Below are 144,179 nucleotides of genomic sequence, written 5' to 3' on the forward strand. Positions count from 1 at the left end.
CTTAAAAGTTAATTTCCTTCTTAATGAGGGGGGGGGGCTACCTTGTCACAACACAACTGATTGGCTCAAACACGTTAAGAAGGAAATAAATTCCACAAATGAACTTTTAAGAAGGCACACCTGTTAATTTAAATGCATTCCAGGAGACTACCTCATGTAGATGTTTCTACAACTTGATTGGAGTCCACCTGTGGTCAATTCAATTGATTGGACATGATTTGGAAAGGCACACACCTGTCTATATAAGGTCTCACACTTGACAGTGCATGTCAGAGCAAAAACCAAGCAATGGGGTCGAAGGAATTGTCGGTAGAGCTCTGAGACAGGATTGTGTTGAGGCACAGATCTGGGAAAGGGTACCAAAAAATGTCTGCAGCATTGAAGGTCCCCAAGAACACAGTGGCCTCCATCATTCTTCAATGGAAAAAGTTTGGAACCACCAAGACTCTTCCTAGAGCTGGCCGCCCGGCCAAACTGAGTCATCGAGGGAGAAGGGCCTTGGTCAGGGAGGTGACCAAGAACCCGATGGTCACTCTAACAGTGCTCTACAGTTCCTCTGTGGAGATGGGAGAATCTTCCAGAAGGACAACCTTCTCTGCAGCACTCCACTAATCAGGCCTTTATGGTGGAATGGCCAGACGGAAGCCACTCCTCAGTAAAAGGCACATGACAGCCCGCTTTGAGTTTGCCAAAACGCACCTAAAGACTCGCAGACCATGATAAATAAGTTTCTCTGGTCTGATGAAACCAAGATTGAACTCTTTGGCCTGAATGCCAAGCGTCACATCTGGAGGAAACCTGGCACCATACCTACGGTGAAGCATAGTGGTGGCAGCATCATGCTATGGGGATGTTTTTCAGCAGCAGGGACTGGGAGACTAGTCAGGATCGAGGGAACGATGAATGGAGCAAAATACAGAGAGATCCTTGATGGAAACCTGCTCCAGAGCGCTCAGGACCTCAGACTGGAGCGACGGCTCACCTTCCAACAGGACAATGACCCTAAGCACACAGCCAAGATGACGCAGGAGTGGCTTCGGGACAAGTCTCTGAATGTCCTTGAGTGGCCCAGCCAGAGCCCGGACTTGAACCTGATCGAACATCTCTGGAGAGACCTGAAAATAGCAAAGCAGCAACGCTCCCCATCCAACCTGACAGAGCTTGAGAGGATCTGCAGAAAAGAATGGGAGAAACTCCACAAATACAGGTGTGCCAAGCTTGAAGCGTCATACCAAAGAAGACTTGAGGCTGTAATCTCTGTCAAAGGTGCTTCAACAAAGTACTGAGTAATGGGTCTGAATACTTATGTAAATGTGATATTTCCGGGGTTTTTTAAAAACCTTTTGTGCAAAAATTTCAAATAATTAATTTTTGCTTTGTCATTATGGGGAATTGTGTGTAGATTGATGAGGGGAAAAACTATTCAATCCATTTTAGAATAAGGCTATAACGTAACAAAATGTGGAAAAAGTAAAGGGGTCTGAATACTTTCCAAATGCAATGTATATCAGTCATGACATAGGATGAATGTCATCATACGTAATTCACCAGCTCACAGCACTGTAATTATATCTTATATACAGTGGGGGAAAAAAGTATTTAGTCAGCCACCAATTGTGCAAGTTCTCCCACTTAAAAAGATGAGAGAGGCCTGTAATTTTCATCATAGGTACACGTCAACTATGACTGACAAATTGAGGAAAAAAAATCCAGAAAATCACATTGTAGGATTTTTAATGAATTTATTTGCAAATTATGGTGGAAAATAAGTATTTGGTCACCTACAAACAAGCAAGATTTCTGGCTCTCACAGACCTGTAACTTCTTCTTTAAGAGGCTCCTCTGTCCTCCACTCGTTACCTGTATTAATGGCACCTGTTTGAACTTGTTATCAGTATAAACGCCACCTGTCCACAACCTCAAACAGTCACACTCCAAACTCCACTATGGCCAAGACCAAAGAGCTGTCAAAGGACACCAGAAACAAAATTATAGACCTGCACCAGGCTGGGAAGACTGAATCTGCAATAGGTAAGCAGCTTGGTTTGAAGAAATCAACTGTGGGAGCAATTATTAGGAAATGGAAGACATACAAGACCACTGATAATCTCCCTCGATCTGGGGCTCCACACAAGATCTCACCCAGTGGGGGTCAAAATGATTACAAGAACGGTGAGCAAAAATCCCAGAACCACACGGGGGGACCTAGTGAATGACCTGCAGAGAGCTGGGACCAAAGTAACAAAGCCTACCATCAGTAACACACTACGCTGCCAGGGACTCAAATCCTGCAGTGCCAGACGTGTCCCCCTGCTTAAGCCAGTACATGTCCAGGCCCGTCTGAAGTTTGCTAGAGTGCATTTGGATGATCCAGAAGAGGATTGGGAGAATGTCATATGGTCAGATGAAACCAAAATAGAACTTTTTGGTCAAAATTCAACTCGTTGTGTTTGGAGGACAAAGAATGCTGAGTTGCCTCCAAAGAACACCATACCTACTGTGAAGCATGGGGGTGGAAACATCATGCTTTGGGGCTGTTTTTCTGCAAAGGGACCAGGACGACTGATCCGTGTAAAGGAAAGAATGAATGGGGCCATGTATTTTGAGATTTTGAGTGAAAACCTCCTTCCATCAGCAAGGGCATTGAAGATGAAACGTGGCTGGGTCTTTCAGCATGACAATGATCCCAAACACACCGCCCGGGCAACGAAGGAGTGGCTTCGTAAGAAGCATTTCAAGGTCCTGGAGTGGCCTAGCCAGTCTCCAGATCTCAACCCCATAGAAAATATTTGGAGGGAGTTGAAAGTCTGTGTTGCCCAGCGACAGCCCCAAAACATCACTGCTCTAGAGGAGATCTGCATGGAGGAATGGGCCAAAATACCAGCAACAGTGTGTGAAAACCTTGTGAAGACTTACAGAAAACGTTTGACCTGTGTCATTGCCAACAAAGGGTATATAACAAAGTATTGAGAAACTTTTGTTATTGACCAAATACTTATTTTCCACCATAATTTGCAAACAAATTCATTAAAAATCCTACAATGTGATTTTCTGGAGAAAAAAAATCTCATTTTGTCTGTCATAGTTGATGTGTACCTATGATGAAAATTACAGGCCTCTCTCATCTTTTTAAGTGGGAGAACTTGCACAATTGGTGGCTGACTAAATACTTTTTTTCCCCACTGTAATTGTCAGCTGCACTTTTTCATCATCACCGGAGCCATATATTTAGATAGAAATCAATATATGTTTGATCATCACATTAAGCATGGCCAGGCATGACTCCAACACCATCATTAAGTTTGCCGACGACACAACAGTGGTAGGCTTGATCACCGACAACAATGAGACAGCCTATAGGGAGGAGGTCAGAGACCTGGCCGTGTGGTGCCAGGATAACAACCTCTCCCTCAACGTGATCAAGACAAAGGAGATGATTGTGGACTACAGGAAAAAAAGAGGACTGAGCACGCCCCCCTTCTCATCGACGGGGCTGTAGTGGAACAGGTTGAGAGCTTCAAGTTCCTTGGTTTCCACATCACCAACAAACTCTCATGGTCCAAACACACCAAGACAGTCGTGAAGAGGGCACGACAAAACCTATTCCCCCTCAGGAGACTGAAAGATTTGGCATGGATCCTCAGATCCTCAAAAAGTTATACAGCTGCACCATCGAGAGCATCCTGACTGGTTGCATCACCGCCTGGTATGGCAACTGCTCGGCCTCCAACCGCAAGGCACTACAGAGGGTAGTGCGTACGGCCCAGTACATCACTGGGGTCAAGCTTCCTGCCATCCAGGACCTCTATACCAGGCGGTGTCAGAGGAAGGCCCTAAAAATTGTCAAAGACTCAAGCCACCCTAGTCATAGACTGTTCTCTCTGCTACCGCACGGCAAGGGGTACCGGAGCGCCAAGTCTAGGTCCAAAAGGCTTCTCAACAGCTTCTACCCCCAAGCCATAAGACTCCTGAACAGCTAATCATGGCTACCCGGACTATTTGACTCTGTACCGGTACCCCCCTGTATATAGCCTCTCTACTGCTATTTAATTTTACTGCTGCGCTTTAGCTATTTGCTTTTATTTTTAATTTTTCTTAATTAACACTTTTTTATTATAGATTTTTCTTTAAAAAACTGCATTGTTGGTTAAGGGCTTGTAATTAAGCATTTCACTCTAATGTCTACACCTGTTGTATTCGGCGCATGTGGCAAATTCCAGAATCCCAATTCCTGTGGAATCTGGAATGGCAGGAATTATTTAGCATTCTATCTAGTCTAGAGCAGTATTTCTCTGTCGCTGAATGTCACAGCTTTCTCAGAATTAACGGCCTCTACGACACGCCAGAGGATTTGTAGATCTTACAGAGTGAGCCTCAAGCCTGCTTATAGAGACAGATAGCTTGGCTGCTGATCACAAGCAGGACTAACAGTTGGTGCCACAGTCTTTTGTCTGATGTAGAGTCACCATCCCACCACAAGGTGGAGCCATTACTATAGTTTTTTCCTGAGTCATAGTGACAGCAACAGTACATTTGCGTTCTACCACCTCTGATACTGATCTCTGTAAGGCTCTGGGTTCTTCCTTTTTATTGCAATACAAAATGTAGACACTGGATGGCCCTACTATCATACAATACAGTCAAAGCATATTTGTCCTGGTAGCAATTAAGCACTGGTCAGAAAAAGACAGTCTCACAGTAAGAGTGCTGAATTGCCTTTTACATCCTAATGACTAAGATTATGTAGACAGATAGGACCTGATCCTAGATCAGCACTCCTACTCTGAGAAGCTTTATGAACACAGACCCAGATTAAGACATATGTCTTGCTGGTCATTAATGTGACCATTATGTTGCAGAAAAGGCCAGACAGAAAGGAGATTGTCACTAGCCAGTCTGTCTTTATAACCGTGGTATTCAAAGACACTGTAAAACTAAATGACGGGTACTATTACAGCATGTACAGTACAGGCCTAAAAACAATCTCTATTGTAAATCTTTACAATGCATCTAGTTCCATAATGTGTACTGTACTAACAGTAACAACCACACACACACACACACACACACACACACACACACACACACACACACACACACACACACACACACACACACACACACACACACACACACACACACACCCACACACACACACACACACACACACACACACACACACAGACACACACAGACTGACAGCATGCTGATTGTAACTACATGAGGAGTCACATACAGTGCATTTGGAAAGTAGTCAGACCCCTTGACTTTTTCCACATTTTGTTACGTTGCAGCCTTATTCTAAAATTGATTTAATAGTTATTTTTTTCTCATCAATCTACACACAATACGCTATAATGACAAAGCAAAAACATGTTTTTAGAAATGTTTGCTAATTTATCAAATAAAATAACACATTTACATACGTATTCAGACCCTTTAATCAGTACTTTGTTGAAGCACAATTTGGCAGTGATTACAGCCTCCAGTCTTCTTGGGTATGATGCTACAAGCTTGGCACACCTGTATTTGGGGAGTTTCTCCCATTCTTTTCTGCAGGTCCTCTCAAGCTCTGTCAGGTTGGATGGGGAGAGTCGCTGCACAGCTATTTTAAGGTTGTTCGATTGGGTTCAAGTCCGGGCTCTGGCTGGGCCACTCAAGGACATTATCCCGAAGCCACTCCTATGTTGTCTTGGCTGTGTGCTTAGGGTCGTTGTCCTATTGGAAGGTGAACCTTCGCCCCAGTCCGAGGTCCTGAGCGCTCTGGAGCAGGTTTTCATCAAGGATCTCTCTGTACTTTGCTCCGTTCATCTTTCCCTCGATCCTGACTGGTCTCCCAGTCCCTGCCGCTGAAAAACATCCCCACAGCATGATGCTGCCACCACCAAGCTTCACCATAGGGATGGTGCCAGGTTAACTCCAGATGTGCATTCAGGCCAAAGAGTTCAACCTTGGTTTCATCAGACCAGAGAATCTTGTTTCTCATTATCTGAGAGTCCTTTAGTTGCCTTTTGGCAAACTCCAAGTGGGCTGTCAGGTGCCTTTTACTGAGGAGTAGCTTCCATTTGACCACTCTACCCTAAAGGCCTGATTTGTGGAGCGCTGCAGAGATGGTAGTCCTTCTGGAAGTTTTTGTGTGCCTTTCCAAATCATGTCCAATTAATTGAATTTACCAGGTGGGCTCCAATCAAGTTGTATAAACATCTGAAGGATGATCAATGGAAATGGGATGCAACTGAGCTCAATTTCGAGTCTCATAGCAAAGGGTCTGAATACTTATGTAAATAAGGTTTTAGCTTTGTCATTATGGGGTATTGTGTGTAGATTGATGTGATTTTTGTATTTATTTAATCAATTTTAGAATAAGGCTATAACGTAACAAAATGTGGAAAAAGTCAAGGGGTCTGAATACTTTCCAAATGCACTGTATGTGATATTCTTTAGTGCTCATGATGTTTAGGGCAAGACAGGATAAAGTCCATCCATCCCATAGATAGAAAACAGGGGTTAAAGGAGGTAAAGATGAGTAAGTTAACAAGTTATCCATTAAACAAGTACAAGTACTTTAAAAAGAAAAGAACATCAACTCAGGGAACAGTGCATGAACAGGTGATAAGAGCGGACCCAAAAGTAACCAGAATATTAGAGTGTCAACAACATCATGTGTGTATACGGAGTGAAATATAAAAGCATGGACAGATGAAGGATTTCTAAATGGAATCTCAAGGGGTAGAGAGGTAGCCTTGTGGCTCTTGAGTATAGACTCTGTACAGCGGGTACTCTCTCTCTCTCTCTCTCTCTCTCTCTCTCTCTCTCTCTCTCTCTCTCTCTCTCTCTCTCTCTCTCTCTCTCTCTCTCTCTCTCTCTCTCTCTCTCTCTCTCTCTCTCTCTCTCTCTCTCTCTCTCTCTCTCTCTCTCTCTCTCTCTCTCTCTCCCCTCTCTTTCTATTTACATACAGTGCCTTCGGAAAGTATTCAGACCCCTTGACTTTTTCCATATTTTGTTACGTTACAGCCTTATTCTAAAATGGATGAAATAAAAAAATCCTCAGCAATCAAAAGGTTTCTTGAAAATGTTGCAAAAAAAAAAAAAAAACCTAAATAGCTTATTTACATAAGTATTCAGACCCTTTGCTATGAGAAATTGAGCTCAGGTGCATCCTGTTTCCATTGATCATCCTTGAGATGGGCGGCAGGTAGCTTAGTGGTTAAGAGCGTTGTGCCAGTAACCGAAAGGTCGCTGGTTCTAATCCCCGAGCCGACTAGGTGAAAAATCTGTCGATGTGCCCTTGAGCAAGGCACTTAACCCTAATTGCTCCTGTAAGTCGCTCTGGATAAGAGCGTCTGCTAAATTACCAATTATTTTTATTATTATTGATTGGTTCACCTGTGGTAAATTCAATTGATTGGACATGATTTGGAAAGGCACGCACCTGTCTATATAAGGTCTCACAGTTGACAGGGCATGTCAGAGCAAAAACCAAGCCATGAGGTCGAAGGAATTGTCCGTAGAGCGCAGAGACATGATTGTGTCGAGGCACAGATCTGGGGAAGGGTAAAAAATGTCTGCAGCATTGAAGGTCCCCAAGAACACAGTGGCCTCCATCATTCTTAAATGGAAGAAGCTTGGAACCACCAAGACTCTTCCTAGAACTGGCCGCCACGGCCAAACTGAGCAATCGGGGGAGAAGGGCCTTGGTCAGGGAGGTGACCAAGAACCCGATGGTAACTCTAACAGAGCTCTAGAGTTCTTCTGTGGAGATGGGAGAACCTTCCAGAAGGACAAACATCTCTGCAGCACTCCACCAATCAGGCCTTTATGGTAGTGGCCAGACGGAAGCCACTCCTCAGTAAAAGGCACATGACAGCCCACTTGGAGTTTGCCAAAAGGCACCTAAAGACTCTCAGACCATGGGAAATAAGATTCTCTGGTCTGATGAAACCAAGATTGAACTCTTTGGCCTGAATGCCAAGCATCACGACTGGAGGAAACCTGGCACCATCCCTACGGTGAAGCATGGTGGTGGCAGAATCATGCTGTGGGGATGTTTTTCAGCCGCAGGGACTGGGAGACTAGTCAGGATCGAGGCAACGACCCCTAAGCACATAACCAAGACAACGCAGGAGTGGCTTCGGGACAAGTCTCTGAATGTCCTTCAGTGGCCCAGCCAGAGCCCGGACATAAACCCGATTTAACATCTCTGGAGAGACCTGAAAATAGCTGTGCAGCAACACTCCTCATCCAACCTGACAGCGCTTGAGAGGATCTGCAGAGAAGAATGGGAGATATTCCCCAAATACTGGTGTGCCAAGCTTGTAGCGTCATACCCAAGAAGACTGGAGGCTGTAATCGCTGACAAAGGTGCTTGAACAAAGTACTGAGTAAAGGGTCTGAATACTTATGTTAATTTGATATTTCCATTTATTTTTTTATTTTTTATTAGCAAATGTTTCTAAAAACCTGTTTTTGCTTTGTCATTATGGGGTATTTTGTTTAGATTGATGAGGGAATAAAACAATGTAATCAATTTTAGAATAAGGCTGTAATCTAACAAAATGTGGAAAATGTCAAATGGTCTGAATACTTTCCGAAGGCACTGTATCTCTCTCTCTCTCTGTGTGTGTTAGGGCTGAGGGTGAGATGACAGGGAGATGAAGTCTCTCAGGGATGTGAGTGAGTAAGAGGTTGGGAGGTAGTAATGGACGGAACCTGTATGCTGGTGACCTGGAGCGGAGAAGGAGCAACAAAGTGGCGGAACATGAGAATGTAGTTGATTGTGGTGTGGGCTAGTAGAGGGAGTAACTACTACTTACCGTAGAAAAGTCGAAGCGATGATACCCTTTCGGAACAAAAGTCTCTGTGATTTAATGGTCATCACTCAGTGAATGAATGAATTAAGGAATAATTACCGTATTATATTAAAAGCCAGGGATTGTAAAATGAAACATATTTCACAATAGAGAGAACAGATACTGTAACATTTGAATTGTATTTTCTACTAAAGACAAAAGTTTCATAATTGTATGCAATATAGGTTTTGCCCCTCTTATTACGATATAAAGTAGGGATGGCTACTTTGATGGGGGTGGGGCTACAAAAAAACAGAACTCATCATGAGGGGCCGCAATGGCTCGTATGTGACTCCTCAATTAATGACTTCACAATGTTAAAAGGGATATTCAATGTTTATTTTTGTATTTTTACCCATTTACCAATAGATGCCCTGGAAAATCTCCCTGGTCTGTGTGGTTGAATTGGAAAATCTCCTTGGTCTCTGTAGTTGAACTGGAAAATCTCCCTGGTTTTTGTGGTAGAATCTGTGTATGAAATGTGTTGCTTGACTGAAGGACCTTACAGATAATTGTACGTGTGGGGTACAGAGATGAGGTAGTCATTCAAAAATCATGTTGAACACTATTATTGAACACAGATTCAATAAGTGCATGCAACTTATGTGACTTGTTAAGCACATTGTTACTCCTGAACTTAGGCTTGCCATAACAAAGGGGTTAAATATTTATTGACTCAAGACATTTCAGCTTTTCATTTTTAAATAATTTGTAAACATTTCAAAAAACATAATTCCACTTTGACATTATGGGGTAGGCCAGTGACACAACATCTCAATTTAATCCATTTTAAATTCAGGCTGTAACGCAACAAAATGAGGAACAAGTCAAGTGGTGTGACTACTATCTGAAAGCACTGCATTCTATTATTCTAACTCTCAACTGTAAGTTAAGACCGTGACCCTGAAACTGATCTTCTTGGATCCCGAAATTGTGATCCGAAACGAATTGGATCTGTGAAGTTCCCATCCAACACCGACAGGACCCGGTCATAAAAATAAAAAAATCAATACCCAATCCGATTCGGATCCGAGGTGGACCAGATCCGACCCATAATACTGTATGTCCGAGATGAGAGAGATTAAAAAGTCCGCTTTATTGGTGTGTAAGCCAGCAGAATTGTTTTGACTTGTCTGGCAGTTAGGTAGCGAACATTAACGTTTCACATGCATTTTATTTTGTAGGCCTATCTAAAATAATAGAGTTGTGGTCTACACTACAGCTTATTACTTTCATAAATGACATCCCTAATTTAAAATGTCGTCACAAGAAGAAGGGAAGGGGTGTGTGGCGAAGATGCACTATAGGCGCGTCTCTCTCCAGAATGCGCTTTCTGTCTCCCGCTAAATCGTGCGCATTCATTGTTTCATTGTGTGAATGCCCTTTGTTTATTAATGTTTATTTTTTATGTATTTTGCTTGAGCACGCATAGAAGTACCTGGCCTGTGTGCAAATGTAGGCCTATAAAAGTTCCCTTTTGGGGATGTCTGATAGTAGCCTATTTCTGATTGTCTTAACTCGCCACCTCTTATGAGCCGCGGAGCTTCTTTTATCACCACACACAGAAAGTCAGCAGAGGGTTTTACATCCATTGCGAATGATAATAGTTCCTTACTGTATTTGAAAAAATATTTCCAACACTCTGCTTCTCGATAGGCTTAAGTAACCTCCGTGCCTAGGTGTGAAATAGCAACATATTGCTGATCCATCCTATATCTCCCGTGGAAACGTCAAAGATAGGCTACCTGAACACTTCACCCTTGTGCAAATACAACTGTCTGTTCCGAGCTCATTGGCGTGGTAAACAGTGAGGGCCCAGTTGAAACAATGTTGCAAGTTCGCTATATTCAATTCAAATAGCTTTTTTGGCATGGGAAACATATGTTTACATTGCCAAAGCAAGTGAAATAGGTAATAAACAAAAGTGAAATAAATAATAAAAAATGAACAGTAAACATTACACTCACAAAGTTCCAAAGGAATAGAGAAATGTCAAAAATCATATTATGGCTATATACAGTGTTGGGCCCCGTGTAGCTCAGTTGGTAGAGCATGGCGCTTGCAATGCCAGGGTTGTGGGTTGATTCCCACGGGGGGCCAGTATGAAAATATATGCACTCACTAACTGTAAGTTGCTCTGGATAAGAGCGTCTGCTAAATGACTAAAATGATGTGCAAATAGTTAAAGTACAAAAGATTAACTAAATATGGGTTGCATTTACAATGGTGTTTGTTCTTCAATGGTTGCCCTTTTCTTGTGGCAACAGGTCACAAATCTTGCTGCTGTGATTGCACACTGTGGTATTTCTCCCAGTAGATATGGGAGTTGATCAAATTTGGATTTGTTTTCGAATTCTTTGTGGGTCTGTGTAATCTGAGGGAAATATGTGTCTCTAATATGGTCATACATTTGGCAGGAGGTTAGGAAGTGCAGCTCAGTTTCCACCTCATTTTGTGGGCAGTGTGCACATAGCCTGTCTTCTCTTGAGAGCCAGGTCGGCCTACGGCAGCCTCTTTCAATAGCAAGGCTATGCTCACTGAATCTGTACATATTCAAAGCTTTCCTTAAGTGTGGGTCAGTCACAGGGGTCAGGTATTCTGCCACTGTGTACGCTCTGTTTAGGGCCAAATAGCATTCTAGTTTGCGCTGTTTTTTTGTTAATTCTTTCCAATGTGTCAAGTAATTATCTTTTTGTTTTCTTATGATTTGGTTGGGTCTAATTGTGTTGCTGTCCTGGGGCTCTTTGGGGTCTGTTTGTGTTTGTGAACAGAGCCCCAGGACCAGCTTGCTTAGGGGACTCTTCTCCAGGTTAATCTCTCTGTAGGTGATGGCTTTGATGTGGAAGGTTTGGGAATCTTTTCCTTTTAGGTGGTTGTAGAATTTAATGGCTCTTTTCTGGATTTTGATCATTAGTGGGTATCGGCCTAATTCTGCTCTACATGCATTATTTGGTGTTTTACGTTGTACACTGAGGATATTTTTGTAGAATTCTGCATTCAGAGTCTGAATTTGGTGTTTGTCCCATTTTGTCAATTCTTGGTTGGTGAGCAGACCCCAGACCTCACAACCATCAAGGGCAATGTGTTCTATAACTGCTTCAAGTATTTTTAGCCAGATGATAATTGGTATGTCGAATTCCTTTTGATGGCGTAGAAGGCCCTTCTTGCCTTGTCTCTCAGATCGTTCACAGCTTTGTGGAAGTTACCTGTGGCGCTGATGTTTAGGCTGAGGTACGTATAGTTTTTTGTGTGCTCTAGGGCAACAGTGTCTAGATGAATTTGTATTTGTGGTCATGGCAACTGGACCTTCTTTGGAACACCACATTTTTGTCTTACTGAGATTTACTGTCAGTTCCCAGGTCTGACAGAATATGTGCAGAAGATCTAGGTGCTGCTGTAGACCCTCGTTGGTTGGGGACAGAAGCACCAGATCATCAGCAAACAGTAGACATTTGACTTCAGATTCTAGTAGGGTGAGGCCGGGTGCTGCAGACTGTTCTAGTGCCCTCGCCAATTCGTTGATATATATGTTGAAGAGGGTGGGGCTCAAGTTGCATCCCTATCTCACCCGACGGCCCTGTGGAAAGAAATGTGTGTCATCAGGATATTTTCTTGTTCAAATCTAATTTCGGATCTGGTCGGTGGCCACCAAGCGTGATCCAACCTGGGATCCGAGGGTCAACTACAGAATTTTGGCTCCGATCTGTTTGGATACCGGGTCGGATCTCGGGTAATCGGGTTAGGGTATAACTAACTGATCAGATAAATCATGCTATTGAAAATCAAGCTTCCAATGAAAATCCAGCACAATCATAGCTTTTTGAGGACACTTTTTGCTAGTTTCTATGTAGCTAGTGATGTGGAAAATTATCACTATACTTGTTTTTGTAGAATCAAGATAGACTTTATTACATATAGCAACGAAAGCCGAGCTGGTCTGCAGAGCACCTCTCGTCTACCTCTCAGCTCTCTATTTATATAGTCATATTCACATACATCTTAGCTTAAAGCCCCTCCCTCTTGGGTTCCCCCACCACCATTCTCAGTTTCCCCCTCTCGACCGCTCCGCCCACTTCCTTAGTCTATGATAGCGGCTAAATTGGACTTTTATTCAGTTTAGAATCAATAGTAGTACAATCAAGCCCTTGTCATGCAAAAACAATCATGTTTAGTTTAAACTCTGTTCAACCCATGACATGTCCACACTCAATCTTTCAAACGTACCTAAACCCACTCCTCTTCTTCCCTTCCGTCATGCTATAATTACTCATGACTAGTCTGAACTCTGTTCAACTCTTCTCCACTCTCAGGACTTTGTTTTGAGGAGAGAGGCAAAAGGCAACAGTCTGGTTTCAGTCTCTGATAAGGTAGGACAGCCATGGATTAGGTAAGAGCGAGGAATTTGACCCGAGGTCAGACCCCCATTTCACACACACACAAACCCAGTGAAAGGAACCAATTAAGTTCCTGCCTAGCAACAGAGAATTCAGACTATATGTTCGTCATGTCTGTGATTAACTTTGTTTATCCAATAGTTTACTGAAAAATCTTCATCACTAGATAAGTATCTAAATATCTTTTATCAGACCAATAAAAGTGTATGAGTAATGTGACATTTTCCGTTCTTCCTCCTATCTAGTGCCAATCAATCTGGCCCTTCCATTTATCCGCCCCCTCTCTCTCTCTCCCTCTTCTCCTTGTACTCCTCTTCGTACTCCTCCTCCCCCTCCTCTTTGTCCTCTACCTCCGCCTATTTCTCCTCCTCCTCCTCCTCCTCCTCCTCCTCCTCCTCCTCTTTGTCCTCTACCTCCGCCTATTTCTCCTCCTCCTCCTCCTTCTCCTCCTCCTCCTCCTCCTCCTCCTCCTCCTCCTCCTCCTCCTCTTTCTCCTCTACCTCCTCCTCCTCCTTCTCTTTTTCTCATCAGTCAGTTCTCTTAGTATGCCCATTGCTGTCATCAACGGCCATACTGTATGCCAGCTTCCCATTCAGTAGACTTTCTGTCTGCTGTATCCCCCCCATTGCTTGAGTACCCACAATTTATACGAGGCGACTAGCCGAGATACAGTCATTAAAAGACATCGGACCCTTTAGACACCTCTCTTGGCGTGTGTCTGTTAGCTCCTCAGCTCACCTTGTGATGTAGGAAGTGAAAGGCAGGTGGTTTTGCACCGAATGCACAGAGAAAAAACAAGTTACATTGAACAAAAATATAAACGCAACATGTAAAGTGTTGGTCCCATGTTTCATGAGTTGAAATAAAATATCCCAGACATTTTCCATACGCACAAAACGCTTATTTCTCTCAAATTTTGTGCACAAATTTGTTTACATCCCTGATAGTGAGCATTTCTCCTTTCTCAAGATAGTCCATCCACCTGACAGGTGTGGCATATCAAGAAGCTGATTAAACAGCATGATCACTACACAGGTGCACCTTGTGCTGGGGACAATAAAAGGTCACTCTAAAATATGCTGTTTTGTCACACAACAATTGGCATGCTGACTGCAGGAATGTCCACCAGAGCTGTTGCCAGAGAATTGAATGTTCATTTCTCTACCATAAGTCGCCTCCAAAGTCCTTTTAGAGAATTTGGCAGTACTCAGTCCAACCGGCCTCACAACCGCAGACCACGTGTAACCACGCCAACCCAGGACCTCCATATCCGGCTTCTTTACCTGTGGGATCATTTGAGACCAGCCACCCGGGCAGCTGATGAAACTGTGGGTTTGCACAACCGAAGAATTTCTGCACAAACTGTCAGAAACCGTCTCAGGGAAGCTCATCTGCGTGCTCATCGTCCTCACCAGGGTGTTGACCTGACTGCAGTTCGGCGTCGTAACCGACTTCAGTGGGGAAATGCTCACCTTCGATGGCCACTGGCACGCTGGAGAAGTGTGCTCTTCACGGATGAATCACGGTTTGAACTGTACCGGGCAGATGGCAGACAGCATGTATTGCGTCGTGTGGGCGAGCAGTTTGCTGATGTCAACGTTGTGAACAGAGTGCTCCATGGTGGTGGTGGAGTTATGGGTATGGGCAGGCATAAGCTATGGAAAACGAACACAATTGCATTTTATCGATGGCAATTTGAATGCACAGAGATACCGTGATGAGATCCTGAGGCCCATTATCGTGCCATTCATCCACTGCCATCAGCTCATGTTTCAGCATGATAATGCGCGGCCCCATGACGCAAGGATCTGTACACAATTCCTGGAAGCTGAAAATGTCCCAGTTCTTCCATGGTCTGCATACTCACCAGACATGATATCACCCATTGAGATGCTCTGAATCGACATGTACGACAGCATGTTCCAGTTCCCGCCAATATCCAGCAACTTCACACAGCCGTTGAAGAGAAGTGGGACAACATTTCACAGGCCACAATCAACAGCCTGATCAACTCTGTGTGAAGAAGAAATGTCGCGCAGCATGAGGCAAATGGTGGTCACACCAGATACTGACTGGTTTTCTGATCCATGCCCCTACCTTGTTTTTGAAGTTATCTGTGACCAACAGATGCATATCTGTATTTCCAGTCATATGAAATCCTTCGATTAGAGCCTAATTTATTTATTTCAAATTGACTGATTTCCTTATATGAACTGTAACTCAGTAAAATCTTTGAAATTGTTGCATGTTGTGTTTATATTTTTGTTCAGGATAGATTCATGGTTACAAAAAATTGTTCTGGTAGTGTAACGGAGGCGTTTCGGTGAACCACACTCGCATGATGACTAATGTTGCCTGAGATCTGAAGACTTACGTTAGCTCCCCGATCTAACGCCTAGGCTTCTGCTCAGCGGGTATCATGTATCGCTGTCGCAAATGAGAGCCAGGTTTGAACCCGGTTAGTCCCTCACACTAGCAGGGACATAGGCTGTGTGAGTGAGCTCATTGACAGGAGTGAGTGACAGCTCATTTGAAAGATACAGATGGCTACTCAAACTGTCTAGACTTTAGCTCAGCGGGCTAAAATATCCTTGAAGGCGAACAGCTGCATGAGACGTGGGTTTGAACCCTGTTCGGTCAACACTATCCCAGACATACAGTCTTAAAAAAAAGTGCTATTTAGAACCTAAAAGGGTTCTTTGGCTGTCCCAATAGGAGAACCTTTTGAAGAACTAGTTTTGGTTCCAGGTAAAACCCCTTTTGGTTCCAGGTAGAACCCTTTTCGGTTCCATGTAGAACCCTTTCCACAGAGGGTTCTACATGTAATGCAAAAGGGTTCTACCTGAAACCAAAACGGGTTCTCTTATGGGGACAGCTGAAGAACACTTTTGGAACCCTTTTTTTCTAAGAGTGTAGGATAGATGAGAGGCGTGTGAGTGACAGCTCATTTGAATGATGCAGACGGCTTATGCACAGACATCAAAGGAAGACAAACACCATTCAGATCATTGGAGAGGGTGTAATTTCTAAAATAATAGAAATAATTGGACATCACACATTTTATATGAGGATCTATTCAAATGAATAGACGTCACCGACTCAAACTTGTGATTTGATAGCTCAAGTGGCTATTGTGTATCTGATGGAAACATAAAGAAGAAAATTAAGCTGCGATGAGACAAAGGCTTGTGATCACAATGTCACATCCCGAGACCTCAGATGATGATGTGTTGTTTGTGATCACGATGAAATGACACGAGGTGAAAACACTCTTGGTGCTGTCTGGAAGGTTCCATATGACTAATATACATACTCGCGTACAAGGATGCAGACACACAGGCACACACACACACACTGACAAACACACACGTCTCCTCCCAGATAATGGGTCTATGGCAGGTTCAGGTGTGTTCTCACTGAGAGGATGATTCGTCCAATCTCCGTAGCCACTCACAGAACAGACACGAGTAGCCATGAAGACACTCAAGTCATTTTTTTTCGCTTCACAGTCCTCTATAATGAAATGAAACTCCAGGATACTGGTCATCTATTACCAACATAGACCAAACACAGGAGGAACACACAGAAAACACCTTTGTAGGTCGATTCTCAATTTGTGTTCGTCTCTTTACACAATGGATTTCAGTTTGTATCTGTTTGTGTCACCACAGGAACAGTTTCTGTTTGTCTGTGGATGTAATGGGTGGGATTTTACCTGTTTGTGGCCCTGGCGGCACAGATTGTGTGTCTTGTAGGATTTCTTACAAGCTGTTGAACAAAATGGCACCTCATCTTACTCTAACTCATTTTCAAAAACTAATATACAGTGAATTGGTTTGTTACTGCCTGTTCAGTTCTCTCACAGGGCTTAAAGCACAACTAGCTCATTTCTTCCCCCTCCCTATCTCTCACTTTCAATATGTCTCTCTCTCTTACTTTCTCTTTCTCTTCTCTCTCTCTGTTCCTCTCTCTCTCTCTTTCTTTCTTTATTTCTCTCTCTTGTTCTCTCTCTCTCTTTTCCACACAACGTTGATATTATTCCCATATGTACCCAGCTGTGGCTCTAACATTCATTGATGTTTGCAATTTACTGTAGCTTGTGGTTGAACCTATACAGTATACGGACATTTATATCTGTATTATGTATTATGTTCTGTGTTATGTCATGTTTCATGTTTTGTGTGGACCCCAGGAAGAGTAGCTGCTGCTTTCGCAACAGCTAATGGGGATCCTAATAAAATACCAACAGGACATGTCCAGGAGGGTAGAATCAATCATCCTACTGATACCTTATTTGCTACAAGGAAAACGGAACATAAACCCAACTCTGAGGGGTCTGTGCAACAACCATCTGTCTCCTACTCTAATGGTCAGAGTTAGAGTAAGACATTCACAAAATACAAAGCTGTATTTCTTCAAGTTAGTCATTAAATAATTAATCCAGGGCTGTTTCCTGCAATCCAGGGCTGATTCCTACAATCTGGCCTTAATGGCCAGGTACTGTTATAATCTCCACCCGGCACAGCCAGAAGGGGACTGGTTCTTCATATCACTATGTCTGTCGGCAGGTACCACTACTGTCATCCGTTGAGACGCTAAACGACGTGCAGTCAGTCACCAACGTGCATAATACACGCCTGATGTCTTTGTAATCACTTTAGTAACTTCCAGATGGGGACAAACTGCCTACAGCTGTAAAGGCATAGAGATACAATATGTGTTCTATTTAATTCTGTATGTGTGTGTAGATCTGGTGTGCAGCAGTGGAGGCTGGTGGGAGGAGCTATAGGAGGATGGGCTCATTGTAATGGCTGGAATGGAATACATGGAATGGAGTCAAACATGTGGTGTCCATATGTTTGATGTGTTTGATACCGTTCCATGTATTCCATTCCAGCCATTACAATGAGCCCATCCTCCTATAGCTCCTCCCATAGCCTGTATTGCACCAGACTCCACTGGTGTGTGTGTGGTTGTGTAAATTTGTGAATTTTTGTTAGGATCCCCATTAGCTAATGCCGTAACGTTAGCTAATCTTCCTGGGGTCCAACACCAATTAATAAGACATTACAAACAATTGAAAATTAAGACTTTACAAACATTTAACAAGTAGACAAAACAGACAATTAAAATACCTGACAGGTAACTCATTTAACATTCAGTTGATGCTTTCAATTTCCTGTCCAGTCATATGGTCTATCGCATTAGATGTTCTTTAATTTTTTACTTGAAGCTGGATTTACTTTTTGCCTGAGAAATATGGATTGGTAAAGAGTTTCATTCAGCTATGGCTCTATATACAACTGTAGATTTAAGGTGAATTGTCCTTGGCTTGGGTTGTCTTAGATGCCCTGAATTTATCTGTCTGGTTTGATGGTTATGCGTGTTGCTAGTATGTACTAACTGGTTTGAAAAATACTGTGTTTAAAAAAAATAACATTCCTAAAGAAAATCAGAAGACTGGATAGTAATTTGTTTTCAACGTGAAGCCATGAGAGATTCTGAAGCGTTTTGTAATATTCATACTGATAGAACAATGTGGCAGCCCTGTTTTGAGCTACCGGTATTTGGAGCTTTTTAAAATCTTTCTTTGCTGCAGATGACCATATAACTGGACAGGTGTGATAGGACCAGGGATTGAATCACCTGATTCAGAGTGCTAGATGTTACATACTCTGAAAATTTTATTGTAACAGCAATTCCCTTACCCATCTTAATAACAATAGTATCTATGTGTTCTGACCATGATAAAGCTTTGTCTAGTAGTTTCTTTTTTTTTCATTTGCTCTACATGCGTTCTATTAATCGGCAAATTCAATTGGGGATCATCAGTTAGCATATATCTTGAACCAAATACAATACATTTAGTTTTAGGAATGTTCAACACCAATTTCTTCATATCAACCCACTCAGACACCATTCTTAGTTCACTACACAGTACATCTGTTAGCTCATTACATTCTGATGCTGTGCTATACATTGTAGAGTCATCAGCATACATTACCACTCTTGCTTTGATCATTACTGAAGGTAAATCATTAGTAAAGATAGAGAAGTGGGCATAGGCAGCTTCCTTGAGGAACACCACCGCCTAGGTGCCTTACTCTGGGCGCACACTGAGCAGGAGGAGACATACACCCTCACATCCTTAGCCAAGTTAGGCCACCAGTACTTTCCGGTCAGGCAGCGCACTGTACGGCCGATACCTGGGTGACCAGAGGAGGGTGACGTGTGTGCCCAGTAGATCAGACGATCACGGATAAGAGCAGGCACGTACTGTAGCCCATCTGGACACTGAGGTATCCGTGCGTAATGCCTGCTCTATATCCGCGTCCATCGCCCATACTACCGGCGCCACAATGCAGGAGGCCGACAGTATGGGAGTGTTGTCGCTGGGCCTCTCCTCTGTGTCATGCAGCCGGGACAGTGCGTCTGCCTTCATGTTCTTCGTACCCGGGATGTATGATAGAGTGAAATCAAACCGGGTGAAGAATAGGGCCCACCTGGCCTGGCGAGGATTCAGCTTCCTCGCTGCCCGGATGTACTCCAGGTTACGGTGGTCCGTCCAGACGAGGAAAGGGTGTTTTGCCCCCTCGAGCCAATGCCTCCACACGGTCAAGGCTCGGACAACAGCCAACAGCTCGAACAAGGAGGGGAGGCAGCCTCGGCAGAAGTCGTGACAATATGACATGGAGCCATCAGTTGGACTCATGGCATTCCTCAACTTATCCCCTTGCCTGTAAAATATTCATTAAAGTAGTTTGCAATTGTAATAAATATACCCTTTGATTCAACAAAAGAGGCGGACATGTTCCAATTCCTATGCACCCTTTTTTCCCATCACCCTTTACTTCATACATTTTGTCACAAGATTTCTTAATTTACAATAACTTTGCTTATCAAACAGAGTGACATAACGTTGAATCATAAAATTTCTCAGCTCATTATCAATCCATGGGGCACCGTTTGACCTCACAGTGCATTTTCTTAAAGGAGCATGCTTATCAGCAATACTCATAAATAATTTCATAAACAAATTTAGTGACATTTCAGGATCATCCTTACTACACACTTCTAGCAATTGCACATTTTTAATCTCATCCACAAATGAGTCCTGATTGAACCCTCTGTAGGACCTTCAGTGGATTACATTAGGGCCAGCCTTTGGTATTTTAGTTTTCCTAGTGAGTGCAACCAAGTTATGATCACTACAGCCTAGTGCAACTGATACAGCTTTAGAACAATGTTCAGCCATGTTAGTAAAAATGTGATCAATACAAGTCGATGATGTTATACCGGACCTATTAGTGAAGGTTCTGGTTGGTGATGTCATAACTTGGGTCAGGTTACATACATTGGCAACATGTGGTCCTCTGTAGCTCAGCTGGTAGAGCACTGCGCTTGTAACGCCAAGGTAGTGGGTTCGATCCCCGGGACCACCCATACACCAAAAAAAATTTATGCACGTATGACTGTAAGTCGCTTTGGATAAAAGCGTCTGCTAAATGGCATATTATAAATACCTTTATTTCTCATTGGACAGTTGGTGTTAAAAACATCTATGTTCATATTTCCCAAAAAATATATTACCTATCAGATATCTTATCCAACATTTCGCAAATTACATCAAGATATTTCACATCAGCACTAGGTGGCCTATAGCAGCAACCAACTAGTATAGCTTTCAAATGTGGTAAATTCACCTGTACCCATAGCGCCTCCAATCCATTCAACATTAAGTCCTTACGTTGTTTTGCTGGAATATGACTCTGGATGTAACTGCAACTCCACCCCCATATCTATGTCTGTCCCTCCTGAACAAATTGTATCCATGTATAGAGATCTCAGCATCCTCAAAAGAAGAGTCCAAGTGATTCTCTGATATTGCCAATCCATGAATATTGTTTGACTGCACTAGACAGCATATTTGATGAATCTTGTTCCTTAAACTGCACATATTCAAGTGAGCAATTAACAGCCCTTTCTTTGGTAGATTTACAGTATTTATATGTCCAAACATGAATCAGCAGTTAGAATCTGAGAGAGAGAGGGGGATTACTTGTGTCCTCCGAACTTGGGAGGGAGGGTGAACAATCAGTTTGTCATACCTCAGGGAGGCTATGTCACCTCGTTCTCTTGCAGTCTTCATAGCTGGTATTAGTTCCTTTCTTCTTTGACGGACTGCATCAGAGAAATCCTCATTGATGTAGATGTAGGACCCTTTAAGGCATTTGACTTTTTCAAGGACTGCAAGCTTATCCTTGAATGTGAATTGGCCTGGGTCTGGTTCCATTGGCACCACCATTGGCACCACCAGTGCCCCCTGGTTTCCCAGACCGGTTAGCACGTTCCAGCTGTGTGTGTGTGTGTGTGTGTGTGTGTGGCATAGCAGCAGAGACAGAGGAAAAAGGTCCTAGCTTTAGGATATCATGTAGAAGAGTGGTAAGCCCAGACCTCCTGCTGGAGGAAGGAGTGGGAGAAACACAGCATACAGACCAATTAAGACTTGTGTCTCAATACAGGTCAGAGCATCAATAGATCCAACTAAATACCTACCGATCGGCAGCCCACTAACTGAGACAGTTTGAAAGACTTCAATATAAAAGGTCAATGTGGACATGTAGCATTCATTGAATCATCTAGTTATGACAGCACTTTAAGTCATAACCTTGAGATTGAATAGCTGTTATGTGAAGACCAGTACTGTATGATGGCATGCAGCATGTGAAAATGTAAAGACTGTATGGTGATTTTCATCAAGTGGAAATGTAAATATTGTATGGTGATTTTCATCGGGTGAAAATGTGAAGATTATATGGTGTTTTTCACCGGGTTGAAATGTGAAAATTATATGGTGTTTTCATCGGGTGGAAATGTGAAGATTATATGGTGTTTTTCACCGGGTTGAAATGTGAAGATTATATGGTGTTTTTCACCGGGTTGAAATGTGAAGATTATATGGTGTTTTTCACCGGGTTGAAATGTGAAGATTATATGGTGTTTTCATCGGGTGGAAATGTGAAGATTATATGGTGTTTTTCACCGGGTTGAAATGTGAAGATTATATGGTGTTTTTCACCGGGTTGAAATGTGAAGATTATATGGTGTTTTTTCACCGGGTTGAAATGTGAAGATTATATGGTGTTTTCATCGGGTGGAAATGTGAAGATTATATGGTGTTTTTCACCGGGTTGAAATGTGAAGATTATATGGTGTTTTTCGGCGGGTTGAAATGTGAAGATTATATGGTGTTTTTCACCAGGTTGAAATGTAAAGAATGTATGGTCTCTTTAGATCCACAGATGTGTATCATTAACCAGTGTAGATGTAGGGTCACTTCCATATAGCTGGTAAATACAGTGGGGAAAAAAAGTATTTAGTCAGCCACCAATTGTGCAAGTTCTCCCACTTAAAAAGATGAGAGAGGTTTGTAATTTTCATCATAGGTACACGTCAACTATGACTAACAAATTGAGAAAAAAAAATCCAGAAAATCACATTGTAGGATTTTTAATTAATTTATTTGCAAATTATGGTGGAAAATAAATATTTGGTCACCTACAAACAAGCAAGATCTCTGGCTCTCACAGACCTGTAACTTCTTCTTTAAGAGGCTCCTCTGTCCTCCACTCGTTACCTGTATTAATGGCACCTGTTTGAACTTGTTATCAGTATAAAAGACACCTGTCCACAACCTCAAACAGTCACACTCCAAACTCCACTATGGCCAAGACCAAAGAGCTGTCAAAGGACACCAGAAACAAAATTGTAGACCTGCACCAGGCTGGGAAGATAGAATCTGCAATAGGTAAGCAGCTTGGTTTGAAGAAATCAACTGTGGGAGCAATTATTAGGAAATGGAAGACATACAAGACCACAGATAATCTCCCTCGATCTGGGGCTTCACGCAAGATCTCACCCCGTGGGGTCAAAATGATCACAAGAACGGTGAGCAAAAATCCCAGAACCACACGGGGGGACCTAGTGAATGACCTGCAGAGAGCTGGGACCAAAGTAACAAAGCCTACCATCAGTAACACACTACGCCGCCAGGGACTCAAATCCTGCAGTGTCAGACGTGTCCCCCTGCTTAAGCCAGTACATGTCCAGGCCCGTCTGAAGTTTGCTAGAGTGCATTTGGATGATCCAGAAGAGGATTGGGAGAATGTCATATGATCAGATGAAACCAAAATATAACTTTTTTGGTAAAAACTCAACTCCGTCGTGTTTGGAGGACAAAGAATGCTGAGTTGCATCCAAAGAACACCATACCTACTGTGAAGCATGGGGGTGGAAACATCATGCTTTGGGGCTGTTTTTCTGCAAAGGGACCAGGACGACTGATCCGTGTAAAGGAAAGAATGAATGGGGCCATGTACCGTGAGATTTTGAGTGAAAACCTCCTTCCATCAGCAAGGGCATTGAAGATGAAACGTGGCTGGGTCTTTCAGCATGACAATGATCCCAAACACACCGCCCGGGCAACGAAGGAGTGGCTTCGTAAGAAGCATTTCAAGGTCCTGGAGTGGCCTAGCCAGTCTCCAGATCTCAACCCCATAGAAAATCTTTCGAGGGAGTTGAAAGTCCGTGTTGCCCAGCGACAGCCCCAAAACATCACTGCTCTAGAGGAGATCTGCATGGAGGAATGGGCCAAAATACCAGCAACAGTGTGTGAAAACCTTGTGAAGACTTACAGAAAACGTTTGACCTGTGTCATTGCCAACAAAGGGTATATAACAAAGTATTGAGAAACTTTTGTTATTGACCAAATACTTATTTTCCACCATAATTTGCAAATAAATTCATTAAAAATCCTACAATGTGATTTTCTGGATTTTTTTTCCTCATTTTGTCTGTCATAGTTGACGTGTACCTATGATGCAAATTACAGGCCTCTCTTATCTTTTTAAGTGGGAGAACTTGCACAATTGGTGGCTGACTAAATAATTTTTTCCCCCACTGTAAATACCAGCCCATTACACACCATGTTCATGAGACACTCAATTCTCCATATTAACTACTGCTGCTTTAATATAATGTTGAGACCAATGTGTTGAGTGGTGATGGACCCCAGTATATTACATCAGAATCTCATCTCTTCATCTATATGACCTTCATATCCGTCAACCTCTGATCATCTGTTTATCATAGCGACCCTCCCTTTGGGTTTCTAAACTCAGTTAGCCGTACACTGTATCATGCAGAAGTAGAGCTATGGCCATGAGACCAGTGTGTTGAGTAAACTACATCTTAATGAATCTCATATCCCTCATTCTACAACCATCTCTTTATCAATACGACCCACCCTCTGGGTTTCTAAACTCAGTTAGCCCACTACAGACAGCATCATGACATGTCTAGATATGCTGATAAGCAGTGTAACCTACTCACCCTCAGACCAAGAGACCAGTGTGTTGAGTGGAGAAGGACCAGAGAAGATGATATCTTAATGAATCTCATATCCCTCATTCCACAACCATCTCGTTATCAATATGACCCTCCCTCCTTTAACTCAGTCTACATTATCATTAGATGTTCAGATATGCAGATAATCGGTGGACCCTCATCTGCCCTGTGGACAGTGACTCACAGTTGGTGTCTTCCCTTCCTTCCTTGTTGACGTTCGGTGTTGAAGGAAACCCATGCATTGGTTTCTATTTAAATCTATCAATACGTCAAAAGGTGCCACAAAGCCCTGGGGATTACAGGAAGTGTGCGAAGTGACAGAACGTTAGAAAGATAGGACGCAACAGATAGGACGCCACTTTTAATTATGTTGTGATGTTGATGATCTGACATTTTCAGGATAAACACAGTGACAAATGAAGCAGTCATTCAACAGCGCTGGTGTCGTGACAACCTCCATCTCATTATCTCTCTCTCTCTCTCTCTCTCATACAGACTGTCTCCCTGTCAAATAGCATGTATCTCTTCCAACCTCTTGTTTCCCCCTCGACCAACCTCAGACAGCCCGTGTTGACTTTGATGTAAAATTCAATGACCTATAAGGCTTATGTATTTTTAAGATCATCATTTCTCCATACAGGACTGTAGCGCCAAAGGATTCAGGTGCTTAAGGTTTTATTCTGTTAGAGGTAACCGTAGCAACATGGGCACTGACATTAAGAGATAAAAGGTGAACACTCATTTGTGGTGATTAAGAAGCCATCAGGACCTTATCAGCTCGTATCTATCTACCCACTCTGACTCTACCTAGACCTCTGGCACCTGGTGCACCTACTACAGGTCTGTGCAGCTGCTGGCCAGACATAGCAACAGACCTGGATTTCTTTCAAATACATTAGCTAGGCGTTTGACTGAGCCTCGCTGGCGTGCCAGATGGTCCAACAACAACAGCCATTTGAACCCTGATCTGCACAGCAACTGTACTTTCATACTGTATGTGAAACCCTCTTTCCTAAAGAAACCACATGTGTTGGAGAATGAATAGTGTATTAAATTCATCTTTCATATGTTAGACTCTCCTTAAAGGGGCAATCTGCAGTTGCTACATCCATTTTGTATTTATAAATGAATGATTCTTGAAGAATATAACTGATAAATTCTTCATGAGCTTAGTTCAACTGTCATACCCCATCAGAACACAAAATATAAGCTTGATTTACTCCAATGTTTGTAAACAAAGTAAATGTAAACAAACACTCAAAACATGGTTAAAACTATAATTTTGATATCATGGATTGTCAGACTTTGCATCCACAGTTCTGTCTATGAATTTGAGTGGTTACATTTCTCCAGCCCCATCCCTCAGCTTTTTACTGAAACAGGGGCGGGGACAATGTGTTGTTATTGTTTCAACTGCTGATTGCCGCTTAAAAGATGAAACCATATGGAGAATGAGTAGTGTATTACATTCATCCTACATATTTGAAAACCTCCCACACCTAAAACATGAAACCACATTTGTTGCCCAGTGAATGAGTCATTTGTTGTGCTATATCTTATGAAAGGCTGTCTGCCATATGTTCTCACTATGGCAGTATAAAATGACATCTGTGTGTTATGAACAGTAATCCAATCAACAGAAGAAGGGCTGTCTGTTATAGATGTCAGTTGTCACTTACAGAGGAAAGGCTTCGAGGAGAGGTTATCAATCTTATGTGTTGTAGTGTTTGTGTGGGCATCTTTATGTGTGTGTGTTTGTGTGTGTGAGGAGGGGCTCTTAGGAGAACCTTGAGTCATCAGTCAGTGTGCTGTAGTGTGTGTGGGCGTTGTTATCTGTCCTGTCCCCTCTCTCTGTCTTCTCTACACAAATACACTATAGATACAAAAGTATGTGGACACCCCTTCAAATAAGTGGATTCGGCTATTTCAGGCACCCGTTGCTGACAGTTGTATAAAATAGAGCATACAGCCATGCAATCTCCATAGACAAACATTGGCAGTAGAATGGCCTTACTGAAGAGCTCAGTGACTTTCAACATGGCACTGTCATAGGATGCCACCTTTCCAAAAAGTCAGTTTGTCAAATTTCTACCCTGCTAGAGCTGCCCCGGTAAACTGTAAGTGCTGTTATTTTGAAGTGGAAACGTCTAGGAGCAACAACGGCTCAGCCGCAAAGTGGTAGGCCACACAAGCTCATAGAACGGGTACATAGTGGGTAAATATCGTCTGTCCTCGGTTGCAACACTCACTACCGAGTTCCAAACTGCCTCTGGAAGCAACGTCAGCACAATAACTGTTCATCGGGAGCTTCATGAAATGGGTTTCCAAGGCCGAGGAGCCGCACACAAGCCTAAGATCACCATGTGCAATGCCAAGCGTTGGCTGGAGTGGTGTAAAGCTCGCTGCCATTGGACTCCGGAGCAGTGGAAACGCATTCTCTGGAGTGATGAATCACGCTTAGCCATCTGGCAGTCCGAGGGACGAATCTGGGTTTGGCGGATGCCAGGACAACGCTACCTGCCCGAATGTATAGCGCCAACTGTAAAGTAGGTGGAGGAGGAATAATGTTCTGGGGCTGTTTTTCATGGTTCAGGCTAGGCCTCTTAGTTCCATTAAAGGGAAATCTTAACGCTACAGCATACAATGACATTCTAGACGATTCTGTGCTTCCAACTTTGTGGCAAGTTTGGGGAAGGCCCTTTCCTGTTTCAGCATGACAATGCCCCCGTGGACAAAGCAAGGTCCATACAGAAATGGTTTATCGAGATCGGTGTGGAAGAACTTGACTGACCTCAACCCCATCGAACACCTTTGTGATGAATTGGAACGCTGACTGAGAGCCAGGCCTAATTGCCCAACATCAGTGCCCGACCTCACTAATGCTCTTGTGGCTGAATGGAAGCAATTCCCCGCAGCAATGTTCCAACATCAAGTGTAAAGCCTTCCCAGAAGAGTGGAGGCTGTTATGGTAGCAAACGGGGGACCAACTCCATATTAATGACCATGATTTTGGAATGAGATGTTGGACGAGCAGGTGTCCACATACTTTTGGTCATATAGTGTATGACGGCAGACAGGGACAGTAACCAATCACAATCAACAAGATGTCATCCCCTCCTGAACACCAGCAGAGAAAATAACTGTACTGGGAATATGGAATTAATACATAAATATAGTAACACATACGTAGGCAGACCGAACGCACAAACGTATGCATGCAGACACACACACACACACACACACACACAAACACACACACACAGGGTTGAATGTTATTGAGAAAATAGAAAGGTGCCATAATGATTCTTTTCTCGCAAACATCCTTTCTGAATTTAAAAGTAATCCAAGAAGTAATCATCCAGTTTTTCAAAAGTATCTGTAATCTGATTACAGTATTTTTGCTGGTAACGTTACTGATTATGGTTACAGTTTTTTAAAATCAGTTACTCCCCAGCCCTGCACACGCGCACACACACACACACACACAGTTGATATCCTGGGTGTACTGAACTAGGTAGTAATAGTAGCTGGTTAGCTTACCCATGATTTTGCACAACGATTTAAATCAACAAGTAATCGTTTTAGTCAAAGTATGATATATTTGGGCTTGAAGTGACTAATCCGAACTGTCCACTTTGTGCAAATCTGTGTGAATGCGGTGTCCTTTCCTATGATATGACATACAAATTATTTTCAGCCTGCGTTTCGTTTCAGGGCTGGGTTTTATTTGAATGTTACCACCCACCAGCATGGCATTGATCATTAATCAGAAACAGCTGCAAAGTTGTTCCTCTTCGCGACTGAGATGAGCCCAACAACCTTTTGTCTACTCGGCTGCCTGATCCAAGGATCAAATTAAAATAGGGTGTGTGTTGCACCGCCATGTTTTTTACCAGACATTTACATAATCCATTGGATAATTTGTCAATTTTCACATATTGTTTTGCTAGTCTGGCTAAAAAAATATACAGTACTAGTCAAAAGTTTTAGAACACCTACTCATTCAAGGGTTTTTCATTATTTTTTACTATTTTTTAACATTGTAGAATAATAGTGAAGACATCAAAACTATGAAATAACACATGAAATCATGTAGTAACCAAAAAAGTGTTAAACAAATACATTTTAGATGTTAGATTCTTCAAAGTAGCCACCCTTTGCCTTGATGACAGCTTTGCACACTCTTGGCATTCTCTCAACCAGCTTCATGAGGTAGTCACCTGGAATGCATTTCAATTAACAGGTGTGCCTTGTTTTTTAAAAATTACTTTAAAAATGTAACCTTTATTTAACTAGGCAAGGCAGTTAAGAACAAATTCTTATTTACAATGACGGCCTACCAAAAGGCAAAAGGCCTCCTGCGGGGATGGGGGCTAGGATTTAAAAAATATATATATATGTAAATATAGGACCAAAGTTAATTTGTGGAATGTCTTACCTTCTTAATGCATTTGAGCCAATCAGTTGTGCTGTGACAAGATAGGGTTGGTATACAGAAGATAGCCCGCTTTGGTAAAAGACCAAGTCCATATTATTTACATTTACATTTTAGTCATTTAGCAGACACTCTTATCCAGAGCGACTTACAGTTAGTGAGTGCATACATTATTATTATTATTATTTTTGATTTTTTTCATACTGGCCCCCCGTGGGAATCGAACTCACAACCCTTGCGTTGCAAACGCCATGCTCTACCAACTGAGCTACATCCCTGCCGGCCATTCCCTCCCCTACCCTGGACGACGCTGGGCCAATTGTGCGCCGCCCCAGGGCCCCATATTATGGCAAGAACAGCTCAAATAAGCAAAGAGAAACGATAGTCCATCATTACTTTAAGACATGAAGGTCAGTCAATCCGGAAATTTGTGCAGTCACAAAAACCATCAAGAGCTATGATAAAACTGGCTCTCATGAGGACCACCACAGGAAAGGAAGACCCAGAGTTACCTCTGCTGCAGAGGATAAGTTCATTAGAGTTACCAGCCTCAGAAATCGGCAATTAACTGCACCTCAGTTTGCAGCCCAAATAAATGCTTCACAGAGTTCAAGTAACAGACACATCTCAACATCAACTGTTCAGAGGAGACTGCATGAATAAGGTCTTCATGGTCGAATTGCTGCAAATAAACCACTACTAAAGGACACCAATAAGAAGAAGAGACTTGCTTGGGCCAAGAAACACGAGCAATTGGTATTAGACCGGTGAAAATCTGTCTTTTGGTCTGATGAGTCCAAATTTGAGATTTTTGGTTCCAGCCGTGTCTTTGTGAGACTCAGAGTAGGTGAACGGATGATCTCTGCATGTGTGGTTCCTACCGTAAAGCATGGAGGAGGAGGTGTGATGGTGTAGGGGTGCTTTGCTGGTGACACTGTCAGTGATTTATTTAGAATTCAAGGCACACTTAACCAGCATGGCAACCACAATATTCTGCAGCGATACGCCATCCCATCTGGTTTGCGCTTAGTGGGACTATCATTTGTTTTTCAACAGGACAATGACCCAAAACACACCTCCAGGCTGTGTAAGGGCTATTTGGCCAAGAAGGAAAGTGATGGAGTGCTGCATCAGATGACCTGGCCTCCACAATCACCCGACCTCAACCCAATTGAGATGGTTTGGGATGAGTTGGACTGCAGAGTGAAGGAAAAGCAGCCAACAAGTGCTCAGCATATGTGGGAACTCCTTCAAGACTGTTGGAAAAGCATTCCAGGTGACTACCTCATGAAGCTGGTTGAGAGAATATAATAATATAATAATAATAATAATATAATATGCCATTTAGCAGACGCTTTTATCCAAAGCGACTTACAGTCATGTGTGCATACATTTTTACGTATGCCAAGAGTGTGCAAAGCTGTCATCAAGACAAAGTGTGGCTACTTTGAAGAATCTAAAATATAAAATATATTTTGATTTGTTTAACACTTTTGGGGATTCTACATCATTCAATATGTGCTATTTCATAGTTGTCATGTCTTCAGTATTATTCTACAATTCAGAAAATAGTCAAAATAAAGAAAAACCCTTGAATGAGTAGGTGTATCCAAACTTTTGACTGGTACTGTATATATACTGTAAATATCTGTGCAGAATCTCGAACAGCATTGATCACTTGCACTATGCAATTTAAACGTGATTCCAGTTAATTTGGTTGTGGTATTAAATGAAGCACAGTGATAACACATTAAGTTGTTGTATAAATACAAAATATCTGACATTGTATTCCCATGTGAACTCTGTTCTGCTTTTAAATGGTTGAAAGTGCAGTGATAACACATTTAGATGACAACTAAACCAGAAATCAGACATTGTTTTTCCTTTGGAATTTGGTTGTGCGTTTAGATGGTTGAAGCATAGTGATAACATTGGGAATTCAACAAACTTTTGTCTGTCTTTTTGAGAGGGTGAATAAATGTTGAAATCTCATTGAGCAACGTCTCAACCAAAGATTACCCACATTTCCACGTTAAGATGACGTGGTGTGCCCAGTGGGTATGATGTTGTCAAATTTACTTTTAAAAGATGGCAATGTTGCCATTAGCTAGTCAAAGTTAGTCTCCCTCTGGATTTCTACTCATCTACCTTCAAGTCCTCCTCCTCTCCTCCTCTCCTCCTCTCCTCCTCTCCTCCTCTCCTCTCCTCCTCTCCTCCTCTCCTCCTTTTTATCCTTATCTCATCCTTTCGTAAGGACTCATGAAGACACCTGAAGTCGCTGTCCACTTGAGATGCAGGAAATGGTGGCTGCTCTCATTAATTGATGCTCCGCAGTGAATGGGACTGTGACAGGTTTTGAGACACCGGCTGTTGTTTCGGGCTCTGGGTCTGTGACCGTGCTTGCTGTAGTCTGCTCATAACCTCAGTAAGAGTTAAGAGGTATATAATGTTATTCAGCTCAGCTCCCATGCATCAAGCAACCCTCTGTGTGCGTCTTGGGGACTGGTGCCCCACCCCAACCAGACCCTTCTTCCACTGCTTATTACCTTCTCTCCCGCATGCTCATCAGGAAGATGGATTTTCAGTGGAAATTGATGGGCATGACAGGGATCATGGTGGTTCAGGCAATAACAGACACAGAGATTGTAAACCACTAAACCCTTCCAGATTGCATTATGCACCTACTGATTGCATGGGAGCGGTTGTTATCGGGTCAATCTGGTTGTTATGGGTTCTCTGTGTGATGTGTGTGCGTGAGTACGTGCCTACGTGTGTCGTTCATACGTACAATTTGTACATCCTTACTCCATCCTTGACAGGCAAAGCATCTACCTGCAATAAAGAAGTTGGTGAAATTGATGCAGTATCATTATGATCAACGACGATGAGAAACATTGTATTGTGTCATACAGTACATTAAGACAGCAGCAGCCTGGGTAGAGTTCGCATCATTAGCGTTTAGGTCTCGGGTGGTTTCAGGTACAGGTGTTCCTCTGTGAACTCAGTTGGGAGAGCATGGCGCCTGCCACGCCAGGATAGTGTGTTCGCTTTCTGGAACCACCCATCCATTTTTAAAAAATCACTTTGGATAATAGCGTCTACAAAATGGCATATTATGTTATTATATTATCATCAGTGGCTCCAGAGGCTCTAGGCCAGGGGCCTCCAACCTTTTCTAGCATGAGAGCTACTTGAAAAAATCAAAACATGTCGCAAGCTACTCATTTTCTTCTAGTTTTCAAATAGGCACATTCTTCTCTTCACCTCTCCCCAGGTCCTTAGTGTACAAGAGAAAGTAGTGCACTATGTTTTCTGCCAATATGCCTGGTAAAATAATAGTTAATAAACAACTCTAAGGAGGGCCCTATAAAATCTGTATTTTTCCCCCAAAATTATGTTTTATATTTTCAAAATTATGCTTTCTCAGTTGTATTTTTCCTGGTTTTAGATCATTTTCTTTCACTCTCAAAATTACAGTTGTTCATAGAGAAACAACAAAATGTGATTTTCTGAATCCATGTCAATGGTTAAATCATATCAGAATACCTTTTTGTGGGGGGTCTGGAAGAAAACCAACAAATTCATTTTTTGGTGTAATTCCCTTTAATTGCGCATCTGGCCCTTTAATTGAGAGTCTAGCCAGTGAGGAATGTACCTTCTAATGTGCAGGTCTAGGATGGTACTGTACTGATGCTGCTCATTTCATGGCAAAGTTTGCCATGATATACTTCTGCCAGGTAAGACTACTTTGCAGTTAACATTTAATTGAGAAGGTTTAGGGGAAAGTATTTCTGTCAGCCCACAAGACTGTTATCACATCAACTGGCTACACATGGAGTGATAAACAAACGTGCGCACCACACAGACAGACAGGGGTAGTATTGCTGGAAATTAATTGGCAGATATTGTGCTAGGTTTGGCTTTTTAAGCCAATAGTTGCTAACCAGCGGTGGGATCATGTCAAAGTTGTTGTGTTGATTAGATCGTAGCTGGGATCTTGTGGTGTCTGATACTTGTTAGATTTGTTTATGACAGTTTGCGATGGAATACATGAAAAATTGCATGTACTTTCGGAATTGTTTGGCGAGCTACTCATAGGTGGGCTGCGAGCTACTCATAGGTGGGCTGCGAGCTACTTGTAGCTTGAGATCTACCTGTTGGGAGACCCGTGCTCTAGACTGTAGGCAGGGTACCTGGCAGAGCAACACAGAGCTCAGTGGGCTCCTCTACCAGCTGGCGCCTCCTCCAGCTGGCTCCTCCTCCAGCTGGCTCCTCTCACTGCTGGCTCCTCTTCCAGCTGGCTTCTCTACCAGCTGGCTCCTCTACCAACTGGCTCCTTTAACAGCTGGCTCCTCTACCAGCTGGCTCCTTTTCCAGCTGGCTCCTCTACCAGCTGGTTCCTCTAACAGCTGGCTCCTCTACCAGCTGGCTCCTTTTCCAGCTGGCTCCTCTACCAGCTGGTTCCTCTACCAGCTGGCTCCTCTACCAGCTGGCTCCTCTACCAGCTGGTTCCTCTTCTAGCTGGCTCCTCTACCAGCTGGCTCCTCTACCAGCTGGCTCCTCTACCAGCTGGCTCCTCTAACAGCTGGCTACCCTCCCGGTACCAGCCACAGACCCCCAAACCCCTTTACAGCAGCCACAGCATGCAGCATGCACGCTTGGTTAGTAGGACATTATAATACCACTTGTCTTTCTCATGGAGAGTAGGCCTAAAAAACTTCACTGGGGAGAGATGAGCAACACATGGAGATGTTTCTGATCACACTCATGTGTACTCATCATGTACACCATGTCGACCATCCCCTACTCATTCAAAGGTTGTCTGAAATGGGCCTCAACCAAGTGTCTTGCAAGTGGTTTGGGAACTATCTGTCAAACAGGACACGTGTGTTTCTGAAGTCAAGTTACCTCGATATTACTAAATGTGTCCTGCAAGGGTTGATTTTGGGACCTATCCTCTGTATTATGTATATAAATAATATTGGTCTATCTGCAAAAACCTGGAACATTCATCTGTATGCAGAACACTGTTATTTAAGCTATAGCTACTACGGCTGACCAGGCTATGTTGGAGCAGTAATCTGATTTTGTTGCCTTGCAGAAAGTCCTTTAAAATTGGTACTGAATGCGGGAAAAACTAAATATATGCTATTTTCTAGTTCTCTTAGAAATATTTCAGATGGTTACACATTTATGCATTGGATGATTCTTTCATCAAGCAGGTTCCTGCTTATAAATATCTGGCTTTTGGATTGACAATAATTTGACGTTTAAAAAAACATAGAGATGAGCTAGTTAAGAAGCTGAGATTTAAAGAAGGCTTCTTTTATAGAAATAGATTGTGCCTCTCCCTAAACAGCAGGAAGCAGATTGCACAGTCAACTTTCCTGCCCGTTCTTGACTATGGTGACACATTTTGAATTTGTTGTATTGTTGTCCTTAGAGCACCATTGTAAATGAGACCCCGGTCTCAATGAGTTCCCCTGAATAAATACAATTTTAATAAATCAAAATACATTAAAACTGTCTACATCACTCCACTATCCCTCCCTGACTGACATGATATTTTTTTTTTATTGTGCTTATAAGTGCTGCACTTTACCTGTCAACATCCCTTCTTGTCCTTCTTCCAGGGAGAGAACTCATTCTCACCCACCAAACTGATGCCGCGTAGGTGGTGTGTCAGTCAGACAGTGGCACATGGTAGGCAGTCACACAACAAAGCCATCACCTGTGGTACTCAGACCGTAAAACAGCCTCATTCAGTTGGAAGACACCTGAAACAGAAATGCATGACAGGGTAGAGAGTGACCACCAAAGACACCAACCAAGGGTAACAGTATTGGCCAAAGACAGCAATGGGCTTCAGATGGTTCTGTTTCCACATTCTCATGTAATTACATCCTGTATTGGTCTGCAGAAGTTACCTGATTAGAACACACAGGTTGTCACGGGACAGAAAAGTCTGGACAGATGTCCACCAGCATGCACACACACACATATGCACACACACACACGCCTGCATGCACACACACACACACCAGCAGACCAGCGGTTAGCTACATATCAAAGCAATAGCTCCCAACACCACAGCCAGGCCCTAATGGTCCATAGTGCCATAGGGGCACTGCCAAGGCAAATGGAAGGCTGGCAGGCTACATGTCGGGGGGGGCAGTCTACAAACAAAGTTAATGTACAGAGCTGTGTTACCTCTTAAAATACTGTAAATCTAGTAAAGGTTTGTACTGTAGATTAGTGTCAGAAAGTGACACAATAAACATTTTAATCTCGCACCCACATGTTGTATGAGTGACTAGTCCCCATCAGCCCATTACTTCCCTGTTCCCAACAAAAGGAGGACGTAAACATGGATATTCGATGCATGGATTATGTGAGCATTTCATGTCTGAATCAGCACTACTACCTAAATATATTAAGACTATACCTAAATACTGTATATCAAGACCATTACCTAAATATATCAACTACACCTAAATATATCAAGACCATTACCTAAATACATCAAGACTACACCTAAATATATCAAGACCACCACCTAAATATATCAAGACCACTACCTAAATATATCAAGACCATTACCTAAATATTTCAAGACCATTACCTAAATATATCAAGACCACTGCCTAAATATATCAAGACCACTACTTAAATAGCACTTCATAGAAAAGCATGTCAAAAGTATGTTTTCAAGTCCAATTCACATCTGTAATTAATCAAAATAAAGTTTAATCTGATGATGCTTCATTTGTGAAAATGTAGTACTTTGAAAAGTGTGACGCATCACGCTCCTGTTGTTCTCTTCTGGTTAGAATATTATTTATTAATTTTTTGGTACCAATTTCTATGGTTGAAAACCCATCTGAAGACTGTCAAGAGGGCAGATTGCTACAGTTGTAGAGACAAGAATACAAATAAATAGAGCCAGTGGGAAGAAACACTGATTACCCCCAGTGACAAATACTAATGTCTTCATCCTCGCTGTCGCTAAACTACTTTTCTTTCTTCACCAACTGGATGGCGAGCAGTAAATGGGCATCAACGCTACCAGAAGCACCAGAGCTGTCTCCTGATAAGATGTTTGAGGCTAAACAACATTGAAGTGTCTTTGTCACATGCTTGGTAAACAACAGGTGTAGACTAACAGTGAAATTATTACTTACCGGCCCGTCCCAACAATACAGAGAAGGAAAAAAGAGAAATAATAGAAAAATAATAACACAAGGAATAAATACACAATGAGTAACGATAACTTAGCTATATACACGGGGTACCAGTACCGAGTCGATGTGCAGGGGTAAAGTGACTAGGCAACAGGATAGATAATAGACAGTATCAGCAGCATGTGTGTGTGTGTGTATGAACATGTTATGTGTGCGTTGGGGTGTCAGTGGAAGTGTGGGAGTATGTGGGAGTCTAGTGTGTGTGCATAGAGTTAATGGCCAATGCCATTTCATTAGCTATTTAGCAGTCTTGTTTAGCAGTCTTATGGCTTGTGGGTAAAAGCTGTTCAGGGTCCGGTTGGTTCCATGCGGTAACAGAGAGAACAGTCTATTGTTTGGGTGGCTGGAATCTTTGCAATTGTTGGGGCCTTCCTCTGACACCTCCTGGTATAGAGATCCTGGATGGCAGGGAGCTCAGCCCCAGTGTTGTACTTGCGGTCTGGTGCCTAGCAGTTGCCGTACCAAGCAGTGGTGCAGCCAGTCAAGATGCTCTCAATGGTGCAGCTGAATAACTTTTTGAGGATCTGAGGGCCAATGCCAAATCTGTTCAGCCTGATGTCCATCTGGTATGCTTCTATATGCCACATCTTTCTAGCTGTGCTCTTTCACAAAAGCTCACAATATATAACCTATATACTAATTATGGACACAGCATGTCTTACACTAGTTATCTATATATTACATTATTATATATATTATATTATTATATCCTGTGGTTTCTTCTCCATTCCAGGTATTCTGAGAGCAAATAATCTGGATAGAAATACGTTCCTGTATAGACATCCAAATCTAAAGTCATTGTATTATAAAATAATTATAAATTATTAGTAATTGTATTATAAAAGTTTTGATATGGCCTTCTGCTAAGTAGGAGTCCGAGATGTGAACGACTCCAAATCACACACTCGAACATGCACGCACACACACACACAGGCGCGCGCGCACACACACAATCACTCACACTGACTGAGCCCCAAGGGTCATATCAACATGTTGCGGCTCCTCTCCTCTCTTTTCATTGGTGTTCTACAGTACAACATCTATTCAACTTATTTCACTCACCGGGAGATGGGCGTAATAGATTTCATTTCCTGAGTCATACACAGTGCACACTCTTCATGAACTAGCCTACTACTGTAGAACCAGAGTGTAAACTGTCAACTCCACGGTGAAGTAGATTTCTATTGACAAATGGGCAGTGCATCATCGGTCAGTAGAGTATGTGGTCACCCCAATCAAAAAACAAAAATACATCATCTATTTTCAGTTACAACGTATTCAGGTTCTCAGCTCATACAGAACACTCACACACACATCTCATACGTCAAACTAACAGGTTGAATTAGCCTCACATGTTTGTGTCGGATGACTTCAATGGTTGTGAATCACAACAGCCCCATTACTGTCTTTGTCTCTGTTGTTCTTTGTTTGCTGTGTGACGCTGGTGTGGTCTGCCATGATGGCCTCTGCCTGCTGTGATTGAGTTGACCGTGGTCAACCCTTAGCTGTGGTATATTGGCCATATACCACAAACCCCTGAGGTGCCTTATTGCAATTATAAACTGGTTATCAATATAATTAGAACAATAAAAAGTAATGTTTTGTCATACCCATGGTATACGGTCTGATATACCACGGCTTTCAGCCAATCAGCATTCAGGGCTCAAACCACCCAGTTTATACTGTACCTCGAACCACCCAGTTTAAGCCACCCATTTTATACATCCAGGGTTTGTGGTATGTGGCCAATATACCACAGCTAAGGGCTGTATCCAGGCACTCTGTGTTGTGTCGTGCATAAGGACAGTCCTTAGCCATGGTATATTGGCCATATACCACACCCCCTCGGGCCTTATTGCTTAAATATAAACTGGTTGGTTCGAGCCCTGACTGCTGCTTCGCTGAAAGCTGTGGTATATCAGACCGTATACCACGGGTATGACAAAACATGTATTTTTACTGTTCTAATTACGTTGGTAACCAGTTTATAATAGCAGTAAGGCACCTTGGGGGTTTGTGGTATATGGCCAATATACCACTGCTAAGGGCTGTGTCCAGGGACTACACGTTGCACCGTGCATAAGAACAGCCCTTAGCAGTGGTATATTGGCCATATACCACACCCCCTCAGGCCTTATTGCTTAAATATACCACGCCTAAGGGCTGTTCCTATGCACAACACAAAGCAGAGTGCCTGAATACAGCCCTTGGAAGTGGTATATTGGCCATATACCACAAACCCCTGAGGTGCCTTATTGCTATTATAAAATGGTTACCAACATTAATATAACAGCAAACAAGTCGTTTTGCGTCTTACCCCTGGTATATTGTCTGATATACACACGGCTGGAATGCTGTTTCAGCCAATCAGCATCAAGGACCTAAACGACCCGGTTTATAAATAACATTAATTGTGAAGAGAACGGATGTGGTTGAGGCTGAGTCAGAGACTGATCCCCAGTCACACCTCATGACCAGACTCCAGCTCCAATTTACTTTGATCTCAACTTCACAAAAACGCCCAGACAGGTTCAACATTAAAATTAGTCAACACTGAAATTGGGACAAGTTGTTCTGTACAAATTCCTTTATTTATTTTTATTTATTTAACCTTTATTTAACTAGGCAAGTCAGTTAAGAACAAATTCTTATTTACAATGACGGCCTACACCGGCCAAACCCGGACAACGCTGGGCCAATTGTGCGCCGCCCTATGGGACTCCCAACCACAGCCGGTTGTGATACAGTCTGGAAACGAACCAGGGGGTCAGTAGTGACGCCTCAAGCACTGAGATGCAGTGCCTTAGACCGCTGCGCCACTTGGGAGCCCGTTTATTTCCTCAAGGCCCCTGCACCGGACCATTTTTTCCCCCATGAAACCCCAATTGTTAGCCAAACAGTGATCATTTTGCAGAAAACGATTTAGACATTACGTTTACGTCAATGCCATAAACGTCAGTGTCATACATTTGAATGTCATGAATCACTTTGTTTTACAGGTGACTCAATATAATTTAATCACCTGTAAAATGATCATGCATTATTGTAAAGATCCAAGTGTGAACTGTTGGTAACAGGGAAAGACTGGGCCTGTCTAAATCGTTTTCTGCAAAATGATCACTATTTGGCTAACAATTGGTGCTTCAAGGGGGGAAAAATGGTCTGGTGTAGGGGCCTTGAGGAAATAAATGGGCTGGTATGATAGCAATAGGGCCGATTTCTGGTCCCTGTCCTCGAGGGAATAAATGGCCTGGTATGATAGCAATAGGGCCGATTTCTGGTCCCTGTCCGTCCCTGGTTGGTAATGAGTTAAAAATACCTGCAGCGTGACATACTTTGACAACCTTTTTTAGGAACTTCCACAGAGCACTACACCACCACCACTCCCCTACCCTACCTCAACCCACTCCCCCACCCTACCCTAACTCACCCCCCCATCCCTGGTCCTCTGGGGCTGGCAGAGGGGAGAGCAGAGAGGGGAGAGGGAAGTGGGAAGAGAGGAGTGGAGAGAGGGAAGAGGAGAGTGGGGAAAGAGGAGTGGGGAGAGGCGGAGGGAGAGGGAGAGGGGAGTGGGTTCAGGGCCATATACCAGCAGGTAATCATCTCCTCTGGCACCATGCAGCTCCATGCAGCCCCATGCACACTGATAGCTCACTGTTAGTCCTCAGAGTGAGGTCGTATGATTAGGAGGAAGGGGAAAATCATCAATCAAAAATCATCAATTATGTAAAAAATGAAATAACTTCCTAGCCCCTACTTCTGTCAGATCTCTCCACCCCCAACCTGACCCCTCCGCACACCAGCCTGGTAAACACCACACACCCTCCATCCCCAACCTCGACCCCTGCCCTCAAAACCCCCACACTCTGCCTTATTTGTGGATCTACAAAATACAGTAACTATGAAATATGGCCTGGAGTTCATTATTAAAACATTACACTGTTAACCTTTTGTAATATGCAACATTTGGAAAATTTGGATCCCTGCCGGTCCATTGTTGTTCCATGCATGTATTCCATCATCTATCTAATCACATTCCCTAGGGACTGAAGTCCTTGTATGTCTTATATCCCCTACGGCGTGTGTGTTATTTATATCTGTTATTTCCCCCACGGCCATTGTCCACAGGCTGCTATGATTTGAAGTTTATATCAATGAAAGATTGATATATGGGGCGGCGCGCAATTGGCCCAGCGTCGTCCAGGGTAGGGGAGGGAATGGCCGGCAGGGATGTAGCTCAGTTGATAGAGTATGGCGTTTGCAACGCCAGGGTTGTGGGTTCGATTCCCACAGGGGGTATGAAAAAATAAATAATGTATGCACTAACTAACTGTAAGTCACTCTGGATAAGAGCGTCTGCTAAATGACTAAAATGTAAAATGTAAAGATTCATGGTTCGTACAGATGCGGTTTGCTATGATTCACAAAACGTCCATCCTCTGATTGCCAGAGTAGGCTTTAATTGTGAGGCAAAATAATTGTTGATTTATTTGCATACTGCTGATAAACACTACCTTGAGTTGCTTTCAAGTGTTGGTAAGAGATTGTATTCTCACTTTTTTATAATAATGTTTTATGTTAGTATAATAATACATTTGCATATGAAGTAAACTATAAACCACCAAAACTCATTGTATTGTATTAACATTGTCCAGAAAACCAATGCTTCAACGAATGACTGATAATATGCTTCACGTGTTTTAATCAATATCCTTCTTCCTTGCGAGGAAAGGAAGCGTACCCTTTGGGTATAATGTCATGCTTGGGGTAAGTTGTAGAATTTATGTTTGATCGCAACGGCTGTCAAAATAATTTAAGTAGGAATTTAGCAGCAGAGAAAGCAATTTAAAAAATACCTTTGGAAACACACACACACACTGACTGACTGACTGCCAATCACTTCGACATCGTTAGCCATCTTTACAGTATCTCTTTCTGCTAATCAATTCGGCATGCTGGCAGCAGCTCAATTAGCTGTCTACAAGACGTCCATCCATGTAGTCTCATGGTGCTGTGGCAGCTCCTATCTCTATAGTCTATAATGACTTCCTAGATGGATTAGGCTCTTTATTATTTATATTATTGTCAATGACCACTACAATTAAGCAATCAAGAGGACAGGGCACCACGTTGAGAGCAGCTATTTAGCAGTGAACTAGGGCAGAGCAAATGCACTTCTTGTATTCATCAGTCAAAGAGATAGAGAGAGTGTCTGAGCAACACTGTTCTATCAACTAACACAGGGGTGTCAAACATACGGCCCGCGGGCCGGATCAGGCCCGCAAACGGGTTTAATCCGGCCCGCGAGATGATTAAATTTTTTTTTTTGTAAAGTATAAAAATGCGCTGCAATTTTTCAATAAAATAAACTGCTGTTCCAATTGCGTCCACTGGATGGCGCAATAGCAATTGTGTTAAGCAAGCAAACTGTTTATACCGGGGCAGAGCAAGTAGGTCAAGCACGTGCAGCCAATGAGCTACTTTGTTTTGCCCGCGATATTTATTACGGCTTCTACTTTTAACATTATGTGCTTTGGCACCCTCCTTGCCCCAATATGTCTCTGTCAAAAAAGAGAAAAGTGGACGCAGAGTGCAGAGTGTTCCAAGAAAAATTGTCATCCTATTTAATCACGGAATTGAATGGGAAAGCTGTATGTTTGGTGTGTTCACAGCATGTTGCAGTGCTGAAAGAATATAACCTTCGTCGCCACTATGTGAGTCTTCATGCCGACAAATATGACAACTTTCAAGGACAGCGGAGATGAGAGAAGGTGAATGAACTGTTGGCGGGTCTGAAGAAACAGCAGTCTGTGTTTACTCACAGCCGAGACATCAGTGACGCTGCAGTGAAAGCTAGCTACCTCATTGCTAATGAAATCGCAGTGGCTTCAAAACCATTTAGTGAGGGTGAATTTGTAAAAACATGCATGATGAAGGCAGCAGAGATTGTGTGCCTTGAAAAGCACCAGGCTTTTGCAAATATCAGCCTGACAAGAAACACAGTTGCAGACAGGATTTCCGATCTTTCAGTGGATTTGGACAGCCAGTTGAAGCAAAAGTAAAGTCATTTATTGCGTTTTCGGTTGCAATTGATGAAAGCACGGACATTACAGATGTTGCACAACTGGCCATTTTCATCCGCGGAGTTGATGAACATTGACCGTCACCGAGGAGTTCGTGGAGTTGGTGCCGATGACAGATACAACGACAGCAGCTGATATTTTTACCGCACTCGTCGGCGCGCTGGACAGGGTCGGAGTGGACTGGTCCCGCGCTGTCAGCCTGGCTACAGATGGTGCGCCCTCAATGATCGGGAAAAAAGCAGGCGTTGTGACAAAGTTCAGAGAGAAAGTGCAATCTGCAAATGGAGGATGTGATTTTTTGACTTTTCACTGTATTTTGCACCAGGAGGCTTTGTGTTGCAAGTCATTAAAGATGGATAACGTCATGAAGGTGGTCATCCAAACTGTTAATTTCATCCGATCCAGAAGCCTGAATCACTGTCAGTTTGACAGATTCTCAGAGAGAAAGACCACATCTATGGCCTGCCATACCACACTGAGGTAAGATGGTTAAGCCGAGGTGCTGTGCTGAGGCGTTTCTTTGATTTACGAGAAGAAATTGAACAGTTCATGGAAGAAAAGGGCAAACCAGTGTTAGAATTTCATTCCGCAGAATGGATGCAGGACCTTGCATTTATGGTGGATGTTACAGAGCACCTGAATAACTTGAACAAACAGCTGCAAGGGCGCAACAAAGTTGTCACGCAGTATTATGACAGCATACGTTCTTTCAAGTTGAAGCTGTCATTGTGGGAGACGCAACTTGCCGGTGGTGATGCAGCTCACTTCCCCTGTCTGAAAAATGTGTGCGCGACCCAACATGTGGCAGACATGAAGCGGTTCAAAGATAAAATAACGGGACTGTTACGGGAGTTTGAGCAACGCTTTCAGATTTATGTTTATATGTTTTTATGTTGATGTGCTATTGTTTTTAATTGATTTTATTTTATTTGTATGTTTAACCTATTCTTGACTGTGGTTCTTGCACTTGTTTGGGGAACAGGATTTCATTATTTGTATCTACATTTCTGCCTGAGAAATGACACCCTGATATAGTTCTGTGATCTGTGAAACAGTTATGTTAATCACTGAGGCATTGTGTGTTTGTGTGTTCTTTGTCCTCAGAACTTTCAAATAACTTGAGGTGTTTTATGATTAATAGTGATGTTGTGCTTTTGGACACTGTCCTCAGGCTCCAGCTTTATGTTTATATGTGTTTATGTTGATGTGCTATTGTTTTTAATTGTTTTTATTTTATTTGTATATTTAACCTATTCTTGACTCTGTGGTTCTTGCACTTGTTTGGGGAACAGGATTTCATTATTTTTATCTACATTTCTGCCTGAGAAATGACACCCTGATATAGTTATGTGATCTGTGAAACAGTTCTGTTAATCACTGAGGCATTGTGTGTTTGTGTGTTCTTTTTCTTTAGAATTTTCAAATAAACTTGACGTGTTTTATGATTAATAGTGATGTTGTGCTTGTACTATTTTGGACACACTGTCCTCAGGCTCCAGCTTTATGTTGTATGTTGATCGTATTAAAACAAAGAAAACAATCTGAAGTTGTTGTTTTTAAGTTATTTATACCATGATTTTTCCGGTCCGGCCCACTTGGGAATAGATTTTCCTCCATGTGGCCCCTGAGCTAAAATGAGTTTGACACCCCTGAACTAACAGGTTATAGAGCAAACAACGCAATTATCACAACACATAGGTTGTAATATGGCTTTTTATTTTTTCTGGATTGGCGTCTCCGTTTATTTTACCCACGCACCGCTACTGGTTCTATTTGGTGGGACTGTCTTTCAAACTCATATTTTTTTGGTCTCAACCTGTTGGAAAATGAAACAATAAGAACCAACTCCAAGTCCTGAATACAGGCCCTACCACTACAACCATTTGAAAATAAGAAAACCAACTGAAACCATGACACCATAATCCACTTATCTTCAGTACCAATTAGATTTGTGTCATGTATCAAAGAATAGGACTATGGAACGTTTGGGGACGCTGAATGGATCATGGTGTTCGTTTTTCGGATGACAGCTAGGCGCCACGGGCTCAATTTGAACGTCCTTGTCATCATCATGAGTGGTATGAATATGAGGGTACACGAGAATGTGATGTGACGTCGAGAACCCACCTACGTGTCTGCAGCTGATTGGACTCGCTCAGATACCCAGCTATCATTTAATGAACCGAGGTGGACTGGACATTTCACTGTCCTCGCGTATCTCGTCGCTACACTGCAGGAGCTATCCACGCCTTGCATCACTCCAGAACGCACCTGGGCACACGCACGGTCCACTCCCGTATTTAACCGTCTCTAACTGTCTCAAACATAATATTACCACTTCGATCGGAAAACAGGTAAAGAAGTATTTATTTTTTAGATAAATATGCCCTGTAATTGATGTACTATATCTCGATTTTTAAAAATGATTTCTATGCCCGTCAAATGGCGTGCATATTTCAGGTACAATTGGATGCTGATAACCCAACTTTGACAGCAAGCTGAAGAAACAAACATTTTAGACTTTTGTTGTTGAAACGTGATTGATGTCCTTGAAAACATCCGAACAAAGCAAAATAACTGCCATTGTTTATTAATATAGACTTTAAATTCAAAATGAATGGCAACATTTCCGTGCGCATTACGCGTAATTTCAAACAAGGAGCCTTTTCCTTTTGTCTTTTTATTTTTAAATGTTTTTTAAAGATTGTATTGTAGAGTCATATCTGTCAGCTATATTATATTTATTGAGGGGCACTATTCCTTTGCGTAAAGTCAGGCTTAAATGTGATGCGGGTTTGGTTTCCGTGGAGCCCTTATCGAATTACTTAGCAAGTTGTTACTTGTTGTTTGGCTATATTGTTGCTAACCCATCGTCACTCACCTTACAGGTGGTGGTAAAAAGATGAAAAGCGGCATGTTGCTGGTGGCTCTGTTCCTCGCCATGAAACTCCACTCAAGCCAGTCCAGCTGCGAGGAACCTGCGGCTGGGGTTGGGGCACACAGATCAACCGAGTCAGAGGTATGGAAGTTTCTCAGCCAAACGTATCAATTTAAATCTCAGATTAGCGCGTACATTTTTTGTTTTTCCTTCAGACAATAAATAATATTTGTGAATTCAAATTACTGATAAAATACACTATAGCCAATGGGTTGTATCAAAGCCGGACTGTGGAGAGAACATTGTTTCATATGCCATTAAAACATTAAATGAGTTGGACGGAATTAATTCCTTAATATTTCACCAGACGTTGCCCACTGGGAACAAACGTCAGTTCAACGTCTAGTTATGATTTACATTTGGTTGAGTTGTCAACTAACGTGATTTCAACGTGAAATCAACAAAAATGTTCACCATGTCATTGGATTTAAGTTAAAAGTTGGTTGAAAAAATGACGAAATGCTCATTCATTGATGACTTTTTGAAAATACAATTCGTTTTCCAACTGATTCAACCTCATCACATTGATCTTTGGGGGGTTGGAATGACAGTGGGTGCTTACAGGTTTTTTTCAATCACTTTGGTGCAATTTTCACAAGTACAGTATGTGTTACATTTTCACAACTCTAAGCACAAAAATCTAAACAGATCATCAATGGTTGGTGTTTCAAAACTCCAAGTACATTTTCAATTGACTGAGTACAACAAACAAATTCACAAAGTGACTTGTCACTCTTTCAATTTGGATACTTATTCAATCTAAGTATCTGCTTTTCAAAATGCAATATCCACTAACGTAATTTGTTAACTACTAAAACAAATGTAGGTAGTGCCAGGTAGTGCCAGTGTACAGTTGAAGTCGGAAGTTTACATACACTTAGGTTGGAGTCATTAAACCTCGTTTTTCAACCACTCCACAAATTTCTTGTTAACAAACTATAGTTTTGGCAAGTCGGTTAGGACATCTACTTTGTGCATGACACAAGTAATTTTTCCAACAATTGTTTACAGATTATTTCACTTATAATTCACTGTATCACAATTCCAGTGGGTCAGAAGTTTACATACACTTAGTTGACTGTGCCTTTAAACAGCTTGGAAAATTCTAGAAAATAATGTCATGGCTTTAGAAGCTTCTGATAGGCTAATTGACATCATTTGAGTCAATTGGAGGTGTACCTGTGGATGTATTTCAAGGCCTACTTTCAAACTCAGTGCCTCTTTGCTTGACATTTTTACATTTTACATTTTAGTCATTTAGCAGACACTCTTATCCAGAGCGACTTACAGTTAGTGAGTGCATACATTTTTTTTTTTTCATACTGGGAAAATAAAAGAAATCAGCCAAGACCTCAGAAAAATAATTGTAGACCTCCACAAGTCTGGTTCATCCTTGGGAGCAATTTCCAAACGCCTGAAGGTACCATGTTCATCTGTACAAATAATAGTACGCAAGTATAAACACCATGGGACCATGCAGCTGTCATACAGCTCAGGAAGGAGACGCGTTCTGTCTCCTAGAGATGAACGTACTTTGGTGCGAAAAGTGCAAATCAATTCAAGAACAACAGCAAAGGACCTTGTGAAGATGCTGGAGGAAACAGGTACAAAAGTATCTATATCCACAGTAAAACGAGTCCTATATCGACATAACCTGAAAGGCTGCTCAGCAAGGAAGAAGCCACTGATCCAAAACCACCATAAAAAAGAAAGACTACGGTTTGCAACTGCACATGGGGACAAAGATCGTACTTTTTGGAGAAATGTCCTCTGGTCTGATGAAACAAAAATAGAACTGTTTGGCCATAATGACCATCGTTATGTTTGTGGTGCTTTGGGGTGCTTTGCTGCAGGAGGGACTGGTGCACTTCACAAAATAGATGGCATCATGAGGAAGGAAAATTATGTGGATATATTGAAGCAACATCTCAAGACAACAGTCAGGAAGTTAAAGCTTGGTCGCAAATGGGTCCTCCAAATGGACAATGACCCCAAGCATACTTCCAAAGTTGTGGCAAAATGGCTTAAGGACAACAAAGTCAAGATATTGGAGCGGCCATCACAAAGCCCTGACCTCAATCCTATAGAACATTTGTGGAAGGCTACCTGAAACGTTTGACCCAAGTTAAATAATTTAAAGGCAATGCTACCAAATACTAATTGAGTGTATGTAAACTTCTGACCCACTGGGAATGTGATGAAATAAATAAAAGCTGAAATAAATCATTCTCTCTACTATTATTCTGACATTTCACATTCTTAAAATATAGTTGTGATCCTAACTGACCTAAGACAGTGAATTTTTACTAGGATTAAATGTCAGGAATTTAAATGTATTTGGCTAAAGTGTATGTTAACTTCCGACTTCAACTGTATATAGTTTGATTACTGCTGAACACTGTACATTTCTATATATTTACCTCATAAATGTATCAATTTGACATCAATTTATGTTGGAAGGTAAAACCAAATCATATATGGATGTGGCTGTAAATACTACATCATCATTCTTCATCAGCCAGTGTGCTTCAATAGGTCAAAGTAGAAAGAGTCACTATGTGCTACCATTTGGAATTATAGTGTAGTGTACAATGCACTGCTGAAATACCTATATACAGTGAAGGAAAAAAGTATTTGATCCCTTGCTGATTTTGTACGTTTGCCCACTGACAAAGACATGATTAGTCTATCATTTTAATGGTAGGTTTATTTGAACAGTGAGAGACAGAATAACAACAAAAAAATCCAGAAAAACGCATGTCAAAAATGTTATAAATTGATTTGCATTTTAATGAGGGAAATAAGTATTTGACCCCTCTGCAAAACATGACTTAGTACTTGGTGGCAAAACCCTTGTTGGCAATCACAGAGGTCAGACGTTTCTTGTAGTTGGCCACCAGGTTTGCACACATCTCAGGAGGAATTTTGTTCCACTCCTCTTTGCAGATCTTCTCCAAGTCATTAAGGTTTCGAGGCTGACGTTTGGCAACTCAAACCATCAGCTCCCTCCACAGATTTTCTATGGGATTAAGGTCTGGAGACTGGCTAGGCCACTCCAGGACCTTAATGTGCTTCTTCTTGAGCCACTCCTTTGTTGCCTTGGCCGTGTGTTTTGGGTCATTGTCATGCTGGAATACCCATCCACAACCCATTTTCAATGCCCTGGCTGAGGGAAGGAGGTTCTCACCCAAGATTTGACGGTACATGGCCCCGTCCATCGTCCCTTTGAATGCAGTAAAGTTGTCCTGTCCCCTTAGCAGAAAAACACCCCCAAAGCATAATGTTTCCACCTCCATGTTTGACAGTGGGGATGGTGTTCTTGGGGTCATAGGCAGCATTCCTCCTCCTCCAAAACGGCGAATTGAGTTGATGCCAAAGAGCTCCATTTTGGTCTCATCTGACCACAACACTTTCACCCAGTTCTCCTCTGAATCATTCAGATGTTCATTGGCAAACTTCAGACGGCCCTGTATATGTACTTTCTTGAGCAGGGGGACCTTGCAGGCGCTGCAGGATTTCAGTCCTTCACGGCGTAGTGTGTTACCAATTGTTTTCTTGGTGACTATGGTCCCAGCTGCCTTGAGATCATTGACAAGATCCTCCTGTGTAGTTCTGGGCTGATTCCTCACGGTTCTCATGATCATTGCAACTCCACAAGGTGAGATCTTGCATGGAGCCCCAGGCCGAGGAAGATTGACAGTGCTTTTGTGTTTCTTCCATTTGCGAATAATCGCACCAACTGCCAAATAAATAAATAATAATAATGTACAGTGAGGGAAAAAAGTATTTGATCCCCTGCTGATTGTGTACGTTTGCCCACTGACAAAGACATGATCAGTCTATAATTTTAATGGTAGGTTTATTTGAACAGTGAGAGACAGAATAACAACAACAAAAATCCAGAAAAACGCATGTCAAAAATGTTATAAATTGATTTGCATTTTAATGAGGGAAATCAGTATTTGACCCCTCTGCAAAACATGACTTAGTACTTGGTGGCAAAACCCTTGTTGTCAATCACAGAGGTCAGACGCTTCTTGTAGTTGGCCACCAGGTTTGCACACATCTCAGGAGGGATTCTGTTCCACTCCTCTTTCCAGATCTTCTCCAAGTCATTAAGGTTTCGAGGCTGACGTTTGGCAACTCGAACCATCAGCTCCCTCCACAGATTTTCTATGGGATTAAGGTCTGGAGACTGGCTAGGCCACTCCAGGACCTTAATGTGCTTCTTCTTGAGCCACTCCTTTGTTGCCTTGGCCGTGTGTTTTGGGTCATTGTCATGCTGGAATACCCATCCACGACCCATTTTCAATGCCCTGGCAGAGGAAAGGAGGTTCTCACCCAAGATTTGACGGTACATGGCCCCGTCCATCGTCCCTTTGATGCAGTGAAGTTGTCCTGTCCCCTTAGCAGAAAAACACGCCCAAAGCATAATGTTTCCACCTCCATGTTTGACGGTGGGGATGGTGTTCTTGGGGTCATAGGCAGCATTCGTCCTCCTCCAAACACGGCGAGTTGAGCTGATGCCAAAGAGCTCGATTTTGGTCTCATCTGACCACAACACTTTCACCCAGTTCTCCTCTGAATCATTCAGATGTTCATTTGCAAACTTCAGATGGCCCTGTATATGTACTTTCTTGAGCAGGGGGACCTTGCGGGCGCTGCAGGATTTCAGTCCTTCACGGCGTAGTGTGTTACCAATTGTTTTCTTGGTGACTATGGTCCCAGCTGCCTTGAGATCATTGACAAGATCCTCCCGTGTAGTTCTGGGCTGATTCCTCACCATTCTCATGATCATTGCAACTCCACGAGGTGAGATCTTGCATGGAGCCCCAGGCCGAGGGAGATTGACAGTTCTTTTGTGTTTCTTCCATTTGCGAATAATCACACCAACTGTTGTCACCTCCTCACCAAGCTGCTTGGCGATGGTCTTGTAGCCCATTCCAACCTTGTGTAGGTCTACAATCTTATCCCTGACATCCTTGGAGAGCTCTTTGGTCTTGGCCATGGTGGAGAGTTTGTAATCTGATTGATTGATTGCTTCTGTGGACAGGTGTCTTTTATACAGGTAACAAGCTGAGATTAGGAGCACTCCCTTTAAGAGTGTGCTCCTAATCTCAGCTCGTTACCTGTATAAAAGACACCTGGGAGCCAGACATCTTTCGGATTGAGAGGGGGTCAAATAGTTATTTCCCTCATTAAAATGCTAATCAATTTATAACATTTTTGACATAGGTTTTTCTGGATTTTTTTGTTGTTATTCTGTCTCTCACTGTTCAAATAAACCTACCATTAAAATTATAGACTGATCATTTCTTTGTCAGTGGGCAAACGTACAAAATCAGCAGGGGATCAAATACTTTTTTTCCCTCACTGTGTATATACAGTGGGGAAAAAAGTATTTAGTCAGCCACCAATTGTGCAAGTTCTCCCACTTAAAAAGATGAGAGAAGCCTGTAATTTTCATCATAGGTACACGTCAACTATGACAGACAAATTGACGAAAAAAAATTCAGAAAATCACATTGTAGGATTTTTAATGAATTTATTTGCAAATTATGGTGGAAAATAAGTATTTGGTCACCTACAAACAAGCAAGATTTCTGGCTCTCACAGACCTGTAACTTCTTCTTTAAGAGGCTCCTCTGTCATCCACTCGTTACCTGTATTAATGGCACCTGTTTGAACTTGTTATCAGTATAAAAGACACCTGTCCACAACCTCAAACAGTCACACTCCAAACTCCACTAAGACCAAAGAGCTGTCAAAGGACACCAGAAACAAAATTGTAGACCTGCACCAGGCTGGGAAGACTGAATCTGCAATAGGTAAGCAGCTTGGTTTGAAGAAATCAACTGTGGGAGCAATTATTAGGAAATGGAAGACATACAAGACCACTGATAATCTCCCTCGATCTGGGGCTCCACGCAAGATCTCACCCCGTGGGGTCAAAATGATCACAAGAACGGTGAGCAAAAATCCCAGAACCACACGGGGGGACCTAGTGAATGACCTGCAGAGAGCTGGGACCAAAGTAACAAAGCCTACCATCAGTAACACACTACGCCGCCAGGGACTCAAATCCTGCAGTGCCAGACGTGTGCCCCTGCTTAAGCCAGTACATGTCCAGGCCCGTCTGAAGTTTGCTAGAGTGCATTTGGATGATCCAGAAGAGGATTGGGAGAATGTCATATGGTCAGGTGAAACCAAAATAGAACTTTTTGGTAAAAACTCAACTCGTCGTGTTTGGAGGACAAAGAATGCTGAGTTGCATCCAAAGAACACCATACCTACTGTGAAGCATAGGGGTGGAAACATCATGCTTTGGGGCTGTTTTTCTGCAAAGGGACCAGGACGACTGATCCGTGTAAAGGAAAGAATGAATGGGGCCATGTATCGTGAGATTTTGAGTGAAAACGTCCTTCCATCACCAAGGGCATTGAAGATGAAACATGGCTGGGTCTTTCAGCATGACAATGATCCCAAACACACCACCCGGGCAACGAAGGAGTGGCTTCGTAAGAAGCATTTCAAGGTCCTGGAGTGGCCTAGCCAGTCTCCAGATCTCAACCCCATAGAAAATCTTTGGAGGGAGTTGAAAGTCCGTGTTGCCCAGCGACAGCCCCAAAACATCACTGCTCTAGAGGAGATCTGCATGGAGGAATGGGCCAAAATACCAGCAACAGTGTGTGAAAACCTTGTGAAGACTTACAGAAAACGTTTGACCTGTTTCATTGCCAACAAAGGGTATATAACAAAGTATTGAGAAACTTTTGTTATTGACCAAATACTTATTTTCCACCATAATTTGCAAATAAATTCATTAAAAATCCTACAATGTTATTTTCTGGAAAAAAAAATCTCATTTTGTCTGTCATAGTTGACGTGTACCTATGATGAAAATTACAGGCCTCTCTCATATTTTTAAGTGGGAGAACGTGCACAATTGGTGGCTGACTAAATACTTTTTTCCCCCACTGATATATATATATATATATATATATATATATATATATATATAATATTCCACTCATTATCTGAATTTCATCGATACACTGTAAGCAGAGAGACAGGCGATACTGTATCAGTTGACAAGCCACGTAAAAAAAAAGAAGGTGATCTTGTACAATGTTGCATGGGGCAGAAATGACATACAACACCGTGCTACAATTTTACAGTAGCCAACTGCTTTACTGTTGGCAATACCCCTATTTCTGGCGATTTGTCCTACGTATGTACTTTATAACGATAATGAAACTGTAAGATTTACATATTTCTCAACATGCTCACAACCTGCCATTGGATACAAATTATACTGTATGGGAAATTATATTTACCATCTGCTATTCTTTCTATTGAGCACTTCAAAATAAACATTTGTTTTGCTATTGGATTAAATGGTAGTTAAAATTACTAAATGGTGAGCCTATTATTATCTGATATATTGGTGACCAAATGAAAGGTTTTCATGGTATTTCACAGAAAACGTTTTTGCATGGATGACTCAGGGGTGAAATATGTGTGAAACCCCAATGAATGCACAATCAAAGGTACTGAACATAAAATAGGGGGCATTACAAGTGTTATCTAGTTTAGAGTTTTGTACTTGGGAGTTGATAAAGTATACCACTTACATCTAAAAAAAAATGTGCCAAATTGATTGGGGGAAAAAAAAAGAATATAATCATGTGTCATCATTACAGGAGAGCCCAGGTTTGGGAAACCTCCAGCGAACCATTCTGAAGAGATATAACGACCTGGATTATGACAGCTTCGTCGGGCTGATGGGGAGAAGGAGTGCTTGTAAGCGTCAGCTCTGTCTACTCCACATCCTAGATCAATCGAACAAAGTTATTTATAAATACCTTTTTACATCAGCAGACAACAGTTGTCACCAAGTGCTTGTCCTGGCCTAAAGAGATGATGTTGTGTTGAGTCAAGCAATAGTCTTTGATGATGGATAGAAGGGTTTATACCAATGATACATTGGGTTATACTGATATGGTATTGTCACTGAGACTTCTCTGTTTTGACAAGATTGACAATGTGTCCTACAGTAGTCTTTATTTATTTCAAAACATGTTCAATGCTGATGCAGGTGTTCACTGCTGGTAAATGACATTCTTCACAGGACTAATTAACTTTTTATTGGAGATCTATTGGGATTGATTATTTTTTGACAATTGACTTGTTTTTCCCCAGATATAAATGGTCTACCACCATCTCCCCATAAAAGTTAGTAATAACCATTGATTTACTGTTTCTTTCACATATCAATAGAAATGTTATTCGCTTTAATAGAAAATTATGAGTCATGTCATATAATAATAATTCATTTAATTTGTAAAGCACATTTTTTTTAAATATACTGTGAACATCTGCATTTGATAATGACCTAAGCCTTTTTTGTAACAGGGGAGATGGATGATGTCTTTGTTGGGCTTATGGGGAGAAGAAACTCAGAACTTGGTGAGTGTGGGTGTATGGGCATATGTTACTCCCCTCAGAATGGAGATCTGAGAGCAGTAGGATAGTAATCTGAAATACGGTGGAAAAAATGAAGCACATGAGAACATTTCAATTTAATCAAGTGACTCAATTTTAATAATCAATCACATGTTGAATAAATTAATATTCATATATTAAATATATATATATATATATTAAATATATATATATATATATATATATATTTGTTACTTTTACCCCTTTTCGTGATATCCAATTGGTAGTTACAGTCTTGTCCCATCGCTGCAACTCCCGTACGGACTCGGGAAAGGCAATGGTCGAGAGCCATGCGTCCTCCGAAACACGACCCTGCCAAGCTGCACTGCTTCTTGACACACTGCTCGCTTAACCTGGAAGCCAGCCGCACCAATGTGTCGGAGGAAACACCGTACACCTGGCGACCGAAGTCAGCTTGCAGGCGCCAGGCCCGCCACAAGGAGTCGCTAGAGCACGATGGGACAAGGACATCTCGGCCGGCCAAACCCTCCCCTAACCCGGATGACGCTGGTCCACCCTTATTAAACTCTCCAGATCATTTTCCATTAATGGATGTCGATTTTACTTGTTTTGACTGCTATGATTAAGGAATAAGGCCGGAGGAGGTGTGGTATATGGCGAATATACCACAAAGAACAACCCTTAGCCGTGGTTTATTGGTAATTTACCACAAACCCATGAGGTGTGCCTTATTACTATTATAAACTGGTTAGCAACGTAATTAGAACAGTAAAAAGTACGTTTTTGTTATTCCCTTGGTATACCATGTCTTTCAACCAATCAGCATTCAGCGCTCAAACCACCCTGTTTATAATTGTAAATAAACCCAGTTTGCGCATGTGCATAACTATAGATAAATCCGACAGGATTTTGACTACAAACCATTATAAATCGCCTATTTGCGAGATTGACTTGTTATTTCAATAGGCATAGGCCACTGACTAAAATCTGGGTTTATAACTTCAATTCAACTTTGCCATGGTTTGCTGAGCTAGATGCAGGTAGCATATAGCCCCTGATAGGCCTACATGCCAACATCTCATTTCAGGGAAAAGTCCACAATGTGGAGAATTATACATTTGCAATCTAGCTCGTTAATATGTTTTATGGAAAATGGGTGTCTCCATAATGACCTACAACTGGTCAAAAGTTGTCACGATGTGCGTGCTAATCTGTCTCCGTGACTCAGTGAAATATACATTTATATGTATCTTTTTTTTAAAAGAGAGATGCCATGGCGGCCGCGGTGCAGTTTAAAGTAGGCCAAAAACCCGCCACTCAATAGATTTTCACCCGCGACATCATTTTCAAAGTAGCCCAATTTTGCTGGAAAACTGCGAACATGTCAACACTGAAGCCAGCTCAGAACTCCATTGATTCCTAGGCCAACACCAAAGTTAGAGCGCCCTCTTGTGTCCTGACTGTAATTGCATCTACTGCTGCATAATAAATACCTGACTGCATAGGAATGGATAGACTTAGTCCAGCAAAATAAAAAAGGTATCCCCTGAATCCCCTGTACTTTTAGTTCTAACTCAAGGATTTTCAACCCGCTACACTCTCCACCTCTTTAAAGTGGCCCTTGCCATTACTCAGTAAGTCTGTAACTGAACGGGTATGTCTGGTGTTCTGTATAGGTTTCGGTACTGGTATTGATATTGGTCACACCACTAACATTGGTAAGTAGACATACATATTGGTAGAGTGGGTGCTAGAGTTTGCTATAAGGCATGGATGTTAGGTCTCCACACCTGGTATGTCGGCTGTCCAAGTGTGCCATAGGTTAGCATCCCTTCCTCTACGCATTGCTGATCTGAATCCATGAGGTCATTCATACATGAGGAACCATTGTCTGGATTGGGCCCAACTTCAGTTTCGGGAGTGTCATCTCTCCTGTCAACATGATCCTCTCTCCCTTCAGGATTGTCCCAATTCTCATTGTTTGGTTCTTCTAGGATCTCTGATTCCTGCTTCATGTTCTCATCGTAACTTCTGTATCCTGAATACAGGGATGAAACACATAGGCCTGTTCTCTCAGTGATTTTGTCTGAGGTCTTGGGTGTTCTGCGCTTGCAACTGGGTTAACTCCTGGAGACCAAAGTCTTCCTCATTAGAGTCTGCTGAAGTTTCATCCCCATCTCCTCCATGTTCCGTGTTTGATGTTCTTTTTCTAGCATGCTGTTTCCTCTCTTCCAAGGTGTCATGTTCCACACAGGTAAGTAATTCACTAACATCAGCACGTTGCGATGGAGCACTCTGATGCCTTTAGCACCATTCTTCCTTTCCACCTTGTAGACTGGTCCTTCCCCAATCTTCTCTACCACCCTGTGTATGGCACCCTCCCAGTAGGCCTTGCCTGGTCAACTTGCCTGGTCCTCCTCTCTCTGACATATTCTTCACCAAGACTCGGTCTCCAGTTTGGAGGGCCACTGCCTTTGCACCGTGGCCGTAGTGTCTTTTGCCTTTAGCCGAGGTCTTTTTACTGTTTTCAGATGCAACTCTGTAAGCTTCCTGCATTTTGGTGGCCTAGTTCTGAGCGTAGACTGGGTGTGACACCTGTTCGTCACTCTGATTGAGGCCAAACAACTGGTCAATGGGCAGGCGGGGTGGCTGGCCAAAGAGAAGGAAGTGTGGTGAGAAGCCTGTTGCTTCGTGACGAGTGTAGTTGTATGAATGTTCAATATGAGGCAAGTGGTCTTTCCATTGTTATTTATTTTCATCAGGAAGGGTGCGAAGCATCTGTAGCAGCGTATAATTAATCTGTTCCACTGGGTTTTCCTGAGGATGATATGGCGCTGGGCGGGAGTGGCCGACCCCTGCCAGCTCCTGAAGGCTTCCAAAGAGTTTGTTTTCAAATTCCCAGCCTTGATTATGGTGGAGCCTCTGAGGATATCCAAAGATGGGTATGAACTCATGAAAGATGTTCTCTGCTGCATTCTTTGCAGGCTTGTTGGGGGTGGTGTAGGCCTGTGTAAACCCTGTGAAATGATCAACTAATACTAAGATGTATTCAAAATCCCCCTACTGTTCTAAGTGCAAAAAGTCCACTGAGACCAACTCAAAGGGAGCACTTGATGTGAGCCCATTGGTGCTTTCTGCGGCACATTTGGTATTTTCTGCTTGATGTAACTACATTTCTTTGAGACATAGTCCTCAACTTCTTGTTGCATAAATGGCCAGTAAAACTGCTCTCTCACCAGGTGAGTGACCTTATCTGCACCCACATGCCCCATGTCATTATGAAGGTGTTTCAACACAGTGGCCTGCTTCCTGTCACCACCAACCTTTCTGGAAAGGATTCCATTCTCAGTCTGCAGTTTTGTCCACTCATGCAGCAAGCGTTTGGCTCTCACACACAGTTGCCTTTTCTCGGTGTCTGTTGGTTATTGCCCCTTTAACTTGAAGGTCATCACTTCCTTGATGCCCTGATCATTCTCTTGGGCAGCTTGGATGTCCTCAACAGTTAACGGTATCACGTCTTCCCTGACATTAGTGTTGTCAGGAACTGGAAGACTGATTGACAGTGCAGCTGCCCATATAGCCTCTTTTTCTTTGACGGCTTTGCTTCCCTGCCAGATGGCAGTAATGACATCTTGAGTCATGTTGTTGGTGAACTTGCGTTCACCCTGTTGGAGGTCAAGTGGGTTTCTGGATAGCGTGTCTGCGTCAATAGACTTTCCCTGAGCGGTACTTCATGTCAAAATTGAAGTTTGCTAGTTTACCCACCCATCTGTGCCCTACAGCGTTAAACCTGGCAGTACTCATCACATATATCAGGGGATTGTTATCTGTGTATATTGTAGAAGATGGGGCGTAGTAGAGATAATCACAGAACTTGTCACAGTCAATTTTAGAGCCAGGAATTCAAGCTTTCTGGAGTGTAGCTGATAGTCATTTTCAGCTGGAGACAAGGTCCTCGACCCATAACCTATCACTCGTAGCTTTCCCTGCTGCCTCTGGTAGAGTACTGCACCAAGACCCTCATTGGAGGCGTCTGTATGTAGGGAGAATGGTTGGTCAAAATTTGGGTATGCCAGAACTGGGGTTTGGGTAACTGCATCCACTAACCTGTCTACAATGGCCTGGTGGGCTGCTGTCCATTCTACTGGCATCTTTGATGGCAAATTGACCTGAATATTTTTGTTTTCGGCTTTCCTTTGGATTTCAATGTTCTTTTGGACATTTTGCTTTCCACTGTATTTTTCACAGTCGGTCTGGAGAAGTTCATACAACGGTTTTGCGAGTCTCGAGAAATCTTCAATGAAGGACCTCTTTATCTAGTTGTTTTGCACTGCTTGGTTCCTGAAACAGCTCACTACTGTCTTTACCTTTCATGTGTGATTTGAGAATTGTTTTCAATTCAGCAACTGTAAGCCCCTCATAGTTAACTAACATCTCTTTGAATGTGCCCGATTTGATAACCTCGAGGACAGCTCTAACTACCTACGATTCAGAAATGTTTGCTCTGGTTCCCTCATCAATTTGCTTACAAATGCTACTGTAACTAATATCAGCACCTGAATCGGTTATTTGACCACCAAATACCTTAAATTCGCGTTGTGGCAGAAGGGCTGCCACGTCTGACACTCTCAACAGACTACTAGGAGGCATGTGTAAGGTCCCTGGATTGCTGGTGTCAGGAACGGCGACGTCCTCAGGAACCTGCACATGGCTGTTGTACGTTGGTGTGTCTGAGAGTTTGTTGTCTGTTGACTCCCGATGTCCTTGTTGGTTGTCCTTCGATGGAGTCCGGTTATTCTCTCTGGCTGTTGTGTAGTCGTCGGTGTCCCCCAGCAGTTGGGTGACAAGATCCTGCAGAAAGAGCAGCTGACCGACGCCCTCATCTTCCAGCTCACTCAGCTGTTTACTGTTCATGTAACTCACAATGTTGTCATACATTTCTGCTTCATTAGCCCCTGTGACAGTATGAGCCTCTAGAAGCGTTTCCTCACTCAGGACAGCTGCCAGTTTGTATAACTGTGTTTCGTTGAGCTGGATCAACCGTTTTTGAATGTCCCACACTAGCTTTTTACACGTGTTAACTTGAGCCATTCTGCCTGCCATCTATTGACTTCTCTGTGTCTACGTCGAACACTTCTGTCTGAAGCTCTGCAGCTTGCTCTAGTCTCCACATGTTTGTCGTCGTGGTTCTTTCACGATCCACAACTCTGGTCAGTGTTGTAGATCACGGACAAGCCCCCAAAATCTTACTCCCCTCAGAATAGAGATCTGAGAGCAGTAGGATAGTAATCTGAAATGCGGTAGAAAAAAGGAAGCACTTGAGAATGTTTCAACTTTATCAAGTGACCTCATTTTAATAATCAAATGTTGAATAAATGAATATTCATTTATCATCAAGTTTACATAAAAAGGAAATTCATCTCAGATTGAATTTCACTAAATATCAAAAATATGATTGACATTACCAAATGAAACAAAACACCATTCAGTATTTCAATCTCCTCCATGAACAGACTAACATTCAGTCTCCCAGTCTTGTATAGCAATCGGCGCCATTTTATGATGACCACATCAGCAAGAGACAACATTTCAAAAGGCTGATAGAACCACAACAGAGTATTACTGTAATAACAGCCCAACTACTTTTCCGCATCGCCCTTGAACCACGAGATGACATTACTCTCCTGTTGTACAAATATACTGTCCAATACATTCACTATAATATACATTACAAAATAGTTACTTGGATATGAACACGCATTCCCCGGTGCACGGGTGGCACCCTTTGAAGCTAGCTAGCAACCGCCCCTCTCGATATCTAGCTAGCAACCGCTCCTCTCGATATCTAGCTAGCAACCGCCCCTCTCGATATCTAGCTAGCAACCGCCCCTCTCGATATCTAGCTAGCAACCGCCCCTCTCGATATCTAGCCAGCCAGCCTAGCTCATGAGCTTGTTAGCTACATAGAATTGTCTTTAAAAATATAACCCTGTGACCGATAAACAGACTTAAATAGATATAGTCCATCAAAATAAAAAGGTATCCCCTGAATCCCCTTTACTTTTAGTTCTAACTCAAGGATTTTCAATCCGCTACACATCCATGGGAATATAGTCTATATAATGGTATTCTGCAACTCAGCTTGTGTGGCTCAGTTGATAAGAGTGTGGTGCTAGTAACACCAAGGCCATGGGTTCAATTCCTAAAGGGATCATACTGTATTTTAAGTCGCTTTGGATAAAAGCTTCTGCTAAGTGGCATACATGATCATATTAATGAATCTACTGTATCTATACCTCCATAGTAAACCAAACTGGAAGTCTTCCGACTAGCTTGGAAAGACAGTACCGTGCAGTACCGAAGAGCCCTCACTGCTGCTCGATCATCCTACTTTTCCAACTTAATTGAGGAAAATAAGAACAATCCAAAATTTCTTTTTGATACTGTTGCAAAGCTAACTAAAAAGCAGCATTCCCCAAGAGAGGATGGCTTTCACTTCAGCAGTGATAAATTCATGAACTTCTTTGAGGAAAAGATCATGACCATTAGAAAGCAAATTACGGACTCCTCTTTGAATCTGCGTATTCCTCCAGGGCTTAGCTGTCCTGGATCTGCACAGACTCTGCGAGGGCCTGGGATCGGGAGAGACACTTAAGTGTTTTAGTACTATATCTCTTGACACAATGATGAAAATAATCATGGCCTCTAAACCTTCAAGCTGCATACTGGATCCTATTCCTACTAAACTGCTGAAGGAGCTGCTTCCTGTGCTTGGCCCTCCTATGTTGAACATAATAAACAGCTCTCTATCCACCGGATGTGTACCAAACTCACTAAAAGTGGCAGTGATAAAGCCTCTCTTGAAAAAGCCAAACCTTGACCCGGAAAATATAAAAAACTATCGGCCTATATCGAATCTTCCATTCCTCTCAAAAATTTTAGAAAAAGCTGTTGCGCAGCAACTCACTGCCTTTCTGAAGACAAACAATGTATACGAAATGCTTCAGTCTGGTTTTAGACCCCATCATAGCACTGAGACTGCACTTGTGAAGGTGGTAAATGACCTTTTAATGGCGTCAGACCGAGGCTCTGCATCTGTCCTCGTGCTACTAGACCTTAGTGCTGCCTTTGACACCATCGATCACCACATTCTTTTGGAGAGACTGGAAACCCAAATTGGTCTACACGGACAAGTTCTGGCCTGGTTTAGATCCTACCTGTCGGAAAGATATCAGTTTGTCTCTGTGAATGGTCTGTCCTCCGACAAATCAACTGTACATTTCGGTGTTCCTCAAGGTTCCGTTTTAGGACCACTATTGTTTTCACTATATATTTTACCTCTTGGGGATGTTATTCGAAAACATAATGTTAACTTTCACTGCTATGCGGATGACACACAGCTGTACATTTCAATGAAACATGGTGAAGCCCCAAAATTGCCCTCGCTAGAAGCCTGTGTTTCAGACATAAGGAAGTGGATGGCTGAAAACTTTTTACTTTTAAACTCGGACAAAACAGAGATGCTTGTTCTAGGTCCCAAGAAACAAAGAGATCTTCTGTTAAATCTGACAATTCATCTAGATGGTTGTAAAGTCGTCTCAAATAAAACTGTGAAGGACCTCGGTGTTACTCTTGACCCTGATCTCTCTTTTGACGAACATATCAAGACTGTTTCAAGGACAGCTTTTTCCATCTACGTAACATTGCAAAAATCAGAAATTTTCTGTCCAAAAATGATGCAGAAAAATTAATCCATGCATTTGTTACTTCTAGGTTAGACTACTGCAATGCTCTATTTTCCGGCTACCCGGATAAAGCACTAAATAAACTTCAGTTAGTGCTAAATACGGCTGCTAGAATCCTGACTAGAACCAAGAAATTTGATCATATTACTCCAGTGCTAGCTTCCCTACACTGGCTTCCTGTTAAGGCAAGGGCTGATTTCAAGGTTTTACTGTTAACCTATAAAGCGTTACATGGGCTTGCTCCTACCTATCTTTCCGAGTTGGTCCTGCCGTACATACCAATACGTACGCTACGGTCACAAGACGCAGGCCTCCTAATTGTCCCTAGAATTTCTAAGCAAACAGCGGGAGGCAGGGCTTTCTCCTATAGATCTCCATTTTTATGGAACAGTCTGCCTACCCATGTGAGAGACGCAGACTCGGTCTCAACCTTTAAGTCTTTACTGAAGACTTATCTCTTCAGTAGGTCATATGATTGAGTGTAGTCTGGCCCAGGAGTGTGAAGGTGAACGGAAAGGCTGGAGCAACGAACAGCCCTTGCTGTCTCTGCCGGGCCGGTTCCCTCTCCACTGGGGTTCTCTGCCTCTAACCCTGTTGCAGGGGCTGAGTCACTGGCTTGCTGGTGCTCTTTCATGCCGTCCCTGGGAGGGGTGCGTCACTTGAGTGGGTTGAGTTACTGACGTGATCTTCCTGTCTGGGTTGGCGCCCCCCCCTTGGTTTGTGCTGTGGTGGAGACCTCTGTGGGCTATACTCGGCCTTGTCTCAGGATTGTAAGTTGGTGGTTGGGGATATCCCTCTAGTGGTGCGGGGGCTGTGCTTTGGCGGAGTGGGTGGGGTTATATCCTTCCTGTTTGGCCCTGTCCGGGGTTTCTTCGGATGGGGCCACAGTGTCTCCGGACCGCTCCTGTCTCAGCCTCCAGTATTTATGCTGCAGTAGTTTATGTGTCGGGGGCTGGGGTTAGTTGGTTATACCTGGAGTACTTCTCCTGTCTTATCCAGTGTCCTGTGTGAATTTAAGTATGCTCTCTCTAATTCTCTCGTTCTCTCTTTCTCTCTGAGAACCTGAGCCCTAGGACCATACGTCAGGACTACCGGGCATGATGACACCTTGCTGTCCCCAGTCCGCCTGGCCTTGCTGCTATTCCAGTTTCAACTGTTCTGCCTGCGGCTACGAAACCCCTACCTGTCCCAGACCTGCTGTTTTCAACTCTTTAATGATCGGCTATGAAAAGCCAACTGAGAGACCTGAGCCCTAGGACCATACGTCGGGACTACCGGCCGTGGTGACTCCTTGCTGTCCCCAGTCCGCCTGGCCTTGCTGCTATTCCAGTTTCAACTGTTCTGCCTGCGGTTATGGAACCCCTACCTGTCCCAGACCTGCTGTTTCAACTCTTAATGATCGGCTATGAAAAGCCAACTGAGATTTATTCCTGATTATTATTTGACCATGCTTGTCACTTATGAACATTTTTGAACATCTTGGCATGGTTCTGTTATAATCTCCACCCGGCACAGCCAGAAGAGGACTGGCCACCCCTCATAGCCTGGTTCCTCTCTAGGTTTCTTCCTAGGCTTTCGCCTTTCTAGGGAGTTTTTCCTAGCCACCGTGCTTCTACACCTGCATTACTAGCTGTTTGGGGTTTTAGGCTGGGTTTCTGTACAGCACTTCGAGATATTAGCTGATGTAAGAAGGGCTATATAAAATAAAATTGATTGATGTGCGATGGAGAAAATGTACTGCATCTTTTCAGCTAAGCCACTCAGTGTGGGTTCTCTCTTACAGGTAACATGCGTCCTTTGAGGAAGGAGGCGTACCCGGAGACAAGAAAAGGCGGTCTATTCCTTAACAAGTGCAGACTGAGGTGAGAATGTGTGTGTGTGTGTGTGTGTGTGTGTGTGTGTAAGGCATCTTCTCTCCCATGTCACTCAGTAGACTGCATGCATTTGATTATATTAAATACTGGTTTCCATGCACTTGTTAAGTACAGATGTATGATCTTAATTTGAGCCAGTTTGCCTGGCTTAAAAACAATCGTTAAGAAAGAAGCCAAGTCATTCCAATCATATCAACCATTTTACAATCATCATGACATCAAAAGCATCTACAGATGTAGGATCTTAATTTGAGCCAGTTTGCTACAGCAAGGAAATAATCCTGCAGCAACAGGAAATGTGAATTATTATGTGGATTATAATTCATGGACATTTTTGTAGGGGTTGATACATTTTTCGTTAGGGCAAATCAAATCTGACATTTGAAAGTGTAAATTACAAACTTTAGAAGCCTTTTTAAAACTCAAATATTCTACAAGTTTGCATTTCCTGCTGTGCAGGACAATTCTCAGCAACAAAAGTGATCAAATTAAAATCCTACATCTGTAGGCCTCCATTCAATTGAACAGCTTTAGCTCAGCTCTCTACGTACCAGAATACATTGAATAAGAATAAGTTATCAAGTGCTTCATATTTCTTCCATGTTCCAAGTTGAATGAAATAATACTAGAAGATTTTCTACATATTTTAAAAACACATTTATGAACCTTTAGATTATATATGTATCATACTGTACATCCACTGTTACTGTTTTGATCCAGGTTTCGACGTGGGTTATAGACAAGACATTCATCTGGACCCATCTCTACCATCCAGCCAAGGCAACACCCCTTTTCAGAAGATTGGAGATATTATTATTATTATTATACAATACAGAAGAGCAACTATTTATTTTTCAAAGAGTATTGCAAAAACGTCTATGGAATTTAAACTGACCAAACCAACATATTACTGTACCGTGCCAGATGGGTTGTCATAGTAACTAATAACTATACCGTTTGTATATAACATGTATTGTCTAAAAAAAAATCAACAGTCACATCTGATAAGATCTATTTCCTTAACACAGTGGGTTCTTTTTCTCCAAAAGTTCAAGATAAAACAAAATGTTTGTAAATTAAACAATTAATTTAACCCAACTTTGTACATCTTGTCATGTCACAACTGTGATATCTTATCAAATGACAAAAGGGACTATGGAAAGCGTTACAGATTGAATAGAGCCCCTAGATTCACACAGGTATACTCCATCAGTACAATTGGTGGCAGCGGTGGGATCCTGTATTTCCATAGTCCTTTTTGTCATTTGATAAGATATCACATGACTCTAGGACCATGTTTGTTCTATAGCAGATCATTGAACAGAACCATGATACACCAGCACCAAAGCTATGGAAGACACAATGTGACATGCTCCTATCACATTTAAACATCTCACACACACTTCAAAAGGTAATATGATGTATACTAAGGCTGGGATTCAATACAATCACGGGTTATAGGCATTGCGGCTTTCAAAGGCAATGTTTCCACGTTCGCGGAGATCCCATTCACGTTAAACAAAATGGCCATTAAAAGCCGCAATGCCAATAACCTGCTATCGGATTGAATCCCACCCTAAATAGCTTTTTTTCATTCCAGCTGAAAAACATACAGGTCAATGTTCTGTGTAGATATGAAATCTTCTCTTCGACCTCCCAAAAACACTACGAAACCAGAGAACAAGGTAAATGGCTTAAAAACCACGTTAAGAAAGAAGCCAAGTGATTCCAACCATATCAACCATTTTACAATAATTATGACATCAAAAGCATCTACAGATGTAGGATTTTAATTTGAGCCAGTTTGCTACAGCAAGAAAATAATTATGTGGATTATAATTAATGGACATTTTTGTAGGGGTTGATACATTTTTCGTAAGGGAAAATCAAGTCTGGAATTTCAAAGTGGAAATTACAAACCTCAGAAGCCTTTTTAAACCTCAAATACAATGCAAGTTTTACATTTCCACTTTCTCCTGCAACAGGGTGATCAAATTAAGATGATACATCTGTAGAAATGATTACAATTATAATAAATAATAATATGTGCCAATCACATTTCATCAACACTGACAATTAAGACACAATATTTGGACAAAATTGAAATCCACCACCAAAGCAATGACAAAGATGCTGCCATCCTGCATATGGGTATAATATGTGACATGATATACACTCACACTTAGCTATAACACAGAGAAATGTAATACCATGTCAAAAATGTGCTCTATCAGCTTGCCTTGACACTGAAAACAGATTCTGACGAAGATTCAACCCAATTAAGAATCTTTACCATCGGTCAGTGCAGACATAAAAAGGTCCCTTCATATCTCTCTATAAGTTCAATACAATATAGCATTGAATAGTGGTGGACGGTCAATAAGGCAATGGAATAAAGAAGCATTGTTAGTTGTGGCATTGATGATTTACCAAATCAACTGTAAGAAACAGAAATGCTTGATATCATGCTATCAGAATTGTCAAGGTCTGGACCTTTGAACGCAGCTTGGGTTATGTAATAAGCTGTCTAGTACTGGATATAGATCATGTAATAAGCTGTCTAGTACTGGATATGGATAATGTAATAAGCTGTCTAGTACTGGATATAGATAATGTAATAAGCTGTCTAGTACTGGATATAGATAATGTAATAAGCTGTCTAGTACTGGATATAGATCATGTAATAAGCTGTCTAGTACTGGATATGGATAATGTAATAAGCTGTCTAGTACTGGATATAGATAATGTAATACGCTGTCTAGTACTGATATAGATAATGTAATAAGCTGTCTAGTACTGGATATGGATAATGTAATAAGCTGTCTAGTACTGGATATGGATGAATGGTAAGTAACTGCATACTATTTCAATTCAAACAGAATATCCTATTAAATAGCAACAGATATCAATAAAAACAGTTAAAACTTTCAAGTTAAATGACTTACATTATATGGACTCACTTAAAGATTTTTTAAACCTATATAAAATCACCTATAATCAATCAAACTTGCACTGTGGTGGAACTGGGCGTAAGAATCACCCTTGTCTCTCCTATGTGACTGCAGTCCTGTTATTGTCAAAGGGGATTTTACCCAATGTCTCCTTCCCACCTTTGTCTGACAAAGGCTTTGCCCCAGACTCTGTTTTGGACTGGTCCCCATCAGCACCAACAGTAATACTAGCTGGGGTTCTCCCTCTCCCAGCTGTACCCACTGCAGGCCTCTCTGTCTGGGCCAGCCGCTCCACCAGGCCCTGGGGTAGTGGAGGTCTGTAGCGGTGTCTGTAGCCGTAGGCACGGAGATGGTAGGTCCAGTACTCTAGTGTGTACATCAGCTCTGCATCCACATAGTGGAAGGATACTGCCAGGTCTGAGCAGCACTGGGGACCCTGGGGGAGAAAAGCACACACACACACAGTATTCTAAAACGTACTACATGGCCTTTCACTGTATCTGTTGACAGAGCAGAAGACATGAACCAAGGCTCCGAACAGCACCCTTAAAAATATATGGGATTTTTGTATATTAAATTCAACAGCATACCTGACTATTGTGGTGTTCACTGTCTATTTCACATGGCTTCAAGTATCTCGGGTACTCTGAAAATCACATTGCCCGTTTTTGACAGTCAGTCTGATAACCATTTGGAATTAGACTACCTTGGTATCGAACAGCGGAGACACTGGCTGTGTTTCCACCACAAAGATGCTTGTTTACCCCCAATTGTATTGCCATGTGTCTTGATGGTCCCTGTCTGACAGACTCATAATAGACTTCTAATTTGCATTGCAAAGCACAAAGAATTAGAGCTATTATCTGTAACAAATAGGTTCCTATTGTTGACAGAGTTTTGTCTCTACTGCAATCATCCACTTTAGCATCAATGTTATTTATTTATTTTAAAGCTGTACTAACCAGGGCCAAAGACCCAGTTGGACAGATAATCGTAAATTACGAATGTAACTATGGTTCTACGAATACCTGGAAGACCATCAGTATGGCTGCCACAAGCATGCCCATCAGTATGGCTGCCACGAGCATGCCCATCAGTATGGCTGCCACGAGCATGCCATCAGTTGTTGGAGCGTTCGTACCTTCACCAACCCATTCAACTGGAATTGTTGCAGAAGAAGAAGAATGCTGTCCACGCGCTGAGGTGTTATACATGCCCTCATAGTGTGGGAGTTCAGAACCATGCAAACAAAGGTGACCTTTTTGGCTTGGTGTGAAGTTGCTATTTTCGTTGTTCACAGTAAGACCCAGTGCGGTGACGTGGGTCAGTGTCAGCGCTGTGCCAGGGGAGAGGCTGAAGGGTACTACAGCAAACTGGTATGTATGGCCATGGAAGGTGAACCACAGGAAACGCCTTGGTTCCAGTAACACAGGAACGTGAAAGTAAGCGTCCTTTAAGTCCAGGGACGTGAACCATTCCCCTGCGGCTACAGTCTGGAGAACGTTGACCGTCCGCAACATGTGAAAGGAGAGAACTTTTAGGAAAACAATGAACCGCTTTAAATCCAGAACTGGATGGAAGCCTCCGTCTTTCTGCAGAACCAGGAAATAGGTTGAGTGAAAGCCATCTTGCTGTTCTGATGCTTTTACTCTTATGATTGTGCCCTTCTCCAGGAGAGATGTAATCTCCTGGTTGAGGGTGCACGCTTTCAGGAGGTCTGTGACTGAAGTCATTCTGACCCCTGAGAATGGTGGGGGTTGGTGTCGGAACTGCAGACTGTACCCTTGTGAGAGGGTCATCACCACCCATGGGTCTGAGGAATGGGATGCCCAGTAGGTCAGGTGCTGCTGGGTAAATCGGCCGACCTCCACCATTCAGTTTCTGGCAGATAGCGTCCTACTATCCTTGCCGTGGTGGGCGAGAGCCCGCAGGTCAGCCCAGCATCTCTGAAGCTCCGTAAGAAAAGCCGGTGAAAGTAGCACACTGAACGGTGTAGCTGCTGGGGCCTTCTTAAAGAATAGGTTAGCTGCAGGGGCTGTGGCTTGAGGGTCATCAAGCTCTAGCCTAGCTAAGGCAGTACGCAGGACAGTGCGTAGTGAGGCAGAGCTTGCTTCTGACTCAGTGTGATCAAAGCCTCGGAATGACTCCTCTTACCCATCTTTAGCATTGAGACTGAATGGGTCCACAACACTGGTTGGCACCCCCTTCGCCATGTTGGGCTTGTCATCATCCTGGTCACGGCTATCTGAGTCCTCTGTTGTGTCCCCCATGCTGGAGGGAGTGCTAGAATGCCCCGACTCAGGGGGCTCGAAGGAAGGCAAAAGCGTTTTTAGCTGCTCTATCTCAGAAGATAAGGAATTGACCTTCCGAGTGAGGCTCTTATTTTCTGACTTTTCACCGGGGGGGCACCATCGGTTTCGTGGGCTTTCCATCTTTTGGTGGCCATGGGTGGGTCCTGGTGAACAACGCCGGACGCTGGTAAATTATCTGTGAAAACCAGGCCCTCAATTCTGGCTAGCCACGCTTCCCTCACCTTCACAGGCAGGATAGTGCAGTTAATGCAGGGGTCAGTAAGGGGCTCATGCAGATGGCCAACGCCTAGGCAGGCGTGGCACAGGTCATGACCATCATCTGCTTGTAGTTCAGCTCTACAAGAGGAGCAGCCATGCATGCTCAGCATCATGGTGATGCAGTGTTCTCTCAGCTCAGAATGTGAAGAAATGTTTTATAAAATATAGATATAAAATATTTCTTACGCAATATACTGATTAATCCAATTAACTAATATAATAGTAACCGGAGACTGTACAACAGCTACCACAATACACAGTAAAGGTAGAGCTACAATAATCTGGCGGGAGTTGAACAGCAACTGCCAAATAATTTAGGGTGAGCCTAGCTATGACCACAGGGCTGGGGCAGCAGAGATATCATGTTTAAATGTAGGCTTCCAGTATTTATGCGAAACAAGCACGATTGGCCGTCATTTGGTAAACTAAGCTGACAACACACAGTTGTAGCTAGGTTGAGTTGGTAAACTAGCTAGATAGCTAGCTAGCTTGTAGCATGCCAGTAATACACTATATATACAAAAGTATGTGGACACCCCTTCAAAGTAGTGGATTCGCCTATTTCAGCAACACCCGTTGATGACAGGTGTATAAGAATGAGCACACAGCCATGCAATCTCCATAAATTAACATTGGCAGTAGAATGGCCTTACTGAAGAGCTCAGTGACTTTCAACGTGGCACCGTTCGTCAAATTTCTGCCCTGCTAGAGCTGCCTCGGTCCTGTAAGTGCTGTTATAGTGAAGTGGAAACGTCTAGGAGCAACAATGGCTCAGCCGCAAAGCTGAAAAAACACAAGCTCACAGAGAGGGACCGCTGAGTGCTGAAGCGCATAGTGCGTCAAAAAACGTCTCTGCTCGGTTGCAACACTCTTTACCGAGTTCCAAACTGCCAACGTAAGCACAAGAACTGTTCGTCGGGAGCTTCATGAAATGGGTTTCCATGGCCGAGCGGCCGCACACTAGCCTAACATCACCATGCGCAATGCCAAGCGTCGGCTGGAGTGGTGTAAAGCTCGTCGCCATTGGACTCTGGAGCTCTCTGGAGTGATGAATCGCGCTTCACCATCTGGCAGTCCGACGGACGAATCTGGGTTTGGCGGATGCCAGGAGAACGCTACCTGCCCCAATGCACGGTGCCAACTGTACATTTTGGTGGAGGAGGAATAATGGTCTGGGGCTGTTTTTCATGTTTCGGGCTAGGCCCCTTAGTTTCAGTGAAGGGAAATCTTAACGCTACAGCATACAATGACAGTCTAGACGATTCTGTGCTTCCAACTTTGTGGCAACAGTTTGGGGAAGGCCCTTTCCTGTTTCAGCATGAAGCGAGGTCCATACAGAAATGGTTTGTCGAGATCGGTGTGAAAGAACTTGACTGGCCTGCACAGAGCCCTGACCTCAACCCCATCGAACACCTTTGGGATGAATTGGAAGGCCAACTGCGAGCCACGCCTAATCGCCCAACATCAGTGCCCAACCTCACTAATATTCTTGTGGCTGAATGGAAGGAAGTCCCCGCAGCAATGTTCCAACATCTAGTGGAAAGCCTTCCCAGAAGAGTGGAGGCTGTTATAGCAGCAAAGGGGGGACCAACTTCATATTAATGCCCATGATTTTGGAATGAGATGTTCGACGAGCACGTGTCCACATACCTTTGGTAATGTAGTGTACCAGGGGAGAGGGATGCCTAGGGGAGGCAATCCAAATCTCATGTTTTATAGCTGGCTAGGCTAACAACCTTCCTAGACGCAGTTATCTAGGGAATTGACCCGTTCGAGTTTTCAATAGTCGGTGGCCTCGATAACGAGCACAGCAGTGGAGGATATCTTGACAAGGTTAGCACAGGAGTACGGTGGCCAACACACACACTAGCTGGTGGGCTAAGTCAGCACAAGACAAGGAAGCCCGATATCCTCCAATAAAAGGGATAGGTAGGGGAGAGCTGTCACAGCCTTAGAGGGCGAATTTTACGCTCTGACCCACAGGTCACAGGCTGTTGGTGACAGACTGACAGTACACACAACTCACACAGAGTTAAGCTTACCCTACCGGGACCTGGGAAGATGCAATCCGAAAAACAAGAGCAGCGGAGCTGTCAACTTGCGCGATAAGGCTAATCAGTGCATGGCCTGACGTACGGTTTTATATGAACCGTGGAGGCACGTCCTCCCACACTGTCACATCACCGGCGTGACTTTGTTGTTATTAATACTCGACGTGTGCGGAACGCGACAAATATAATCCATACTTTCAACAGTATTGACGGTCTGAAAGGTATGAAGTAGAACCAACATTCATTAACGTTGTCATTCACTGTGAGATATCCTTTACATTATACAGTTGAAGTCGGAAGTTTTTCACATTTCCTGACATTTAATCCTAGTAAAAATTCCCTGTTTTAGGTCAGTTAGGATCACCACTTTATTTTAAGAATGTGAAATGTCAGAATAATAGTAGAGAGAATGATTTATTTAAGCTTTTATGTATTTCATCACATTCCCAGTGGATCAGAAGTTTACATACACTCAATTAGAATTTGGTAGCATTGTCTTTCAATTGTTTAACTTGGGTCAAACGTTTCGGGTAGCCTTCCACAAGCTTCCCACAATAAATTGGGTGAATTTTGGCCCATTCCTCCTGACCGAGCTGGTGTAACTGAGTCAGGTTTATAGGCCTCCTTGCTCGCACACGCTTTTTCAGTTCTGCCCACAAATGTTCTATAGGATTGAGGTCAGGGCTTTGTGATGGCCACTCCAATACCTTCACTTTGTTGTCCTTAAGCCATTTTGCCACAACTTTGGAAGTATGCTTGGGGTCATTGTCCATTTGGAGGACCCATTTGCGACATAGCTTTAACTTCCTGACTGATGTCTTGAGATGTTGCTTCAATAAATCCACATAATTTTCCTTCCTCATGATACCATCTATTTTGTGAAGTGCACCAGTCCCTCCTGCAGCAAAGCACCCCCACAGCATGATGCTGCCACCCCCATGCTTCGCGGATGGTGTTCTTCGGCTTGCAAGAACCCCCTTTTTCCTCCAAACATATTATGGCCAAACAGTTCTATTTTTTTTTCATCAGACCAGAGGACATTTCTCCAAAAAGTATGATCTTTGTCCCCATGTGCAGTTGCAAACCGTAGTCTGGCTTTTTTATGGCGGTTTTGGAGCAGTGGCTTCTTCCTTGCTGAGCGGCCTTTCAGGTTATGTCGATATAGGACTCGTTTTACAGTGGATATAGATACTTTTGTACCTGTGTCCTCCAGCATCTTCACAAGGTCCTTTGCTGTTTTTCTGGGATTTATTTGCACCAAAGTACGTTAATCTCTAGGAGACAGAACGCGTCTCTTTCCTGAGCGGTATGACGGTTGCGTGGTCCCATGGTGTTTATACTTGCGTACTATTGTTTGTACAGATGAACGTGGTACCTTCAGACTTGTGGAGGTCTACAATTATTTTTCTAAGGTCTTGGCTGATTTATTTTGATTTTCCCATGATGTCAAGCAAAAAGGCACTGAGTTTGAAGGTAGGCCTTGATATACATCCACAGGTACACCTCCAATTGACTCAAATGATGTCAATTAGCCTATCAGAAGCTTCTAAAGCCATGACATTATTTTCTGGAATTTTCAAAGCTGTTTAAAGGCACAGTCAACTTCTGACCCACTGGAATTGTGATAGAGTGAATTATAAGTGAAATAATCTGTCTGTAAACAATTGTTGGAAAAATGACTTGTGTTATGCGCAAAGTAGATGTCCTAACCGACTTGCCAAAACTATAGTTTGTTAACAAGAAATGTGTGGATTGGTTGAAAAACGAGTTTTAATGACTCCAACCTAAGTGTATGTAAACTTCCGACTTCAACTGTAGTTTATATTCAGGCTGTTTTGTTCATTGAAAATAAATGTGAATATACCATATTTTGCACCTAGAGGGTTTGCGTAAGACAGTGATGCCCTGGTGAAACGATGCCCTACCTACACACTTTAATAGATCAAAAACACTTGGTGTCACAGGAGGATGGTGGCACCTTAATTGGCTGGAGTGGAATGGTTGGAATAGTATAAAATGCATCAAACATACTTTCCATGTGTTTGATGCCAATCCATTCGCTGAAATCATATACATCCCCAGGAAGAATATGACAAGTGATAACTTAGATATGATCATTTTCACGTTTTCATAAATTCTTAGTATACGTAACTCCCAAACGTTCTAAGGCATTTGTGAAAATTCTATAGCAATATAGAGTGGGAAAGCGGCAGTGCGTTTCGACAATTAATAGACACTGCAGTAAATGAAACCTAATAAAAACATCTGTCTCGTCCAATACCGGAGTCTATGCAGACCGGTGCACCATAGCCAATCAGAGCTACTGTAGGACTTTATGCAAACAAGCCATTGCCACACAGGCCTGTCATCACTCACATTCATTATTGCAACAGCGTGACTTTAGATCCATTAGAACGCATTCGCCAAAAGCCACAAAATACACCCGAATGGATTTCTGCAAATATGTCAATACCACGGGAGTCCTCTTACATTTGGGAACTTTACAGTCCTATTGATCAAACAACCATGAAAAGGTAGGCGCTTGCTCCCTCAGTTATGTACATCAACAAGATCAACAACTAATGCTAGCCAGAGCAAGATGAGCAAAAATATAACGAAGGAACATTAGACAAACTTTTTCAGGTAGTTGGCCATCAAAATTGCACTGATAAAACGATGGGGAATTGTAGCCTACTCGTCCTTCTGCACCTTGCCTGCCTGGCTAAAGTTGGCAATGCATGCTTGTCCCAACCAAGCTACTTCCATACACAAATGAGAGAACACCTCACCCTGACCATTTTACTTGCCCTAGCAGAGCTGGTTAGCTAGGCTGTTTGCATGTTATCTAGAGCGTTCGTGACTAACTATTGTTTTGCCTACGTTTATTGACAACGGTCATATTCAGCAGGTGTTGCTAAATTCATCAGTTATTCTGCGCTCTGGCACACTCAGACGAGTGTTCTGAAATCGGAGTATATAGCCAGAGTGAATTTGCGAACGCAAGAGATATGCTAACTGGATAACAGTCGTTCATATTCTTGCTAGGTAACCAAATGACACCTGCATCTCTAGCTGTGTATAGCCACCGAAATGACATGACACTCCAATGACATGACATGATGTTCTCCTAGCAGCTAGCTAGCTATCTAGCTAATGTTAGACTCTGTGTTTTTAGCTTGCTACATAAATAGATATGCTAGCTTATTAGCCACGTTATGACTGACTTGTGATCATTGCCCTTGCTAGTTTGATTGTATTGACATTCCCAGCCTTAGTTACATTCATCCATTTTTGTCCAAAATATTGAGTCATTGAAACTGAAACAGTGTATCCCGAATGGAGGCAGCAAACAATGTACCAGGCCAGCTGTGATTTACAACCTGATAGCAATATTACCAAGAAATGTATTGGTTCAGTATATTAATCATGCATTGAACTGCATCCATCTATTATAACAACAATGCCTTAGTGTACGTCATGGAATGTTGAGTCAAATGTAACCTATTTTTAAAACCTCTTATAAAGTTGGTTTTGTAGCATAAACTGGGAATTTTACATTTTTGACTGATATTATGGTTGTCTATTTGTTTCATATCTGCAAAGTAGTTAAAACGCTGTCAGTTCCACTTTAATAAATGGGTGAAACTGAAAGCCACCAAGTAAGAACAACTAGACAGACCTCTACGATGGGGTAGTAGCAGTAACTCCAGTACCAGAAGCTCTTGGAGAACTTCCCGGTCAGATGATGCTCGGGAACAAACGGATGAAACGTCTCCCGTTGCAACGTATCTCTCGAGTCCATAGCCAGAACACCCATCTTCTCCAGACACTGTCCCAGAGCCAAGTCCTCCACAGGGGTGGTATGGGTACACACCTTGGTCTTGAACCCCTCCACAAACCTCCTGAGGGCTTCTTTACTCAACACATATCCTGCTCCGCCACTCATGTAACCCTGCTTGGCGTAGGGCTTGAAGCGCTTGCCGAAGTAGAGGGGCTCCTCCGGCGTGTGATTGGACAGGACCCAGCGGAGGTTGTCCACCACTATGAAGGTGTCGTCGTCCGCCTTGAGGAACCAGTCGGCATCATTCCCATGATGCTCCAGGGCGTAGTGGAAGGCCCTGATGGTCTTCCAGTAAAGCTGGTCGCGGCCCTCCCCTGTGCCGAGCCCCACTGTGGGGAAGTCTGGAGAAGAAGAATGCTTTATTGCCCATTTTCCTACATTTCACCAACACTGGATGGAGAGCAGTTAGGGTTAAGTGCATTGCTCAAGGGCACAACAGCAGGAGACAGCATCTAGGATACTTTCAACCAGATTTTTCCCGTCGGTCATGGGATTCGAACCGGCCCGCCTCTCTGCCCTCTAGGCTACCTGGCTGGGTACCTACCTGGGTCGTCGACAGAGCTCATGAAGACCACCACGTTGCAGTGGCGGCTCCAGGTAGCCTTTACGTGGCGGGCCTTGGTCTGCAGGTTACTGGGACCAGTCATCACCCAGCAAAGGATGCGCACCTTCTGGTACAGCTCGTCTGCCATGCGACTGTCCTCACCTGAACACCATAGCCAAATTAGAAACAACTTTAATTGATGGTAGAGAGACACTGTATAGTATTCATATTTCTATGGCGAGATGTATGGATGTTTTGGAAAGAGCCAATTAAGTTAAATAATTAAGTGTCTTGACAATTGTGGCAACCAAGAGGTCTATTTTCTATATTAAAATACACAACACACACCTTTAATACTTCCACACAGATTTATGAGAAACTTCAGAGGAAATGTACAGTGGGGAAAAAAAGTATTTAGTCAGCCACCAATTGTGCAAGTTCTCCCACTTAAAAAGATGAGAGAGGCCTGTAATTTTCATCATAGGTACACGTCAACTAAACTATGACAGACAAATTGAGAATTTTTTTTCCAGAATATCGCATTGTAGGATTTTTAATGAATTTATTTGCAAATTATGGTGGAAAATAAGTATTTGGTCAATAACAAAAGTTTCTCAATACTTTGTTATATACCCTTTGTTGGCAATGACACAGGTCAAACATTTTCTGTAAGTCTTCACAAGGTTTTCACACACTGTTGCTGGTATTTTGGCCCATTCCTCCATGCAGATCTCCTCTAGAGCAGTGATGTTTTGGGGCTGTCGCTGGGCAACACGGACTTTCAACTCCCTCCAAAGATTTTCTATGGGGTTGAGATCTGGAGACTGGCTAGGCCACTCCAGGACCTTGAAATGCTTCTTACGAAGCCGCTCCTTCATTGCCCGGGCGGTGTGTTTGGGATCATTGTCATGCTGAAAGACCCAGCCACGTTTCATCTTCAATGCCCTTGCTGATGGAAGGAGGTTTTCACTCAAAATCTCACGATACATGGCCCCATTCATTCTTTCCTTTACACGGATCAGTCGTCCTGGTCCCTTTGCAGAAAAACAGCCCCAAAGCATGATGTTTCCAGCCCCATGCTTCACAGTAGGTATGGTGTTCTTTGGATGCAACTCAGCATTCTTTGTCCTCCAAACACGACGAGTTGAGTTTTGACCAAAAAGTTCTATTTTGGTTTCATCTGACCATATGACATTCTCCCAATCCTCTTCTGGATCATCCAATGCACTCTAGCAAACTTCAGACGGGCCTGGAAATGTACTGGCTTAAGCAGGGGGACACGTCTTGCATTGCAGGATTTGAGTCCCTGGCGGCGTAGTGTGTTACTGATGGTAGGCTTTGTTACTTTGGTCCCAATTTGCAAATAAATTCATTAAAAATCCTACAATCTGATTTTCTGGAGAAAAAAATTCTCAATTTGTCTGTCATAGTTGACGTGTACCTATGATGAAAATTACAGGCCTCTCATCTTTTTAAGTGGGAGAACTTGCACAATTGGTGGCTGACTAAATACTTTTTTCCCCCACTGTATTTCCTTTAACTTGAAGAGGTCATGGGTCTTATTGGGCCTGTATACCTGTGTGGTGCAGGTGGTTGAGGTTGATGAGGGCTGCTCCTTCCACCCTCCAGTTATTACTGTCTCTAGCCTGTCTCTCCTTCGCCAACGCTGCTACTGAGCTGTCCTGGCCCTCTCCCAGCACAAGGGGCTCCATGCTCATCTCGAACCACACCTTTTTTTTACAAATAAAGATGACGTGGTTCAAGTTCAACTAAGTTTACTGACTGATAACATCATCATACCATAGCGGGTATAAAAAAATACAGTAGGTACAGTCAACGGTAACAACAATGCAAGGAGAGAGTACCGTAATTACAGGTGTATAGGACTACCTGAATAAGAATTACAGGTGTATAGGGCTACCTGAATAGTAATTCCAGGTGTATAGGGCTACCTGAATAGTAATTACAGGTGTATAGGGCTACCTGAATAGTAATTACAGGTGTATAGGTAAGGCTACCTGAATAGTAATTCCAGGTGTATAGTTAAGGCTACCTGAATAGTAATTCCAGGTGTATAGGCTTACCTGAACAGTAATTACAGGTGTATAGGGCTAACTGAATAGTAATTCCAAGTGTATAGGGCTACCTGAATAGTAATTACAGGTGTATAGGCTTTCCTGAACAGTAATTACAGGTGTATAGGGCTACCTGAATAGTAATTACAGGTACAGGTGTATAGGGCTACCTGAATAGTAATTACAGGTGTATAGGGCTACCTGAATAGTAATTACAGGTGTATAGGGCTACCTGAATAGTAATTACAGGTGTATAGGGCTACCTGAATACTAATTACAGGTGTATATGGCTACCTGAATAGTAATGACAGGTGTATAGGTAAGAATCCCTAGATAGTAATTACAAGTGTATAGGGCTACCTGAATAGTAATTACAGGTGTGTAGTGTTACCTGAATAGTAATTACAGGTGTATAGGTAGGGCAAGCTGAAGAGTAATTACAGGTGTGTGGGGCTACCTGAATAGTAATGACAGGTGTATAGGGCTACCTGAATAGTAATTATAGGTGTATAGGGCTACCTGAAGAGTAATTACAGGTGTGTAGGGCTACCCGAATAGTAATTACAGGTGTATATGGCTACCAGAATAGTAATGACAGGTGTATATGGCTACCTGAATAGTAATGCCAGGTGTATAGGTAAGAATCCCTAGATAGTAATTACAAGTGTATAGGGCTACCTGAATAGTAATTACAGGTGTGTAGGGCTACCTGAATAGTAATTAAATGTTTATAGGGCTACCTGAATAGTAATTACAGGTGTATAGGTAGGGCAAGCTGATTAGTAATTACATGTGTATAGGTAGGGCTACCTGAATAGTATTTACAGGTGTATAGTGTTACCTGAAGTGTAATTACAGGTGTATAGGGCTAACTGAATAGTAATTACAGGTGTATAGGTAGGGCTAGCTGAATAGTAATTACAGGTGTAAAGGGCTACCTGAATAGGAATTACAGGTATATAGGGCTACCTATATAGTAATTACAGGTGTATAGGTAGGGCTACCTGAATACTAATTACAGGTGTATATGTTCCTGATTAGTAATTACAGGTGTATAGAGCTACCTGAATAGTAATTACAGGTGTATAGGTCTACCTGAATAGTAATTTCAGGTGTATAGGTAGGGCTACCTGAATACTAATTACAGGTGTACAGGTACGACAACCTGAATAATAATTACAGGTGTATAGGGCTACCTGAATAGTAATTACAGGTGTATAGGGCTACCTGAATACTAATTACAGGTTTATAGGTCTACCTGAATAGTAATTACAGGTGTATAGGTAGGGCTACCTGAATAGTAATTACAGGTGTATAGGCAGGGCTAGCTGAATAGTAATTACAAGTGTATAGGGCTACCTATATAGTAATTCTAGGTGTATATGTTCCTGAATAGTAATTACGGGTGTATAGGGCTACCTGAATAGTAATTACAGGTTTATAAGTCTACCTGAATACTAATTAAAGGTGTATAGGTAGGGCTACCTGAATACTAATTACAGGTGTATATGTAGGGCTACCTGAATAGTAATTACAGGTGTATAGGGTTACCTGAATAGTAATTACAGGTGTATAGGTAGGGCTACCTGAATAGTAATTACAGGTGTATAGGCAGGGCTACCTGAATAGTAATTACAGGTGTATAGGTAGAGCTACCTGAATAGTAATTACAGGTGTATAGGTAGGGCTACCTGAATAGTAATTACAGGTGTATAGAGCTACCTGAATAGGAATTACAGGTGTATAGAGCTTACTAGATAGTAATTACAGGTGTATAGGGCTAACTGAATAGTAATTACAGGTGTATAGGGCTACCTGAATAGTAATGACAGGTGTATAGGTAGGGCTACCTGAATAGTAATTACAGGTGTATAGGGTTACCTGAATAGTATTTACAGGTGTATAGGGCTACCTGAATAGTATTTTTAGGTGTATAGGGCTACATGAATAGTAATTACAGGGGTATAGGGCTAGCTGAAGAGTAATTACAGGTGTATAGGGCTACCTGAATAGTAATTACAGGTGTATAGGGCTAACTGAATAGTAATTACAGGTGTATAGGGCTACCTGAATAGTAATGACAGGTGTATAGGTAGGGCAAGCTGATTAGTAATTACAGGTGTATAGGTAGGGCTACCTGAATAGTATTTTTAGGTGTATAGGGCTACATGAATAGTAATTCCAGGTGTATAGGGCTACCTGAATAGTATTTACAGGTGTATAGTGTTACCTGAAGAGTAATTACAGGTGTATAGGGCTACCTGAATAGTAATTACAGCTGTATAGGGCTACCTGAAGAGTAATTACAGGTGTGTAGGGCTACCTGAATAGTAATTAAATGTTTATAGGGCTACCTGAATAGTAATTACAGGTGTATAGGTAGGGCAAGCTGATTAGTAATTACATGTGTATAGGTAGGGCTACCTGAATAGTATTTACAGGTGTATAGTGTTACCTGAAGAGTAATTACAGGTGTATAGGGCTAACTGAATAGTAACTACAGGTGTATAGGTAGGGCTAGCTGAATAGTAATTACAGGTGTAAAGGGCTACCTGAATAGGAATGACAGGTATATAGGGCTACCTATATAGTAATTACAGGTGTATACGTAGGGCTACCTGAATACTAATTACAGGTGTATATGTTCCTGAATAGTAATTACAGGTGTATAGGGCTACCTGAATACTAATTACAGGTTTATAGGTCTACCTGAATAGTAATTACAGGTGTATAGGTAGGGCTACCTGAATACTAATTACAGGTGTATAGGTACGACTACCTGAATACTAATTACAGGTGTATAGGTACGACTACCTGAATAATAATTACAGGTGTATAGGGCTACCTGAATAGTAATTACAGGTGTATAGGGCTACCTGAATACGAATTACAGGTTTATAGGTCTACCTGAATAGTAATTACAGGTGTATAGGTAGGGCTACCTGAATAGTAATTACAGGTGTATAGGCAGGGCTAGCTGAATAGTAATTACAAGTGTATAGGCAGGGCTAGCTGAATAGTAATTACAGGTGTATAGGTAGGGCTACCTGAAAAGTAATTACAGGTGTATAGGTAGGGCTACCTGAATAGTAATTACAGGTGTAAAGGGCTACCTGAATAGTAATTACAGGTGTATAGGGCTACCTGAATAGTAATTACAGGTTTATAAGTCTACCTGAATACTAATTACAGGTGTATAGGTACGACTACCTGAATAATAATTACAGGTGTATAGGGCTACCTGAATAGTAATTACAGGTGTATAGTGTCACGAACCGGCTCAAGTTCGTAACAAAAGGGAGACACGTGGAGACAAGGAGTACTCAAAGTATATATTTATTAATTAAAGTAAACTAAATCAAATAACAATGGCGTGTGTAATCAGTAATCAGTAGTGTACGTGAGTGTTTGCATGCATAAATGTAATATGGAAAAGTGTTGAAAAGTGCCAAAGCAAACAACCCAAAAAGGCCTCAAAAATATCACAACCAAGATCAAAGTAACTGCCTGGAGAGAGTCTCCCCAATGAATGTGGAAGAGGCCCATTTATCCTGGGACACACCCGGCCCAGGTGTTTCCATGTAACTGACGACCCCCCAACTCCGCCCACCGGCATCCTAATAAGGAAACAAGAGCAAAGAGAGAATACGGCAGACAGAGTGGGAGGGTCGTCACACCCCCCCATAAGACCGGGGACCAACAAGGACCCCGGCCCAACGTACCAGCCCCTGCGTCCCAAACCGACAAGTTGTACCTGTTCACCCCCTCCACTTGCCCCACCCATCATCCTCCTCTCCAGACCTCAGCAACCTTTACCCAGGAAGCAACCTTTAAGAGGAAAGAAAAACACAAGACTAGGAGGGGACAAACAGGAAAGATAGAACATGACAAAATCAAACACTGGTCGGTCACATCAATATTCATGAACAGGGCGCACGAGAGAGCGCATCAGCAATCACGTTATCAGTCCCCCGGATGTGCCGCACATCTAGATGGAAAGATTGTAAAAATAAACACCATCTCATTATCCTCTGATTAGGACACCTCATGGACCTCAAAAATGTGAGAGGGTTATGGTCGGTGTAAACCACAATAGGTACTACACCCGACCCAACATACACTTCAAAGTGTTGTGGCGCCCATATAAGTGCTAATGCTTCTTTTTCAATGACAGAATAGTTCAACTGATAATGGTTAAACTTTTTGGAAAAGAAACTAACAGGCCTCTCAACCCCAGCCACATCTGCTTGCAGCAACACTGCACCCGCCCCCACATGACTAGCATCCACCTGCAAGGTAAATGACAAATCCACACGAGGAGCAGCCAGTACCGGAGTTGAAGTAAGCAACCTCTTTGCATCTTCGAAAGCCTGTTGACAATGAGAAGACCATACGTACACAGCCTTAGCTTTCAGCAAATCTGTCAAGGGAGCGACCACAGTAGAGAAGTTCCTACAAAAACCACGATAATACCCAATCATTCCCAAGAAACGCATCAGTTCCTTTTTAGTAGTTGGTAGTGGAAAAGCATCAATAGCTACCACTTTAGCCCGAACAGGACGCACTTCACCCTGCCCAACCACCTTTCCAAGGTATGTCACAGTCGCCTGAGCAAACTCACATTTAGCCAAATTTATCGTGGAGACGACCCGCAGCCAGACGTTCGAACAAGGCTTGAATACGGGACAGATGTTCCTCCCAAGTATCTGCATATATCACTACATCGTCCAGATAAACAGCGCACCCGGCCAGACCAGAGACAACCCTGTTCATAAGTCGCTGAAAAGTTGCAGGCGCATTACGCAGCCCGAAACTCATAACCGAATACGAGTACAGACCAAAAGGTGTAATAAAGGCAGAGATTTCACGTGCCCTACTCGTCAGTGGCACCTGCCAATAGCCCCTTTAACAGGTCAAATTTGCTCACAAACTTAGCTGCGCCGACTTGATCAACGCAGTCCTCCATCCGAGGAAGAGGAAATGAATCCGGCTTAGTGACATCGTTTACCTTACGGTAGTCCGTACAAAAATCTGTTTGTTCCATCCGATTTACTGACCAAGATACAGGGAGAAGCCCAACTGGAGAAAGAAGGCTCTGCTATTTTACTCTCCAGCATGTACCTGACCTCAGCATCCAGACAACGCAGTTTCTCTGAAGAAACTCTATAGAACCGTTGACGAATGGGGTCAGCATCTCCAATGTCAATATCATGTTCTATTAAGTTTGTACGTGTTGGTGTATCAGAAAACAACCCTGGAAATCTCCGAATCAGACCCACCATCTCTTTCCGCCCCATCAACAGGTAGATGAGTAAGAAGACTATCTAAAATCTCCAGTGTCTCTGAATTCTTCAATCTACCCTGCAGTATGCAATCGTCGGGACCAGAAACATCTTCCTGCTCCTGCACAGACCTAGCATGACCAGAATCCAGGAAATAAACAGTATCAGCCAAAAGAACAGCCTTACCGTCCCTCTGTAGACTCCCCCTGTTCAGTCTCTGAGGAACGTGCATAATAGGGTTTTTAACAAATTTATATGGCACAGTTGATGTGCTTTCCTCCGTTCTGGAGTGGCAACTAGATAATTTTGCTCAGTGTCCTGGCGCACCACTGTATATGGACCTTGAAACTTGGCTTGAAAAGGAGAACCAACAATTGGCAGCAGAGCCAGAACCTGATCACCTGGACTAAAGTGACGAGGCTCAGCTCGCCGATCATATATGCTCTTCATCCTGTCCTGTGAAGATGATAGCTTCTCTTTAGCCATTTCACCAGCGGCATACAAGCGTCGCCGAAAATCACACACATATGATAACAGGGACTGAGGAGGCTCGGGAGACTTCCAGTCATCCTGGAGAACAGATAAAAGCCCACGCACCTTATGTCCAAACACTAGGTCATTTGGGCTAAAACCTGTGCTCTCCTGTGAAACCTCCCTAGCAGCTAACAGTAACCAAGGCAACCCCTCCTCCCAATCCTTATCCATCTCAGTACAATAAGATCTCAACAAAGACTTAAGCGTTTGATGGAAACGTTCCAGTGCTCCTTGACTTTGGGCATGATAAGCGCTAGCCAAGTTGTGTTTAATATGGAGTTGTTGGAGAACCTGTCCAAAGAGATTAGAGGTGAAATTAGATCCTTGATCACTTTGAATGACCTTAGGGATTCCAAACAGTGAGAAAAACAGAGTCAAAGCTTTTAACACAGACTTACTCGTGATAGACCTGAGAGGATAGGCAGCAGGAAACCTAGTGGTCTGACACATCACAGTCAACAAATAATTACTACCCTTTCTGGAACGAGGCAGAGGACCAACACAGTCAATAATCAGATACTCAAAAGGGTTACTGAGTACAGGAATAGGGAACAGTGGTACCGGCTTAATAGCTTGATTAGGTTTACCAGTTAATTGACAGGTGTGACAAGTTTTGATGAAATCAGAAACATCCCTCTTTAATCTTGGCCAAAAAATTTTTCGTAATATGCGATTGTAGGTTTTTCTCACACCCATATGCCCAGCAACGTCGTTGTGAGAAGTTGTCAACACTAACTCACGAAGCTTAACTGGTACCACAACCTGACTAATCGCCTCCCCCAGAAAACAACTACCATGAGACATCCACTTTCTCATCAGGACCTCCTCTTGGAGAAAATAGCCCTGTGCGACATCTCCCAACTGTTCCACAGACACAATTTGGTCCCGCAACTCTTCTAATGTAGGGTCAGTCCGTTGCGCTCGATTAAATCGGAGCGGGATACAGATAACGGGATAACAGGAAAAACAGTAACAGACTTCTTTATGGTATTCTCGTTAGCCAGCTCCGTGACCAGGTCGTCATGGATCATAGAACGCGTCACTGCACACGCAGAAAACACCTCTGGGAAATCCTGCGCACTCTCATCAGGAATCCCTACAATTGACGGCTTAGTGGAAACCACTAAAGATGGAGACACGATAGGCCACACACGCTCCCCAGCCAAGTTATTTCCAAGGATCACGTCAATACCCTCAATAGGCAATGAAGGACGCACCCCCACAACAACCTCACCTTTCACCAGTCCACAATCCAACATCAGTTTATGCAATGGAACTGACAGAGTGTTCAAACCTATTCCCTGATTAGAACACTATTCCCGAATCAGTCTCCGCAGAGAAGGGTAACACAGACTCAACACAAATGATTCAGAGGCACCTGTGTCTCTTAGGATCTTTACTGGCACTAGGTTCTTACTTCCTACCATAGACACAAAACCCTCCGTAACGAAAGGTAAATAGTCGGGATCAATATAACCCTTCACCTGGCTCCGGGCAGGAGACAATGCGTCATGAGTGAACTGATGTGGAACAGGCGCGGCTAACGCTGCAGGCCTCGATTTTCCATAAGCACCTGTACTGAATTTACCCCTAGATCTAAGAATCGGACATTCATTTTTCCAATGACCTAATTCTTGACAGTAGTGACACTCTTGACCAACGTCAGTTTTACCACGGGTATCAGGCTCAACCCTATTTGAATGAAACTCTGCCCGGGAACCGAAGTATCTCGGCGAGCGAGGCCCAAATCTCGCGAACGCCCCCACTCACTCCGAATACGGGGTTCGCAAAAACATTTTTGTGAGTCAACACATATTCATCTGCCAAAACCGCAGCTTCAGCAACAGTCTTTATTTTTCGTTCGTTAATGTACGTCGCTATACGATCAGGGATTGTGTCCTTAAATTGTTCTAACATAATCAGATCACACAGCCCTTGGAAAGTCATAACTGCAGAGGCAGAACACCAGCGATTGAACTGTGAAGATAATATTCGCGCAAACTCAACATGAGTCTGCTGATCATCCCTTTTTAAAGTTCTAAATCGTTGGCGGTAAGCCTCAGGGACCAATTCGTAACTCTGTAACACAGCCGTTTTAACCTTCTCATAACTAACACTGTCTGCTACGCTAAGAGCTGAATATGCTTCTTGCGCTTTACCAGTCAGCACACACTGCAACATCAAAGTGCGATCAGAATCAGGCCAACTCCTAGCGTCAGCAACACGCTCAAACAACGAAAAGAATGTCTCCGGGTCCTTTTCATTAAACTGGGGCAACAACCGTAAATTCCCTACAACATCAAATGACTCTGGATTACGACCAAAAGAGGAACGACCCCTAGGTAACTCTGGGTCACCTTCCCAGAGCAAACTCTCCCCTGAGAGCTTTCCTTCCCTAACCAACTCTAGTCGCTCTTGTTGCAGCTTGATTTTAGCACGCTCCATATCCTGTTTAAATTCCAATTCCCTTTCATATCTTACACGATCATGCTCCATTTTAGCTTGTTCATGCTCCATTTTAGCTTGTTCATGCTCTAGCTGTAACAGAAGCAGTTCCTTCTGCTGTTCAAAAAGAAGACTACTATGACTAACCGATGGAGCGGTCATTGTAACATATCGGGGAGACAACGTGTCCTCAGCAGAGGCTGCCCCAGTGGTAACATCCAGAATACCACTCTCCATCAAATTGGCCTTCAATATTAACCTAATAGAATTTTTTAGACGTTTATCACTAATTTCAACCTTGTAGTGTTCAGCAACCTTCAACAGCTGTTCTTTAGTACATAATTCTAACAGTTCTTCTGATGGAAAGCGAATGAACTCGTCTACATTAGACGCCATAATCAGGGAAAAAAAAAATATATATATATACAGTGGGGAAAAAAAGTATTTAGTCAGGCACCAATTGTGCAAGTTCTCCCACTTAAAAAGATGAGAGAGGCCTGTAATTTTCATCATAGGTACACGTCAACTATGACAGACAAAATGAGAAAAAAAAATCCAGAAAATCACATTGTAGGATTTTTTATGAATTTATTGGCATATGATGGTGGAAAATAAGTATTTGGTCAATAACAAAAGTTTCTCAATACTTTGTTATATACCCCTTTGTTGGCAATGACACAGGTCAAACGTTTTCTGTAAGTCCTCACAAGGTTTTCACACACTGTTGCTGGTATTTTGGCCCATTCCTCCATGCAGATCTCCTCTAGAGCAGTGATGTTTTGGGGCTGTCGCTGGGCAACATGGACTTTCAACTCCCGCCAAAGATTTTCTATGGGGTTGAGATCTGGAGACTGGCTAGGCCACTCCAGGACCTTGAAATGCTTCTTACGAAGCCATTCCTTCGTTGCCCGGGCGGTGTGTTTGGGATCATTGACATGCTGAAAGACCCAGCCACGTTTCATCTTCAATGCCCTTGCTGATGGAAGGAGGGTTTCACTCAAAATCTCACGATACATGGCCCCATTCATTCTTTCCTTTACACGGATCAGTCGTCCTGGTCCCTTTGCAGAAAAACAGCCCCAAAGCATGATGTTTCCAACCCCATGCTTCACAGTAGGTATGGTGTTCTTTGGATGCAACTCAGCATTCTTTGTCCTCCAAACATGACGAGTTGAGTTTTTACCAAAAAGTTATATTTTGGTTTCATCTGACCATATGACATTCTCCCAATCCTCTTCTGGATCATCCAAATGCACTTCAGACGGGCCTGGACATGTACTGGCTTAAGCAGGGGGGACACGTCTCGCACTGCAGGATTTGAGTCCCTGGCGGCGTAGTGTGTTACTGATGGTTGGCTTTGTTACTTTGGTCCCAGCTCTCTGCAGGTCATTCACTAGGTCCCCCGTGTGGTTCTGGGATTTTTACTCACCGTTCTTGTGATCATTTTGACCCCACGGGGTGAGATCTTGCGTGGAGCCCCAGATCGAGGGAGATTATCAGTGGTCTTGTATGTCTTCCATTTCCTAATAATTGCTCCCACAGTTGATTTCTTCAAACCAAGCTGCTTACCTATTGCAGATTCAGTCTTCCCAGCCTGGTGCAGGTCTACAATTTTGTTTTTGGTGTCCTTTGACAGCTCTTTGGTCTTGGCCATTGTGAAGTTTGGAGTGTGACTGTATGAGGTTGTGGACAGGTGTCTTTTATACTGATAACAAGTTCAAACAGGTGCCATTAATACAGGTAACGAGTGGAGGACAGAGGAGCCTCTTAAAGAAGAAGTTACAGGTCTGTGAGAGCCAGAAATCTTGCTTGTTTGTAGGTGACCAAATACTTATTTTTCACCATAATTTGCAAATAAATTCATTAAAAATCCTACAATGGGATTTTCTGGAATTTTTTTTCTCAATTTGTCTGTCATAGTTGACGTGTACCTATGATGAAAATTACAGGCCTCTCTCATCTTTTTAAGTGGGAGAACTTGCACAATTGGTGGCTGGCTAAATACTTTTTTTCCCCACTGTATATCATAATAATCTTGCTCAACCCCTCTGCTGAGCACACCAGACACAAGAGAAATACAATCACACCGAGCACCACAGAAAAGAGCTGGGATATGGAGCTTCCCCAAAACCTACAATAACTCAACCCTAGTCTTCGTGCAGATTTGCGGTGGGTAATTACGCACTGTAGCCCGCTGGCAAGGAATTAAACCCCCAGCACGCTGGTAGATTTCCCCAAGCCACGGATGTGCCCCCGAGACAACTGCTCAGTCCACTGACACCACACAAAAATAACAAACATTTAACCATGCCCAACGTATCCCAAAACAAAACACGTCACTAAGCCTATCAGGGGAAAAAAGCTATAGCTCCGGGTAGCAAATGTCACTACCCTACCCAATCTCCCACTGAGGTACACAGCCGATTGTACTCACCTCAGACCGATGTCCCAACAGCGAGTAGAGCAAGAGTTTCCAGGCTGGGCAGGGACTGGAAACTAACCAATGTACTCTCTCCAACGCAGTACAAAACCCAAAGGCAACCAATACTGGCCTATCAAACTCAAACAAACTAACAAAATTTACAAAGAAAAACCCTACAGAATTGGACATTAACTCCACGTTCTCCCAAACACAACCAGTTCAAAATCCCAGACGAGCCCCACTTGTCACGAACCGGCTCAAGTTCGTAACAAAAGGGAGACACGTGGAGACAAGGAGTACTCAAAGTATATATTTATTAATTAAAGTAAACTAAATCAAATAACAATGGCGTGTGTAATCAGTAATCAGTAGTGTACGTGAGTGTTTGCATGCATAAATGTAATATGGAAAAGTGTTGAAAAGTGCCAAAGCAAACAACCCAAAAAGGCCTCAAAAATATCACAACCAAGATCAAAGTAACTGCCTGGAGAGAGTCTCCCCAATGAATGTGGAAGAGGCCCATTTATCCTGGGACACACCCGGCCCAGGTGTTTCCCATGTAACTGACGACCCCCCCAACTCCGCCCACCGGCATCCTAATAAGGAAACAAGAGCAAAGAGAGAATACGGCAGACAGAGTGGGAGGGTCGTCACAATAGGGCTACCTGAATACGAATTACAGGTTTATAGGTCTACCTGAATAGTAATTACAGGTGTATAGGTAGGGCTACCTGAATAGTAATTACAGGTGTATAGGCAGGGCTAGCTGAATAGTAATTACAGGTGTATAGGTAGGGCTACCTGAAAAGTAATTACAGGTGTATAGGTAAGGCTACCTGAATAGTAATTACAGGTGTAAAGGGCTACCTGAATAGTAATTACAGGTGTATAGGTAGGGCTACCTGAATAGTAATTACAGGTGTATAGGGCTACCTGATTAGTAATTACAGGTGTATAGAGCTACCTGAATAGGAATTACAGGTGTATAGAGCTACCTGAATTGTAATGACAGGTTTTAGGGCTTACTAGATAGTAATTACAGGTGTATAGGGCTACCTGAATAGTAATTACAGGTGTATAGGGCTAACTGAATAGTAATTAGGGCTACCTGAATAGTAATTACAGGTGTATAGGGTTACCTGAATAGTAATTACAGGTGTATAGGTAGGGTTACCTGAATAGCAATTACAGGTGTATAGGTAGGGCTACCTGAATAGTATTTACAGGTGTATAGGGCTACCTGAATAGTATTTTTAGGTGTTTTTTTTTTGTTTTTTTTCACCTTTATTTAACCAGGTAAGCCAGTTGAGAACAGGTTCTCATTTACAACTGCGACCTGGCCAAGATAAAGCAAAGTAGTGCAATAAAAACAACACAGAGTTACATATGGGGTAAAAAAAAACATAAAGTCAGAAATACAACAGAAAATATATATACAGTGTGTGCAAATGTAGCAAGTCATGGAGGTAAGGCAATAAATAGGCTATAGTGCAGAATAATTACAATAGTATTAACACTGGAATGCTAGATGTGCAAGAGATTATGTGCAAATAGAGATACTGGGGTGCAAAAGAGCAAAATAAATAACAATATAGGGATGAGGTAGTTGGGTGGGCTAATTTCAGATGGGCTGTGTACAGGTGCAGTGATCGGTAAGGTGCTCTGACAACTGATGCTTAAAGTTATTGAGGGAGATAAGAGTCTCCAGCTTCAGAGATTTTTGCAATTGCGTTCCAGTCATTGGCAGCAGAGAACTGGAAGGAATGGCGGCCAAAGGAGGTGTTGGCTTTGGGAATGACCAGAGAGATATACCTGCTGGAGCGCAGACTACGGGTGGGTGCTGCTATGGTGACCAATGAGCTAAGATAAGGCGGGATTTGCCTAGCAGTGATTTATAGATGGCCTGGAGCCAGTGGGTTTGACGACCGAACATGTAGTGAGGACCAGCCAACAAGAGCGTACAGGTCACAGTGGTGGGTAGTGTATGGGGCTTTGGAGACAAAACGGATGGCACTGTGATAGACTACATCCAATTTGCTGAGTAGAGTGTTGGAGGCTATTTTGTAAATGACATCGCGGAAGTCAAGGATCGGTAGGATAGTCAGTTTTACGAGGGCATGTTTGGCAGCATGAGTGAAGGAGGCTTTGTTGCGAAATAGGAAGCCGATTCTAGATTTAACTTTGGATTGGAGATTCTTTATGTGAGTCTGGAAGTTGAGTTTACAGTCTAACCAGACACCTAGATATTTGTAGTTGTCCACATACTCTAGGTCAGACCCGTCGAGAGTGGTGATTCTAGTCGGGTGGGCGGGTGCTAGCAGCGTTCGATTGAAAAGCATGCATTTAGTTTTACTAGTGTTTAAGAGCAGTTGAAGGCTACTGAAGGATTGTTGTATGGCATTGAAGCTCGTTTGGAGGTTTGTTAACACAGTGTCCAATGAAGGGCCAGATGTATACAAAATGGTGTCGTCTGCGTGAGAGGTGGATCTGAGAGTCACCAGCAGCAAGAGCGACATCATTGATATACACGGAGAAAAGTGTCGGCCCAAGAATTGAACCCTGTGGCACCCCATAGAGACTGCCATAGGTCCAGACAACAGGCCCTCCGATTTGACACACTGAACTCTATCTGAGAAGTAGTTGGTGAACCAGGCGAGGCAGTCATTTGAGAAACCAAGGCTATTTAGTCTGCCAATAAGAATGCGGTGGTTGACAGAGTCGAAAGCCTTGGCCAGGTCGATGAAGACAGCTGCACAGTACTGTCTATTATCAATCGCGGTTATAATATCGTTTAGGACCTTGAGCGTGGCTGAAGTGCACCCGTGACCAGCTCGGAAACCGGATTGCATAGCGGAGAAGGTACGGTGGTATTCGAAATGGTCGATGATCTGTTTGTTAACTTGGCTTTCGAATACTTTCGAAAGGCAGGGCAGGATGGATATAGGTCTGTAGCAGTTTGGATCTAGAGTGTCACCCCCTTTGAAGAGGGGGATGACCGCGGCAGCTTTCCAATCTCTGGGGATCTCAGACGTTATGAAAGAGAGGTTGAACAGACTGGTAATAGGGGTTGCGACAATTTCGGCGGCTAGTTTTAGAAAGAAAGGGTCCAGATTGTCTAGCCCAGCTGATTTGTAGGGGTCCAGATTTTGCAGCGCTTTCAAAACATCAGCTGTCTGAATTTGTGTGAAGGAGAAGCGGGGGGGGCATGGGCAAGTTGCAGCAGAGGGTGCAGAGTTGGTGGCCGGGTTAGTGGTAGCCAGATGGAAAGCATGGCCAGCTGTAGCAAAATGCTTGTTGAAATTCTATATATAGGGCTACATGAATAGTAATTACAGGTGTATAGGGCTACATGAATAGTAATTACAGGGGTATAGGGCTACATGAATAGTAATTACAGGGGTATAGGGCTAGCTGAATAGTAATTACAGGTGTATAGGGCTAGCTGAATAGTAATTACAGGTGTATAGGGCTAGCTGAATAGTAATTACAGGTGTATAGGGCTAGCTGAATAGTAATTACAGGTGTATAGGGCTAGCTGAATAGTAATTACAGGGGTATAGGGCTAGCTGAATAGTAATTACAGGTGTATAGGGCTAGCTGAATAGTAATTACAGGTGTATAGGGCTAGCTGAATAGTAATTCCAGGTGTTTTGGCTAGCTGAATAGTAATTACAGGTGTATAGGGCTAGCTGAATAGTAATTACAGGGGTATAGGGCCACTAGAATATAGAACATTGGAAACACTTCAGGAAGTAAAGCTAAGCAAAGAGATGTATTCAATCCACTAATACTAAACATGTGCTTGTAATATAGAAACATCTCTATTTTTTGTATTCTGATCTTGAACAACGTTTCTTAGAGGTATGGGTATCTTGAATTGCCTTAATAAACATTGATAGTAGTGAGAAAATTGTGAGTTTTGGCGTAGAGACTGAAAGTGAATGCTGCTACCGGGAGGCGCCTCGCCTCTAGTGGACCTGAACGTTTTCTCCTAACTTTGACAGCTCTGTCATTTAGATCAGGACAACAATTTGTTTTTATGTTGCTAATTATACAATTTACTTTTCCAATTTAAGTCTATGAAATGACATTTTGATAACAAGCTAAGTAGACAATCAGACAAAACCAGGCAAGGTAGCTAGCTAGCCTAATTGATTTAGCTTTTCTCTTGTCTTTTTGATGTAAATGTTTTCATTGATAACTGTACAAAATAAAATACTCATACTTGACAATTTGAAGAGCATTTGTCATTAGGTATGAGCTAGACCTAGCTAAAACAAACTGGCTAGTGATTAAGTTAAGATATGAAGCTAGCTTGCTAGCTAGCCAGTCAGACAGAAGAGAGGACTGCTGCAGGATTACTATTTTACCAGTAAAATGTATGATCCCTATATAGCTAGCTAGCTAACTACATAGCTAGATATCTAGATACAGTGGAATTGTGTTTTTTGAAATTTTTACTAATAAAATTTTAACAGCTTAAATGTCTTGAGTCAATAAGTATTCAACCCTTTTGTTATGGCAAGCCTAAATAAGTTCAGGAGTAAACATTTGCTTTATATGTCACATACTAAATTGCATGGACTCACTCTGTGTGCAATAATAGTGTTTAACACCGGTCACTGAAACGCCTGTAACTCATTCATAGTAAAAGGTATCACTATTCTGATTTCAAATTATCAATATGCTTTAAGTTTTTCTTTATCTTCATTAGGAAGTTGTGTAAATGGCAGTTATTTGGGGGAAAACGCACTTAAGATACGCATTTTCACGTGTTTTTTCTTGACCGATTACCATTGAATTGATGTGGCGCTACATATGTAGGATCTTAATATGATCACTTTTGTTGATGAGAATTTTCCTGCAAACTTGTAGTATATTCAAGGTTTAAAAAAGCTTCTAAAGTTTGTAATTTCCACTTACAATTTTCAGACTTGATTTGCCCTAAAGTAAAATGTGTCAACCCCTATAAAAAATGTCCATTAATTATAATCCACATAACAATTCAAATTTCCTGCTGTAGCAAACTGGCTCAAATTAAGATCCTACACCTGTATTGCATGTCATATCATTTGAAAGGGCACTTTCTCAGCTTTCAAAATATGTATTATGTTTTCATATATGGTTTGACACCAGCAAATAATGCTCATTAATGTACGCAGAGGTCATGGTCTCAGTAAATTCAGGAATTCCAAAACTTTCCTACCAATGATGCAACAATGCCAATATGGCAATTTACAGTTACAATTAGCTGGTGTTCTGAAGCCTAGTGTTTCCCCATTCCCCTTTAACCCACCTGGCGCAGGAAGTACAGGCTGAGGGTTCCCACTAAGAAACCCATGTAGAAGCAGCATCTGGAGCCACTCAGGCCTTTCATGGTGACCTCCTCCCTCCCTCACCTTCTCCTTCTCCTCTCTAGTAGTTCCTCCTTGTCACTATGATCACAGCATCTCTGTCTGAGATTGAAAGAGAACAGTAGGGTTGAAGAGGCAGACAAGACAGCAACCTAGAAGCAACAATAATTACAAAAATAGTTTCCTTCACGTAGCCAGAAACCAACTGATCACAAATGTTTGAATGGTTTAAAGGGCAACTCCACCACTTTTCAACCTTATTTTCCTTATCTCCAGCACAATACCAGTGTGTACATACGTGAAAAAAGTGCATTTCTATGTTATTTAGAAAAATTCTCAAATTAAAAAGTTCTACCCGATGACATCATCAAAAGTTAAAACAGTTTAAAAACAGTGATTTTCAAACACTATGAGATTTGCGTTTTTTCTTACTTTGACTCATTTCTCTCTGCCTCCTTCTTTCCACTCCTTTCCTCTTTTGACCTCACCTTCTCACCGTCCCCCCCTACTCACAAGGCAGGCAATACGCTTGACCTCATCTTTACTAGAAGCTGTTCTGCTACTAATCTCACTGCAACTCCCCTCCAAGTCTCCGACCACTACTTTGTATCCTTTTCTCTCTCGCTCTCCTCCAACACTACTCACTCTGCCCCTACTCAGATGGTAATGTGCCGTCGCAACCTTCACTCTCTCTCTCCCACTACTCTCTCCTTTTCCATCCTATAATCTCTTCCCTCTGCTGAGTCCTTCTCCCTCCGATCTCCTGATTCTGCCTCCTCAACCCTCCTCTCCTCCCTTTCTGCATCTTTTGACTCTCTATGTCCCCTATCCTCCCGGCCGGCTCGGTCCTCCCCTCCTGCTCCGTGGCTTGACGACTCATTGCAAGCTCACAGAAGAGGGCTCCGGGCAGCCGAGCGGAAATGGAGAAAAACTAGACTCCCTGCGGACCTGTTATCTTTTCACTCCCTCCTCTCTAAATTCTCTTCCTCTGTTTCCGCTGCTAAAGCCACTTTATACCACTCTAAATTTCAAACCTCTGCCTCTAACCCTAGGAAGCTCTTTGCCACCTTCTCCTCCCTGCTGAATCCTCCTCCTCCTCCCCCTCCCTCATCCCTCTCTGTGGATGACTTCGTCAACCATTTTGAAAAGAAAGTTGACAACATCCGATCCACATTTATTAAGTCAAATGACACCGCTGGTCCTGCTCACACTGCCCTACCCTATGCTTTGACTTCTTTCTCCCCTCTCTCTCCAGATGAAATCTTGCGACTTGTGACGGCCGGCCGCCCAACAACCTGCCCGCTTGACCCTATCCCCTCCTCTCTTCTCCAGACCATTTCCGGAGACCTTCTCCCTTACCTCACCTCGCTCATCAACTCATCCTTGACCGCTGGCCATGTCCCTTCCGTCTTCAAGAGGGCGAGAGTTGCACCCCTCCTCAAAAAACCTACACTCGATCCCTCCGATGTCAACAACTACAGACCAGTATCCCTTCTTTCTTTTCTCTCCAAAACTCTTGAGCGTGCCGTCTCTAGCCAACTCTCCTGCTATCTCTCTCAGAATGACCTTCTTGATCCAAACCAGTCAGGTTTCAAGACGGTCATTCAACTGAGACTGCTCTTCTCTGTGTCACGGAGGCTCTCCGTACTGCTAAAGCTAACTCTCTCTCCTCTGCTCGTATCCTTCTAGACCTATCCGCTGCCTTTGATACTGTGAACCATCAGATCCTCCTCTCCATATGTCTGGCAGACATATCAGTGTGGATGTCGGATCACCACCTCAAGCTGAACCTCGGCAAGACGGAGCTGCTCTTCCTCCCGGGGAAGGACTGCCCGCTCCATGATCTCGCCATCACGGTTGACAACTCCATTGTGTCCTCCTCCCAGAGTGCAAAGAACCTTGGCGTGACCCTGGACAACACCCTGTCGTTCTCCGCTAACATCAAAGTGGTGACCCGATCCTGCAGGTTCATGCTCTACAACAGCCAACCCCAATAAGCGGCCCGCGGGCCAGATCCGGCCCGCAAGAGCTAAATGTCTGGCCCACACTGACAGCATTGGCATTCACTTGTTATAATAAACATGAATTTAATATCCGTGGCTCTGCTTAATTTGAAATTATCCCACACCTTGACCTGTGGCCTTTACCGCGTGCATACGTAAGACGTGCTTCGCGCGCTTTGCGTACTCGTCTCCACTCGACTAGCTACCTAGTGTAGTGTCACACACACACAGTAGCCGCAGCCGCTCGCCAGCTAACCCTCTTTCATCAAAAGGACTGACCACTTCCTCACAAAAAAATATTTTTTAATCCAGTCAAACGAACATGGCATTCGCCAAGATACACAAGGTAGACCAGGAGAACCGTCAGTTCAAAACTGACTGGACTTTTTTTTAAACTGGACCACAACAGTGCTAAGACTGTAGCTGTAATCAAAGCGGACAATCTGAAGCTGCATTTTAACTCTATTCATGCTGCCAGTTTTAATGCAAACTACCCAGAAAAATCTGACCAGCGCAAACAAAAAATTGCAAGCATGTTAACGTCATACAAGCACTCGGTTTTAACTATGTGTAAAACAACATCGGCACAAGAGAGCGCAACAGCTGCCTCATTACACGTTTCTTGGAAGCTTGCAAGAGCTAAGAAGCCATTCGCCGATGCAGAGTTAATTAAACAATGTGCAATCGACATGGCTGCCGAAGTTTTAAACCAAGAAGAACCAATAAAAAAAATAAGTTGTTGAGCTGTTGAAGCAAGTGCCGCTGTCGGCTAACACGGCAACCAGAAGAGTCGAAGTTTTAGCGGAGGAGTGTTTTTCCAGTCTACTCACAGATTTGAGGAAAACCGAAGCATTCTCACTGGCAATAGACTCGTCTTGTGACCAAACCGACATGGAACAGCTGTCTGTGTTCGCAAGATTTTTTGATGGGAAGACATTCCGGGAGGAGCTGCTGTGTTTGATTTCTCTACCCAGGCGTACAACCGGGGAAATAATATTCAACGAGCTGACACAGTTCTTCGAAAGGAATGGCTTAGATGTGAGTAAAATTGTCTCTGTTGTTACCGACGGGGCTCCGTCAATGGTGGGACACCGCCAGGGCTTGGTAAGCAGGCTTTCTGCCGTTAACCCAGCACTCCTGGCATTTCACTGCATTATTCACAAGTCCGTTTTGTGCGCAACACTGTGTGGAAAAATGAAAGAGACCATGGATACTGTGACTCAACCAGTTAACTTTGTCCGTGAGAGCTCTAGTCTGCAGCATCGCCTTTTTAGAGCATTACTCGAGGAAATGTCAGCTGAACACAAGGATATTTTGCTCCACAATGACGTTCGCTGGCTGAGCAAAGGCTGTGTGTTGGAGAGGGTGTGTGACCTGCGTGATGAACTTGTCATTTTTATCCAGCCTGCAGAGCCAAAAAGCCAGCGACTTTTTGAGCTTTTTAACTGACAACAAGGTGATATCAGATGTTACTTTTTTGTGTGACATCATGTCTCATCTAAATCACCTTAACCTGCGACTACAAGGCAAGAACCACACTGTTGCTGACATGTATGAGGCGATTGAAGCTTTCCAGTCAAAGCTGCACCTCCTGGAGAGAGACATTCATGGGAGAAAGTTGCACTTTCCACGTCTGCGTGAGCATTGTGAGAAGAATAAAATGCAGGAAGATCCAGCAATGAAGGATTTTGTGTCCAGGCTGGCAGAAAACTTCAAGGAAAGATTTGAAAGCTCCCCTAAACTCTCAGCTGACATCCTTCTCTTCGTAAGACAGCCGCTTTCTGTGTCAGCTGACGGCCAGTGGACTGCAGAGGCCAAAAAGCTGGTGCCTTCCATAGATGAGGCTGCTCTTCAGATAGAAATCTTGGAGATGGGAACATCTGATTTGCTCAAAGCTCAACACAAGGATGCACTGGTGAGTGACTTTTGGATCAACGTGGTTTCCCAAGCTCGTTTAAAAACACCAGAGATATTGCAATGCTCCTACTCACGATGTTCCCCTCAACATACATCTGTGAATCAGCATTTTCTTCAATGAATGCTATCAAGAGCCAGGACAGAAACAGACTCTCAGATTCACATCTTGGACAGTGCCTCAGGATTGCCACAACAGAATACAAGCCTGACATCAGAAAGGTTGCCTCATCCCGTCGCTCTCACTTCTCTCACTGATTGGTGAGTGAACCAGATCCAATTATTTTTTTGCTATTTTTCAATCTTCTTGTGGTATAATAATTATTACAATGAAATAACCATTTCATATTTAATAGCATGTTTCCTACCAAATATGCTACACAGCTTAAATAAAAGTAAATGGCATCCAACTAGTTAGTAAAATGTAAAACTTAATACACAGCAATAAAAAAATCATACACAAATAAAAGCTAATTAATTATATTGTCACATTAATATCAAACACTTTTGGTTGTTAACAGCTTGATATTATTTGGTTCACATATTTTAAAAGTTTAAAAACTAATGTGGCATATTCTGATAACACATTTGAAAAGTACCTAACAAAAAATCTCTGTCTGTCTGTGTTTGTCCTTCTGTCTCTTCTCTTAGAAAGACCGCCTGAACGCAGATATCCAAAGCATGGGTGTTCCAGACAGAAGTGGGCGCTGTGTGTGTGTGTGTGTGTGTGTGTGTGTGTGTGTGTGTGTGTGTGTGTGTGTGTGTGTGTGTGTGTGAGAATGTGTTTGCTGGACTTTTTGTTTGCTGACTGTTTGCACAGAATATGCTCCAGGGGCATTTCATAATTAAATAGTTGGTTTTGGACTAATTTAGTATTTTCCATTTTTCTCTTATGTGACTCCTAACACCACTACTAATAATGATAAAATCACAATAGAAGTGAAAACTGATAAAACATAAAACTGTCGCCAAAAAAACAAACATGTTGGCCCTCGACTTGGCATGCCTGACCAAATTTGGCCCTTTTGAAAATCTAATTGGGGAACCCTGCTCTACAACATTTGCAGAGTACGACCCTACCTTACACAGAAAGCGGCACAGGTCCTAATCCAGGCACTTGTCATCTCCCTTCTGGATTACTGCAACTCGCTGTTGGCTGGGCTCCCTGCCTGTGCCATTAAACCCCTACAACTTATCCAGAACGCCGCAGCCCGTCTGGTGTTCGACCTTCCCAAGTTCTCTCATGGCACCCCGCTCCTCCGCACACTCCAATGGCTTCCAGTTGAGGCTCGCATCTACTACAAGACCATGGTGCTTGCCTACGGAGCTGTGAGGGGAACGGCACATCCTTACCTTCAGGCTCTGATCAGACCCTACACCCAAACGAGGGCACTACGTTCATCCACCTCTGGCCTGCTAGCTCCCCTACCTCTACGAAGCACAGTTCCCGCTCAGCCCAGTCAAAGCTATTTGCTGCTCTGGCACCCCAATGGTGGAACAAGCTCCCCCACGACGCCAGGACAGCGGAGTCACTGACCACCTTCCAGAGACACTTGAAACCCTACCTCTTTAAGGAATACCTGGAATAGTATAAAGTAATCCTTCTACCCCCCATAAAATTTAGCATCTGCTAAATTATGTAAATGTAATCCTACCCTGTGATGTCTCAGAGAAGCATTTTTTAGGACCTTTCTTCTTATCTTTTTAAACACAGATCATAGAAATGCACAATTTTCATATATGTAGAAACTGGTATTGTGCTGGAGATAATGCATATGTGGTTGAAAAGTAGCGGAACTGCTCTTTAAGTAGTAAATTATTTGTCTTGCATGAACTATGACAGCTCAGCCCAACTTCCTGTGAAAGTACACACTGGAGGCCAAGTCAGGAACCTTGCTATTCTGTAGTCTCTGTCAAGAGAAACCAGTTGGCCGATAGCAATGGTGTGCCCAGTAAGGGAAACCTGAGTACATGCAATTTTATCACCCAGGTATATCCTCGTTGGATTAATTTATTTTAGATGAGAGTGAAACTACAAGAGTGAAAGAGCAAACAGGAGTGGCAAAATTGCTAGAATCCGGTTCATTGAGCTATGACAGAATTTTAGAGGTGACATTTCAAAATACATTTCAGAAGTGCAATGGAACTACAGAGACCCTTGCCACCATAGTTTTCAGATAAACAAGCTCACTTTAGCACATATTGAGATTAAAGACCTCTAATCATGGACCAGGAAGTTAATCATTTACACTAAGTAGGCCAAGCTTATATAACCCCTTAACAGACAGACTAGGCTAGACCATCTGTACCCCCTCTGCTGCCTGCTGTACTGCACTGAAAAACATGTCTAAACACAATGACACAATGGTAACACAATAGTAACATTGTATACTACAGTTTATAAGCTACCCCGTGTCTTCCCTAGCCTTAATCTCCTGGTGGGTGAGAATTTGGACTAGTCCTAATGACTGTAAATCGCTCTGGATAAGAGCGTCTGCTAAATGACTAAAATGTAAATGTATAAATTGATACAATGTTACAGAGACCATCACGACAACATAACCGTGAAGCGTGTTACCGCTATCATCTTTCCCCCCGTAAATCATTCGGCTGAAGCAATAGCTTTGCAGGAGACAAAGTATGTCCCAAAATATATAAAAATTACCTGTGTTTGTAGATCAGAGTCGCTTTGAAACTAAGCACGAGAAGATGGAAAGCAACCCCCACATTGAGAGTGCATCCTAGCCTACAATGAATTGAAAACCCTATTGTTTTACATCCATTTCGAGACTAAAGGACGGCATATAACGTTACAACATCATCACACAGTGGGTCAGCCCAGTATTGAAGTTTGTAAAAGTATGTACTCAATCGCTCAGAAAATAAACGATAACATGAGTAACGTTCCTGTAAAATCCACATTCTTAAACATAACAGGGTAATCTCTGAAACCGCGGCATCTGATTGATGGAAATATCGCCTTTGACCCAAGAGCCCGCCTCCTTCCCAAAAACACGTTCCTAGATTGAGAGGATCAAACTGTGCGAGGCGCTGCGCAGAATTACAGATTTTTGCAGCCTCGGTAAAGATCACTTGAAAGAAAATAGGTGAAGGTTAGTTATTTCGCAATGCATGATCATTTGTAGATCAGTGAATCTGCGCAGCACCTCGTTCGCAATGCATGATCATTTGTAGATCAGTTCTTCTGCGTATCACCTTGTTCCTGCCTCACAAAAAAAATACTATTGAGTATATTGGGTGCGTTCCAGGTCTGATAAAATAATAGAGATACAAGGATGCATCCAGGAATCCAGGATGCAGGATGCAACTGAAAAACGCTTCACACGAAATATAAAATTAACCTGAAACATTACTCAATGTCACACTCTTGTGGCGATGGAATATAAGACACCTAGAATGTACCACATATTTTCCTAAACTAACAAAACCAGACTAATGCGCTGGCTAGTGCTCATGAGTTTATAAAACATATACTTTATACATTTGTCATAAATTACCTTCAATGATTGGACACACACAGTATGGATGAATCATCAGTAGTCGACAGGATATAAATAGCACTCCTAAAGAAGATGCATTTTCAAGTTAGCTACCAACTTCAAAGAGGGAATTTTAGCTAGCATAAAACCCACAGGAAAACTGAGATTGGGCAAATAACATTTAAAGAGTGGCTTATTTGATGCCAAACCAACAACAGTAGTTACTAATAACATAAATTGCTAATGTATGATGTAAAAGGTGGATTTTATTATGTAATGTCAACTTTCTACCCAGTCTCTCACTAATTATGTACTATATGTACAAATTAGCACAATGTTTTTATGTACTAATAGCACAAATTTAAATTTATGACGCACGACCCTTCTGAATCTCTTTAAACTCGATGCACCCTGAGTTTGTGCTATTAGTACAAATAAACATAACTGCTTATTTGTTTGAAGCTAGCTAACGTTAGCTATTTTACAATGAGAACGAGGTAAATTATTGGACAACAAATTACAAATAATCTAGTATTTTCTGTATTTCGGCCCGCATAATTCTCAACTATTTTATTTCAATCAGTGACATATATTGGTTCATCTTGTAGACAGGAAGTGATATTTATTCGCTCTGGCCAACAGTTCCTTGTATGTTAATGTTAGCTTTTTGGTTCCTGCCTGTTGCAACCCCAGTGAACATTGGGCCTTTTTAGCTAGCTGCTCGCCGTTATTAATTATGTAAAAAGTCAATCAATAATATCAATTGTGTAAGCACATGGAAATACTTTTTAGCAAATTATTGAGGTATTTATTTCATGATTTATAAGTGTCTGGCAGTGAGTGACGGACTGTGAAACTCAATCTCCCATGATTCCGTAGTACCGGAACTGACCGTTGTGTTCGTTCTGTGGTTGTGTTGAATACCGCACCCAATTTAAAATAAACACTAACCTTGCATAGAATAACATATAACAGACTAAACTATTTTGCCTTTTAATTAGATCTTTGATGGCGTAGCTAGTTTATTTATGGCCTGTGTGTGTCCCATAGTAATATGATTATATAGCTACACAGGTGTCTGCACATTTAAAACTGTAAACTGTCATTCTCTTTTTGCTGTCTGTATACCAATTGTGTAAATATGAATACACATCTAGTTCATACATAATAATACCATCTTTGTTCGCACCTGAGATGTTAATGAATTAAAACAGATACATAACAAAAACATGTCAGTGTTAACTGTGGAGGCTTTGCCTTTTGCACAATATAACGCAGTTCCCACGATAATGAAAATCAACCATCCACAATGTATACCAATTTACTTATATCATGTGTGAATCTACTATATATATTTGATTGTCTCACAGTGTAACAATGACGCTGTGAGTCGAGAAGCAGGTGAAACGTTTAATAAAACAATAAACGAGACAGCGTAACAGTGGCGATATAGCACAAACACAGGAACAATACCGACTGAGGAATGAACGTAAGGGAGGGACAGATAAAGGGGAGGTCATGAGGAAGGTAATGGAGTCCAGGTGTGAATCATAATGATCTGCAGGTGCGCGTAATGATGGATGCCAGGTGTGCGTAATGATGAATCCCAGGACCTGTGGTTAGTATTCTGGCGACGTCGCACGCAGGAGGGGAGGAGCAGGAGTAGACGTGACAGTATATGATCACCCATTTTGTAACTTTTTTTTTCTTCGTTAACATACAATAATGTTTATGTTCAACCAAATAGAGAAATGAGCTTGAGCAAAGAGCGGGATGCGGCACGGTTGGCATTTGAGGAGACTCTTCGAGAAAGCTATCGCACAGCATTACAATTTCAACATGTAGTTGTAAGTGATATTTCTTCACATTTCCCCAGTATATTTTTAGGGCAGTGGAATTGGGGGTACATACCACAATGTTGTTGTGTTGTAATTTTAATAACAGACAGATTCCCATTCTATGTTTGACTTGAATAAATACTTTAGGATCAGAAGAAGCGAGCTGCAAAGCGACATTCACCTGCTCCAGACACTAGCCTTGCCCCTGTCCGACGGATAGAGAGGGACAGCAGAGTCAAAATAATTCACAAAAAAGGTCTAAGAAGACAGATGCGAAACGTCTGGAGGGGCCGAGGAGAGGTTTGGGAAACTCTGCCCTAAAGGAACCCCAAGGGAGATGCCAAGAGTGATATCTCCCATGGGGGATTTCTTAATAGACTTATCAAGGCTAGAATCGTTACACTGCTCCCTTGGTTCAGAAAACACAACCTGTGCTTCTCTATCACAAACCCTCACGCCTGACCCTCATACACTATCCTACTTCTGCTCATCAGAGTAGCAAATGGTAGGAGGGTGTATTGACCTGAGGTAGGCTTTTAGCCAGGTCGCTTGACCCTAAGGAAATCACGCTACACACAACAACCCCAAGAGAGTAAGGGCCTCATCAAGGCTAGCGTCGTTCAACTTGTCAGGCAGCATGACTACCTTGTTAGTACACATCTAACTAGTACTAAATGCAGTTGCAATATACTGACCAATTTTAGCTGGATCACTGGCTTTCATTTCAATGTGGGATTAAATACAATGTAGTGCTATATAATGTTCAAATCCTCAGACCGATTGACTGTAACCTCTGTCTTGCAGGCATGAACTCTTAGGTTGCATGTATTGAAAATGGATTCAAAATGTTATATTACTCTCAAAATAAGATGAACCACTGCTAATGTACATTAAAACCACAGTTTTGCACATGTCATTTAATGACTTATATCTAATATAATGGCATACAGTATATCATATTTGTATGACATATCTGTCAGAGTGTATTCTCATCTCTTCACCCAATAAACACAGTTATACTTAAGTTGTGTTGATGAAGAAATATAACACCATTTTTATTTAATAGTTTCCAGTACCAGTGCTCATCCTCCTGCAGTACCCATGCTCCTACACCTATCCCCACAAGATACAGGTACAGTATGCTAGAATGCCAAACAAATGCCATGCCAACCTTAAGATTTTTTAATACAGCCAAACTATTCTTTTCATGAGTTCTGTCATGTATTATATATATTTTTATCTCCACAAGTCTCCCTGATGCAGGACCTACAGGAGCTGATGGGGAGTTTCACGGGGCCAGATTGTCATGTAACACCAAAGGTGACTTAGGCAGAGAGGCAGGCCTTGTGTTGGTGGACAGCATGCTCTCTGCTGAAGGTACTGTGTTGGGCCAGTGTCAGTATTGCAACAGTGAGGATGCTGTTGTGCGGTGCAGATTGCCTGCCCAGGCATCTTCTCTGTGCCTCGTGTGACACAGCCACCCATAGCACCAAGGTTTTGCACAACTGGGAGTCTCTGTTTGAAGGGTTATATCGCCCCTTGTCCCCAACCACCATAATTCAGGCCGCAATCAGCCTGGTGCCGACCACACAACCGGAGAGGAAGTCAAGCAGGTGAGTCGTTTTATATCCAGAGCTGCTGTCATGACAAAGTACATGTCCAAGGCTGGTAAGTGTATTATGATAACATAACTAATGCTGAAGAATAATTATGTTTGCAACATCATTCCCTTAATGTTTAACTATTAAGTGGTCCTTTATATTTGAGCTCCAGCACACTTCAATTAATAAGATAAACCTAATTGCCCTTCTCCTGGACTGTCACCTTGCCACGGTGGAGAGGCTTGCGTACGCCAATGACCGTGAGCGCTAAGCCGAAGGGGGTTTATACTCCCGGCAAGTGCAACCAAGCCGGCCAGGTCAAAGGGTAGGAGGCAGACAAAGCAGTCCATGGTCCTCCGTTGGAGGTTGGGCGTGGGGCTAACTATCCAACCACGTAAAAAACTGAAACATTGACGAATGGAAACCAAATAAATTGCCCCAAAGCAGGACATTTTCTTGGACACATGTTACTGCTGAAGGGAGAAGCTGACAGTGAAGGACATTTTACTTTTTGGGCTTAACTGATGATGTAATGTTAATGATTTTATTGTTTCTTTTTAATCTTACACGACTGTAATTGCAATATTTTATGTTGATTGGTTAGGCACACAGTAGTAAATTATTAGAATAGCTGACTGAAGATGTTTTTCCAACAGTACGGACAGACATTATCACACTACTGGCAATGGGCTGGAATAAGAGGAAGTTTAACTCACTTTTTAGTGATTCACTTCAAAAATGTGACCCTTCACCTATGTTATTCCTTAATTGAATTGTATTTTTTCAGAATGTCAAAAGACTGAAGGAGGAGACCAGCCTCCTTGAAGAAAAGTGGACAGAGCTGGACATCAACGACGCTGTGCTTCAGGAGTGGGCTGCTGAGGTTCAGTGCAGAGCTGGACATCAACGACACTGTGCTTCAGGAGTGGGCTGCTGAGGTGCAGCAGTGGCCTGACGGTATAGTATGTTAGGTTCTGAACAAATAGATCAAAAACTGAAACGGACAACCAGAAAAAGCTCAAACCAAGTTTTTTCTACCCACAAGCATATATTTACACCTTCCGACTAGGCGGAGTCACCGCCTTGCATGTCTAAGAAACACTCCTTCCCTGTTGTTAGGCAGAAATACAATAGGTTTCTCTCACTGGTATCGTCATGGCCTGCCTAAGTCTAGGACCCCCATGGGCGTGGAAGTGTGTGTGTGTGTGTATGAGATAGGGCCCCTATCACCCCCCTACCAGCAGTGTCTTCTCTCTTCAACTGCTGACCTTATCTCGAGTTGAGTCCCACATCCCTAATCATCCTAGTTTCACAGCAACTGGCCTGCCGTATCAGGAACTGAAGCCAAACTGCTACCCTTTGCCTCCTTCCATATTCATATTCAGCAATAGAATGTTTGAACAGAATATGAACTTTCTGCACTTCCCCTTGTCTCACTCAGTAACTTTCCATACCTAAAGTTCCTATTCACTCTTCATTGACCCCTATCATAAACATTTCTTATACATGTAAAGTAATCAATACGTTCTAATATGATGACAGGAATAAGTATATTTCAAGCCAGAATCTAACAGGTAGAAAAGTGAATGTTTGTCTGTCTCTCAACTTCATAATTGCATTGATGGCAGTGGAGTCATGTTTGTAACTTGCCCTATGTTTGACAGCCACATTTCAGGATAGTCAGACGGGGCATCTCCAGAAGAAGATTGAGGGGCTTTACCTCAGTGTGAAACAGAGGAAACACTACCTCTACCGTTTGACAGGTAAGCCCCAACAACATTATGACCTCAAACACATTATTAATCAAGCAGTAAAACTGATTTGTGAAAGAAAATGCATTAGTCATACACATCAGACCATGTTTATGATCAAATGTAGGCATGACCTATGTTATTAATTGATCTAATGCAAACAATTTATTAAACTGAGAAATGACGTGACCATAAACAGCAGTTGTGAGCAACAACTCTGCATACCTTGTTATAACTGCATGACAAATGCTTTAGAAATCAGTTGATTGCTTTGTACTCGCTTTGTCTGTGCCTCTATCGTAGCTCTATAACTTATAGTCATGTAATATATCTGAATATACAGTCCGTCTAATCACCCCTTTTTATTCAGACGGCAACAAGAGGCATCAGATTCTGAGAAATTGTTGAGGACAAAGCAGCCTTGACAAATTCAAAAAAATAAAATAACGGAAAAGTGGTGCGTGCATATGTATTCACCCCCTTTTGCTATGAAGCCCCTAAATAAGATCTAGTGCAACCAATTACCTTCAGAAGTCACATAATTAGTTAGATTGCACACAGGTGGACTTTATTTAAGTGTCACATGATCTCAGTTTAAATACACCTGTTCTGAAAGGCTCCAGAGTCTGCAACACCACTAAGCAAGGGGCACCACCAAGCAAGCGGCACCATGAAGACCAAGGAGCTCTCCAAACAGGTCAGGGGCAAAGTTGTGGAGAAGTACAGATCAGGGTTGGGTTATAAAAAATCCATTATAAAAAAATTGAAAGAATATGGCACCACAACAAACCTGCCAAGAGAGGACCACCCACCAAAACTCACGGACCAGGCAAGGAAGGCATTAATCAGAGAGGCAACAAAGATACCAAAGATAACCCTGAAGGAGCTGCAAAGCTCCAAAGCGGATATTGGAGTATCTGTCCATATGACCACTTTAAGCCGTACACTCCACAGAGCTGGGATTTACGGAAGAGTGGCCAGAAAAAAAGCCATTGCTTAAAGAAAAAAATAAGCAAACACGTTTGGTGTTCGCCAAAAGGCATGTGGAAGACTCCCCAAACATATGGAAGAAGGTACTCTGTTCAGATGAGACTAAAATTGAGCTTTTTGGCCATCAAGGAAAACGCTATGTCTGGCGCAAACCCAACACCTCTCATCATCCCGAGAACACCATCCCCACAGGGAAGCATGGTGGTGGCAGCATCATTCTGTGGGGATGTTTTTCATCGGCAGGGACTGGGAAACTGGTCAGAATTGAAGGAATGATGGATGGCGCTAAATACAGGGAAATTCTTGAGGGAAACCTGTTTCAGTCTTCCAGAGATTTGAGACTGGGACGGAGGTTCACCTTCCAGCAGGACAATGACCCTGAGCAACTGCTAAAGCAACACTTGAGTGGTTTAAAGGGAAACATTTAAATGTCTTGGAATGGCCTAGTCAAAGCCCAGACCTCAATCGAATTGAGAATCTGTGGTATGACTTAACTTGAAGGAGCTGGAGCAGTTTTGCCTTGAAGAATGGGCACAAATCCCAGTGGCTAGATGTGCCAAGCTTATAGAGACATACCCCAAGAGACTTGCAGCTGTAATTGCTGCAAAAGGTGGCTCTACAAAGTATTGACTTTGGGGGGGTAAATAGTTATGCATGGTCAATTTTTCAGTTTTTTTGTCTTATTTCTTGTTTGTTTCACAATAAATATTTTGCATCTTCAAAGTGGTAGGCACAAGAAAAATGCCTAGGGGTGAATACTTTCGTAAGCCACTTTCGCGACCAGTTGAAGTCGGAAGTTTACATACACCTTAGTCAAAGACATTTAAACTCTGTTTTTCACAATTCCTGACATTTAATCATAGTATAAATTCCCTGTCTTAGGTCAGTTAGGATCACCACTTTTATTTTAAGAATATGAAATGTCAGAATAATAGTAGAGGGAATGATTTCTTTCAGCTTTTATTTCTTTCATCACATTTCCAGTGGGTCAGAAGTTTACATACACTAATTAGTATTTGGTAGCATTGCCTTTTAAATTGTTTAAATTGGGTCAAATGTTTTGGGTAGCCTTCCACCAGCTTCCCACAATAAGTTGGGTGAATTTTGGCCCATTCCTCCTGACAGAGAAGGTGTAACTGAGTCAGGTTTGTAGGCCTCCTTGCTCACACATGCTTTTTTAGTTCTGCCCACACATTTTCTATAGGATTGAGGTCAGGGCTTTGTGATGGCCACTCCAACACCTTGACTTTGCTGTCCTTAAGCCATTTTGCCACAACTTTGGAAGTATGCTTGGGGTCATTGTCCGTTTGGAAGACCCATTTGCGACCAAGCTTTAACTTCCTGACTGTTGTCTTGAGATGTTGCTTCAATATATCCACATAATTTTCCTTCCTCATGATGCCATCTATTTTGTGAAGTGCACCAGTCCCTCCTGCAGCAAAGCACCCCCACAGCATGATGCTGCCACCCCCGTGCTTCACGGTTGGGATGGTGTTCTTCGGTTTGCAAGCAACCCCCTTTTTTCCTCCAAACATAACGATGGCTTTTTCATGGCGTTTTTTGGAGCAGTGGCTTCTTCCTTGCTGAGCGGCCTTTCAGGTTATGTCGATATAGGACTCGTTTTACAGTGGATATATATGCTTTTGTACCTGTTTCCTCCAGCATCTTCACAAGGTCCTTTGCTGCTGTTCTGGGATTGATTTGCACTTTTCGCACCAAAGTACGTTAATCTCTAGGAGACAGAACGTGTCTCCTTCCTGAGCGGTATGACGGCTGTGTGGTCCCATGGTGTTTATACTTGCGTACTATTGTTTGTACAGATGAACGTGGTACCTTCAGGTGTTTGGAAATTGCTCCCAAGGATGAACCAGACTTGTGGAGATCTACAAATTTTTTTCTGAGGTCTTGGCTGATTTCTTTTGATTTTTTCCCATGATGTCAAGCAAAGAGGCACTGAGTTTGAAGGTAGGCCTTGAAATACATCCACAGGTACACCTCCAATTGACTCAAATGATGTCAATTAGCCTATCAGAAGCTTCTAAAGCCATGACATCATTTTCTGGAATTTTCCAAGCTGTTTAAAGGCACAGTCAACTTAGTGTATGTAAACGTCTGACCCACTGGAATTGTGATACAGTGAAATAATCTGTCTGTAAACAATTGTTGGAAAAATTACTTGTGTCATGCACAAAGTAGATGTCCGAACCGACTTGCCAAAACTATAGTTTGTTAACAAGAAATGTGTGGAGTGGTTGAAAAACTAGTTTTAATGACTCCAACCTAAGTGTATGTAAACTTCCGACTTCAACTGTACATGTTGAAATTTATATATTTTTATTATTAAATTGTAATGCTGTGCGATAGCTTTCTCGAAGTGCCTACTCAAATGCCACCCGTGCCTCATCCCGCTCTTTGCTCAAGATCATTTCTCTATTTGATAGAATTTTTTTTTAAACCTTTTTATTTAACTAGGCAAGTCAGTTAAGAACAAATTCTTATTTACAATGACGGCCTACACCGGCCAAACCCGGACGATGCTGGGCCAATTGTGCGCCGCCCTATGGGACAGCCTGGAATAGAACCAGGGGGTCTGTAGTGACGCCTCAAGCACTGAGATGCAGTGCCTTAGACGCTGCGCCACTCGGGAGCCCATAACATAAACGTTATTGTATGTTTAACGTAGAAAAACAAGTACCAAAATGTGTGATCTTTTACTGTGAGACACAATCAAATATATATAAACTCAGCAAAAAAAGAAATGTCCCTTTTTCAGGACCCTGTCAAAGATAATTTGTAAAAATCAAAATTTAACTTCACAGATCTCCATTGTAAAGGGGTTTAAACACTGTTTCGCATGCTTGTTCAATGAACCATAAACTATTAATGAACATGCACCTGTGAAACAGTCGTTAAGACACTAACAGCTTACAGACGGTAGGCAATTAAGGTCACAGTTATGAAAACTTAGGACACTAAAGAGGCCTTTCTACTGACTCTGAAAAACACCAAAAGAAAGATGCCCAGGGTCCCTGCTCATCTGCGTGAACGTGCCTTAGGCATGCTGCAAGGAGGCATGAGGACTGCAGATGCGGCCAGGGCAATAAATTGTAATGTCCGTACTGTGAGACGCCTAAGACAGCGCTACAGGGAGACAGGATGGACGGCTGATTGTCCTCGCAGTGGCAGACCACGTGTAACAACACCTGCATAGGATCGGTACATCCGAACATCACACCCGCGGGACAGGTACAGGATGGCAACAACAACTGCCCGAGTTACACCAGGATCGCACAATCCCTCCATCAGTGCTCAGACTGTCCGCAATAGGCTGAGAGAGGCTTGACTGAGGGCTTGTAGGCCTGTTGTAAGGCAGGTCCTCACCAGACATCACCGGCAACAACGTCACCTATGGGCACAAACCCACCATCGCTGGACCAGACAGAACTGGCATAAAGTGCTCTTCACTGACGAGTCGCGGTTTTGTCTCACCAGGGGTGATGGTCGGATTCGCATTTATCGTCGATTCACACATGACAGAATTAAATTGGTATATATTGTGGATGGTTGATTTTCATTATTGTGTGAACTGCATTATATTGTGCAAAAGCCTCCACAGTTAACACTCAAATGTTTTTGTTATTTATCTGTTTAAATGCATTTACATCTCAGGTGCGAACAATGCTGGTATTATATACAGGCCATAAATAAATTAGCTACGCCATCAAATATCTAATTAAAAGGCTAAATAGTTTTTTTCTGTTTATTATATGTTATGTATTATATGCAGAGTAATTGTTTATTTTAAGTTGGGTGCGGTATTCACCACAACCATAGGTATAATAAGAACACAGGTTAGTTCCGGTACAAATGATAAAATGTTAGTTCGGTTACTACGGAATCATGGGAGATTGAATTTCACAGTCCGTCACTCACAGCCAGACACTTAAGTCATGAAATAAATAGCTCAATAATTAGCTAAAAAGTATTTCCATGTGCTTACACGATTGATATTATTGATTGTCTTTTTACGTGATTAATAACGGCAAGCAGCTAGCTAAAAAGGCCCAATGCTCACTGGGGTTGCAACCCGCGGGAACCAAAAAGCTAACGTTAGCATACAAGATACTGTTGGCCAGAGCGAATATATATATATATATAACGTCCTGTCTACAAGATGAACCAATATACGTAACTGATTGAAATAAGAGTTTAGAATTATGCGGGCAGAAATACTAGATTATTTGTCATTTCTTTTCCGATAACTCCAAGTGATTTTAATTCAAGAAATCTGTTCCCAAGTATTCCCACGCATAATAGACATGTGAATGATACAAATGTAAGCAATGTTTGAAATGATTATGTTTTAGTCAAACTATATCTGTTTGGGCTTCTTGAGGTCAATTTGCAGTCTACAAATTATTTGTAATTATGAACCATCCGCTTCAGAAGAAATCGGCCCGTGGCTGAATCTAGTTGATGATCCCTGGCCTATAGGATATAGCCTACCTTTTAGGAGGACAATTTGCAGGCAGGGACAAATAATTCAGACTTATTGAAAATAAAAAGACGCAGCACTCGCTCACCATAGCAGCCTGACCTATGTGCACGTTGTGCCTTTTCCTTTTCAATGATTACATTTTTTGATTGCACAAATAATTAATACTGCTCGGTTACCAAAGCGCAGCGTCTTGGCCCTTTCCAATGCCCGAGATGGTCACATTTGAGTACCCCAGGTAGTTCAACGCATTCAGCTATGGCACTGAGGGGTTTAGGTGGCAGGCCACCTCCTGAATGCAGAGAATACTCATTAGACAACAAAATAGTCTACTTTACAGTGTGCATAACATAGCAACTGAACTTTGGCCTAACTGTTTTTTCCATTTCCCTGCAGAAGTTGGCAATCTCCAACCTACATTCTGATAGGATGGTGTGCCAGCATTTTCACATTCTTCAGGAGTTCTTATGGAAAAATTAAATGTGCGGATTATTGATTCAGAGATGGCCCTCCACACGTCCTTCTTGTGCTGGCTGGTCAATGTAGGACACGTGTCAAACTCATTCCACGGAGGGCTGCGTGTCTGCAGGTTTTCGCTCCTCCGTTTTACTTGATTGATGAATTAAGGTCACTAATTAGTAAGGAACTCCCCTCTGCTCGTTGTCTAGGTAAAGACCGGAGAAGCTAAGGAAGAGACGGGCGGTGTGTAACGATTTGCAAATCTGGAGACGTCAGACGCAGGTGGCGTTAGAGAGGGAGCGAAGTTTATGGCTCATATTTGATCGAAAGCGCTATGAATACATTTAGAAAGGGAGAGTAGGAAGGTAAATGGAGTCCCTTGAGAAAGCAAGAAACATATGTATGTCAGGAGAAGTGCAGTATTATCATAAGGAAACGTACACCTGGATGACAGAGAGGAATGGAGGGAAAAAGTGAGGCAGAGGAGGTCTAGAGAGAGAGAGAGGGAGGAAGACTGAGCTTGAGTCTGTTAAAAATGGCGGAAAAAAAAGGGAGAAGGTTTGTTAAAGAAGAATGGTAGGAAATGTAAGCAAAGTGAGCTGAAGACCGGAGGAGAAATGGAAGTGAATAAGGGTGACGTATCGGAGGTGGAAGGTGTGGTGAAGTACTCGGAGCCCGAGGATTGCACAGAGGGTCAGGATGAAGATGAGTCTGTGACAGTAGGAGTGACGTTTTAGGAAAAAGTGGAGCCTTGCCTTTTGGCTGATCCATTTGTGGTTTCAAGATGGGTGAAAAGAGCGTTGGGTAAAGTGGAATCAGTGAGGGTAACCCGAAGTGGTCTAGTGATAATTGTTTGTGTTTCTGTTGGTCAGAGGGAGAAGGCGCTCAGATTTTAGACAAATGGGGGAAAGAATGGTGAATTGTTTCGCTCTCAAGAAAAGGGCGCCATTGAAAGGAGTGATTACTGGGGTAGCAGTAAATGTAAAAGTTGACCAACTGAAGGGGAAGATTCCCGGTGTGTGTGTGATGCTCGTCGTTTGGTGCGACACAAACGGGGCGAGAGTGGGGAAACAGAGGAGTCATTGTCTGTTCTTTTGAGTTTTTAAGTTGAGTCTTTGCCGGATAAAGTGAAGTATATAAGTTATCCTGTACGAGTATGTGCCGAATACATTACGATGTTACAGGTGTCAAATTTATGGGCATGTGGCAGCAGTGTGTAGGAGGGAGGTTCCAAGGTGTGAGAAGTGTGCAGAAGGGCATGAGACAAAGGAATGTGTAGCATTGGGGGAAAGTAGTGGTATGGGCTAATTGTAGGGGTGACCATGAGGCTGGGGATCAGAAATGTCCTGTGCTAGAGAGGCTATTTGAGGTTTCCAGGGTAAGAGTAGTGCAGAAGTTGTCATATGCTGAGGCAGTGAAGAAAGTAGAGGAAGATGGGTCAAGGGGGGAGGAGTGGTGAGAGTAGTAGAGATGTACCAGTACAGAGGGATAGGACAACAATTGATATATGTTTCAGTAAGATTAGATTTTTAGCATTTATAGCAATGGTTATTAATTGTACTGCAGGGATGGAACGTAAGTCTAAGAAAATTGAGGTTGTGGTGGCAGCTGCAGAGAGATATTTGGGTGTGCGAGACTGGACATCAGAAGAGTTACAGGGAGTATTAAGTGATGTTCCATCTCAGGTTGAGGGCGTAAGGTACAAATAAATATATTTAAATAGTGGAGTGGGGTGGTGTAAGGGATCGGGGTTTGTGTAACGATCCCGGCAGTCTGAGTCGGGTCCGGTCTGTGTACTAGTTTTTCTGCTCGTGATCTCCAGTTTCCCGAGGGTTCTGGAACGCTCCCTGCCTGGTTGCCGGGCAACGTTGCTAGGCGGGAGCTCTCTTGATTTCCGCACCTGCATCCCATCAGCAATCTGCACACCTGGTCCTGATCATCACCCTTCTTAGGCTCTGGCCTAACATCCATTCCCTGCCGGATCGTTAGCCATGAACAGTAGGTTTACCAGAGTATCAGTCTTAGAGCTTCTAGCGTTAGTTTTGTTGTTTTGCACCTTGTTGGTTTGTTGTTTACTTACCTCCGTTTTGTTCCATCTGCAGTCACTCGTCCGGAACCTTCATCCAACCTCTGCCTGGTGGTCGGCGGCTGCCGAGCCATGATTGGATCAACCACTGCACCCCCAACAACTAATCAACGCCGCCCGCTCTGTTCCCTGGATTATTCAGCATCACTCTTGAATTTGTAAATAAACACTCACCTTCGTTTCAACTTACCTTGTCCTGGTCTGCTTCTGGGTTCTGGCTTTGTAACTCGTGACAGAACGATCCGGCCAGTAATGAACCCAGCGGACCTGGACTCTGTTCGCCATGCCATTACCCATCAGGAGAAGATGTTGGGCCATCATAGCACGGAGCTACAGGAGATCGCGTTGGCAGTTCGGAACCTTTCTACCGGTCTGACGGAGGTCCAGAACCAGCGCAAGTTTCCGGTGGAGGATCCACTACCGGTTTCACCCATCTCGCCTGCCGCGTCTGGAGCTGTGTCCTTCCGTGAGCCCAAGGTTCCGACGCCGGATAAATATGAGGGGAGCTGGGAAGATGCCGTTCTTTCCTTATGCAGTGTGGGTTAGTGTTCGATCTACAGCCCTACTCTTATGCCACAGACAAGGCTAGGATAGCCTTTGTGATTGAGTTGCTGCGTGGTCGAGCGCTGGAGTGGGCTTCAGCCGTTTGGGAACGACAAGACCCCTGCATGGCTTCATACCAGGGGTTCACGGCCGAGATGAGGAAGCTCTTCGACCATTCCGTCCGAGGGAGGGACGCAGCTAGGCGCCTGTTTTCGCTTCACCAAGGAACTCGCAGCGTGGCCGACTTCGTGATCGAGTTCAAGACGTTGGCTGTGGAGAGTGGGTGGAATGAGGAGTCTCTGCAAGCGGCCTTTTACCAGGGTCTGTCGGAGCAGCTCAAGGATGAGTTGATCTCCTATCCGGAGCCTAGTGACCTGGACAGCTTGGTAGCCTTGTCTATTCGGGTGGATAATCGAGTCCGAGAGCGAAGGAGGGAGAAGCAATGGGGTCCGTCCAATCGATCAGCTTCTCAGGTTCCAGTCGGGTCGGGGATTGGACCAGAATACGTCGATCATCGTCCACCACACAGGATTAGTGGAGAGGTCCTGTCTCCCGATTCTGAACCAATGCAAGTAGGGCGGCACGGGTTAACCAAGGAGGAACGCCAACTCAGACGTAGGACTAACTGTTGCCTCTACTGTGGTGGTTCGGGACATTACCTCGCCACCTGTTCCCGGCGGTCGTCAAACTGCGCGGCTCGCTAAAGTTGGGAGGACTTTTAGCGAGCCAGTTTCGACCTCTCAATACCTCTGTCAGACCCCGTTTCCGGCTACCCTTGTGAACAGGAATCAGAGCTTAGCGATTAACGCTTTTATCGATTCAGGTGCCGATGGAAGCTTTCTTGATGCCGAGTTGGTGGAACAGCTGGGGCTTTCCAAGGAGCAATTGCCGGAAGCCATTGAAGCGACCACTCTGAACGGCAGTAGTCTGGCACGTATCACGATGAGGACTGAACCGGTTAAGATGCTGTTGTCGGGGAATCATTCGGAGATGATTTCATTCTTCATTCTGCCGTCTTCCCATGTTCCTCTGGTCCTTGGATACCCCTGGCTGAAGGAACACAATCCCACGTTCGATTGGGTGACGGGCAAGTTAACGAGTTGGAGCCTTGATTGTCATGCTAACTGTCTCAAGACTGCCTGTCCCCATTCGGTTCCCAGTCAGGTGATTGAGGCTAAACCCCCAGATTTGTCCCTGGTTCCCGAGACATATCACGATTTGGGGGAAGTGTTCAGTAAGCAGAAGGCTCTGTCACTCCCTCCCCCACCGACCATATGATTGTGCCATCAACCTGTTCCCTGGAGCTGTCTACCCCAAGGGAAGGTTATACAGTATCTCCCGCCCTGAACGTGAGGCTTTGGAGACCTACATCAAGGAGTCCCTAGCTGCTGGTCTCGTTCGTCCCTCGTCATCACCCCTGGGGGGCAGGATTCTTCTTTGTGGGTAAGAAGGATGGCTCTCTTCGACCGTGTATTGATTATCGGGGGTTGAATGACATCACGGTCAAGAACAAGTATCCCCTGCCCTTGATGAGTTCTGCCTTCGACTCCTTACAGGGTGCTACGGTGTTCACCAAGCTAGACCTACGCAATGCGTATCACATGGTTCGGATCAGAGAGGGAGACGAGTGGTTGACGGGTTTCAATACACCGATGGGTCACTCGGTATCAGGTGATGCCGTTTGGACTGACCAATGCTCCAGCGGTATTCCAGAGTATGGTGAACGACGTCCTGAGAGATATGATCGGTCTCTTTGTGTTTGTTTACCTGGATGACATTCTGATCTTCTCGAAGGAACCTTCCGACCACGTCCAGCATGTCCGGCAGGTTCTGCAGCGATTGTTGGAGAATCGCCTGTTCGTGAAGGCCGAGAAGTGCGAGTTTCACGCCCACACGACATCCTTTCTCGGGTACATCATCTCCAGGGGAGAGATTAGGATGGACCAGGAGAAGGTTAGAGCGGTTCTGGAATGGGCCCAGCCCGGTACGAGATTGCAGCTCCAGAGATTTTTGGGGTTTGCGAATTTCTACCGCAGATTCATCCGGGATTACAGCCGTGTGGCCGCTCCGTTAACTGCCTTGACTTCCAGTATCAGGAGCTTCAAGTGGAATCCGGAGGCGGATCGAGCGTTTCTGGATTTGAAGAGGCGATTCACCAACGCACCGATTCTCTCTCAACCGGACACGGCCCGTCAGTTCGTCGTTGAAGTGGACGCGTCTGATGTGGGAGTTGGCGCCATCCTGTCGCAGCGATGCTCCACGGACAGTAAACTCCATCCCTGCGCCTACTACTCTCGTCGCCTTTCGCCTGCGGAGAGGAATTACGATGTGGGTAACCGGGAGCTTCTCGCGGTGAAACTTGCCTTGGAGGAGTGGCGCCACTGGTTGGAGGGGCGGAGCAACCGTTTATTGTCTGGACTGACCACAAGAATCTTGCTTATGTGCAATCGGCTAGACGTCTCAACTCCCGTCAGGCCAGGTGGTCGTTGTTTTTCGGACGATTCAATTTTTTCCCTGACGTTCCGACCTGGATCTAAGAACGGCAAGGCGGGACGCCTTGTCTCGGATGTTCTCCAAGACGGAGGAGAGTGGGTCCAAGACCGAGACAATTCTCCCCGGAACTGCGTCGTGGGAGCTGTTAGGTGGAAGATTGAGGAGGAGGTGATGGCGGCCCTTCGGACGCAGCCCGGTCCCGGTAACGGTCCACCCGGTCGGTTGTTTGTGCCTGAGTCGGTTCGTCCTGCGGTCCTCAAATGGTCCCACGCCAGCAAGATGGCTTGTCACCCTGGCGTGGCTCGGACGATGGCGTTTCTTCGCAGACGCTTTTTGGTGGCCTGCCATGGCCGAGGATACTCGGGGTTATGTTGCTGCCTGTCCAGTGTGTGCGCAGAATAAGAGTACCAATCGGCCCAGCTCTGGACTACTTCACCCCCCTTCCTATTCCCCGCGACCATGGTCGCATCTGGCCCTGGACTTTGTCACTGGGTTGCCCGCTTCTGAGGGGAACACGGTCGTTCTGACTATCGTGGACAGATTCAGCAAGTTCGCCCACTTTGTGCCAATTGCCAAGCTTCCCTCTGCCTCGGAGACGTCCGAGATCCTGGTTAGGGGAGGTTTTCAGGGTCCACGGTTTGCCCAGTGATATCGTTTCCGACCGTGGCCCTCAGTTTACCTCTGCTGTCTGGAAGTCCTTCTGTTTGGCCATTGGAGCTACAGTCAGTCTCACATCTGGTTTTCACCCCCAATCTAATGGTCAGGCGGAGAGAGCCAACCAGAAGATGGAATCCACGCTACGCTGCCTGGCCTCTTCCAACCCCACCTCCTGGGTCTCTCAGTTGCCTTGGGTTGAGTATGCCCACAATACTCTCCCTACTTCTGCCACTGGGATGTCTCCCTTCCAGTGCCTGTATGGCTACCAACCTCCCTTGTTCCCTTCTCAGGAGAAGGAGCTCTCAGTGCCTTCTGTTCAGGCCCAGATTCGTCGTTGCCACCGGACCTGGCATCGGGCCAGAAAGGCACTCCTTAGAGTTTCGGACCGGTATCAGCTCCAGGCGAATCGTCGCCGGATCCCCGCTCCCACCTATACCATCGGAGATAGGGTCTGGTTGGCCACACGGGATCTTCCTTTACGGCCTGAGTCTAGGAAGTTGTTACCGAAGTTCATTGGTCCGTTTGTGGTGGAGAAGGTGATCAATCCGGTGGCAGTTCGACTCAAACTCCCGAGGACGCTCAGAGTCCATCCCACCTTTCATGTCTCCTGCCTCAAGCCTGTTTTCCTCAGTCCTCTGTTGCCTCCTCCGCCTCCTCCTCCTCCTCCTCGGATGATCGGAGGTGGTCCTGCCTACACGGTGCGACGCATCATGGATTCCAGACGGCGGGGCCGGGGTTTCCAGTATCTCGTGGACTGGGAGGGGTATGGTCCTGAAGAGAGGAGTTGGATTCCGCGGCGACAGATCCTAGATGCTGACCTCATCCGTGACTTCTACCGCCTCCATCCTGGCGCTCCGGGAGTCCGCCCGGTGGCGTTCGTCGGAGGGGGTACTGTAACGATCCCGGCAGTCTGAGTCGGGTCCGGTCTGTGTACTAGTTTTTCTGCTCGTGATCTCCAGTTTCCCGAGGGTTCTGGAACGCTCCCTGCCTGGTTGCCGGGCAACGTTGCTAGGCGGGAGCTCTCTTGATTTCCGCACCTGCATCCCATCAGCAATCTGCACACCTGGTCCTGATCATCACCCTTCTTAGGCTCTGGCCTAACATCCATTCCCTGCCGGATCGTTAGCCATGAACAGTAGGTTTACCAGAGTATCAGTCTTAGAGCTTCTAGCGTTAGTTTTGTTGTTTTGCACCTTGTTGGTTTGTTGTTTACTTACCTCCGTTTTGTTCCATCTGCAGTCACTCGTCCAGAACCTTCATCCAACCTCTGCCTGGTGGTCGGCGGCTGCCGAGCCATGATTGGATCAACCACTGCACCCCCAACAACTAATCAACGCCGCCCGCTCTGTTCCCTGGATTATTCAGCATCACTCTTGAATTTGTAAATAAACACTCACCTTCGTTTCAACTTACCTTGTCCTGGTCTGCTTCTGGGTTCTGGCTTTGTAACTCGTGACAGTTTGGCAGGATCTAGACAGAGTCTGACACTTCCCCGATCTACTGAGAGGGGGAGTCATCAGACTCGATCTGATTCACCTGAGTTCTGAGCACACCTGTCAGTAATTAGTATAGGATTTAAGGTGTGCTCAGAAGCTCAGTCGGCGCGAGGTATTGTTCCATTGTGACTTGCTAAGCGTTTTGTTCCGAGTGAGAGAGAGAGAGTTTGTTGTTTTGATTATCCGTGTATCCGACCAGTGCCTTGTTAGTTGACTCCCCGTATTGCTTAATCCTCTACTTGTCTACCCCAGTGATTACCGTTCTCGGATCCTGTGCCTGTGACATCGACTACGACTAGCCCGCTCCTTTGGTACCCCTGCCTGTCTATGCCTGGCCCGGTTTTGACCACAGCCCGCCCGACCACGATTAAGCCTTTCCCTTGTCTGTACTTTAATAAAGCATCGCTATTCTGCGATTGGATCTTACCACTCTGTCCGAGTATTCATTACAGAATACCTCGCCATTACCATGGATCCAGCAGAATTACAGAGGCGATGGGAGATACAGGAGAAACGCATGGATGAACTCCTACAGCTACTCAACGCTGGTGCAGCGGAAGGCACCACCCCGAGTACGGTCAGTCCTCGTCATGCACCTCCGATTTCTATACCGACAAGGTACGACGGGGAACCTGGCAAATGTCAGGGGTTTCTACTCCAGATGTCCCTGTATATGTCGTATAATCATTCCATGTTTTCCGATGACCGTAGCAGGGTGGATTTCATGATTTCTCTGCTAACGGGAAGAGCACTGGATTGGGCTACTGCGCTTTGGGCAGCTGAGGTCCCCGAGCTGAATGAGGAAGTTCAGTTCAAGAGACTGTTTCAAGAGGTGTTCGACCACCCAGTATCTGGGCGTAGTGTGGGAGATCAGCTATGCGAACTTCAGCAGGGCCGTCGCACAGTAGCCGACTACGCTTTAGAGTTTCGTACTATAGCAGCCGGTAGCGGATGGAGCGAGACTGCTTTGCTCACAGTTTTCCGTAGAGGGCTGCGCAAAGACGTACAGACTGAGTTGGCTTGTCGAGGAGATATCACTACGCTACATGAGTTTATCAAAATTGCCATCTCTATTGATAATCTTATAGTGCAACACAAGGCATCCACAGTTCGGGAGCCCTCGATCACTGGTCCTATGCAAGCGACAGAGCGGAGGAGAGAATCTGAGGAGGAACCTATGCAACTGGGACGGTCACCTCTACAAGGGTCGGTGAGACAACAACGTCGGCAAGACGGACTATGCCTGTATTGTGGTCAGTCGGGTCATTTCGTGCGTCAATGTCCGGTACGACCTAACCGTACCTCAGGATATCGCCTCGGAACTGCCAAACCGGTGAGTGAGACTCCAGTTTTGAACATTACAGCTAAACAAATGTATGTACCTGTTACCTTATCTGTCGGAGAGAAAGTGCGCAGGTTGGAAGGACTTATTGATTCCGGAGCGGCGGCCAGCTTTCTGGATATGGGTCTTGCTGAGGAGTTGGGAGTTCAACTTATTCCTATTCAACCTCCCCCTGCGAGTCAACGCGCTAGACGGTGAGCCCATGGGCACTGGGTTCATTACGCACCGTACCGGGAGATCAAGTTACAAGTGGGCGCCATACACCAGGAGAACATCTTTTTTTTCATCATCTCCGCTCCACGGGAGCCACTAGTTCTCGGCCACCCCTGGCTCGTCCTCCATGATCCGGTTTGAGTTTGACAAACTTGTTTTTAAAAAGGCTAGAAACTGAAAAGGGATGAGTAGTCCTATGTAAAGAGGGCAATGCGAGACAGCTGTTCATAATGTTCTCTCAAACTATTTGGGTGAGTTAGATTAGCCTACAGTGCCAACCTTTCATGCACCGGTGTGCCTGGGAGCAGTGGTGTAAAGTACTTAAGTAAAAATACTTCAAAGTACTAAAGTCGTTTTTTGGAGTATCTGTACTTTACTATTTATATTTTTGACTACTTTTACTTCACTACATTCCTAAAGAAAATATTGTACTTTTTACTCCATACATTTTCCCTGACAACCAGAAGTACTCGCTACATTTTAAATGCTTAGCAAGACAGGACAATTGTCAAATTCACACACTTATCAAGAGAACACGTGGTCATCCCTACTGCTTCTGGCCTGGCGGACTCCCTAAACACAAATGCATCTTTTGTAAACAACTCCACTACAAACTGTGCAAACTGATGTCCCAGACTACCGACAAAGAGAGAACCGGGGCGTAGTTATCAAGTGTCTCAGAATTACTCTATAGGAATCGCGCTAAAAGCATGACTGTGACCTAATTTACTCACCACTCAGAGTAGGACCCAAAAGGTAGATCAAGCGTCTCTCCCCTACACTCAACGATGAGTAGGGGTTTAGTATTATGGTTGATCTCAGTATGTTTTTAAGACATGAGAAGAGCCGTTAAGTGATGACAAACCATCATTTTTCAAGTTGTTCAAACCAATTATAGGCCCATCAACATAACGTTTTGATGTTTGATTTGTAGGCTATTAGATATGTCTTGTTTTATATTGTTATATTAAAATGCAATCATCATAAAATATGCAAAGGAGAACGATGTAGGCCTATTACAGCAACATTTGAGTAGTAGCCTAGGCTGGCTACTCAACTACAATAGATTTTGAGTGTACCACACAGCAATTCAACCACACCGGTGATGCATGCAGTGCAAAAAAGGAAAAACATGTTTTAAGTTTAAATGTTACAACAACCTAATAGCTACATTTTTGTTATTTGGAGTTATTAAATACTTTTGATTCAGGTCACAGCATATTATGCACATCTGCAAGCAGTGGTGATTTTAGCATGTAAATCTTGGTGTGGCAAACTCCCAAAACATTTTAGATGCATGCCAGCAAAGCCACTACACAACACCACACTAAACAATACATTAATTGCACTATAACAGTGACAAACGGTGCCCACAAACTGTTAGGGCCTACATAAAGCTGTCCCAACAGCAGAGCTTTCTTTTCGGCACCATGGAGTGAATCCTTACCACTGCTACACCTGGCTATCAGCAGAGCCTTGTCTGGCAGCGAAATAGTTCATTCAGCCTCATTTACTGCCTTTAAAAAAAACATAGCTGATATGGCTGACTTGCTTAAACAAATGTGGTTTCTACTGACAATTGAGATGTACAAATTATGGCATAAGGGGACCACTCACGGATAAGAGGCAATCCGTAATTTCGATTAAGACATTAATGAGCGAGCTAGGACGGACGTAGTCAATATAACTATTTGTTCAGCACTTTTGAAATGTACAGCGACAGAATTCAGAACATGGGCCGTTCTTACAGTACTCTCCCTGTACACCAAGTCAGACCGTAGGATAAATAAAGGGGGCATATAAGCAGACAATGAAAGTTCTTACAAAATTCGATGATTACATTTCTCTAAAACAGGTTATAGGCTACATGTGCACCACCAAGTCAGAACAGTAGGCTAAGTTATGAGGGGGAAAGGGACCAAATCATTAGGGTGAGACACATGGGCTACTAACAGCTTACTACACAACATACACTTATATTACTTTCTTAGCTACAGTATACATATCTCCCTGACATATTACATACTTAATGCAGGAGCATACAATACATTTTTGGACTCACCTTGTTGTGCTGTGCTCACATGAACAGGAAGGTGGCACGGCGGTCCTTGTGGGTAAATTATGTCATCAAACTTTGTCATCAAAGTCTGGAATTCTCTGGATTTATGGTGCTTTCAAGACAACTGGGAACTCCGAAAAAAACAAGGTTGAATCATGACGTCAGTGATCTTCAGGTCGGAGCTCTAGAAAGAGGCCCGAGTTCCCGACTTGGAATTCCGAGTTGGATGACCGTTCAAAATGTATTTTCCCAGTCAGAGCTCTTTCCCAGTTGTCTTGAACTCACTGAAGTCTGAGATTTCCCAGTTCCGAGTTTCCAGTTGTTTTGAACACGGCAGAAGTCATGCTGGATTGACACATGGCCAATGTATTCAACCTTTTCTGGCCCATGGCATGTGAAATCTTTATCCTTTTAACTTGGAAAAGAGACCCTTAAACCCAGACTTGGACCACACACCCAGTCCACTGAATAGCAGGCTAGTGATTGCTTTGCAACACTTGCAGTTAGCCACTGATTCCTTTCAAACCACTCATTGTTGAATTTGCGATTTCCAACTTGTTGTGTAAGCACCGATTCGTTTTATCTATAATTTGTCTTCATATGACAAGGATTGAAAAGGATTTGCCAGTAGATTGTCAACATGATTCATGATGATGACAGCTTGTCTAGATTGCTAGCTAAGATTTTGAAAGTATGACGTTGACATGATCAGTCCAATCAAAGCTACGGTAGATATAACGTGATTTGACGTCATTTGATCTGTGGCCAATGACCTTGAGCCTTCTTGGATGGGCACTTCTAATGTAACTCTATGGCAGCACCCAAGGGGCTTGACATTTCTAGCTCTCCCGTAGATTTTACGGTGACGTAGTGTCCCCATGAGTGACAGAACGCTGAGCCAATCACGGCGCAAATAGAGACCATATACCAACCCCTACTGAGATTTGCTGTGACATTTGCAACATTGTTCCAATATTGAAATTCTATCTCCAGCTGTCCCATAGTAATGCATGTGTAGGGTTTGGGACGAGACAGAAAGGCAGGCAGCTTTTTCTCAGCCAGTCGAAATCATGAATCAGCATAATTTTTATGGATATATATACAAAGAAATGTCAATAGATAACAGGTAAAACAAAGTGAAATGCAGCTCGTTTACGGTCTTTTCAGCTTCAGTTTGAAGTGATTGTGTTAGCTGTGTTGTTGGCTAGCTCCTTTGAACAACAGTGTCCTGACGAGAAAGCAAATGTTCTATTCCAGTTGAAATTGCACATCATTAGCTCATTGTTATGGATGTACCCAAATAAATGTCAATAGAAAACAGCTTAAACAAATGCAAACGCGGCTACTTTGCTGTTATTCTGACTGTAAGTTAGACGTAGTAGAAAACAGCTTAAACAAATGCAAGCGCGGCTACTTTGCTGTTCTTCTGACTGTAAGTTAGACGTAGTTGGCTAGCTAGCAAGCAAGGGATAAGAACGTTTCCAGCCAATATGGCAATAGAACATTTAGAAAGAACGACTGGGTGGCATCCATAGATACAGAACCAAAAGACTTAACGACTGGGTCGCGTCTCTGGCAACTGAATCGATAGAACGAACGACCAGCTGACTTGGGTAGCAACCCTAGATTTGTGTCGGGTCTATAGAATGAATAAATCCATCAAAAGAATGTTTTTAATGAAAATTATTTATTTGAATATGTTGGGAACCTGTTGTATAAAAGTGATAATGCCATCGAAGCCGGTGTTTGGAGGATATATTGGCACAGTTTGCTGACAGCTTTTTGTTAGGTCCAAGGTTCTTCTCTCTGACACTAGTGCATGCAACTCAAAAAACACAACATAAGAAGGGAACCGCTATGGTCAACGATTCTCTGTTCTCTGTGTTTATATCTTTAAGCTGATTCAGGATGTCTGTACACTAATGGTGACTAATCAGACCACAATATGGACAACCAGGACTCTGACCTTCCTGATGAAGTAGCCTTGGAAGGTGACATCTCAGCTGGTGGTGTGAGGGATGGACATGGGTACAATGTTGGCCAGTCTCTCGGTCTCATGGATCACTGCATCAATGTAGGGCAGGTTTTTCCTGTCCTCTACCAAGGCCTGATGACTTCCTATGACCATCTCCTCTGGGAACCGGTCTGGAAAAAGACTGGAAGTACCAATGTTACTATAACCCAGAGGTGAAACATCAATCTGAATGATCTTTAGCCTGTTATCTGTTCAGTGACTTGTGTTTCAGGTTGGCCTCTTGCCAGTGCTTACATCTAACAACACCCATGCCAATACAGTGCATTCGGAAAGGATTCACACCCCTTGACTTTTTCCACATTTTGTTATGTTACAGCCTTATTCTAAAATGGATTAAATAGTTTTCCCCCCCCCCTCATCAATCTACGCACAATACCCCGTAATGACAAAGCAAAAAAAAAGACATTGTTGGAAATTTATGTTTTTAAAAACACGGAAATATCACATTTACATAAGTATTCAGACCCTTTACTCAGTACTTTGTTGAAGCACTTTTTACAGCCTTGAGTCTTCTTGGGTATGATGCTACAAGCTTGGCACACCTGTGTTTGGGGAGTTTCTCCCATTCTTCTCTGCAGATCCTCTCAAGCTCTGTCAGGTTGCATGGGGAGCGTCGCTGCACAGCTATTTTCAGGTCTCTCCAGAGATGTTCGATCGGGTTCAAGTCCGGGCTCTGGCTGGGCCACTCAAGGACATTCAGAGACTTGTCCCGAAGACACTCCTGCGTTGTCTTGGCTGTGTGCTTAGGTCGTTGTCCTGTTGGAAGGTGAACCTTCGCCCTAGTCTGAGGTCCTGAGCGCTCTGGAGCAGGTTTTCATCAAGGATCGCTCTGATCCCAGTCCCTGCCGCTGAAAAAACATCCCCACAGCATGATGCTGTCACCACCATGCTTCACCGTGGGGATGGTGCCAAGTTTCCTCCAGATGTGATGCTTGGCATTAAGGCCAAAGGGTTTAATATTGGTTTCATCAGGTCTGCGAGCACTTTAGGTGCCTTTTGGCAAACTCCAAGCAGGCTGTGATGTGCCTTTTAATGAGGAGTGGCTTCCGTCTGGCCACTACCATAATGTTCTGATTGGTGGAGTGCTGCAGAGATTGTTGTCCTTCTGGAAGGTTCTCCCATCTCCACAGAGGAACTCTGGAGCTCTGTCAGAGTGACCATCGGGTTCTTGATCACCTCCCTGACCAAAGCCCTTCTCCCCCAATTGAGCAGTTTGGCTGGTCAGCCAGCTCTAGGAAGAGTCTTGGCGGTTCCAAACTTCTTCCATTTAAGAATGATGGAGGCCACTGTGTTCTTGGGGACCTTCAATGCTGCAGACATTTTTGATACCCTTCCCCAGATCTGTGCCTCGACACAATCCTGTCTCAGAGCTCTACGGACAATTCCTTCGACCTCATGGCTTGGATTTTGCTCTGATATGCACTGTCAATTGTGGGACCTTATCAAGACAAGTGTGTTCCTTTCCAGATCATGTCCAATCAATTGAATTTACCACAGGTGGACTCCAATCAAGTTGTAGAAACATCTTAAGGATGATCAATGGAAACAGGATGCACCTGAGATCAATTTCGAGTCTCATTGCAAAGGGTCTGAATACTTATGTAAATAAGCTATATATATTTTTTGCTTTGTTATTATGTGGTATTGTGTGAGATTGATGAAGAAAATGTTTTATTTTAACCATTGTAGAATAAGGCTGTAACGTAACAAAATGTCGAAAAAGTCAAGGGGTCTGAATACTTATACTTATAATACACTGTATATCCTCCAAACACTGACTTCTCGGACATTAACACTGAAGTATTTTGTGGCTTGTCCCGAAGACACTCCTGCGTTGTCTTGGCTGTGTGCTTAGGTCGTTGTCCTGTTGGAAGGTGAACCTTCGCCCTAGTCTGAGGTCCTGAGCGCTATGGAGCAGGTTTTCATCAAGGATCGCTCTGATCCCAGTCCCTGCCGCTGAAAAAACATCCCCACAGCATGATGCTGTCACCACCATGCTTCACCGTGGGGATGGTGCCAAGTTTCCTCCAGATGTGATGCTTGGCATTAAGGCCAAAGGGTTTAATATTGGTTTCATCAGGTCTGCGAGCACTTTAGGTGCCTTTTGGCAAACTCCAAGCAGGCTGTGATGTGCCTTTTTAATGAGGAGTGGCTTCCGTCTGGCCACTACCATAATGTTCTGATTGGTGGAGTGCTGCAGAGATTGTTGTCCTTCTGGAAGGTTCTCCCATCTCCACAGAGGAACTCTGGAGCTCTGTCAGAGTGACCATCGGGTTCTTGATCACCTCCCTGACCAAAGCCCTTCTCCCCCAATTGAGCAGTTTGGCTGGTCAGCCAGCTCTAGGAAGAGTCTTGGCGGTTCCAAACTTCTTCCATTTAAGAATGATGGAGGCCACTGTGTTCTTGGGGACCTTCAATGCTGCAGACATTTTTGATACCCTTCCCCAGATCTGTGCCTCGACACAATCCTGTCTCAGAGCTCTACGGACAATTCCTTCGACCTCATGGCTTGGATTTTGCTCTGATATGCACTGTCAACTGTGGGACCTTATCAAGACAAGTGTGTTCCTTTCCAGATCATGTCCAATCAATTGAATTTACCACAGGTGGACTCCAATCAAGTTGTAGAAACATCTTAAGGATGATCAATGGAAACAGGATGCACCTGAGATCAATTTCGAGTCTCATTGCAAAGGGTCTGAATACTTATGTAAATAAGCTATATATATTTTTTGCTTTGTTATTATGTGGTATTGTGTGAGATTGATGAAGAAAATGTTTTATTTTAACCATTGTAGAATAAGGCTGTAACGTAACAAAATGTCGAAAAGTCAAGGGGTCTGAATACTTATACTTATAATACACTGTATATCCTCCAAACACTGACTTCTCGGACATTAACACTGAAGTATTTTGTGGCTTTTGTCGAATGTGTTCCAATGATCTAAAGTCGCGCTGTTGCTACTGCCTGTAAACACACAGTCCAAAGTGAATGATGGCAGGCCCATGTAGCAAATGGCTTATTTGCATATAAGCCTACTGTAGCTCTGATTGGCTATGGCACACTGGTCTGCGTAGACTCCGGTCCTGGACAAGATATGTTTTTATTGTGTTTTATTTACTACAGTGTCTATTAATTGTCCAAACGCACAGCCGTTTTCCCACTCCTATGTTTCTATAGAATTTTCACAAATGCCTTAGTATACGTCATTCCCAAACATTCTATGAATTTATGAAAACGTGAAAATGACCATATCTAAGTGCTCGCTTGTCAGAAAATGTAAAAAAAAAAACGTGTCATTCTTCCTGGTGGTGTATATTAACAGATTTTTATAATATTTCATGTTGCTAAAAACGCTGTCAGTTCCACTTTAATAAAGGAGTATATATTAGCCTACATGTAGTGTGAATAGCAAAGTCATTTGCAGTTTGATTATTGCTGCTAAAATGCCACAATAATATCCTTAACAAATTAGCTAGGCCTATTTGATGTCCACCGTAACATTTTGGAATGTTCATTCAAATCGTTCAACTGAAATTGTTAGGTAATATGTTTGCTGCAAACGGAAGCCTTGTTGAACTCACCTCTTAACTTAAAAACGTTTAGTTATTCTATTTGATCACTGAATCTGCGCAGCACCTGTCGACCCAATCCTTCCTCCCGTACTCGTATAGGCAATTGCAAGTTCCAGATAGGCCTTGTAAACATGGATGCAGGATGCAACCGAGAAATGTAAATACTTTGTTAGAAATGTTCAAACTACCACCAAAGGCTGACAGTTATAATTACAGCTTTAAGAATAATAAGAGCTAGTTGCCCCAATGCACGGTGCCAACTGTAAAGTTTGGTGGAGGAGGAATAATGGTCTGGGGCTGTTTTTCATGGTTCGGGCTAGGCCCCTTAGTTCCAGCGAAGGGATGCTACAGCATACAATGACATTCTAGACGATTCTGTGCTTCCAACTTTGTGGCAACAGTTTGGGGAAGGCCCTTTCCTGTTTCAGCATGACAATGCCCCTGTGCACAAAGCGAGATCTATACAGAAATGGTTTGTCAAGATCGGTGTGGAAGAACTTGACTGGCCTGCACAGAGACCTGAGCTCAACCCCATCGAACACCTTTGGGATGAATTGGAACGCCGACTGTGAGCCAGGCCTAGTCGCCTAACATCAGTGCCTGACCTCACTAATGCTCTTGTCGCTGAATGGAAGCAAGTCCCCGCAGCAATGTTCCAACATCTAGTGTAACGCTATCCCAGAAGAGTGGAGGCTGTTATAGCAGCAAAGGGTGGACGAACTCCATATTAATGCCCATGATTTTGGAATGAGATGTTTGGCGAGCAGGTGTCCACATACTTTTGGTCATGTAGTGTAGTGTAGTGTAGTTCAGGGTTTCTGAAACTCTGTCCTGGGGTCTACCCCCCTTTGTGCACGTTTTGGTTTTTGCCTTAGCACATCACATTCAAATAATCAAAGCTTGATGATGAGGTGGTTATTTGAATCCGCTGTGTAGTGCTAGGGCAAAAACCAAAATGTGCACCTAGGGGGAGCCCCATGACCGAGTTCAGGAAACCCTGATGTAGTTTATGTTTGTATGATGTTGTCGCTTGTATGTGTATGTTTTGTTTTGTATTTGTTTTGTAAGAACTGTTTTGTTTTGTAAGAACTGAATAAACATTTTAGCATAATAAAGGAAGGCACAATTTATAGTATAATATTTACACGAGTTTTGGGGAGGGGGGGCAAGTGTTTAAATTTAGCAATATAATAAGAGTCTGGTAGCAGCAGTTGTGATGTGTGTGTCTGTGTAGCATGAATGTGTGTGTGTAGGGTACAATCTCGAGTGTTAAATATTGACTATATACATAGCCCTTGTACCATGAACTATTGACAAACAGGACATACATGGTAGTGACATTGTTTGAAATCCTTTACATGTGGGCGTATGTGCCCTACACAGCAGGTGTGTGGACCTTTTTGTGTTTGAATGTGTTTTGTTTCCTCTCATATCATACCTAAACCTAGAAGTATAGCTATACATGTAATTCTCTCCTCACCAATATCGTTCCTTGTTATGGTCAACAACGTGTGTGCTTTTAATGTAATAGTTGTTTTCTTTGTAATTCAACAATGAACATGCCACTAGATGCCTCTCTAAATTAAGTAGGAACAGGTAATATATGTGTGTGTCACGTACGTTAAGAGACGGGTCGGACCAAGGTGCAGCGTGAAAGGCGTACATGTTTATTTAACTAATAAACACACGACACAGTAACCAAAATAACAAACTTAACCGTGACGGTCCAAAGGGCTAACACACAAGCCTAAACAGGAACACAACAAAATCCCACAACACAGGCAGGAAAACTGGCTGCCTAAGTATGATCCCCAATCAGAGACAACTGACTGAGCTTCTGATTGGGAACCACACCCGGCCAAACATAGAAATCTACCGGTACCCCCTTTATATAGCCTCCCTACTGTTATTTTGTTTTACTGCTGCTCTTTAATTATTAGCTATTTTTTATTTTTTACTTATCTCTTTTTTACATAACACTTTTTTAAATTATTTTTTTACTGCATTGTTGGTTAAGGGCTTGTAAGTAAGCATTTCACTGTAATGTCTACACCTGTTGTATTCGGCGCATGTGGCAAATAAAATGTGATTTGATTTGATAATACATGAATGCTCTCTAACTGATCATGGTGGCTGTCCAATATGGGCCCAATATGTGGACAAACCAGACTCCATGCTGGGATAAACAGGGTACGAATGCTTAACCTCATGAAAACTTGTTAACTCCACATAGCACCTATGGAAGGACATAGCCTGCTCTTAGATCTGTTTGTGCTGTCTTGCCAACTCCAACATTTGGCATGGCGTGACATTGAGCATTGAAGGTGGCAAGACAGATCTGGGACCAGGCTATAGGCAGGGCATGCTATGACCTGTTTTAACCCTAGTAATTACAGTAGGTCATTATTCATCATGAGTTGGCTCTCTATTCTCTTCCAGCTCAACATCTTGTCTGAAAACCTGAGTGGGTAAGGTTTGTTTCAAATTATGTTTTATTGGAGAGCAGCATTCTAAATGCAATATGCAAATCAGTGTGCTCCATTTTGTACATTAATGACAGGCAGGAACTAAATAATAATAATAATAATAATAATAATAATAATAATGTTACAACAGGATGTCAAATGAAAATGCACATGTGAACAGAAAAGCTAAGTGCATGGAAAAAGACAGCAGTGACATCTATCTTCAGTAGCTCAATGCTTATTAGTGTTATCAGTAATAAATAAGTGTTTGTTTTCAGCCCTTGGCATGGCAACCTATTTATGATGCCTCTCTGCCTAGGTAGGGATACAATCTTATTGCTAGGCAGTGCAACAAACGAAAGCTGAGAGAGGAAGTGAAAAAACGTTATGGTCCCAGGCAGTTGGTTTCTAATCGGGTTAGAGGGCGGAAGGTAGCTTAGTGGTTAAGAGCGTTGTGCCATTAACCGGAAGGTCGCTTGTTCTAATCTCCGAGCCGACTAGGTGAAAAATCTGTCGATGTGCCCTTGAGCAAGGCACTTAACCCTAATTGCTCCTGTAAGTCGCTCTGGATAAGAGCGTCTGCTAAATGACCAATTATTAATTTATTTATACTGGTATGACAAGAAGACGTGTATGTGTTTGCTTCAATTAATATCCATAAATACCCACATGTTCATATAGAACAAAAATAGTTGGTCAGTCCTATAAATGACCTGCTCATTAATGCCCCCAACTCCTTGTTATCTGGAGTCTTGATAAGGCCACTTCTATAGAACCTATAAAGTTCCAAAATCTTTTACTGAGTGAAAGTCAAATATTGTCTAACTGTAAGTCGCTCTGGATAAGAGCGTCTGTTAAATGACTAAAATGTAAATGTAAATGTGAGAGGAAAAGGGAACAATACAAATGTGACCTACAAATGTGAATTAGCAGGTAAGCAATTCGAGACCGGATAAAAAAGCACTATATATGCAATCAATTATTATTATCATTATTAATATGATTATCATTAAGGTAAATGCTCTCTCTCAAATTAAATGTTTCATAGCATGCCATTCTGAGTTGGCTGTTTTCAGAATGGAATTAAAACATTTTTAACAAATCCTTGTACAAAGTAATGTACAATAAACCATTCTGGGTACTAGTCTGTTTAGCTATACAGTAGTATCTTGCCACTCCTTGTCATGCTAAACATCTTTGGCACACGGAGTACAAGGAGTGGAATGTTAGTTAAACATAGACCAGGCTACATAATATGCTATCATAAAGTGAATGTATGCCTAGTATGAGGGCCAATAGCACTCCTGAATAAATCATTAACAGTATGTCCCAGTCTGCTAGAATGGCCCTCTGTCTGCTAGTCTGTTCAGATGCTAAAAGTCCAGGGATAGACAATTTAGGTGTAAGAATACAGCTCGTGCTATCGGATTTTATAGTGGATATCAAGGCGGTCCATAGGAACCTACTCACCGTCTAGTGAGCATCAAGATCACCGTGCACATTCAACACCCTGTGAAGTTCATTATAAATTATTTAATCTGTTGCTTAATAAACGGCATGGTTTCCCAATTCGTATTGGGAGGACCACACAACATATCATAGCGTGACTAAAATTTCACTTCGATATTATAGTTATTATATCAATATTTGCGCATAATATCGTTTCTGCAGCCATTTGTTGCATAATGAATTTTACGGATAGTAAAAGATCTCACCATTTCGAACGAACAAATGATCAGACTGCATGTATAAAATTGTACCGAAACTTCTTGTTTCCAACACAGCTGCAGCCGTCATGTTTAAAACTATATATGGTATGACTATACTCGCATAAAAACTGGATGGAAACGTGGTTATATATGGTATGACTTTACTCGCATAAAAACTGGATGGAAATGTGGTTATTGAGGCGATATTGAACAAATATCTTTCTCTCCTGTCACACTGTAAGGTATGATTTATTTTTCCCTTTTTAACTTGATTAACATTTGATCAACTAAATTTGACCAGTTATTTAAACATTGAAAACGACTCTTGTTACAATAAGATGAAATTGCATGTTTTGTTCCATTATGCCTTCATGTCGTCATGAGTATTACGGTAATACATTGCTATACCCGCGCTTGTGTGTGTGTAGATAGGCCTACATTCAAGTGTTATATTGGGTGCGTACACAATGTCTTCTAGTCCACTATACAAACTAGATTTGTTATTTGTAATAGACTACTACACAGCTGTCATTTGAATCGTAATGTCACTTTGACACCGCCAATGTCATAGCATATATGTCATTTCACATACTGTCATTCCCTGTAAAAGATTATGACCCCTTTCCATTAGAAGTGACAACACCAGTGACAGTTTATTTCTGATACAACAAATATTAGTGACTGTTAATGTCAAGTGTCATTATTTCTGAGAAGAAAATGTCTGCGTAATCCACATATCTTTATTCAGTCAAGCAGTGGCAGGAGATGACTTTCAACAGATCGCCTACAACTAGGCCTATACCTGAAAGTGCACGCACCTCAAACTGTGATAGGGACATCAGCGCGCTAAATGAAACAATTTTGACAGGTACGTTTTTACTGAATCTACATTTTCGAAATGTATGCCTATTCGATGCTAACACTTTAACCTACTAGACTAGGCTACTTTACATATTTCCATTCCTTTTTGCGACGTTCAATGTGTTTCCATCGCATTTTCAACTCTATGGATTGTTTTTTCACAAAATCTGTTGCGCTAAATAAGAAATGTGAAGAAATGTGCATGTGCGCTCTAGCCAACAGCTGGTAGATACAGTACGGGCAGGCTGATCTACATTAAGACATTATTATGGATAAGAGCGAGAATATTTTATATTTGTCAAAGTAGTCAAGCATCGATTATCATGTCACCAGAATCAGAACCTCGATGTTTAGGCTATTGGAAAGGAGCATCAAGATCACCGTGTACTTTCAACACCCTGTGAAGTTCATTATAAATTATTTAATCTGTAGCTTAATAAACTGCATGGTTTCCCAAGTCGTAGTGGGAGGACCACACAACATATCATAGCGTGACTCAAATTTCACTTCAATATTTGCGCATAAAGGCGTTTCTGCCGCCATTTGTTGCATAATGAATTTTACGGATCGTAAAAGATCTCACCATTTCGAACGAACAAATGATCAGACTGCATGTATAAAATTGTACGGAAACTTCTTGTTTCCAACACAGCTGCAGCCGTCATGTTTAAACTATATATGGGATGACTTTACTCGCATAAAAACTGGATGGAAACGTGGTTATTGAGGCGATATTGAACAAAGATCTTTCTCTCCTGTCACACTGTAAGGTATGACTTATTTTTCCCTTTTTAACTTGATTAACATTTGATCAACTAAATATGACCAGTTATTAAAAAATTGAAAACGACACTTGTTACAATAAGATGAAATTGCATGTTTTGTTCCATTATGCCTTCATGCCGTCATGAGTATTACGGTAATATATTGCTATACCCGCGCTAGTGTGTGTGTGTAGATAGGCCTACATTCAAGTGTTATATTGGGTGCGTACACAATGTCTTCTAGTCCACTATACAAACTAGATTTGTTATTTGTAATAGACTACTACACAGCTGTCATTTGAATCGTAATGTAACTTTTCATAGCATGTATGTCATTTCACATACTATCATTCCCTGTAAAAGATTATGACCCCTTTCCATTAGAAGTGACAACACCAGTGACAGTTTATTTCTGAGAAGGAAATGTCTGTGTAATCCACAGATCTTTATTCAGTCAAGCTGTTAGAATATAATAGCAAATTAATTGAACAGAGTGGGCACATGCAGGTAAAACAGTATTTAGGCTAAGCTCTAACTAAGCACTTAAGTAAGTGGCCTTGAGCCAGAACGCTCATAGGTATGGGCACCAGTCTGTTTATCTATCATGCCACTCCTTGCCACTCCTGTCACGCTAAACATCTTATGCATATGACAAGGAGTACAAGGAGTGGAATGTTAGCTACATCCTGTTTCTGTATATATGAAGAAAAAAACGGAATGTCAAACCAATATCAAATCATGTGAAACAAGTGTAACATAGTAGCCTTAGGAAGTAAATATTATTATTATTATTATTATTATTATTATTATTATTATTATTATTATTATATATTTTTAAACACAAGTAGTTGAATACTGGAATGTAGGCCTATTTGGAAATACACTTAAAGTATTAGCATGTATTTGAAAATAGACAAATTGTCTGTTTTGGTATTTGAAAGAATGTATTTGAAAATATTTTCAAGTAGAAGGCCATTATAGGAAGTTATTTGAAAATACTTTCAAATACTTCCAATAGAAGTAGTGGTTTAGAGCCACATTATTTGAAAATACTCAAATGCATAGAAAATAAGTATTTCAATAACAAATAATAAAATACACATGTATTTGAACCCAGGTCTGAAACACGACTGACTAGTGTCTTATTGGTCCGATCTGCCCTTTAGTCACATCGATCTGTGTCTGACTGTGTCCGTGATGCGCTGCCTCGTTCAGAAGAAAACATGCCTTGTCATTTTATCTGCACTGCTACTGTACGTCCTCCTCCACTACTGGACTGGAAGGGCCACCACCACTGTTGATGTGGGACCAGGTCAGAGCTACAAGGCACAGAAGGTTCTGAATGATAGGCTGCAAGATGTCCCGAATAGTTCTGACAATATCCCATATGTCCTGAAGGAAAGTGTGGCAGGGTGAGTTAATATGGACAAATGGTATTCCTGAATCCCTGCAGTACATTTAAACATTTAAGAGACGCATCCAATGCAAAAAACAAAAACCAGATATCTCTAGTTAAAACTGATGGATTTTGATGGGGATTTTTTAAATTATATAACTTAGTTACTTAGTTAATCGATTATAGGTGGTTAATATATAGTTGCAATCCCATTTCAATTCGGTCAATTCAAAGCAAACTGAAATTCCAGGTCCAATTACAATTTTCCTCATTGCTTTTAAAATGTTGAACTACTTCCTGATTCGACTCAATCAAATGAACCTGCATGGTTTCCATTGCACTAATAGTGCTTATTTTGTTGCACACTCTTGCCACCTGTCCACAACTTGTCCCTTGCTCTCTTCATTCATCTCCTTCAGGCATCTGGCACTGAATGGGTGTGTGTGTGTGGCAGATAGGAAGCCTGCCATAGACCTGCCCTTTGCTCAAGTGCTGTTCCCCCGTGTCTGGACCCAGGATGACTTCCACACAGCCTTCCAGGAGAAAGAGCTAGCCCAGGTGAAGAGTCACAGGCAGCAGGAGTACAACAGCTTCCAGCAGAGGTAACTGTACAGTACAATGAAGTGTTGTGCTGTGCTTTGCAGTGCTATATACAGGGTTCATTTGTAAAAGAGACCTAGGTCTCAACATGTCTTCCTGTTAAAATAAAATAAAAATAAAAAAGTACATTACACCATCATACTTTAGCTTGCGCTTATTTCTAGTCTGTCTAATTCTCCATGTTGGCTGCAGGTACCAGAGTCCCGCAGACCTCCTTGTTATAGCAGAAGCCAACAGTCCCCTGCAGTACCCTACCCAGGGGGTGGAGGTTCGCCCTCTCAAGACTATCGTTATCCCTGGTAGGACTAAACAAAGTAGTTATTCCACTGAAAAGATTTACACTCTGGGCAGAAGGGATTTTTGCAGCTTTGTTGTAAATATCACCTTTGCCCCAACCATAACCGTAGAACAGTTAAAAACAAAACTAACCTGACCTTATTACTGAAGATGAAATTCTCTTATCTTTTTTAAGGGTTGGGTCTGAAAGAAAAGCATAGACAACTTCATACAGTAAGTTTATCTCCATTTATAATACTACATTGAACAAAAATATAAAAGCAACATGCAACCATTTCAAACAGAATAGAAAACCAGTCAGTATCTGGTCTGACCACCATTTGCCTCATGCAGCGCGACACATCTCCATTGCATAGAGTTGATTAGGCTGTTGATTGTGGCCTGTGGAATGTTGTCCGACTTGTCTTAAAAGGCTGTGCGAAGTTGCTGGATATTGGCGGGAACTGGAACATGCTGTTGTGCATCCCAAACATGCTCAATGGGTGACATCATATGTTATGTGAATTATTTAACAAACTATTTCAGTGTCTCTGTGCGTCTCCCAAAATCAAGAAACGGACAGAGTCCCGGTCTGCATAGTCAGAGATTTATTCATTGAGAATTCTGCCATCACAATTTCAGAGTCCATCTTTTATACTCACACGTCATACAAAATCCCTCCCCTCTTAAGGCGGGCTGTAGTTTTCCACTTTAAAACTGCTCTCCTGACCATCAGTACACAGAACACACACACACACACACACACATACATACACACACACATGCATACACACACACATACATACACACACACACATATGCATTCCTTAGTTATCGCCGTCCTCACAATATCCTGCATACTCCATAAAAAGCCTAACTGTTTTCTCTCCTCCCTAAATTGGGGAGGCCCCTTTATCTTGGTTTCTCAGTTGTCTGTAGACAGTTCTCCTTGTCCTTTGTTGTCTGGTCTAACTCTTACTCACATTTGCTAAATAGTAGCTCAATGTCATAGTCTTTACTGGTCCTACACTCACACATTCCTAACACATTTCACACAGTTTCAGGGTGTAAGAATTAGTCATTAATAATTAATCTATCATCATGTTGGGTGAGTATGCAGGCAATGGAAGAACTGGGACATTTTCTGAAACATGAGGTAATGGCGGTGGATGAATGGCACGACAATGTGCCTCAGGATCTTATCACGGTATCTCTGTGCATTCAAATTGATATCGATAAAATGCTAATTTGAAAGAGAAGACTTTTGTGCATATGGAACATTTCTGGGATCTTTTATTTCAGCTTGGGACCAACACTTTACATGTTGCGTTTCGATTTTTTGTTCAGTATACATGTGTTGTAGTGGCAGGTAGTCTAGCAGTTAGATTGTCTGGCCAGTAACCCGAAAGGTCGTTGTCTATGTGCCCTTGAGCAAGGCACTTAAACTGTAAATCGCTCTGGATAAGAGTGCCTGCTAAATGACTAAAATGTTAAATCTTGAATCATGTTTAACATAAATTATATCTACAGTCATTATGTGGCCATTGTTTGAAGTTATTTGAATTGAATAGAATCCTCCCTCTCATCTCCTATAGGTGACTCTTACTGCTACCCTGGGGACATTTGATGTGTCAGCCACCGTAGACGGGGTCTCAGTTAGAGGGACAGGAGAGATGAGAACATGACTCTGTCCAGTAGACACCTCTCCACTCTGAACAGACAACTACAGTTTGTCACCCTACACCAACACCCGGTTCCACCCCAGGACTGCTGACACAGGTGGGTCAGCCCCCTCTGTGTGTGTCTAGTCCTGAGTTCTGATACCGCATTACAGGGTTTTGAAAATCAACTTTTTAGTGCCTGCAACTGTACAGGATCTGTATGCCAAGTCTGTTTACAATACTATACAATACAATGCAACTTTACTGTCATTTAGTTACAGCGAAAAAAGGAAAATATGTCTTCTACGCTGTTCTCAATCCCCCAAGTCTTCATTATCATTCCTTGCCACTCCCTGTCACGCTAAACACTGAGTAGTATATGGATTCAAATATTAGCTGAACCTTTACAGGATTTCAGGCTACTCTATGCCCACCTGCCTGGGAATTTTTACTTCAGTACATCAATACAGAGATCTTTATAAACGTGTCACGCCCAGGAGAGGCACACAACTAGTCTACACTATAATCTACACTATAAATCACAGTCCGTGTTTAGGCAAGAGAACATGCCGCACCTGGAGAAAAAGCATTGGGTACTGGAATTTGACATTCCATGTTACAGATTACAACTTGTTTGCTGAACGAGACTTGGACTCTGGAGAGCAATTCTAAGTTAATTTAGCTGTTTGTGAAAAGAGATGTTAGCACAGAGGCAGACTGTTTTTGTTTAGTTTTATGGTAGTTTTAATATTTAATGAAATTAACTATACTGTACTGTGATATACACAAGATATTAGAGTGATGAAATGTGTTTCTCTGTTCTATTCCAGTGCAATTTGAGACTGATGGACACCAGTCAGTTTTTACCATAAAGGTTGGACATGCTGTTATTCCTAAACTCTATCACTCAGCTTCCACTGGAGGTATGCATGTTGTTTATTTGGAATTTGACCACTGTACAGATCCGAGGACCTAAATGTTGCAATGTTGTTAAAGGCCCCGTGAAGTCAAAATGCAGTTTTTCCTGTGTTTTATATGAAATTGTTTAACAGCGGATGAAACTAACACTGTAAAAGTGTGAACAAATTTGCTCAGTGTTATTTCCTGATAGTTTCTGGTTGAAAATGCAATCTACACAAGACCTTCTAGGAGTTTTGGCTTTCCATGGTGACATCACCATGCAGTAAATTGGTTAAAGAGTTCCAAACCTCTCTGACAATAACAGCTAGTGTTCAGTTTTCCCCTCCCCACTCAGACCACTCACAGAAAGTCCTAGCTAAAATCTTGCTAAAAAAGCTATTTTGGCCCATTCCACCCAAAAACTATATTTTGGTATTTGTTTCATTAGTCCATTGTTGACATAGTCCCAATTTTTTTTGCTTGTCAGCAATCAATAACTTTCAAAATACAGAAATCATCACTTAATGATGCATTTGGCATCATATGGGGGATGATTTCTGTATTGGAAGGTCACTGAAGTTAAGTATAAGTATGAATATTAATATTTGGGTACGAATACGCCTTTCCTTTTTCCTCAGAATACAACATAAGCTCACTTGTCACCATAGCTACCAAGACATTTCTGCGTTATGACAAACTGCAGGATCTGATTGACAGCATACGGCAGTTCTACCCCACAGTCTCCATAGTTATAGCAGATGACAACGAGCACCCCCAGCCAGTGACGGGTCCACACATTGAACAGTACATTATGCCGTTTGGGAAGGTAAGAAAGCTTAATTTTGGTAAGTCAAGTGTTGCTCCTGTTTCATCACAGTCTTCTTCAGTCCTGGTCTTGGGGGACCCACAAGTTGTGCTTTTGTTCCAGCCCAGTATTTAATTTACTTGTGATTCCCTCCTGATACTCTGAGGGTCTCCATGTCCAGGATTTAAGATCACCTTGGCTATCAAACATTCGGCTATCGCCAAATTGTTAATTAAGTATTTGTCCTGTCTGTCCACCTCCATGCAGGGTTGGTTTGCAGGGAGGAATCTGGCTGTCTCCCAGGTGACTACCAAGTACGTGCTGTGGGTGGACGATGACTTCCTCTTCACCTCCAACACCAGGCTGGAGAAGATGGTGGAGGTCCTGGAGAAGACCACCCTGGACATGGTGTGTGTGTGTGTGTAGTGTGTGTGTGTGTGTGTGTGTGTGTGTGTGTGTGTGTGTGTGCGCACAGACCTGGACCTGGTGAGTGATGAGGGCGAGGCCTCTCTGAGAGGAACGATTAGAATGAGGTAGAATCGGTTTAGAATCATAGTAGAACCTGGGGTGGAATTGAGGGAGGACGCATGGGAACTGAGTTCTCAAAGTGAAAGTCATATTGACATGTACAGTGAGGAAAAAAGTATTTGATCCCCTGCTGATTTTGTACATTTGCCCACTGACAAAGAAATGATCAGTCTATAATTTTAATGGTAGGTTTATTTGAACAGTGAGAGACAGAAAAACAACAAAAAAATCCAGAAAAACGCATGTCAAAAATGTTATAAATTGATTTGCATTTTAATGAGGGAAATAAGTATTTGACCCCCTCTCAATCAGAAAGATTTCTGGCTCCCAGGTGTCTTTTATACAGGTAACGAGCTGAGATTAGGAGCACACTCTTAAAGGGAGTGCTCCTAATCTCATCTTGTTACCTGTATAAAAGAACACCTGTCCACAGAAGCAATCAATCAATCAGATTCCAAACTCTCCACCATGGCCAAGACCAAAGAGCTCTCCAAGGATGTCAGGGACAAGATTGTAGACCTACACAAGGCTGGAATGGGCTACAAGACCATCGCCAAGCAGCTTGGTGAGAAGGTGACAACAGTTGGTGCGATTATTCGCAAATGGAAGAAACACAAAAAGACCTGTCAATCTCCCTCGGCCTGGGGCTCCATGCAAGTTCTCACCTCGTGGAGTTGCAATGATCATGAGAACGGTGAGGAATCAGCCCAGAACTACACGGAGGATCTTGTCAATGATCTCAAGGCAGCTGGGACCATAGTCACCAAGATAACAATTGGTAACACACTACGCCGTGAAGGACTGAAATCCTGCAGCGCCCGCAAGTGTTGTGGTCAGATGAGACCAAAATCGAGCTCTTTGGCATCAACTCAACTCGCCGTGTTTGGAGGAGGAGGAATGCTGCCTATGACCCCAAGAACACCATCCCCACCGTCAAACATGGAGGAGGAAACATTATGCTTTGGGGTGTTTTTCTGCTAAGGGAACAGGACAACTTCACCGCATCAAAGGGACGATGGACGGGGCCTATACCATCAAATCTTGGGTGAGAACCACCTTCCCTCAGCCAGGGCATTGAAAATGGGTCATGGGTGGGTATTCCAGCATGACAATGACCCAAAACACACGGCCAAGGCAACAAAGGAGTGGCTCAAGAAGAAGCACATTAAGGTCCTGGAGTGGCCTAGCCAGTCTCCAGACCTTAATCCCATAGAACATCTGTGGTGGGAGCTGAAGGTTCGAGTTGCCAAACATTAGGCTCGAAACCTTAATGACTTGGAGAAGATCTGCAAAGAGGAGTGGGACAATATCCCTCCTGAGATGTGTGCAAACCTGGTGGCCAACTACAAGAAACGTCTGACCTCTGTGATTGCCAACAAGGGTTTTGCCACCAAGTACTAAGTCATGTTTTGCAGAGGGGTCAAATATTTATTTCCCTCATTAAAATGCAAATCAATTTATAACATTTTTGACATGCGTTTTTCTGGATTTTTGTTGTTGTTATTCTGTCTCTCACTGTTCAAATAAACCTACCATTAAAATTATAGACTGATCATGTCTTTGTCAGTGGGCAAATGTACAAAATCAGCAGGGGATCAAATACTTTTTTCCCTCACTGTATATACCTTATTTACATAAGTATTCAGACCCTTTGCTATGAGACTCAAAATTGAGCTCAGGTGCATCCTGTTCCATTGATCATCCTTGAGATGTTTCTACAACTTGATTGGAGTCCACCTGTGGTAAATTCAATTGACTGGACATGATTCGGAAAGGCACACATCTGTCTATATAAGCTCCCACAGTTGACCAAGCCATGAGGTCGAACAAATTGTTCGTATTTGTGAGGAGGCACAAATCTGGGGAAGGGTACCACATGTTTTTGCAGCATTGAAGGTCACCAAGAACACAATGCCCTCCATCATTCTTAAATGGACACCAATACTCTTGCGGCCGGCCAAACTGAGCAATCGGGGAGAAGGGCCTTGGTCAGGCAGGTGAACAAGAACCCGATGGTCACTCTGACAGAGCTCTAGAGTTCCTCTGTGGAGATGGGAGAACCTTCCAGAAGGACAACCATCTCTGCAGCACTCCACCAATCAGGCATTTATGGTAGAGTGGCCAGACAGAAGCCACTTCTCATTAAAAGGCACATGACAGCCCGCTTGGAGTTTGCTAAAAGGCACCTAAAGACTCTCAGACCATGAAAAAAAGATGATCTTGTCTGATGAAACCAAGATTGAACTCTTTGGTCTGAATGCTAAGCGTCACATCTGGAGGAAACCTGGCACCATCCCTACGGTGAAGCATGCTGTGGGGATATTTTTCAGTGGCAGGGGGATTAGTCAGGATCGAGGCAAAGATGAACGGAGCAAAGTACAGAGAGATCCTTGATGAAAACCTGCTCCAGAGCGTTCAAGGACCTCAGACTCTGGCGAAGGTTCACCATCCAACAGGACAACGACCCTAAGCACACAGCCAAGACAACACAGGAGTGGCTTTGGGACAAGTCTCTGAATGTCCTTGAGTGGCCCAGCCAGAGCCGGACTTGAACCTGATGGAACATTTCTGGAGAGACTTGAAAATAGTTGTGCAGCAACGCTTCCCATCCAACCTGACAGAGCTTGAGAGGATCTGCAGAGAGGAATGGGAGAAACTCCCCAAATCAAAATATATTTTTAGATTTTAGATTCTTCAAAGTAGCCACCCTTTGCCTTCATGACAGCTTTGCACACTCTTGGCATTCTCTCAACCAGCTTCATGAGGAATGCTTTTCCAACAGTCTTGAAGGAGTTCCCACATACAGTGGGGAGAACAAGTATTTGGTACACTGCTGATTTTGCAGCTTTTCCTACTTACAAAGCATGTAGAGGTCTGTCATTTTTATCATAGGTACACTTCAACTGTGAGAGACGGAATCTAAAACAAAACTCCAGAAAATCACATTGTATGTTTTTTAAGTAATTCATTTGCATTTTATTGCATGACATAAGTAACCAGTAAGAATCCCAGCTCTCACAGACCTGTTCGTTTTTCTTTAAGAAGCCCTCCTGTTCTCCACTCATTACCTGTATTAACTGCACCTGTTTGAACTCGTTACCTGTATAAAAGACACCTGTCCACACACTCAATCAAACAGACTCCAACCTCTCCACAATGGCCAAGACCAGAGAGCTGTGTAAGGACATCAGGGATAAAATTGTAGCCCTGCACAAGGCTGGGATGGGCTACAGGACAATAGGCAAGCAGATTGGTGAGAAGGCAACAACTGTTGGCGCAATTATTAGAAAATGGAAGAAGTTCAAGATGACGGTCAATCACCCTCGGTCTGGGGCTCCATGCAAGATCTCACCTCGTGGGGCATCAATGATCATGAGGAAGGTGAGGGATCAGCCCAGAACTACACGGCAGGACCTGGTCAATGACCTGAAGAGATCTGGGACCACAGTCTCAAAGAAAACTATTAGTAACACACTATGCCGTCATGGATTAAAATCCTGCAGTGCACGCAAGGTCCCCCTGCTCAAGCCAGCGCATGTCCAAGCCCGTCTGAAGTTTGCCAATGACCATCTGGATGATCCAGAGGAGGAATGGGAGAAGGTCATGTGGTCTGATGAGACAAAAATAGAGCTTTTTTGGTCTAAACTCCACTCGCCGTGTTTG

General features: G+C 43.0%; 2 protein-coding genes and 1 pseudogene across 3 annotated transcripts; 2 read left to right on the top strand and 1 right to left on the bottom strand.

Moving 5' to 3' along the window:
* The first annotated feature begins 44,611 nt into the window (after positions 1 to 44,611).
* LOC121537884 (tachykinin-3) lies at positions 44,612 to 64,524 on the top strand. Its single transcript, XM_041845518.1, has 7 exons — positions 44,612 to 44,762; positions 45,297 to 45,427; positions 53,050 to 53,149; positions 53,549 to 53,581; positions 53,762 to 53,815; positions 63,341 to 63,419; positions 64,152 to 64,524. The coding sequence occupies exons 2-7, from the start codon at positions 45,311 to 45,313 to the stop codon at positions 64,168 to 64,170; spliced, it is 402 nt and encodes a 133-aa protein (XP_041701452.1). The 5' UTR covers positions 44,612 to 44,762; positions 45,297 to 45,310; the 3' UTR covers positions 64,171 to 64,524.
* An 833-nt stretch (positions 64,525 to 65,357) lies between these two features.
* LOC121537885 (glycoprotein-N-acetylgalactosamine 3-beta-galactosyltransferase 1-B) lies at positions 65,358 to 105,423 on the bottom strand. 2 transcript variants are annotated; one of them, XM_041845520.2, is made up of 6 exons: positions 105,073 to 105,423; positions 93,443 to 93,602; positions 76,965 to 77,118; positions 75,389 to 75,550; positions 74,683 to 75,185; positions 65,358 to 66,818 (listed from the first exon to the last, which is right to left on the bottom strand). In XM_041845520.2, the coding sequence occupies exons 2-6, from the start codon at positions 93,521 to 93,523 to the stop codon at positions 66,483 to 66,485; spliced, it is 1,236 nt and encodes a 411-aa protein (XP_041701454.1). In that variant the 5' UTR covers positions 93,524 to 93,602; positions 105,073 to 105,423; the 3' UTR covers positions 65,358 to 66,482. The 2 variants fall into 2 exon arrangements, with proteins under 2 accessions (XP_041701454.1, XP_041701453.1); XM_041845519.2 differs by lacking the exon at positions 105,073 to 105,423 and adding an exon at positions 100,083 to 100,378.
* A 28,596-nt stretch (positions 105,424 to 134,019) lies between these two features.
* Positions 134,020 to 144,179, top strand: part of LOC123481824 — a 24,110-nt pseudogene continuing 13,950 nt past the window's right edge.

The sequence above is a fragment of the Coregonus clupeaformis genome, chromosome 24 (genome assembly GCF_020615455.1).
Source record: "Coregonus clupeaformis isolate EN_2021a chromosome 24, ASM2061545v1, whole genome shotgun sequence".
Taxonomy (NCBI): domain Eukaryota; kingdom Metazoa; phylum Chordata; class Actinopteri; order Salmoniformes; family Salmonidae; genus Coregonus; species Coregonus clupeaformis.

Coding starts and splice junctions, on each gene's coding strand:
- LOC121537884 (XM_041845518.1), top strand. CDS start 45,311: ATGAAAAGCGGCATGTTGCTGGTGGCTCTGTTCCTCGCCATGAAACTC. Junction 53,150..53,548: donor GATGGGGAGAAGGAGTGCTT/GTAAGCGTCAGC, acceptor GTTTTTCCCCAG/ATATAAATGGTCTACCACCA. Junction 53,582..53,761: donor ACCACCATCTCCCCATAAAA/GTTAGTAATAAC, acceptor TTTTTGTAACAG/GGGAGATGGATGATGTCTTT.
- LOC121537885 (XM_041845520.2), bottom strand. CDS start 93,523: ATGAAAGGCCTGAGTGGCTCCAGATGCTGCTTCTACATGGGTTTCTTA. Junction 75,551..76,964: donor CAACCACCTGCACCACACAG/GTATACAGGCCC, acceptor TATGGTGTTCAG/GTGAGGACAGTCGCATGGCA. Junction 66,819..74,682: donor GCTACTACCCCATCGTAGAG/GTCTGTCTAGTT, acceptor TTTCTCCCCCAG/GGTCCCCAGTGCTGCTCAGA.